Below are 144,179 nucleotides of genomic sequence, written 5' to 3'. Positions count from 1 at the left end.
ATGGTTTCCTAGGCCACAATTACCCTGATTGTCATATTCCATTTGAATCATGGGAATCATCACATTGATCATGTGCTGACTTTTGTACATAAATATGATGCTACCAGCCCACTAGAGTTGGAATTAGATAACATTTGCTGATAACTTATTACATGCCAAATAGATATTATTGTTCCCAGTTTACACATAAGAAAATTGAGACTCGTATGGGTTAAATAACTAGCTAAAATTGTACCACTAGTTAGTTGCAAACATTTCCTCTGGGCTCTATATTAGCAACCTAGTGTTTTCTTTCTCTGTGATTATTAAAATGAAACCTAGCACAGGAAAAGTCAACAGCTTGATGTTTGATAATAACTTTTTAAAATGTAGAAATGTAATAATTTCACCTCTGTGAACACAGGTCTTAATACACAGTTGACACCATATCACAATGCCACTTCTGTGGAATTACGGCCATGACTGTATCCCGAGAGAAAATATTATTCAGATTAAATAATAATCAAGATAATATACTTAATTTATTTATGTTTCCCAATTTAGATCATTCTTTTTAATTCCTAAAAATAATTTTATTTTTACTAAGAGTGGAGTTTCATGGCCATTTTGCTTAAAGTCCAGTTTAAGAGTTTGAGCCGGAAACCACTTTAATTATAGAGGTATAGAAGAGTATTACATGACCAGCCAATTCTCTAAAGAACACATTGGTACCATAAGATAGCATCTTAAAGCCAGTAGAGGCAAACAAAAATGTTTATCTAATTTGTTTGTAGCACCTGTGTAGCACACCATAATTTGACTCTAGGATATACTCAAATTTAAGATTTACTATGCCAACATTGCAGCGAGATTCCCTAGACATTTATCACAATGAGAGAAACGCCTGTAATGTCTGTGCCAGAAATTCACTCACAGAATTACAGTAACCTGCTGCTCATTAAAGGTTAAGAGGCACGTACTTGTGGAATCCAATGCCTCAGTGATAGTCAAGGCCATAATTTGATAGACATGATTGTGTTCCTTCTGGAGGCACAGGTTTCTACTTCAAAGCATGCAAAATGAGAGGGTAAAAATAAGAGAAAAGAATATTTAGAGAATAAATGAAATGAAAAATTCATTGGTAATGTTTGGCAGGTGGCAAAATCAATCACATACCTATTTTATAATTATTTCAAGTTACAATTGAGGTATTCTAATTCATATGTGGCTAATTTTACCATAATTGTCTTGTCTATATTATGTATTTTAGGTCTTAGTTACTTAAAGTCTACAATATTATTTCATCCCTATATTTTCACACAACAATTAAACAGATAACAATTAAATAAAATTCTAAATTTTAAATCTAGAATTCTCACCCCCTATTCACTTCTGAATCCACATGTATAAGCTTATTTTTTATCTAAGGAACTGAAAACTGCTGATGTCAAGGTCATCAATGTTCTTCATGTTGCCAAATCTAACTGACACCTCTCTGCACTCCTCTTAGTTGATTTATTAATAGCATTCAACACAGCTGACTATTTCCTCTTTTCTTAAGCACTTACCTTTCTTACCATCTATGAAACTACATGTTTCTGATGCTAGAAATGCTGTATAACAAGATAGTTTAGACGTTGGTGCCTTTCATAGTCTATGTGTGCTGCTATAAGAAAATACTTGAGACTGTTTAGTTTATTTTTAAAAAACAAAAATTTAATTTTCACAGTTCTGGAGGCTGAGAAGTTTGAGACTAAGACTGGCAGGTTCATTACCGAGTGAGGGTTCCCTCGAGTGAGGTTCCCTCACCTCCTACCACTGTCTATCTCTTCCTAGTTTCATCATTATTCTCTATATTCTGGCTACAGTGTCATTTTTATCCCTCAAATACACATTTTCCATTTCCATTTTAATACTTTTGTGCTTGCTAATTCCTCTTCTTGGAATTCTCTTTCCTCCATTTTTATTGGTGATACTTTCTTATCATTCAGGCCTCAGATCAAGTGTCACCTCCTCAGTGACTCCTAACCTGAATTAGCATCCTTTCTGTCTGCTTCCAAGGTGGTTCCTGAATGCAGAGTCCTCTGGAGGGGAAGAACATTATATCCTCCTATGGCAGAAGGCAAAAGGACAAGAAGGGACAAAAGCCTTCCATCAAGTCCTTTTATAAGGGTACCTAATCCCATGCACCAGGGAGGAGCACTCATAGTGTAATCACCACTTAAAGTCCCTGCCTCCTAATGCTATCGCATTGGCAACATCTGAATTTAGGAGGGGACACATTGAAGCAATAGTCCCAGACTGCCTGGATTTGAATCCCAACTTACACATTTACTAATTTTGTAACCTTGGAAAAATTGGTTTTAATTGATCTATGACTCACTTTCCTTGTATGTAAAATGGGATCATAATAGCAACCCTACCTCATAAAGTTATTATAAGGATTAAATGAGTTAATATTTACAAAGAATTTAGAAAAATGCTTGGCATGGAGTAATCACTATAAAAAGCATTAGATATTATTATTAGCTGTTCCTGACTCTTAGTCTTCTGTGCTGACTCAGCCCAGTCTACAAATGCTGGCATTACCTGATGTTGGATCTTGACCCATGCCCTCTTCCAGTCCCATGGCTTCAAGTTTCATTTATTTGTTGGTGACTCTCAAATAATATGTCATCTCTCCTGTGGACTCTAGATTCCCATATGGAACTGCTTAACTCAAAACAGTCCAAACAATAAGCATAAGTAATAGTTCATACAAGAAGAAGTTCTGATATGGTTATAAGTTGGTTTATTTAGCAGCTCAAAGACATCACATCTCTAGGGTCTTTCTATTTTTTCATGTTTTCATCTTTAGCATATCAGCTAATATTCCTGGTTGCAAGATGGCCACAACAGTTGTAGCCATCACATTTAGACCCAAGAGTGTCTAGTGTAGGCTTCCTCAACCTTAGAAATATTGATATTTGGGACTGGATAACTCCTTGCTTTGCTATGTGGGTTATCCTGTGCATTGTAAAATGGTTAGCAGTATCCCTAGCCTGTACTTAGTAGATACCAGTAACATACTCCCAGATGTGACAAACAAAAACATCTCCAAATACTGCCAAATGTCTCCTAGGGTACAAATTTGTCCCCAGTTGATAATCATTGGTTTAATGAAAGAGAAGAAGCCACCTCCTTCTGTGGGTCTCTTTTCATAAATAAGGAAATCTTTCCTTAAAAAAACAAAAAACAAAAAAAAACCACTGCTTCTCAGGTCTCATTTTCCAGGTCTCTGTCCCCTTTTTCAAAACCAGTCACTAGCCAGATACATAGGATTACCATGATTGATTTAGAGTAATTAGCATTTGTTTGGGGGTAGGATTAAATACAGAACAGAATTGGCTAGGCCTACAAGGCAGAACAGAGACCAGTATTGGTAGGAAAAAGCAGTGGCTGGTACATGTCTCACTCACATTGTCTTTGCACTGAGAATACGAGTTCACACCTTTCTCTTCTATCTTCTCCTGCTTTCACCATCATTCTCTATGTTTGGGCCACATTATTCTTTCTATCTCTCATTTTCATTTTAAGACTTTTGTGGTTGCTGTTCCTGTTCTTGGAATTCTCTTTCCCCAATTTTTTATTGGTGATACTTTCTTACATTCAGGTATCAGATCAAGTGTCACCTTCTCGGTAACTCCTAAGCTTAATTACCATCCATCCCTCTATTCACTCTTTATTACAACATCTAATTTGTTTTCTACATGGCATTTGCTGCTTTCTGATATTTGCTTGTTCATTTTGGCTGTCCCAACAAAACGTAAACTGTCAAAAGCAGAAACCTTGTCTTTCTTGTCTTTCATTGTATCCGAAGCACCTATAACAGTGCCTGGATATTATAAGCACTCGATAAATACCTATCATAAGAATAAATAAATGAATGAATAACTTGAGAAATGTGTTCTGAAGCATAGGAGAGGAATCACCTGAGAAACTCCCAGGAATAGTTGGGAGACAATTTAATGTTATAACTTCCTATACTCAGAGTGAAATAAATTTGGGAATATCAAAAATACATAACTTGATCTCCACTCTGGGTCAAGATAGAGTAACAGGGACTGGACTTAACTTCCTAACTTAAGCCACTAGAAAGCAGATAAAATACAGAAAACAATTGTTTTCAGACACTGGACAGCAGGAAGTAGAGGGCAGCAATTCTTGAGAGATGAGAAACAAACTAGATATCCTACAATAATCCAAATTAATGCCTGGAGAGTTTTCAGGTCACCTTGTGGAGGAACCCAGGCAAGTTCTGGTGGTTTTCCAGAGTTAAAAAGATAGAGCTGGGAGCTCAGGTTAGCAAGGTAGTTAGAGTTTGCAGGACAAAATACTGGAGAGGAGAGAGCTGCCCAGAGAGGGACCCTAGGAGATGAGTAGAGTGTCTTCCCTCCACACTACTGATTCCTGGGTATTGATTAGCACATACTTGAAAGGAAATTACCTGAAGCTTGGGGAGAAACAACCCCAAAGGAGCAGGCAGAACAACCCTAAGCGCTCTCACTGGGAATAGAATGTGCTACAATAGACAGAGAGCAGAAACCATGTAATGTACGTAATATTGGGTAGAGTACTCTGAAGGGCATTGTCTCAGTAATGCAGAAAAATTAGCTTGAGTCTACAGGCTGCTCTAATTCTGTTTAACAAGGCTTAAAAGCAAAGCTCGAAAAGGACAAATGGTTTCCAGGTCACCTAACTGCGTATTAGAATTGGAATGAATTATATGTGAAGGAATACAAAATATAAAAATGTCCAACATTTAACAAGATGAAATTCATATCTAGTATCCAATATAAAATACCAGCATGCAAAGAAATAGGAAATAAGACCCATAAATTAAGAAAAGCCAATCAATCAATAAATCCAGAAAGGTCACACATGGTAGAATTAGTAAATAAGGACACTAGAATGGTTAGCATTAGCATAGTTCAGATATTCTGGAAGGAAGAGGAAAGCAAGCATGAGCATGTTAAGGAGAGAAGGAAAAATTTTTTGAAGACAAATTTGAGCTTCTAAAATGGAAACTACAACAGCTGAGATGAAAAATACGCTGGATTAAATGAATAGTAGATTAGACACAGCAGAAGATTAATAAATTTAAAGATAGAAAAAAAATGAAAAAAGGGGGAAAATTTCCCTACAGCTTCAGTGAGCTTTGGGGAAAGTTCAACAGCCTCAAATACATATGTAATCAACGTGCCCAAAATGTTGGGGAGGGGCACAGAAAAAAAAAGTTGTGAGCAAATAGTACATGAAAGTTTCCAAAGTTCACAATAAAAGCAATAAACTCACAGATGCAAGAATCTCAATAAAGTGTAAGCACAAGAAACCTGAAAGAGTTAGACCAAAGTACATCACAATGAGCTTGCATAACGGCAGTGAAAAGAAGGCAATCCTAAAATCAGCCAGAGGAACACAAAGACACATTGTACTTAGAAGAACCAAAATAAGATGACAGCAGACTTCTGGTCAGAAATAATGTAAACTAGAAAACAGTCTAACAACATTTTTTAGAAAACCTTTTTAAAATTTGTGATATAATTCATATACCATAAAATTCACCTTTTAAAATTGTACAGTTCAATAATTTTTAGTATATTCACAATCTGTGCATCTATAACCACTACTTTTTTTTTTTTTTTTTTTTTTTTTTTTTTTTTTTTTTTTTTGAGACGGAGTCTCGCTCTGTCGCCCAGGCTGGAGTGCAGTGGCCAGATCTCAGCTCACTACAAGCTCCGCCTCCCGGGTTTACGCCATTCTCCTGCCTCAGCCTCCCCAGTAGCTGGGACTACAGGCGCCCGCCACCTCGCCCGGCTGGTTTTTGTACTTTTTAGTAGAGACGGGGTTTCACCGGGTTAGCCAGGATGGTCTCGATCTCCTGACCTCGTGATCCGCCCGTCTCGGCCTCCCAAAGTGCTGGGATTACAGGCTTGAGCCACCGCGCCCGGCCTATAACCACTATTTAATTCCAGAACACTTTATCCTCAAAGAAGCCCTGTTCCTACTAGCAGTCAGTCTCCATTTCCCAACTCTGGCCTTGGCAACTACTACTCTTCCTGTCTGTATGGATTCGCCTATTTTTAAAATGTCATATGAATGACATCATGCAATATGTTATCTTTTATGTCTGACTTCTTTCACTCGCCATAATGTTTCCATGGTTCATGTATTTTGTAGCCTGTATTAGTACTTTATTCCTTCTTATGGCTAAATAATATTTCGTGACATTGATATACTACATTTTGTTTATTCATTCATCAGTTGACAGACATTTGATTTGTTTCCACTTTTTGGCTTATATGAATAATTTTATCTGTGTACAACTTTTTGTGTGGTATAGTATATATTTTAACTTCTCTTGGGTAAAGAACTAAGAGTATAATTTCTTGGCCATCATAGTATCTCTGTTTAACCTTTTGAGAAATTTCCAAACTGTTTCTCACAGAAGCTACATAATTTTGCATTCCCACCAGCAAAGTATGAGGGTTCCAATTTCTCCACATCTTCACCAATATTTGTTATTGTTTGTCTTACTGATTATAGCCATCCTAATGTATATAAAACAATACTTTCTTGTGGTTTTGAGTTGCATTCCCTAACGTCAGATGATTTTCAGCATTTTTTCCTATGCATATTGGCTTCTTGTATATCTTCTTTGGAGACATGTCTATTCAAATACTTTGCACATTTTAACATTGGATTGTCTTTCTGTTGTTGAGTTTTGAAAGTTCTATGTATACTCTGGATACAAGTCCTTTCTCAGATATATTATTTGCAAACATTTTCTTCCATTTTATAGTTTGTGTATGGACTTTTAATTTTAAGTTTAATGTATGTACTTTTTCCTTTGTCACTTATGGCTTTCAGTCATTTCTATGAAAACATTGCCATATACATGATAATGGTCAATTACAACTATGTTTTCCTCTAAGACTTGTACAGCTTTAGTTATTCCATTTAAGTCTGACCCAGTTCTAAAGTAAGATTTCTAATTTTGTTTCATTGTGGTCATAGAATATACTTTGAATTATTTCTGCCCGTTTAAATTTACTGAGGCTATTTTATGGCCTAACATATGTTCTATTTTAGAGAACATTTCATATACACTTGAGAAACATAAATATTCTACTATTGTTGGGTAGAGTGTTATATAGATGTATGTTAGGTCTAGTTGGTTTACACTTGTAATCAAATATTTTAATACTTTGTTGATCTTCTGTCTAGTTGTGGTATTGATTATTGAAACTAGAGTAAGGAAGTACCTAACAATTGTTATTGAATTGTTTGTCTTTTCAATTCTGTCTGCTTTTTTGCTTCCTGTATTTCCAAGCTCTAGTGTTAGGTGCATATTTGTTAATAACTGTTATGTTTCCTTGATGAATTGACCCTTTTATCATTACAAAATGTCTTTCTTTTTCTTTAGTAACAATTCCTAAAGTCGATTTTGTCTGGTATTAGTATAGCTGCTACAGTTCTTTGGCTAAATTGTTTGCCCTATTATCACCACTTGAGATAGCCGCAATATTCAACAGTTGCTGCTACTTGCTTTTGACAAATAGCCCACGGAAAAATATGTTCACACTGAAGGATCTTAAAGTAAGATAAAATAAAAACATGTTCTGTGAGTGGAAGTATTCAGGGAACTATCAGATAATGACAATCCTGTGGCGATAGGGCAGCTTTTTGGAACTCCAAACTCATTCCATCCCCTATAGCGACTAATAAATTACTGGTTTTCATGGTTACCATGATTACATTGCTGGTGATTTTCAAGGCTTCCACAGAACTTATTAGAGGAGGATGAGGATGTGGCAAATTAAATTGCCACAAAGCTTGTGGTTTTCACAGATATTCAGTCTTATTCCTTGAATAAGCACTCATCGGATTAATGCAAGTTTTTGGTTAATTTCCAGTGTTCTGAAATTCTTATTCTGATATTTTTTATGCTAGTGATATCATTGATTTTATGAAGGAGTGGGTTTCAGGTGTCTTTACTATCCCATTCTAGAAGTACTCTTCTGGAGCAGTTTTCTACAGAATTGAAACAAAAAAACAAACAAAAAATTGTCAACCTAGCATTCCTTACCCAGTGAAAATATTTTTCAGAATTGAAAGTAAACTAAGACCATATGACCTATGTATTAGTCTGTTTTCATGCTGCTGATAAAGACATACCCAAGACTGGGCAATTTACAAAAGAAAGAGGTTTAATGGACTCACAGTTCCACATGGCTTGGGAGGCCTCATGATCATGGCAGGAGGTGAAAGGCACATCTCACATGATGGTACACAAGAGAAGAGAGTTTGTGCAGGAAATCCCTTTTCTAAAACCATCAGATCTTATAAGACTTATTCACTATCACCAGAACAGCATGGGAGAGACCTGCCCCCATGATTCAATTAAATCCCATGGGATCTCTCCCACAACATGTGGGAATTCAAGATGAGATTTGGGTGGGGACATAGCCAAACCATATCAACCTACAAAAGCTGAGACAGAAATCATCAGCAGATATGCTTTACAAAAAATATTAAAATATTTTAAGAAGAAGAAAATTCATAATAAAAGGACTCTTACATCTATGTAAATGAATGAAGAGCACAAGAAAAAGGTAACTACATGGGTAAAAATAGAGACATTTTTCTTAATTTTCTTTAAAAAGTGATGAATGTTTACAATAAAAATAAATAACTATATATGGAGTTTAGTATATACAAAGAAATAAAATGTATGACAAAAGTACCACAAAGGTTGAGTGGAAAGAAACAACAGTACACTGTTGTAAGGTTCTTATGCCATATGCGAACAGGTATAATATTGAAGAAAGACTGTGATAAGTTAAATATGTATACTATACACCCCCAAAATTACTACTAAAATAGCATAACAAAGACTCATAACTAATAATATAAAAAGGGGAGATAAAATGGAATCACAAAAATGACGAATTTATACAAAACAGGCATAAAAGGAAGGAAAAACAAAAATGGCATAAACAGAAAACAGCTAGCAAGATTGTAGAGTAAACCCTACTATAACAATAATTGCATTAAATGTAAATGATCCAAACACTCCAGTTAAATGGCAAAGATTTTTTTATGTGCTGGCAATTTTATTTATTTATTTTTCATTTTTTAGATGTGATTGTCATGTATTTTTTATAACTTTCAGTTTCAGGGGTATATGTGCAAGGTTTCTTGCATAGGTAAATTGTGTGTTGTGAGTTTTGGTGAATAAGCAAGCAGAGTATGTGAAAGGTAGTTTTTTAATCTTCCCCCTTCTCCCATTCTCCACCCTCAAATAGACCCTAGTATCTGTGGTTCTCTTCTTTGTGTCCATGTGTACAATGTTAAGCTCTCACTTATAGTGAGAACATGCAGATTTGGTTTTCTGCTCCTGTGTTAGTAAGCTTAGGATAATGGCCTCCAGTTCCATCTATGTTGTTGCAAAGAATATGGTATCATTCTTTTTTATGGCTCAATAGTATTCCATCATGAATATGTACCACATTTTCTTTATCCAGTCTACCACTGATGGGCACTTACATTGATTCTATGCTTTGCTTTTGTGAATACTGGATAAAAAAGCAATTTCAACTATATACATTTATAAGAAGTATACTTTAAAAATTAAGACACAAATATGTGAAAGTAAAAGGATGGAAGAAGATATACCATTCTAAAAAACAAACAAACAAGAAAAAATATGGGAATGGCTACATTAGTATGAAATGATGTCGATTTCTGAGCAAAAGAATGTTACCAGAGATAAGGGAAGTCATTTCACAAAGATTCAATAAGAGAACATAACAAATCTAATTGCTGACATACCTTTGAAGAGAGATTTAAAACACATGAAGCAAATACTGACATAACTGCAAGGAGAGACAGATAAACCCACAATTGTTGAAGAGTTAAGCAATTATCTCTCAATAATTAATATAATTGATATCACTGTAAAGAATATAAAACCCGGCCGGGCGCGGTGGCTCAAGCCTGTAATCCCAGCACTTTGGGAGGCCGAGACGGGCGGATCATGAGGTCAGGAGATCGAGACCATCCTGGCTAATATGGTGAAACCCCGTCTCTACTAAAAAATACAAAAAACTAGCCGGGCGAAGTGGCGGGTGCCTGTAGTCCCAGCTACTCGGGAGGCTGAGGCAGGAGAATGGCGTGAACCCAAGAGGAGGAGCTTGCAGTGAGCTGAGATCCGGCCACTGCACTCCAGCCTGGGTGACAGAGCAAGACTCCGTCTCAAAAAAAAAAAAAAAAAAAGAATATAAAACCCAGACACATGAAAAAATGCTCATCATCACTGGCCATCAGAGAAATGCAAATCAAAACCACAATGAGATACCATCTCACACCAGTTAGAATGGCGATCATTAAAAAGTCAGGAAACAACAGGTGCTGGAGAGGATGTGGAGAAATAGGAACACTTTTACACTGTTGGTGGGATTGTAAACTAGTTCAACCGTTATGGAAAACAGTATGGCGATTCCTCAAGGATCTAGAACTAGATGTACCATATGACCCAGCCATCCCATTACTGGGTATATACCCAAAGGATTATAAATCATGCTGCTATAAAGACACATGCACACATATGTTTATTGCTGCACTATTCACAATAGCAAAGACTTGGAATCAACCCAAATGTCCATCAGTGACAGATTGGATTAAGAAAATGTGGCACATATACACCATGGAATACTATGCAGCTATAAAAAAGGATGAGTTTGTGTCCTTTGTAGGGACATGGATGCAGCTGGAAACCATCATTCTTAGCAAACTATCACAAGAACAGAAAACCAAACACCGCATGTTCTCACTCATAGGTGGGAACTGAACAATGAGATCACTTGGACTCAGGAAGGGGAACATCACACACCGGGGCCTATCATGGGGAGGGGGGAGGGGGGAGGGATTGCATTGGGAGTTATACCTGATGTAAATGACGAGTTGATGGGTGCTGACGAGTTGATGGGTGCAGCACGCCAACATGGCACAAGTATACATATGTAACAAACCTGCACGTTATGCACATGTACCCTAGAACTTAAAGTATAATAATAATAAATTAATTTAAAAAAAAAAGAATATAAAACCTGTACAACACTTCCAATCTACTTGACCTAATGAACATTTATTGAATAATCCACACAAAAATAGCTGGCACACAGCTTTTAAAAATGTATACATGAAATTTATCAGGAGAGATCATATTTTATTGGGCCATAAAACTAGTCTCAATAAATTTAAAAGGAGTCAAGTCACACAAATAATGTTTCCTAATTACGGCGAAAATAAATTTTAAAAATCAACAATAGAATTATATCAATTATATCTGGAAAAATCTTCAAATATTTGGAGACTAAATAACATGCTTCTAGACACACCCAGAAGTTTTTCAAAAAAGAAACAATGAGAGAAATTAAAAAGTATTTTGAATTTAATGAAAATAAAAACACAGCACATCAAAATTTGTGGGATACATTTAAGATAGTATTTAGAAGAAATTATAAAGTACTAAAAACCTGTATTAGTAAAAAAGAAAGATCTTACATAAATGACCTCAGCTTTTATTTTAAGAAACAAGGCAAAGACGAGCAAATGAAGCCCTAAGAAAGTTATATTTCACTCCCTTTCAGTCTCATAAAATGCTTTGCTATCACATTATCATTACCAAGTTAATTTTACACAAGTTTGGAAAATTTGTCCTTTCTTTCTTTGAAAGTCCAAAACATTTTAATTTCTTTACTCAAAAACATGACACATTGTTACATTGTTTTTCTTTCTATTATTTCTGTTTCCAAAGGCTATGTTATAATTTTGTTGTATAATATTACTTGTCTCACGATTTTCAGTTACTGTTTAAAACATAAAGCATTTTAATAAGGCTTTTCAGCTCCATTTTGTAATTTAGAAATGTTATTTAGGAATGTCTCTTTCAGCCGGTAATTTTCTGGAGTGATTTTAAATAGAAAGTCTCATTCACTTCTAGTTGATATTTAATAATGAATATTTAATTTTATTTAATTATTTTAACAGCTTTGGTGAATTACAATTGACACTCAATAAGATGCATGTATTTAAAGTATACAATTTGATAGGCTTTGATATATGTATATACTCATGAAGCTACCACCAAAATCGAGATAATGAACATGTATATTGTCCCCAACATGTTCTTCACACCTTTGTAATTTCTTTCTCCTGCTCCTCCCTATCCCCTCATCCCCGTGCAACAATTGATTTGGTTTCTATTACAGTAAATTAGTCCATATTTTAAAAAATTTTATATAAAATAATTATGATAAGTATTCTTTATCATATGACTTCTTTCACTCAGTATAATTATTTCAAGATTTATTCATATTGTTGTGTGTATGAAGAGTTCACTTTTTGTTTGGTGAAGTATCCATTCACCTGTTGATAGACATTTGGGTATTTTTTTTTTGGCGGGGGGGGGAATGTTTGTTTGTTTGTTTGTTTTTGAGATGGAGTCTCACTTTGTTGCCCAGGCTGGAGTGCAGTGGTGAGATCTCGGCTCACTGCAACCTCCGCCTCCCGGGTTCAAGTGATTCTCCTGCCTCAGCCTCCTGAGTAGCTGGGACTACAGGTACCTGCCACCGCACACAGGCAGATCACGAGGTCAGGAGTTCAAGACCAGCTTGGCTAATACGGTGAAACCCTGTCTCTACTAAAAATACAAAAACATTTGGGTAGTTTCTAATGTTTGGCAAATAAATTAGCAATTTTTAACAAATAAAACTGCCATAGATATTTGTATCATACAAGCCTTTATATGGGCGTAAGTTTTCATTTCTCTTGGATGAATACTTAGAAGTGGATAGGCTGGGGCGTATAGTAGGTGATTGTTCAACTTTTTAAAAAATTTAAAATCTTTTCCAAACTGATTATATCGTTTTGTATTCCCACCAGCAATGTATGGGGTTTCCAACTGTTTCACATTCTCTCCAAGACTTCCTAGGTCATTCTTTTTAGTATTAGCCATTTTAATAGGTGTGCAGGGGCATCTCATTGTTATTTCAATTTGCATTTTCTTTAAATCTGTAGGTGTCTCTTGATGTATTGTAACTCTAAATAAAATATTATTTCAGGAGGAAATTTAAAGCTACATGATAAAACATAAATGTGGAGATTCCTTCAGTTGAATTAGGGGCTGGAAATAAAGTTTATGAGAAACAGTTATAATTAAGCCGTAAAAACTTGGTAATGCTGCCTGGTTATCTAGTTCTTAAGGTATTAGAGATTATCTTAGAGCTCTCTTACATTTCAGATTTTCTGATATGAAAAATCAGGATGAAGAAAAACTGGAAACTACCTCTCTGCAGACTCTGTTAACTACAACTTTAGCATATTGAAAAGACATATGTTGGGAAACTTTTGAAAGTTGTCTGTGTATATGAGGTTTTTCTATGGCCATTCTATAGTCTGTGTATTAAGGTTTGTCCTTGATATATTTAAGATACTGTCTAGGAGTGAAAAAGATCAGGAAGATCAGTCTAGGCTTTGTGAAATTTCCTTGAGTTTTATCATATGCCACTAAGTGGCATCTTACTAGTGGAAATAAAGCTTTACTGTTTCAAACAGGTAATACTATTAAGCCAGTTCTTTTATTAAATTTGTATTCCTTCCAGTCTCTTAAAACTTTCCTTGAGGATTAACTTTTTCATAGAGTGATAAAATATTAAATACATGTTCACATATTTACTTTGCATGGTGATTTATAACCAATGAGGTTGTAAACATCCACTAAGCCTGCTCTGTCATGAAGTTTTTTTTCTTTGTCTTGCAGACTTCAACTGGTTTCATTTTTACTTTAATAATACATAGTTCAAATGTATAATGTTTGCATTTACTCTAGGCCAGACACTTTGCTAAGCATTTTTAATGTATATCTGAGTGCTAAAAACTCCTCTGAATAGATATTATTTTTTTATTATTATATTATAGAGATTAACAGTACTGATATTAACAAATGTTAAAGAAAAAATTTCTTTCATTTTAAAGTGGCTTATCAGCAGATAATATATGCATAACTCATTTATATATTCTGTAGCTCTTTTCAGTATTATTTTTTCCTATCCGAGCTTCCAGGAATTTACTTTTACATTCTACCTTGATAATCTCACCTTTAGGATTATATCTCACTAATGTCCACTGGAAATAGAAGTCTTTCGGGTTCAGACTTGTGTCTGTATCTATCAGTATTTCTTTCTACTAATGTCACTATAATCTATTCAATTCAATTTTTTAAAATCACTCAATGTCATGGCTCCCCTGCATGCAAATGAGACACAATTTTACACGGTCTGTCTTTAATCTCTCTGCTACATTCTACTCCTAAATATGCTAATCCAATATCTTGAACCGACTATTTCTAGCCCCTCTTCATCTTTCTTTGAAACTCTCCCTGTCAGTTTCACCACCTCTGTTTTAATTAGATTTTGTGGATCCCGAAGTTTGTATAATTTAGGGAAAGGGACTCTTAAGAGAGAAAGAATGTAAAATTATGAATATAAAATTAAACAAATATTCAACATGAAAAAAGCAATTCTAACCATTATAAATTCTAAAAGCTGACAAATATCACAAATACTATAAAAGCCAAGAAAAAGAACGTATAATTTTTAGTATGTTGCCTGATATAACTCTAATATACCTTCTTTCCTACTTTTTTGTCTGCATATTTTTATCACCTAATTATATTACAGTAATTCCAAAAATATTTTATAGACAGAATAGAAAGGTAATTGATTCTCTCCTCTACCATGAATTATAGAAATCTGTTTTTTATAATCAATAGTTGGGATGCATAAAATATGTGACTTAATGCACAGTCATATTCCTATTTGTAACTTGGCAAAAGGTTATGACCTAGTGATATAAAAATTCTGATAAATTATATTTTATAAAACTTTTGTCAAAAAGGAAAAAAATATGGGTTGGCTGTGGTGGCTCATGCCTGTAATCCTGGCACTTTGGAAGGCTGAGGTAGGAGGATTGCTTGAGGTCGGGAGTTCAAGACCAGTCTAGGCAGCATAGGCTAGTCTCAAACTCCTGGTCTCTACAGAAATTTTTAAAAATTCGTTGGGCATGGTGGGACTCACTGTATTCTCAGCTATTCAGGAGGCTGAGTGAGGATAATTGCATGATTTTGGAGGCTGAGGATGGAGTGAGCCATGATCACGTCACTACACACCAGCCCAGGCAAGAAAGCAAGACCCTGTCTCTCTCTTTGTTTAGAGACAGGGTCTCCCTGTGTTACCTAGGGTGGTCTCGAGCCCCTGGCCTCAAGCGATCTTCCTGTCTCAGTCTCCCAAAGTGCTGGGATTAAGACATGGTCCACTCTGCCCAGTTCTTGTCTCTTAAAGGAAAAAAAAAAAATGTAGTCAATTGGAATTTGCAATGTTCTATACTGTATTACTGAGCACATTCTCCAGGGGAATAAATTCACTTTGATTAGGTGTTAGTGAGAAATGGAAACCAGGCTTCTAAATCTACACATGATATAAGAGGAAAAAAAAATCATGGAACTAGCTTTTAGCTCTAAACAATTCAAAACTTGTTTCACCTCTACCATACATTCTTTGGGTACTAGCACAGTAAGACACTTAACATTGTCTCTGGAAGTAGGTGGTTTTGTTTGAGAGTTCCTGTGCTCCTGGCCTTTTGTGTCACCACACTAGGTGAATTGTCACTGTGGGCATGAGTATCCCTGTAACTTAGCTACACTTTAAAAATTACTGAAAATCACTAAACCAAAACTAAATATAGCCTCAATGTAACTTCCTTATAGCCAGATTCCAAAAGGAATCTCAGCTACTTCAATACTACAACATGAAGGTAAGCATGAGCCAGACAAATTAAGAGTAGAAAAAGACAGTAGTCTTATCCATTGTTGTTAAAATGTCTTTCTTTTGTATTAATTTTACAAGAACAGAAGACACATGTGCTCATTAATAAGTCACTACCACGATCCTGAAGAGTGACTGTGCAAGTAAGGGTCCCTGAAGTTGAAGTTTTTGAAGCTGTGGCAAATTTACCTATGGTCCTAACCCAAGGATTTTGGAATAATAACTGCCATTCACACAAAAAAGCCATTCCATTGCAATTCTTAGTGTTCTTTTCTTCAGACCATCACACAAAACTTTTTTCTCTTACTCCCTCACGTGTTCAACCATATTGATGGAGCGCCTACTATATACAGTCACGAGCTGATGGGGATATGTCCTGAGAAATGCATCATTAGGCAATTTCATCATTTTGCAAGCATCATAGAATGTACTAATGCAAACCTAGATACTATAGCCTACTACACACCTGGGCTATATAGCATGCTGCTCCTAGGCTACAAATCTGTACAGCATGTTACCATACTAGATACTGTACACAATTGTAACACAGTGGGAAGTATTTGTGTACCCCAAACGTAACTAAACATAGAAAAGGTACGGTAAAATTATCGTACCTTAAAAGATAAAAAAGGAACACCTGTATAGGCCACTTACCATGAACGAAGCTTGCAGGACCGGAAGTTGTTTTGAGTGAGTCAGTGAGGGAGAGGTGAGTGAATGTGAAAGACATTATTGTACACCATTGTAGACTTCATTAACGTTGTATGCTTAGGCTACACTAGATTTAAAAAATAGTAATTAATGTACCTTAGCTTACTGTGACTTTCACTTTATAAACTTTTCAATTTACCTTTTTGACTTTTTTGTAATAACATTTAGCTTAAAACACACATTGTACAGCTGCACAAGAGATTTCCTTTCTTTATAACTTTATTCTATACGGTTTTTTTTAATTTTTAGCTTTTTAAACTTTTTTTGTTAAAACTAAGACACTTACACATACATTAGTCTAGGCCTACATGGGGTCAGGATAATCAATATCATTGTCTTCCACCTCCACATCCTGTCCCCCTGGAAGATCTTCAAGGACAATAACATGCCTAGAGCTGTCATCTCTTAAGACAACGATGCCTTCTGGAATACCTCCTGAAGGACCTACCTGAGGCTGCTTTACAATTAACTATTTTTTAATAAATAAGTGTACACTGTAAAATAGCTATTAAAAAGTCAGCACAGGAAGTTTATTTACACCAGCATCACCATAAACGTGTGAGTGATGCACTGTACTATGATATTACAACGGCTACAACATCACTAAGCGATAGCAAGTTTTCAGCATTATTATAATGTTATATGGTCCATAGTCCTTTGTTTATGTGGTCCATAGTTCACCAAAACGTCACTATGCAGTGCATGACTGTACTAGGTTCTGTGTTCAACCCTGGAAATGTAATGATGTACAAGAAAGATATGCATGGTCCTTCTCTCTCAGAGCTCACTGTCAGAGGCAGTTAACTACCCATTTGTAGGCTAGAACATCTCAGGTTTGCAATCAGCCATAAGTCTCCCTAGGCTCTGTCCCACTATGATGTTAATTTTTTAGGCTACATTCAGTGTAAGCCTTAATTTGTGTCTTAATCCATTCAAACTGCTATAACAAAATGCTGTAAACTGGGTGGCTTAGAAACAACAATCACTTACTCCTCACAGTTCTGGATACTGGTAAGTCCAAGATGAAGGCACCGGCAGATTCGGTGTCTGGTGAGGACCCATTTCCTGATTCATAAATGGCAGTCTTTTCACTGTAACTTCACATGGCAGAAGGGGCATGTGAAGTTATGGTGAAAAGTTACAGTGACCTCTCTGGGGGCTCTTTTACATGGGGATTAATTCATTCATGAGGGCTGTCTCTTTGTGACTTAATTACCTGATTAGGCCCCACTTCTTAATATCATTACATTGGGGATTGGGCTTTAACATATTAGTTCTGGGGGAACACAAACAGATCATAACAGTCTGGATTACCACACCCTAGCCCAGTACGCAGAACCAGTCATAGCTTCCTGTTGCACGGGGCTCTGAGATCAGATTCCTCATCCTCAGTTACGAGGCGCCCATTACACTCTCCTGAACTGGTCAGTGAGCTCATTTCACTGCTTGCTATCCCATTACCCTGTTCAGCTCATGAGAACTTCCCTCTGCTGTTTGCCCTTTCCACCCAATTACTCTTCTTCTAGATCTTCCCTCCCTAGCCTGGCACTCTGCATGAGGAGTGCTCTTCACACAATATGCAACCACTTCACTTACAACTACCCATCACCTGAACAAAACCCCCCTGAATGAAGTGAGCTAGTGTATCTTCATCACTTACCACATCTCTTTGTAAAAAAGAAGATAAATTCTACTTTCTATAAGATAAATAATAATCATCTAGTCCTGAGCATGAACACAATACTATAAATTTGATAATCCTTTACAAAAAATACATAGTTTTAGATTATTCTCTTAATGTGTTAGTCTCAGTTAAGAAATCATTACTTTAACTGGAATGTTGGAGGAACAAGACTTAGAAATGATAAACTTTGGTGGTAATCACACACAATAACAATTTTATTATTTGAGTCAGTGCTAGAGTTCATTCAGGTGGTATCTGGCTGGCTTTGTTAGTCTTGCTTCCCAAATTAGCTTTGCTTTCCGATCCAGATGTCGATATGTGAACTGGTCATCAGCCAAGTGCAGAAGGATACACGAGCTGGCTGCAAAACATGATGACCTATCCAGTGGAAAGATGAAACCTGACAGAGACCTGGGGACAGACAGGCTCAGACTCTGCCCGGGAATGCTTAGGAATCTGGGGAAAAGCACATCGGAAACTTGAAAAGGGAAATGGTAAACTTCAAAAATGTACAAGCTGAAAGCTACAAAAAACTCAACCCAACCGTCTTTGGAAAGGCAATCCCAGTCCTTAGGAATATCATAGAGCAACTCTATTACCACATACATGAAACCTCACTGCTAATATGGCCTTGCCAATGAAAATTTGGCTCTCAGGGACTGAACCATAATCAATTATACACAAATCAAATATTCCGAGTGTATAAACGATCTCTGTGAATTGATGAGACATGTGTAACCCTGAGGATAAGAGGATAACAGGTGTATAGTCACTATTTTCTCAGAGCTGGTCACATGAAAGGAGAAAGCAGTGATGCATGCAGCTGTATTTATATCTTGCATTCAATCATGGAAAAAGCAGCATTCAATATCATTGTCTGCCCCCACTAAAAGGAGATCCGGATAGTTCTTTTGGGAATTTCACAAGTTATCTGGACACAGAATGTAGCCCTTAGTTATTTCTCAGCTCTACAGAGTTTTAAAATGCACGTGTAGGGAAAGGGATATTTGGCATATCTGGGAACCATCCTCACAATTTACTGCAAACCTAAAACTGCTTTAAGAAATAGTCTTTAATAATGATTTTTTAAACTAATAAACATTATGCATTGCTTTTAAAATTCAATGCCAATCAGTAAATGTGCTTTGAAATTTGTGAAGCCCAGGTAGTTAAGATACATACACTTTGTGAGTCCTGTAGAAATAGTGGCACCATCCCATCGGAGCAGGCACGGTGTCTCCTTTAACAGATGGCTGGGAAAGAAGGCAGCCAAAAGACCATGTATGAACAACAAATGTGCTTCCAAGGGCGGCAGTCCAAGCAGCGAATGTTGAAATTGTTTTCCATCCTACGCTTGCAGGCCTGTGGCAAAGGGACTGGGGAATCAGTTGACTTCTGTGCGCTCAAGCAAAATGACCAAATAGCTCCCGTGACTATAGGAAAGGAGACCAGCAGATGTGGGGGCAGCAGAGTGTTCCAAGCATGGGATTAGGAATGTTCATTGTCCTTGCATTACGTGCAAGGCTCTTTGCTGTCTGTTAACACCATGTTTTATCTTGTTTTCATTCATACAAGCTGAGGAATGAGCACAACACAGGGAGGCAGTTTGGCATCTTCAGAGATGAAAAGTATTTTCGCTAGAAAGATCGGGTACACATCTGTTTTGCCTAAGAAGAGAAATATGATTCATAAGAGGGGAGGTGTCTTTGATCTTTGCTGCCTTTCTCACTGTGCTTTAAAGAAATTTCTTCTACATAAATGTGGGTATAACTAGTTTATAATCTTATATCTGTCTAGTTCAAGTCTTACAAGGATGCAGTGGAATATCTGCAATGAAGAGAAGTCTTGCCTGTGTATGTAAGGACCTCTGGAGTAAAAAGCTGCAATGTTTGTGAATTTTGAGGCTATATTGTTGAATGATGATTTTTGCATTAATGAGACTTTTTGGCATAGTGTGTGGATGGAACTTAAATTTTAATAGAAACATAATGTTATTAAAGCCCAGAGTCCGTGTGTGAGGGTATGTGTGTATGCTTAAGTGTGTGTATAAAATTGGTTTCTACATTCAAATGACTATACATATATGAATATAAAAAAGTGTTAGTATTTCTGGGTTTGCTGCATTAATTCTTTAAATAACTAGATTTATACAGTACTCAGAACAATGAGACAGATAAGTTTCATTGTAAAATGAGGCCCTTGATAAACAGACTTCTGTTGTGGGACTTTTCAGTTCTTAGACGAGATCTTACTTTTTAAACGTATGTACTGACAACAAGTGAAAGTAGAGGGAAGAAAGATCTGATCCGTATGGTGCCATAAAATCCATGTTTAAGTAAGCCTAATGCTACTTTTCGAACAGCACTCCACCAAGTTGACACCCATACTCCCTCCACCCTGAAAAGATTTAGGGAATAATCATTTTTTCAACCTAATCTTTGTTAGATCAACTACATTCTCTGCCATCTTATGATAGGACCCCACTCATATATAATGCAGACTGGAGGTAAAGCCGTTAAAAATATATAATGTCCTTTCATTATAGTTTTCAGGAAGTGAGAATGTTTGTATAAAATCAGGCTGGGTTACTGACTCAAGAATTCTCCCATCTGCCGAATCTAATCAGTACAGCAAGCATTTTCAAATTATTCGCGGACACTGACACAAGTTTATAAAATACATTTCCGTCCATTATTTCCTGATCTTGTCCAACTTTGTACACTTTGAGCTACAAGGATTGGAAATCAATCATGCTGACAACTCATGTTATTTTTTAAAAAATTAATACAATTTGCCAAATCTTGAAATATTTCTCCCAATTTTCATCAAAAATGAAATGTTATTTTTTATGGCAACTTTTTTTGAGTTGTTCATCCGTAGTTTCAAATAATGTTGGCTTAAAATAATGTAGTTAAATATTTTGTATTTCAAAATAGCTATAAGAGATGAATTCAAATATTCTAACCACACAAAAATGATAAATATATGAGTATACTGAAAATCCTGATTTGACCATTACACAATATATACATGTATCAAAACATCATACTGTGCAAAAATATGAATCAATTAAAATAAATAAATACTGAAATAAATTTTAATGTAGTTTGAAATGACCTTGATTTGTTGAAATTGCTGTTATAATCAGAATCTACTTTAAAAGTTTAAATTTTTTATTAGTTTAAAATTTATAGAATTATAAAATGCAGTTAAAGCTTAGATAATTCTGGAACCCAAGCGCAGTTTTATGAAAGTAGGATATTTAATATAAAATGCAGAAAAAAGTCTATCAAACTAGTGCAATGAGACATCGAGGACGGGTCAAATTTTTGCATTTTTGGGGCAGTGCTGCCCTCTAATGATAGTATTGAAGAACTTGCTTTTTTTTTGGTCATTACTTAGCAAAAAGTTTAACTTCACATTCTCATTCCTGGTAGCACATTAGAATCACCTGGAGACCTTTTAGAATAGTCTCCATTCTCATTCCCCAGAAATTCTGACATGTTCATCTATGTCCTGGGCATTAGTGGTTCTTATATGCTTTCTTGGAAATTCAAACATGCATCATTTTAAGAAATGCTAGTTTAGGCAGAGAAACAAAGTATTAACAATACCAAAAAAATTGTATCCCAGTCCCCAAAGTATTTAGCACACCAGTGATCACTGGTCTCTTTCTCTTCTGCAATACCATTTTCAGGGACCTGACTTCTGACCCTTAAACTCCCTGATTGGCCACTGGCCAAGTTATTACATAGGCACAACTAGATATAAACATACTGACATACAGAAACACATATACATTCACAACTGCAGGAAAAAAAAAAAAAGAAAAAACCTCTTCCTTCCAGTTCCCCTGCATCTCAACTTCTTGCCAACTTCCATACAAAAAAAAAAATAGCTTCATTCATTATTATAATTCAGAAGGCTTTAAAACTGAAGACAACACTGTTGGGAAGAAAGGGGAACAAAAACGGGAGGATGGCATTAAAAACAGGAGTAGGAGGTCTTTTTGATCTTGTGTATGTTTCCTGTCCTCCCCATTGCAATATAATTTTAAGAATAAAGGAATTTTTGTCTGTTTTAGGACAATGCCTGGCACATAGTTAGCACTCAATAGGCATTGTTTAATGGATGAACAAATAAATGAATGAATGCATGAATGAGTAGGTTTATGTTTGAGACTGGGTGACAGAGAGAGAGAAAATAGAAATAAATATTCAAGGCTTTAGGAGAAGGAACAAGTAACTTCACACGGAAGGAAAAAAGAGACCTATCTATCCAAATGAAAGGTTGAAAATACGTATCACTGTAAAAAAAGGGAAAAAATAGAAAAAGAATAATGGAAAAGCAAATTTATAATTAATCGGTAGAAACCTGTGAATTGTGTTAAAACCCAACTACTCCAAGACTGACCTTAAAGGTCATTTAAAGACACGTGATTAGAAACAAAATAAATTAGTCACTTTTGGAGGGTTTTAGGGAACAACCTCATTATTTTGATAACTAGTAAATAAAAGGTAAAAATTAGTAACTCAACCTGTCTTTCCTACACAAACTCTATCACTGGGTAACCAAATATCAGTATTTTTCTATAGAAATAGTCCAGTTATTAAGTAAACAAGAAATTATTGAATTAGAATATCATTACTGTCATTACCTTCCAAGCCACAATGAATGAATGAATTGTTTAGCATTGAGCATCAACAGCTGCTAACAGGACAGAGGAGGAATCATCAGACTCTTGATACTTCTTGGTAGACGAACACATCACTACCTATAAAGTAATTTTGCTTAAAAAACTGAACCTATCTGACAAGCCTCTAAGCTCAAATACCAATATACAGAGGACAAAAAAAAACCTCACTAAAATACACAGAGGTGCAATCAGTAAAATTCAGAAGGAAATTCTATGGGACAAACAATCTGGCTTCATCAAAAATGAATTGCAACAGAAAAGAGAGTTGGAGAAGAAATGTGTAGATTAAAATGTCTTAAAATACATATCGATGAGGCACAATTTGTGAACCTTACTTTGAAATTGATTCAAACAAATTATGAAAAGTTAATGATTTATAGGGCATTTAGAATTTGAACACTTACTGGATATTCTATATTAAGAAATGTTAATTTTAGGTACAGTAATAATATAGTTATGTTCATTCTATATAATGAATTATATATAATTTTTATATAATATACATTATATATTAATTGATATTATATATTAATATATAACAGTATATATAAATATATATTAATCTATGTATAATAATGAATAATATTCTATTATGTTTTAGAATACATACTAGAACATTTATAAATGAAATAATATGTGTGATATATACTTGAAAATAATGCTACAGGGGGAAGTTAGTCACCGAGGATTGGACTTGTGTCAATAATTGTTGAATCTGGGTGGATGAGTGTGTGGAGGGTGGTACTATCTTTTTCACTTTTGTATAGGTTTGAAATTATCCACAATAAAATTTTTTAAACGATCCCATGATAAAAGCTTCCTCAGTAAGATGGAAAGAGGAATTAAGGAAGGATGTTTATGACAAACTATTTTAGAAATAAAGAATAAGAAGAGGAAAATGCTTTTAATAGATTTTACTTGCCCATGGTGAGCTGTTCAATCATTCTTACTGTTTTTCTCTGAAAGTTTTTAAAATAATGCAATACTTGCCATTGAAGCCAGCATGCCAAAAGCATTTCCATTTACAATGAGAAAGAATGAAGCACTTACTGTCCTTGCTGTGAGATTTACAGAAAGAGATAGGAGAGGAGAAGTTGTGCAAGTCTTGATGCTGTAGTACGTGGAGAATACTTAGTCATTATTTCTAGGAATACTTACATATCAATGCTATCAAGAATGTGTCTACATCTGGGGCCTTTTGCTTTTATTTTTTTTTCTATGGAAAATAAGTTATGCTGGATTTTCCTTTTTTATGCAGCAATATAAACTGTCAGAAATATAAGAGTTGGCCTTGTTCTCCCCATTCCATCAAAATGTCATTGTGTACGTCAGTGCAAGTGCTTAATTCATAGAGAGCAGATTAAATGAATGATTTGGAGTTTATGAATCTGGGAATCTACTCTTGTAGATCCAGCAGGGGGAGTAGTGAGCGTAGATGTGGCTTCTCAAAAGAGGATGAGGCTATTTGAAGCAGATAGATTGTAGATACAATGTTCTCTTATGAACCTGTTTCTTACTTCACCTCTATTGTACAGACTCTGGCTCCTCATTGATAAGTGAGTATCCATAGCAGACCTGTTTCATTCTTACCCCACTGTAATACAAAGTTTATTCTGGTAATATGGAGCCAGGGGACATGAATCCAAGATTCTCCTTTTTGTGGTCCGAATTTCTCTTCAGAGTTAGAAAATTCCTTTTAATTTTCTCCCCTTATTCAATTATCCCATACCGTTTCCCCCTTCTCCATTTCTGTTTCCTCGAAGCCTGACCAATAGTGAAGTAGAAGCCATTCTACTTTCGATTAAGGACAGAGATTCAGACAGGAAAATAGTCTCTGCTGTTTCCAACCCGTGTCCCTTTACATGCCCCAGTGATAAATTTGGGGCCACAAATCTCTCCCAGAGAAGCCCCAGACAAGTAAACCAGTTGCACCTTATCATACATTCGGGCACCAAAGCACAAGGGATGCCTTTTGCTCAGAACTGAGGGGCAATTAGCTGCATTGGACAGGGAGAGGCACTAGGCACCTTTTCTACTTTCTGCCTTTGAAAATGAACCAAGCCACAACAAGAAAGGCTTAAATGGACCCTAGTAATAGCTGATCCATTTTGGCCTAGCTAGTAACACTCTAAGAACACAACAGCCCAGCTGTTTGCAAGTCCTCATTCTATAAAAAGCAAGGGAGTCAAGCTCCAGCTTAGCTGCCTCAGTGAGAGTGAGTGAGGGTCAGCTCCTCTGTAGCATCAGCTGCCTCCTCAACTGATCCTTCTTCCTGCAGGACACAAGGAGAAGAAAACTCAAGATGATGTACCCCCATGAACATAATTGTTATTGTTTAGCACAAAGTAAATTTGTCCTCACAGTCTCTCTTGTAGAAAGAATCCTTGCATCAGAAGATCTGTACTCTACATTAGTGCTTCTTACACTTTGGTTTACATAGAACTCACTTGGAGATCTTGTTGAACTGTGGTTATGGAGGAGGGCCAGAGATTCCAAAAGGGTTCAACCTGGCTTTTCAACGTGTGGTCCATGGATTAGCCCCATCAGCATCACCTAGGAGCTTGCTAGAAAGATCAAAGTGAAATAGTGCTACCATTTTTCCCCTTTATGTTCAAAGATCCCTGATGCTGGGGCAATTATAATCATAATCATAATAGTAAAATAATTATAAAAATAATAGTGAAATAGTAATAGTAAAATAATAATAAAAAATCTGTTGAGTGCTTATTGCATGTCAGCAACTATTTACATAATAACTCTAATGCAAATATCATAGTCCTCATTTTATGTATAAAAAAATCTAAAGCTCAAAGAAGATAAGTTATCCAAAGTCACATAGCTGGGAAGTGTTCCATCCAAATCTATTCAACTGCAAAGCCTGGACTCTCTCTTTGCCACTCCATGCTACCATACTGAGATCTTTCATCCTACCACTAACCCACCACAACATTCCCTGACTGCTTCCCCAGACTCACCCATTGTTTGCTCTTCCCACTGATTTTTTTTCATTGTCCTTCCTTAGTTTGCAACACCTGCATATGATCTTCTGCAATACAGGTGGTTAAGAGTAGTCATTCATTCTTAGGGCACTTTCTCTACCCTAAGGTCTCAGTTGGGAGAGATCATTGTACCTTTTGAGTTTACCAACTGTCCAATCTTTATTTTAGAGGAAACAGGATTTCTTTCTGTAGCGTTTTACTAAGGCATTTAATTTTATTTTATTCACGTTCTATTTCCCTGTATTTGTCCTATCCTTTATAAATGTAACTTTTAATCTTGCAATATTGGATTAAAGACCGTTTTCCTGTAATCCATTTGCTGAGGATGTGTTTGATTTTCTTGTGATTCATTTTCTAAACAAATGAATTGCTTGGCTGAAGACGTCACAGATTTGTATGAGTGGGCTGTGACACTTTTCCCTCATCTTCTCAAAACACCTGTATACACTTATCCAATAAGTATATTTTGAGCACATACTACATGCTAGGCATTGTGCTTGGCTTAAAAATATAATTTTAGTGAAATATGCATAGTCTTACCTTCATAAAGTTTTCTTCAGTTATGGTATCATAGTAAACTAGCTTCAATTCTTATGGCCCTTTTGGTGTGACAGCATTTTAATCTCAAGTGAAAATCCAGAAAAACACAGTAGATTTAAGGTTTTGCATGGAGCATGCTATAGTAGAAAGAGTAAATTGAAGGTTTAGAGACCTGACCTATCTCTCCCTTGTTTCTTCCCTTCCTTCCCTCCTTCTCTTTTGCCTCCTCCCTCCCTTCCTTCCTTCCTTGTATTCATTTCATTTCTTTGCCCTTCCCTGTACCCACTCTCTGTCTCACCAAATATGTGCTCAACACTGGGCTACATCATGAATCAGGCATAAGGGGTTCCTGTCTTGACAGAGCTCTGAATCCAGTAGGGAAAGGCAAGTACTGGTCATTTTAGTGACTCTGAGTTGATGAAGGAGACATGTAAAGTGCCGTAGGCACAGGTCATAAGCAGGCCTGTCTCAGTCTGGGTCTAACATATAGAAAAAATCAGTTCTGATTAAGCTACCAACAAGTTGTAGGACAAGCCGTTCAAGTTCTCCAGGCTTTGTTGTTGTCGTTTTAAATCCGTAAATATAGATGTATGTGTGATGGAGTTGGATTTAACAGGTTTCTTTTTTTACTCTTAAAGTTCTACTTCACACAAGAACTTCAACAGAAAATTAGGTATTGATTTTTCATTGTAAAGAAAAATTATTAGAATGCACCTTAATTTCTATATAGAATGCAATTAATGTATAATGCAATAAAAAGAAATACGCATGCTTGTAGTATAGAATTTTGCAGAATAGAGTCCCTGTGAAACAACGTAATCTCTCTTTCCTTCAAATTCGGAGATGTTTTGATACTATAGTTCTCTAAGTAACCTCACTTTTCCCCCATCTTCCCCTCAATCATATCACTGGAATATAATCACCTGTCTTGTGAAGGGTAGCAAGCAAATAATTAAAACAATAAAGTTGTGTTTCTGAAATTTAAATTAGGAATAAAAAATATTGTCAAGAACTTCCCCCCAGTATGAACTTGATCTTAAAATATGTTACTTATATACATAGGGCCACAAAACTAGTTACAAACCTTATTAAACAAAAATGAAATTTCAAATTATGTCTAAACAAAACTAAAAAACCAATACTATTCATATTAACATTTAATTTAACGTGACAGATGGTTTTGTTTTGCTAAAACCAAGTGTCTATTAGAAACATGCAGTGATGGTGACTGCTGGGGTGTGGGTTCTTGAGTGGGACATGTCCTCACACTGAATGTAATCAACATTTAAGAAAATTGAATCAGACGACCAGGTGCTGTGACTCACGCCTGTAATCCCAGCACTTTGGGAGGCCAAGGCGGGCGGATCACGAGGTCAGGAGATCAAGACCATCCTGGCTAACACGGTGAAACCCCATCTCTACTAAAAAATACAAAAAATTAGCCCTCCGTGGTGGCGGGCGCCTGTAGTCACAGCTACTCGGGAGCGTGAGGCAGGAGAATGGTGTGAACCCAGGAGGCCGAGCTTGCAGTGAACCGAGATCGCGCCACTGAACTCCAACGTGGGAGACAGAGCGAGACTCTGTCTCAAAAAAAAAAGAAAGAAGGAAAGAAAGAAAGAAAGAAAGAAAGAAAGAAAGAAAGAAAGAAAGAAAGAAAGAAAGAAAGAAAGAAAGAAAGAAAGAAAGAAAGAAAGAAAGAAAGCTGAATCAGACAATCTTGATTAGAAAGTGGACAGGTTTTAGAATAATTTTCTATTATCTTTCAAAGATATTTATAAAAAATATGTGTCATTATAGTACATACGTATATGTATACTTACATATATGTATAATTACCTATTTTTATGTATCTGCATATATAAATATTTTATGTACAAATGTATTTATAAATATATATATGAAATAAAAAACTTGCTGAAACTTGAAACCACGTCTGAAATTACAAGTTTGAAAAAACCAGCAATATAAAACACTGAAAGATATTAGTCAGTGGGTGATTTATAAAAGCCAGTCTTAAGAACAAGATCAAAACCGACAAAGCTTTATTTGTCCTTAGAGAGGGTAGAAAAATGAAGACCTTGAAGATATAAATGTGGTAATACTAATTCATATGTGTGAATGGACGCTCCAGACTACTTAAACTAGTCCTTCAATTTTTTTTTTTTTTTTTAATTTTATTTGAGATGGAGTCTCGCTCTGTCGCCCAGGCTGGAGTGCAGTGGTGCCATCTCGGCTCACTGCAAGCTCCGCCTCCCGGGCCCATGCCATTCTCCTGCCTCAGCACCCCGAGTAGCTGAGACTACAGGCGCCCACCACCACACCCGGCTAATTTTTTGTATTTTTAGTAGGGACGGGGTTTCACCGTGTTAGCCAGGATGGTCTCGATCTCCTGACCTTGTGATCCGCCCGCCTCGGCCTCTCAAAGTGCTGGGATTACAGGTGTGAGCCACCGCGCCCAGCCTTCAATGTATTTTTTGTTGAATGAATTACCAATTTAATAAGCTGAACCATGATGGGAGGGAGAGCATATTTTTTAGAAAAGAAGGATGCATTTAGTGAACACTCATCTCTATCTGGGACAATTTTGAATATTAAAACTGAATTAAGATCTTCAGACATCAGCAAGTGAGATAATTTGGGGTTGGGGATCCTTTCGTGGTCCTAGTAGGAAGTAGGAAATCATGGCACCTGAGTCTTCCCAGCCTATCTGGAGCATCTTACGCAGGTTTTTGCACAATCTGCTGCTTCGAGTTTTCACTTGTTGGATCACAGAAGTATTCCGACAGTCCTAGGTACAAGTTCCTCTGCTCTTGCAGCAAACCCTGCCCTACCTGGGTTGCTATTCTCCACAATCCTATCATGAGCTCCCAGCCTATGGGATGACTCTCAGTTGGCTTCATAATGAATTCCAAACTCCTCCCTGTGGTGCACAAGGTCCTTCAACATCTGGCTTCTGTTCATCTTATGACCCTTAGACCTGGCCCCACACCCTTTCCACATACACAGACATCCATGTGAAATGACTGGCAAGGATTTTATGATTCTCTGTTTTTTCCCATTTCCTGGAGTATTCTTTTTCACACTTCTTGCCTAGATAACTCCTAATTAATCTGAAAGACTTAGGTTAAGCATCTTTTCTATGGTAGGTAGAATAACATTCTCTCGAAATGTCCATATTCTAATCCCTGGAACCTGTGAGTATCTTATATGTTACTTGATAAAAGGGACTTTACAGATACAATTTACATTGTAGACCATACGATGGGAAAATAATCCCAGATTTTCCAGGTGGGCCCAATGTAAACTGCATGGACTCTTAAAAGCAGAGAAGTTTCTCTGACCAGAGGCAGAAGAGAGATGAGGCAGAAGAGGAAGCTGCAGAAACTTGAAGCATGAGAGAGACTTTATCCCGCATTCCTGGAAAGCTACATGGAAAGCTGGGGGGAAAAAAATGTGAGTAATCTCTAGCAATAAAGATCAGCCTCTGGATGACAGCCAGTAAGGAATGAGGACCTCAGTCCTACAACGGCAAGAAACTGAATTCCACCAACACTCTGAATGAGCTTAAATGCAATTCAAACCCAGAGCCCAGAAAGGAACACTGCTGCTGATATCTTGATTTTGACCCATGAGACTCTAAGCTGAGAATCAGCTGAGCCCGGAAAGAGTTCTGACCAGCAGACCTATGAGATAACAAATGGATGTTGTTTTAAGGTGCTTAATTTGTAGCAATTTGTTTTGGCATTAATAGACACTATCTTTCAGAAACCCTTTTCCCAAATTTCCTATAACCAACCCAGGTCTATGTTTCATGTCCCAGCTACATGCTGCCATAGCTCCTGCATGCTCCTCAACAAGGACAGCCCACTGTGTCTACTTCTGTTTATTTTGCTGTCTCCTCTACTACGTCGTGAATGCCCTGAAAGTAGAAACCATATTTTATCAGGTTATATAATAAGCACATATACAGAGCCTATATGTAAATCATTCTCAATGATTGTTAAATGAATAAAGTAGAAAATCAATTCATTCAATAGATATTTGTGAGTGCCTACTATTGTCCAGGGATTGTCCTAAATGACAGTCACAGACAATGAATGTGAAAAGTATCTGATTTAAAGAGGGGTTGGAGGAGGCAGACACTAAATGTAAAAATAAATGAATACTTTCTGATAGCTCTAATTTCAAATAATAAAATAAAATAATGGGATAGAGGGTCATAGGGTAAGAGGCAAGACTACCATAGCTGGAGCAGTAAGGGAAGGCCCTCTTGATGAGGGACATTGAGCTGAGACCTAAATGATGAGGAGGGAAGAGTATTTAGGCAGCAAAGGGAGAAGCCCTTGAGAGTGCCCTGTAGGGGTGGAATGTATGAGAAAGAATATGCAGGAGACAAACTGGGAGACTCAGGCAGAACCCAGAGCCTTGCAGGATATGGGAAGAAAATTTAGATTATATTCTAATCCAATGGGAAGCCTTTGGAAGAGTTTAATTGACATTATTGGACTTATACTCTTCAATAGTTTAGTTTGATAGCAGTGTGGAGAAAAGGCTGTGGGAGAAAGGCTGGAATCTCAAAGATTCCAGTCTAAGCCATAAGCGATGGCAGCTTTGACTAGCATTATAGTAGTGGAGATGAAGAGAAGAGGTCAGATGTGAGATGCATTTTTCAGGCAGAGTTTAGAATACAAGGGATTGGGAGAAACGGAAAATGACTTCTAGGTATTTGACTTTACCAATTTGCTGAGAAAATTGGGAGAGTATCCAGATTTGGGAAGGAATAGAAGGAAATCTAGAATTTTACATTAGACATGATAAATTCGAGATGAAAGCTGGTCACCCTGAAAGGTAAATGGAGATATTGGTGGAAATCTATAAGGCAAATGGATATATGAGCCTAGAATTCAGTGGAGCACTTTGAGCTGGAGATATAAACATGGGATTGGTGGCTTATCAGTGGTATTTAATGCCTGCAGACAAGATGATATTATTTAGGAAGAGTTAGTCGTTGGGTGTGTTAATTTATTTTGTCTTACTATAAAGGAAAACTTGAGGCTGGGGAATGAATTAAGAAGAGAGGTTTGTTTGGCTTATGGTTCTGCAGGCTGCACAAGCATGGCACCAACATCTGCTTGACTTCTTGTGAGACCTCAGGAAGGTTTTACTCGTGGAAAATGGTGAAGGGGGAGTAGGGAGTCACATGGTGAGAGAGGGAGAAAGAGAGATGCCAGCTTCTTTTAAACAACCAGCGCTCCTATGAACTAACCAAGCAAGAACCCACTCATCACAAAGGGAAGGGTACCAAGCCACTTATGAAGGATCTGCCCCCATGACCCAATCACCTCCCCACTGGGCCCCACCTTCAACATTGATATTGAAGTGTTGGATTACATTGTAACATCAGATTTGGAGGCGACAAACATCCAAACTATATCAATGGGTTGGGGGTTAAAGACAGAGGCCTGGGATATTTTAGCATTTGCAGGTAAGCAGAGGAAGTGGAGTCAGAATATAAGATTAAAGAGTAGTCAGTAAAATGGGAGGGAAAAAAGGAGAGTGTCAGGTCTCAAAAACCTACAGGAAAAGTGCTTCAAAAAGGAAAAGTGATCTGCTGTGTCAAATGCTGCAAGATGTTCTAAATATGAAGATTAAAAAAACTGGTCACTGAATTTGGCAATAGATCAATAATTTTAATTTGGTATTAATAGAAAGTTCATTGCCAGGTTTCTTCGTTAGCCTTACTCAATTTAATTCCATTCAATTCAAGAAGTCTTAAGACACTGTGCTGGGTACTTTAGGGGATGAAAATGTGACCGAACCAGGATTTCTTCCCTCAAAGAACTTACAACTTAATTGAAGAAATAGACTGAACAAAAACTAACAATGGGCCATATGCGGTGACTCACACCTGTAATCCCAGCAATTTGGGAGGCCGAGGTAAGAGGACTGCTTGAGGCTAAAAGTTCAATAACAGTCCAGGCAACATAGTGATACTCCATCTCTACCAAATGTTATTTTAAAAAATTACCCAGGCGTGGTCGTGCATCTACAGTCCCAGCTACTTGGGAGGTTGAGGTGGGAGGTTTGTGTGAGCCCAGGAATTCGAGGCCACAGTGAGCTATGATTTCCACTGCACATTCCAGCCTGGGTGACAGAGTGGACCCTGTCTCAAAAAAAACAACAACAACAACAACAACAATGTTACATAAGACATGGTAAGTAGGCAATTAATTCTGTGAGAAAAGGCCTGAGAGAACTGGAAAATCTCTAGGGAGAAAAAAGTAGGTCAGTTGAGTCTTGAGGAATCAGTAGTATTTCAGCCAGAAGAAAAAAAGTTGTTTTTTTTCCAGAATGACTACACTGAAGTAATAGGTAAGGCATACAAAGTTTCCAAACTAGAAGAGTGACACTGGGGATGGGAAGGAGGAGAAAAAGTTGGAAACAATGGTATGCTATCAATAGCTATTCTTTACATCCGTGCTTCAAAATACATGTGTGTTTTCATTTTATACCTGTAATCCATTAAATGCATAGCCCAGGAATCATTTTCATCATTTTGAAGAGAAGGAAACTAAAGCACAAGTTATTCAATACAAGTTATTCAATACAAATTGTATGGAAGTAAATACAGTAACTAGATTGAATTGTCAAAGAATACATGAAACTTAAATGTTACCAGAACTCACTCCATCAATTTGTGGTAAGAGTGGAAAACAGATGCCTTTGATATAATTATAATTGGTAACCCAGTGCAACTACATCAAACTTAGGTCCAAGATACATCTTTTTAGCCATGATATTGGTACTGATGTCCAGCCACAGAGTTCCATGACATCTAATGGATAATATAGTGTATCTACATAAAGACAGAGAGATGACATTAGTTAGAGCTAAGAACAATTTCAAGGAACACTGCAGATCTGTGGTGTGTGGAACTATGGAACCCATCCATTCATGACATTTACATTAATAGATTGAAGCCTCAAATCTCAAATGGCCAAGCTTGAAATGGGGACACTTCATAGAGGAGCTGAAAGATGAAACTCTGATTGCTTAGTTCTCTTAGAGCATCTCTGCAAAACGTGATGAATCTCTTCAGTAGGGTTGCTTTGTATGTGAAGAAAATGTTAGCATAGAAGGAGCCCATGTGCCAGCACACAGGGTAGCCTGATTTTGTGATTGAGTCAGACACAGTGCTTCTGTAGCTTGGGGACCATGTTTTATAGAAGACTATGAATGAATGGGCTATAAATCAAGAAAGTCAATCATCCTTTCAGGAGAAAGCTTAATGCCTTTACTTGAACTTTGTAAATCTGATGAAAATTCAGGACAAGCACTTATTCACATGACTTCTAAGAAAAAAAAAAAACAGTTTAGGCTTAGCATTTGGGGAATATGGAGACTTATTTTTTAAAGATCCTATTTTATTTAATGCCCTGACCATGAAAAATCTAATCTTACACTTGAAAATAACCCATAGAAATGATAGAGGAAGGAGCTGAAATTCTCTCACTGAATAACATGATTATATAAACTCTAGCTGCCTTCACCTCCATTTGCTGTTTTAAGGACTTCCTCTCATACATGCAGGAACACTACCAGCTTGAGATGCTAAGTGATGTTTTAATCCTTGCCACTTTCTCATTGGCATTTGATTTTTGCCATAAGCAGGTCTTTTTGTCTCAGTGAGAACTAATTAGTGCTTATGTTCCACTTAATGCAGTAGTAAAAGATTTAAAAGAAGTGGAACGAAATTACTACAGTATATTTTCAGGTACTAAAGTTCGAGCAAAATGGAATAAGGGCCAGGTGGCAGTATCTACAACCTGTGCTAATGGCTCCATCAACAGATGTTTAATGTACTTAGAGTTATTCTCCACATCCTACTGTTGCTAATACATTTCCTCCCATACCTCCTCTCAACACAAAAATTTTGAGAGGAAAGGAAACATTAATAACCCCAAAGTGTTTAATTTTAAAGGATATTTAAATCTTAATACTGGTCATAGGTGACCTATTTGACCACTGGATGGCTTATTGCAGGCTTCAATAATTTTGTTGCCATCATTAGTAAAAGTCGTTAACCAAGAAAAGGCTTAAAAATGTATGGATTTTCTCCTTTATTTACCCTTGGATTGCACACTGCTTTGAAATTATTTTTCCATAGAACAAGAATACAGAGATGCTATGCAGTGATGTTTTAGGCTTGGATGCAGAGGAGGCTGGCTGTGAAAAGGGTGCTGGCCTGCCAGTAAGAGATCCTGCTTTCTGTCCAGAGTTTCTAATTCTGCAGGTCAGTTCATCAAGTCAGATGACCACCTTGTAAACATCAGGCCACCAGTAAACATCAGGGCATGTTTTTCCCTATAATGGGAAAAGAAGGAAGAGGTGACTCCCACTTGGAGCAGCACGTTCTCCAGTTAACACATTGGGACATTTATTTATATGATGATCCACCCTCTGGGTTGCTACATAACAGAGAATAGGGGACTGAGGGGACAAGCTGCATGACAGAAAATGTTGTGTGAGAGAGAAGGGTAAGCGGGCAGGATAGTTTGGGAGCGTGGTGGTAGTGGTCTTCTAAGGGCTCTCTAGAACAACTCCAAGGGGATGAAACAAGGGAGGTAGTGAATAAATGTGGACCAGCCAGGAGAGGAGCTTCCTACCCAGCCAGCTACCTGACCAGATTATTCTTGTCATAGTTCTTATCACCCTCCCCATTTCATTTTCTTTATTGCTTTTCTCCACTTATTAAATTGTAAAACTTTAATATTTTTATATGGAGGAAGGAACCCATACAGAGAAAAGTGCCTGGGGCCCGTGAAAGTCATGATGCAGCCCTGCTTATGCATTCCCATTTGACAAATCTTAATCTGTTCTATGATTGAAGGTATTCTCATTGTGGGTTACATATTATAATTCGGTTAATTGAGAAATAAACATAAGAATAGCATGTGGATCTTCTATAATAACACATTTTAAGTTAGATGTCAACAACAACCGAAGAAAGAATAGTTTCATCTCTAAGGTTAGATTGAGATGGAAGAGTATATGGTGGTTGAAAAGCATTGGAAAAGAAGTCAAGCTACCACCTCCAGTTTATTTCTGATGAGGCTTTATCCAGTTATGCAAGGTTGGAAAGGTCACTCAGCCTTCATCATTAGAATGAGATGATCTCTCCTTTCTACTTTCCTTTCTAAACTAAAACATCGTGCTCTCGTTCGAAGGGTTGGGTTTGGTTCTTGCTTGAGGGAAATGCCCACTTCCGTTTCTGTTTGTAGCCAAGGACAAAGAACAGGTTAAAGTAGAAGCAAAATTGAGGAACAAACATTTTTGCCCTAACAAAGATTAAAATCGGCCGGGCGCGGTGGCTTAAGCCTGTAATCCCAGCACTTTGGGAGGCCGAGACGGGCGGATCACGAGGTCAGGAGATCGAGACCATCTTGGCTAACACGGTGAAACCCTGTCTCTACTAAAAAATACAAAAAACTAGCCGGGCGAGGTGGCGGGCGCCTGTAGTCCCAGCTACTCGGGAGGCTGAGGCAGGAGAATGGCGTAAACCCGGGAGGCGGAGCTTGCAGTGAGCTGAGATCCGGCCACTGCACTCCAGTCTGGGTGACAGAGCAAGACTCCGTCTCAAAAAAAAAAAAAAAAAAAACAAAGATTAAAATCCCTATTTAATGTGAGACCCTATTTCTATTTAGTAATGTTAACAATTACCACTTATAGTATGATCAATGTGGGTTAGATATAATAATTTAGGTAATTAAGAAATGAACTTGAGACGAGGAAAGGCATCTTAACACACGATTACAGGATGTGGGTTTTCCGTAACACTCAACAGTATGAAAAATATCAACTGTTAGCTTTGAGGGGAGAGAGCTGCTCCATTGAGAAGAGAGGGATGTGCTGACTTCTAGCAGGCCTCTCTAATGAATAAGGAGGCAGAATCGAAGAAACTAAAGTGAGAAGAAAGGTGAACACATTAAAACAAGGTTGTATTTGAGAGACAAAACTAATGACTTAACACAACGTGCAAATAATGACTATGAAAAAAGTGATGTGAAACAGTAGGAAAACACATAATAACAATATTTAAAAGAATGTTTTATAACACATATTAGCTCATGTAAAGACAGTACTCTGTTTTGTATTTCATAGGTTACATTTTTTGCTGTTGAGCTTTTCATGATCATAATATCCTTGGAAAATATCAAAAACATAAAGAAGAAAAAAGCACCACAAATTTTATACTATAATACATATTACTTATATTTGGTATATTCCCTTCCAGATATATACATTTAAAATAAAATTTAGATTATACTTTGTAAACAGTTTTATGTTCTTCTTTTTCCAAAATATTATTTTCATAAAGCCTTTTAAAACTTGTGTTAAATGGGCCTTTAGTAATTTGTTGTTGAATGAAACCATTCCTCTGTCGTTATACATTATTTTAAAAATGTCACTATTCATTATATAATGATGTGCAGTTAGAAGTCACAGACTCGATGTTCACATAGCCACACGCATGGATCTTAAATCTATAATCCAGAATGAAAAAAACATGAAAAGCAGAATGAGATGAATAACATAAAACCATTAATAAATGTAAAGTTGTGTGGATACCAAATGAGAATTCATGTTGTATAAGAACATAGAAACAAAGGGCTCAGCAAAACATTCAGTTTGTCTTCCAGTTTTGGCCGTATTAACTAAGGGTGAACATATTATATACATTATAACTTAAGTTCGCCATTCCCAGGCACACGCCTGACAGAAATATGGTCGTGTGTTTATCAAAAATAAGGGAAATAAATAGTGGTATATTCACAAAATGAGATATTATAGCAGTAAGAATGAACAATCTTCAGCTGAACACAAAAACATGGATGTATCTTAAAAAGACAATGTTGAGCTAAGGAAGTCAGACATACAAGCGTGCAAATGGTATGGTCCTGTTGATATAATGTACCAAATAAGTAAAGTCAATCTCCTCTGCCAAAAGTCAGGATAGTGGTTTCTCTGAGCTGACAGTGACTTGAAAGGGACACACAAAAAGCTTGTGGGGTGTTGGCAATGTCTGTCTCTTGATTTTGGAACTAGTTGCACAGTATGCCTACTTATCCTAGATATACACTCAGTGAATTTTCACGAATACCTACTTATCCTAGGTATATACTCAGTGAATTCTATGCCTTAATTCTAGGTGTATACCTATTTCTAATTCAGTGCAAAATTTAAAAAGCTGTACATTACATACATTAGAATGGTTGCCTATTAAGTGGGGCATGAGAGTGGGAAACGAAAGAGTGAGTAAATGAATTTCAAATGAATGGTTTTCAAGAATTTCTCACTGAGGAATTACAAAGAATTTCTTAATTCTAAGTGAGTTTTAAAAACTAGGATAGTTCATCCTTTGCTTCAGGACTTTTTAGAAAACATGTAGCAGAGGATGAAATTAGGCAAGCAGTTAGCTATGTCCTGTCACTAAGAATTTGGGCAATTAAATTTTAACACTTCTCCAAAAGAGATATTAAGGTGTGGTCATTATGATTCAGTTTACTTACTTTGTCTTAATGTAATGTTTTAAAAATTGCACTTTTAAGCCATTTTTATTTTGTTTTCAGAACATACTATTTATTTCTTTTTACTTTTCTCCACGTTTTCTCAACACCAAACTTTCCAAGTTTTGTTGAATATAATTCCATACACTTCCTGCTGGAATGAGGCATTTTTCCTTTCAGAGCAACCTAAACAGATTAGAAATTGCAAAATGTTTCTGATTTTAATTCCCTGCAGAGTTGCTAAAGAGTTGTTTTAGATTATTCTGGTGACATTTATTAAGATCAGAAGACTCAGAGATAAGACCATCAGAAATGTTTATTTTACTTAACTATTTAGTACCTCCCACATCTGCTTAGTCCAATGACCCAAACTATCTTGTAATTGCCTGTATTAAATGTTTAGTGGATGTGAGGCAAGAATATGCCACCTTAGGGAGAATGTTTGCACTTTTCTCTTACATCAGTTTTCATGAATGGTTCTCATTCTATTAAATGTATAAAATGAAAAAAAAAAATCACTAACCGGGTCATTTGATATAAAAGTATACTGCAGTTAAGCATGTAGGGAAGTTTTCAAGAGGCACTCAAAGTGATTTTTCAGTATTACAAGTTTAATATGAATTAGGGTTTAATCCTTGAATAATTTTTGTAACCACCCATCTTTCTATTTGGAGAAAGATAATTTTTTATTAAAAAAGCAAACTTAGCTTTTGTTTTCTTCTTGTGTGTTTTTAAAACATCTTTACAAACATCTAGCAATTGAATCATTTTCTACTATGTCATTAATTTTCCTTTGGGTTTTAAGCAAAAACTGACAATTTAACATTTAGAAATCAGGTTTAGTAACATATGATTTCAGAATAATGTCCTTTTTAAATGAACCGAAAATTTATCCCTGTGACAAACTCCTTTTTTGTGTATCCTTAATTTTTTCTTATCCCTCATTTTTGCTGAAATTGAACCCTATCTCATACTATTGGGGTTCAGGTTCCAGGAATAGACCCCATCAGACTTGTGTGTGTGCATGCGTATATTGCACAGTGAAATATATACACGTGTATATGATTCTTCACCTTGAGATAATTCAATGAATAGAAACCCAGAATCGTGAGTTCTGTGGTTTACTAAAGCCCCATGGAAAGCCCTACTGCAGTAGCTATGCAAAGTTCTGGTTAAACATTGTCCAAGCGTTTGCACTGCTCCGTCTGTTGTTTTTACGCTAAAGACTCAGCCCAGGTTAGAGGCAGTATTGACTTTGTAATTAAACCATTTTACCTTCAGAATTTTGTAATCACTGCATTTAAAACCATCTGTTGTAGTGAGAAGGTAAACTATTTTTCCCTTCAAAGTACAGAAAAAAAAACTACAGTGGCTTTTTTTTTCTTAAACATCAGAGTTCTGATTTTAGGGCTTTGATTTGCTTAACATATCAGTAAAAAAAAAAAAAGGAAAAAATTTATCTGAGAGATGGAAAAGGAAGACTGTCATAGAATTCAAAATAAATGGAAGTGAAAGTACCTTCTTACCTGCTGCTGTTTTTCAAAGGTGTTTTGTTTCCTCTCGTACGTGCAGAGTTATTATTAATTGATTAGAGAATGAATGTGATGTTAAAGGCAAGTTTTGGTTTTTGTGTGTGTGTTTTGGTCAAAACGGATATTTTATTGCTTAGATAACAGGAAGGTTGGAAATGTGCATCCCCAGGCTGGTTCAGAAGCTCAATGCAGCTAGATAACTGGATTGCCTTCTCTAGAATTCTCTTGGCCTCTTCTTCATGGTCCCAAAATAGCTGCAGCAGTCCCAGGTGGTGTGTCCTGACATCAAACATACCAAGCAGGAAGGAAGGGGAGGATAGGTCCTCTCTTCACCCATCTCTTTTTAAAAACAACATTATTTCCCAGACACTGCCTAGCAGAGGTCTCTTTAGTCAGCACTGGGTAAAGATGGGTTTTTACTACACAACTGAACTCATGGAGATAGAGAGTAGAAAGAGGGTCACCAGAGGCTGGAAAGGGTAGTGGGGAGGGGTGAAGGGGAGGTGGAGATGGTTAATGGGTACGAAAACAATAGTTTGAAAGAATTAATAAGACCCAGTATTTGATAGTACAACAGAGAGATTATAGTCAAGATAGTTTAACTGTACATTTTAAAATAACTAAAAGAGTATAATCAGATGGTTTATAACATGAAGGATAAATGCTTGAGGGGGTGGATACTCCATTCCATAATGTGATTATTATGCATTGCATGTCTGTATCAAAGTATCTTATGTTCTCTGCAAATATATATGCCTAGTATGTACCCACAATTTTTAGAATTTATTTTTTAAGAAGACAAGTTTTAATATGAACCAGAGTATTGGAGACTTTTCTTGCTAACTTGTCATGATACTGTCAGGAATCTAAGAGTACTATAGTGCGTATCATAGAGAGGGCTCATGGAGCACAAGTAGAATGTTTGGGGAAAGGTAAAATATTTTTAAAATAAGTGGCTTATGAAATATATTGACTTGCATTGATGTAAAGACTGTAGGCCCTGCCTTTCATCCCAGAAAGAAGAGGCAGAAGAGTGGCCAAATTTGCACCTGTTAAACCTTCTTAAAGGGCATAGAATCAGTCCCATCACCCATCCCCACGCTGTGGACATGAGAATGTCTGAACTACCATAAATTGCACCTTTTGCAATTTGGGAGATGCAGCAAAAAGAGTTCGATAATATAAACTTTGGAGTCATACCAGGGCGCAAGTCATGGCCCTGACACTTTTTAGTTCATGGACTTGGGGGAGTCACTTAATCTTCATAAGCTGAGGTCCCGTCATCTATAAGGTAGTGAAAATAAAATTACTTCCATAACAGGGTTGTGTGTGGTCTTTATGAGATAATGTATTGAAGTACCTGGTACAGTTAAGAAGTATAATAAAATTTTTACTTCTATCACAATCAGTTGCTCTATCTGAAAACAAATTCTTGAGGCATTTTACCTTTAAATCCAATATAGTTCATCAATAAAAAATAACTGAATATGTGGTTTAATAGTGGACTTAAATCAACTTCCTAGTTCTCTTTGGCTGACGTCTGTCATATTATATATTACGTCTATTCAGGGAGAGGACAAAAAACTGGGAAATAATTGCTAACTATCACAAAATTCATTATTAGTTAAGACTTTTCCTCTCTTCCTTTCTCTTTCTTTCTTTCTCTCTCTTTTCCTTCTTCCTTCTTTCCTTCCCTTTTTAAAAAATAATTTGAAGACTTTGAGCAAAAGGTGAAATTCAGAGATACATCTGAAATAGCTCATGCCAAGCCAACAATAACTGACCATAAAACTTGAATAGGGATGTGATAGGAGTGAGGAGTAGAGAGACCACAGTGTCCATCTAAGGCAGAATTGTCATAGCTCAGAATGTAACCTTTATTCAAGGTGCCTAGCTTTAACTTTTAGCTTCCACCACCTACTCGCTAGGGAGCCTGGGGAAACCTGCCTGTCTTCCATACACAATTTCATCATCTGTAAAATGGAGATAGCAATGGCACCTTACCTCATAAGGCCGATGGGAAGGTTTGCGCAAGTCATGTGTATATCACACTTAGCACAGTGCCTGGCACATAGCAGACACATGTAGATGTATTATTTATTAAAAGAGTGCTATAATTAATATGTGATGACTGCTTATTGTGTATTGGAATTCAAGAGAGGAGAGTTGCTAATTGATGCTATGAAGGTACAGAAATAGTTAACAGGGGCCAGGCGTGATGGCTCATGCCTGTAATTCCAGTACTTTGGGAGGCCAAGGTGGGCAGATCACCTGAGGTCAGGAGTTCAAGACCAGCCTGAGCAACATGGTGAAACCTCGTCCCTACTAAAAATACAAAAATTAGCCAGGCATGGTGGCATGCACTTGTAGTCCCAGCTACTAGGGAGGCTAAGGCTGGAGAATCACTTGAACCTGGGAAGCAGAGGTTGCAGTGAGCCGAAATCCTACCACAGTACTCCAGTCAGGGCGACAGAGGGAGACTCCATCTCAAAAAAAAAAAAAAAAGCACACTGCTGGGCACATACAAATTACTAAAAAAGTATGCATGCAATTGAGTTGCCTCAGTGATGTATGTTACCTTGAAACCATGGATGTGACAGAATACATATGCGGTGGTTCTGATTAAATTAATATGAAAAGACAAATAAAAACTTCATAAAATTTTGTCCTGTTTATATTTAGGAAAACTATATATATATATATATATATATATGTATAATTTTATTTTTAATACAACAAGTTTATAAGTGTTTATAAAAATTATGTTTAAAAAGCATCATATAAACTCACAGATTGGGGCAAATTAGGATATATAACTATCCTAATTGGTAGAAAATTTATAGAAAATCAATGAAAAATGTAAAATATGTAGATTTGAAAAGGAACTAAAGCTAACATGAGAAAAAGAATTCCAAAGAAGTGAAAATTATTTTGGCAATGCAGGTATTCCTATTCACTGCTTATGCATTCTACACAACAAAGAATTTTGCTGGGTGCTGTGGCTCTCACCTGTAATCCTAGCTACTGGGAAGGCTAAGGCAAGAAGGTTGTTTGAGTCCAGGAGTTCAAGACCAGCTTGAGCAATGTAGTAAGACCCCGACTCCACTAAAGTAATAATTTTAAAACTCCTACTTCACATTCCATAATCAGTGACATGGGAGGTGGAAAAGTCTTAAAATCCTTCAGGAGGAAAAACCGTGGCCAACACAATTCATAGTTAGAAGATCAACCTGATACTGCTCAGAAAGTTCTAAGTATTCTTTTAGATGTTATATGAATGCATTAATAATATTGTATTATTAACCTTTGTCCAGTTCAGATAGTTGTCTTGCTCTTATCAGCACTGATAAGATGAAGTAAATCAGATGTGAGAGAAAGCACGGGAACCCATCATCTGTGCCTCAGCCACCGATTGTTCTCCTCTGGCTGTGCTCATCTTGCCAGTCTGCCGACTCACAAAGGCCCCCGCTTTGATGTCAGTCTGACTGTTTGACAAAGCCAGTTGCAGATGCTCTTCCTGGAGACAGGAGATTACAGACAATACATGCTAAAGAAATGCTATCGTCTAGCCATGTACACACTGAAAGCTATCTCAGTGTATACATGGGATATGCTTCTTTCAGGAAGTCACAGAAATGAGGCAACTGTGGAATGAATGAATGAAAGGCATCTATTTATCCAAGTTACAAAATCTCCCTGAGAAAGACAAAATTTATTAGCAACAGCTAAGTAACAATTGTATATGATGTGAAAGTCTTATTGATTCATTTTTTAGGTGTAGCTGCAGAGACTAATGATGCATTGCAGCAGCCAAATATGCTCCACTTTGCCCCAGAACATTTTCAGCTTTTGAAGGTGAGCAGCAATAATATAATCACATTGTTAACCTTCAAGGATGCGATGCAAATCTTAAAAACACATCTTGATCTTTGTTATCCCTGTGACTTAAGAAAGAGATTCTGATTTCACTTTGGTGAATACCTATGGCCATTAAATGCCATTTTAACAAATTGAGCTTAAAGTAATCTTTACTACTAGACACATATGGTTTCAGGTTACCATAAGGTACAAAGTTCTTCTCTTTACAATTTGAAATTATACTATCAGAATTCAGCAAATGACTTTATTGATGTCAGAAGAATAGACTTTGAGTTTTATCCTCATGTTTCTGTCGGGACACTGCACACTGGTCAAGTCCTTCTGTCTCGGCAGCCCTGGAAACATCAAATAAAATGACATTGCTATCCAGTCACATTTTTTTTCAGGCTTAGACTTGAAAATCTTGGTCTTTGTCTCTTAAAGTTAATGAATAAAATGAAATCTCTTACTCAGCTTTACTTTCCTTTAAAAACTGAAAGAAGATATACTTATCTTTGAGACCCAGACAATCTCATACTCAGAGTGAAATCATTCTTGGGCTGTCTTCAGGCTTCTCATGACCTTTCATCATTCCAAACACTCTTCTTGTCATTCAGACTTGAGAGCTTCCCACATTCCAAGTTTATTTATTTACCTCCATTAGACACAGTCTCCGAAACCCTTTTCTTGTCCAAATTAAACAGCTATGGTTTTAATTCTGGTTTGGAAAAGTACGAATAGTCTGCTATATTTTGACTTTCATCTTGCTTTGGCCAATTACAACCATAACTCTTGAATTTACTGAGTGCATATCTGTCACCATTCAATATAGGCCTATCATTTCCTGCTTGATTTAAAACCAATAAATTGGGGTAATTCAAAGAAGTTCCTTAAAAACAAGGCAAGTATTCGGGTTAAATCTGTTCTCAAATGTGATTCATCAAGTTCAAATGGGCCATCAAGTTCAGTAGGTCTGCTACTGAGGGCCTACTCAGTAGCAAAATTCTCCGGAAAACGCTGATTAGCCTCTAGTCACTAGCAAATTATCCAACATTTATTAGGATAGCCACTGTTATTATGCTTTAATTACCAACTCCTAATACAACTTGTAAGACAAAATGTTTTAGATTTTTTTTCTAATTACAATGGTAGTCAACAAAATTTAATGATTACAGGAAATCATTACACAGAAAGTTCCCTGTAATTTTCCCACCCTGGAAAATCATTATCAATAGTTTGATACCAAATCACCCTCTCAACATATTCTTACTTACACTTATAACCAGAAAAAAACTACATACAGTATTTTTAAGAAAAATGTGATATGTATTCTAATTTGTTATCTGTCTCATATTCTATCACACTTAGATATCTTTCTATGTGTTTCAGAAGAGAACTAAGTTCTAAAATTCATTTTGGGAAAACAAAAAACTCATTTTTTGAATGTTTGCTTTTAGTAATATCTTGTGTGAATCCAAATATCTACCAATTGTGGTAAGCTCAAACGGAAAACAAGAAGATATTGTTGAGTATCTAATGCTCCTTAAAGCATAGCATTTTCCAAAGTCTCAAAGTACGTCAAGAAATCCACAAATTCTATCATTACTACACATGACCAGACGGCTGAGGTGGTTATATGGATCTCTGCATATCTGAATCCTCAAAGTTTCAATATGAAGTCATGAAGAATAATTGTTCTCTGGCTCTCTTTCTACATCCATTCTTTTCACCCCTCACTCTTTTCTTTCTCATGCCTATCTTTGCGTCCAAATTTTTTTTTCTATGAACATACTGCATGACATTTTTAATGTTAGAAGTTTGAATTTGTTGCAAGAGATTATCATTTACTCTACAGTAAGAGTAAACAAATTTATTGTGAGCTGTTTTCAACTCATCTAAGTGTTTCTTTAATGAAGAATGTGGACACATGAAACATGCACGCATTCAGGTGATATGCAAATTTACATAATATCTATCTTGTCTAAGTCTTCTTTCTATTTTTCTGTCTTTCTCTCCCTTCTTTCTCTCACTGCAGTAAGCAGGGCATAAGGGCATCTGGAACATGTGGTCTTTTATTTGATCAAAGGTAATGATCAACCAAGCTAGAGGAAGGTAGGTCAGCTTTCCTAGTTCACCTGCTAAATAGAATCTTTTTACATTCTCTCCAATTGTGAGTCCATCTGTGCCACCATCAAGAAAAAAAAATCTACAGAAATAAAGGGACTAGCTACAATAGGAACTGAACATTTAAAGTTGCTTTGAATATGCATGCGTAGGAACTGCCATTTCATGAATGGAAATGTGTGCTTAGCTGATTTCTTTTCATCTAAAGAGCCATAGCTTGTCTTTTTGCGGTTTGTTTTCTTTTTTTTTTTTCTTGTCCTACTACTGTATTTTTGTTGTTTTATTTCTCTTTTTTTCTTCTTTAAATTTTAAGAGAGGACACAAATCTCAATTTTATGCCAAGAAACTCCAAAACATGCATATATACTTTGCAGTAGATATATGCTAATCATAGTTTCCAGGACAAAGGTTCTTTATTTGTGAAGAAAAATGACAAGAGAGGAAATTCATTTCAGGGTTCTGTAGGTGTTTGCTCTACTACTATCTTTCTTTTTGCACTTGAAGAAAATTTTTACAGTGTCTTAGAGTCTTTATGAATCCTATTTTTCAAATACAAGTCATTCAAATGATGTTAATACATCAGATCCAAGTTTCTGATGTGAAAAACTATAAACAACAATGAACTTCCAGGTCATTTTGATGCTACAAGCACCTTTCTTGCCCACATCTCATTCTTTGCACTGTTTCTGAGGCTCAGGACTCAGATTTTAAATGTTAGTAGTGTTCTCTGTACAGAAAAGTCCCAGAAAATTAAATGAAGCAAACCTGCCAGTGACTGTTGGCTCTAGAAAATATGTTCCCACCCCTCAGAATAATGGTCCCTTGTGCTTAACAATACTTGTTGGTTGGCATTTTGATGGATCATTTCAGAAAAGGCTTCTAGAACCACTGTTGAAAGGTAGTGATAGTTGGCCATGGGGTGGGGGCAGAGGATAAAGAATTGTCATATCAGCCATAAACTTCAAGAGGGAAAGATGGGAAAAGCAAAAAAAGGAGATGGTCGTTGATAGAAAGTGTGATTATTTGAAGAATGAGGAAAAGCTAGAACAGAGTAATCTGAGGAAGTCTCGTGTCCTTCTGACAAGGCTGATTTCATGCAATTTTCACATTGTGACCATTTTAAGTTTCACGTACACTAATGAAATTAAAATAACGAAGCATTAAACTTTCAGCTTATAAAAACAATCATGTAATATCAGGACACCTTCATGCATTTCTAAATCTCACTCCATCCTCCAGGTCACTCCTGGGGGTATAGGAGTGAATCTGAGAGGTGGGCTGTGGGTTAGCAATGGAGGAAGTGTATCTACTGTACATTTCACTAGGTAATTAAAAAGTTAAAAATGTAAGATCTACTTTTAGACTAGCCTAAATGTTTATGTGCCTTATTGCTATATCAGAACTTCCTGCTTCACCAGAAGAGTAGTATATCTTTGTGTGTTCTCTGTGTATGTGTGTATAGTACAGTGGCATTAAACCTACCCTAATTCAATGCAGGCAGTCAGAAAATTTTATGAGATGTGTGCATAACTTGAATTTTGTAGAAATCCCCACCTTATAAATATTTTTTGTGATTGTGTCACCTTGATGGGGCTTGCTTTTGGACAAGGAATACTAAATCATAAGAGGGATACATAACTGTTTAGGTCATTTGATTGCTGATACAGCAATTAAGAAGCACACAACCAAATAGAGAAATACTTCTGGTGTAGATTCTGCTTTCACTCACCAATCACCAAGGCTATCCCATTTTTCTTCTTCGAGGATTTTCAGGGAGGGCTTGGAAGAATAAGGCTCATAAATGGATAAGTAATGTGGCAGATGCTGCCAAGGAATCTGATGGAATAGATGTTGAATAGCATGTGGATAGAGAGTGCCATGGGAAGGCAGTGAGAAGAAAAATATTAGCAAGTCCTGCTGATGCAACCAAGGATACTGCTTCCCGTCTGTCACTCCATCCACTACCTGTCTCTCTTATACCTTCAATGCCTTCCTCTGCCGGTTGTTTCTCTGTAGTTCATAAGCATGCTTAAATTTCTTCCAGTCAAAAAACAAAATAAAGCATTCCTCTCTTAACCCTGTAGCCCCATGTTCTCAAGTGCAAGAAGTTCAGAAAAAGTTTTTAACGAGTGTTCTATACTCATTTGTCTACCTTTTCTCACTTCCTATTTACATTTAAATTTGCATACATTTGGGTTAAGTAATCCAAACTCATACAAACTGGCTTTTGCTAAAACTGCCCTCGCAAAGCCCATCAATCACTATATTGCCAAGCCCAATAGATATTTTTCAAACCTTTAATGGAGTATCTATGCTTTGTTTACCACTATTGACCAGCACATATTTTTGAAACTCTCCACGTCCTTGACTTTAAGTTACAACTGTCCTCTTTTTCCTCTCCCAGTTCCAACCCTCAGTCTCTATAAGGATGCCTTCTCTGTTTCTCCTCTTTAAAGAGGAAAGTTTCTCAGGGATCTTCTTTTTGTTCACTGCTCTGGCCAGTCTATGTACTCTCCCTAGGCAAAGAACTTTACCCCTTATAGTTTTAACTAACACCTTATCTTAATGACCATCAAGTGCATACTTTCAACCTTTAGAGTTCCCCTGAGTTTCAGACTGGAAATAAGCCAGTCCAGGCATGACCTCAAAGAAACCACAAAACTGTGTGAAATCATTATGTCTCTTGTCACTCTTCACCAGAATGTCTCCGACATAAGGGCTACACTTCCTATACTTCTTACTCAATTATCGGCCTCACCACATACCTTTTCTCTAGATCAGTCCTTTTTGCTCCCATCTCTCTTACTACCATTTCTCTCCCCAGCATTCAATTAGTAAGTGTTTTAAACCTATCAAATTCATCACAAGAATTGAAGCCTTAACCATCTTTTACCTGCAGTATTGCAGTATCATCTTTACTGATTATAAAAATTATTATAGCCCAAGGGATTCCAGGCAATACACACAGATTTTATGTGTCACATAGGGTTTCCTCCCATGAGTTATTTGTACTTCAGCAGAAACACAAACACAAGAACCTGCCTCAGAAAAACCAGTTCAAGTAGGTTTTTCTGTAGGTTTTCTCCTTAATATAACTTTAAAAAGTATTTGCTTGTTGGAGCTTATTTACGCTGACCGTGAGCAGAAATTTGGATTTTATACCTTGGGAAGGGATGTTGAAGATGTTTCTGAACCATTCCTTTTATCTAAGGGAATGCATGATAAATCTAGCTTTGAAATCAGAAGGCAGATGAGTTGCTAGGCTATTGAGAGGTGTGTTTACATGGAGAAATAATTTCAAGGGAGGAAGCCATGTGTTTATACCTCATCAATATTAACTGAACTTGAAAGAATGAATTGTATGACATTGCCCTTGATAGTGGATCAAATCATGACCTCCTAGTGTCTGAATTTCACTAAGCATGATTGCTTAATGGTATTTCCCCTCACTTAAATTTTACTTGCTCATGTTCTCCATTGTGCATTGTGTTCATCTTCTCTTACCTAGACTGTTGCCATATTCTCATGCATCCCCCTGTCTCCAAAGATATGCCCATAGTTAATTTGAGTGCAAATGAATGTCATCTTTCAAAAGGTCTCTTTTTTTTGGAATTTAGGCCAACAAGGTTATTTTGCTATATCTACCCTAAAACTATCACAAAGCAGGTTCTCCTGACATTCATCGTGAATAGAAATATATTAATAGAGTTGTTGTGAAGACTAAAAGAATACATCCACTGATCAATATTATTATTTTGGAAAGAATTCCCATTTAAGAATATTTAAACAATTTAATCATTCCCCTAAGAATTTCACTTGGAACAGTTTTAGTGTGGCAACCCTTTTCCCTACCTCCAAAGTAGGCAGATAAAAATCACTGTGGGAATGTAGTCTTACCCTAGGGATGCCAACTTCCAGACATGCCAATAGGTGGCCGGGGTGTTATAGTGGTTTTGTCTCCTGGACATAAGACATGCTGAAAATACATGAAAAATTTAGCTCATCACCTGGATATTATGTTAAAAAAATCAATTCTGTGTATTTATATGTTGGGGCTCAATAAATAAAATGCAGGGATTGAAGGATCTTCTAGACCATATTATCTCCAATGAACCAGGAAATCACTACATTTATATATTTTTAAGTCTAGAAATCACTTAAATATCCAACAGTAGGGAATTGGTTAAGTAGGTTATAAATATCCATATTTAGAAACTCTACACAGCTACCAAAATTTTCTGTCAAAGGAAGCTAGTTAATATAGAAAAAAAGGTTCACATATAATACATAAATGTAAACCAATATGCATAGAATTATGTTGTTAAATCATATGTGCACATAAGCTTATATGTGTATGTATGTAAAATTATGTTTTATAGTCTTTACTTATGAGAGGTCAGTTTATGCATTTCTCAGCATCTTTTGCTTTTGTAATATAGTTAGAAAAAATATTTATTTTGTCAAAGGAAAAACAGTTTTCTCCATCTTCTCTAACGAAACATTTATTACTGCTTAATCAGCCTCCCTGGAGATATAAACATTTGCTAATGAGACTTAAATAACCCCTTAAGTCTCAATAGCATATATTTTACTCCACTTACTGCTGTCCTGCTCAACTAATATCAATGGGTAAATTATGTTTGAATTTTTGAAACTGAATAGGATCTCTTTTCTTACAGCTTATTTTTATTTTATCTTAATAAATAATTATGAAATATTTTGTTACCAAAAGTACACAGAAAAATATAATAGACATCGATGTATCCATCACTGTACTTGAATAAATATGTAACATTTTATTATATGTTTGTATCTTTGTATCTTTTTAAAAATGAAACCAAGTCTTTCACATACAAATCTCATCCCCCTGCCTCCTTTCCCAAAAGTAATCATATACTGACTTGGTTTCACCACATACGTATATTTATAAACAATAGTTTTATTTTATGGTTTTATTTTTAAATTTATATAAATACTGGACTTTAATCTTTTGAACTTGACTTCCACTCAACATGAACTTTTCAAAATTTATTCCTAATATGTAGAGATTTCATTAATTTTGCCTCAAGTATAGTATTCCATTGTATGAATACTTACCCATTTTGAAAATCCATCCATTGATGGTTATTTAAGATGTTCTAATTTTTTGCTATGAGAAATAATGCTACAATGACCATCCTATCATCTGTCTTCTTGAGCAAAAGTACAATCACTTATTTAGGATGTACACCTGGGTTTGGTGACTTACAAAGACATCTTCCAGACCTCCCCAATCAATCAAACAATTAGTGCATTAATCAGTATTTTCTGAGAGCCTAGTCTATGAAAATAAATAACTAGACATTAGTTCTTAGAACCCCCTTGTGTTTCAACCTTGCTCTTGATTCAAAATAAAATCAAATCTAAAGACAAAACATAGGTAAACAAAAATTTATGTGCATATATAACACAACTTTCTTCCCCAAGAAAAGTGTTAGAGTGGTAATTATGCCATGGCAAGTCCAGCCTCCGTAAGTTTCTATACTTCGCGCAATTCTGGTCCTGTTAGATGACAATGATTGTTGTCCAGATTGTCTCTGGCCTCAAGATGTTATTTGGTGCACAGCATCTTGAGTGATGAACCCAAAGGCGACTACTCTTATTCTGAGTTTAAAGGTGTTTATTTGCAATTTTAATTAATTGTGTATTTATTGTGGGATTATATCAATAAACATGAAAATTGCCTCAGCCATCCCAGAGCGTATGGTCTAGTTCAGGATACAGAAAAATATCATAAGTGCCATGTTGGGGAAGGACCTAATGGGAGCTTATGGGAGGAACACTAACCTGGACTTTAGAGTTTCAGGAGAGGCTTCTTTGAGAACAAGACACCGATACCAGAAGATTAAAAAATCAGCCAAGCACAAGAGGGGCAGAAGAGAAAGTTTATTAAATTCCTGTGTATTAATTTTCTTATCTCAGCCTTTGCCTCAATTAGATCTCAATATGCCTTTATGTCATGGGGGTCTATCAGGGTATTTCCTCAGCTTTTCAATATCACTTTGTCACACATTTAAGAGACTGAGAATTGAGCCAAAAATGCCCATTAAATAAGGTTTCTTTCAACGTTGTTCGTGTCAAATGCTAATGTCCTGAAATATTTAAAGCCATTAAAGCTATTGATTTTTATAAGCAATTTCATCTCTATTGATCCTTTATCATTATATTCCTACACTTTCCACTCTGACCACAAAACGTGAAGGAAATCCCAGTACCTACAGTGATTATTTTTGCCATCTAAAAATTCTGTAAGCCTTCCAGTTGCAGATGAAGTCCTCAAAAGCATATACATTATAATGATTAATACTAGCTCCAGGCAGGAAAAGTGAAAACCCTTAGACTCATACAGACGAGAGTGGGCCTTGTTTCGAGGTCAAAGAGGAGCAGGTGAGCAATCTTGAGCAGAGGTGTAGTTTGTATTTAAGAAAGATCTCTCCAGATATGATGGAGAAACTGATTGAATTGGGCTAATATCACAGTCCTAACAAGAAGAGTTTGCACTGGGTTGTACATGAAGATAAAGAGAGTGAGAGGGCTCAGGAAGATAATTAGAAGGAAAAGACTGACCAGAAGAAGGGGCAGTGAGGAAGCGTTTAAGATAATTTCCAGGTTTATGGCTTTTGTAGCACTTAACAAGGAGAGAAATACATGGTCAGAATGCAACAAGAATGAAGCAAATGACTCCAAGTCTGTACACACTGAGCTTCATGGGCCGGGGGGACATTTTGGGGGAGATTTTCAATTGACAGTTGGATGTACAGCTTAGTGGCTTGGGAGACTGGCCTTTTGACTAGGGTAAACATTTTCCTTATAATAATAAGGAAGAGATAAGATAGCATCTTGTCCCTAAGCAGTTATGAAGGTATTAGAAATGTCCAATTCATTAAAATTTTTTATTATAAATTTAATCACATATGCTTATAGAACTATGAATTTAAATGACTTTTAAGGAAGAAAAATTAATCCATGAAAAATATTTTTTATAATAGAAATTTTCACAGACAAATTTCATATTTTTATGACTTTATTGCAGGTCTGTGAAAACAAACACAATTAGAATGAAATAAACATTGACAATTCTCCTTCTAGAATTACTGATTAATAGAGAGAGAATTCGGATGATTGTATGAAACCAGTAAAAATATATGTATAAAAATAAATTGTTTTAAAATATTGCACGTAATCTTGTTTTCATATCTAACAATTCAGACCATATTGTTACCCCATGAGTATCACCTCTATGAAACCACATTGGAGTAGTTAATGATTTACTACATTTTGGTTTTTTCCCTTTACTTTTGCATAATGAATTCTTATTTAATTGGCACCGGCCTACGTTATCTTACTAGACAACTCTAGCAATAGAGCAGTTCATGTTACACATAAAGACATAAAAGAACAGTCCGCATTGCTTTTACCACTGCTACTGATTTCATGGGATTTGGATAGTAATGATGATAGTTAGCAACCATTGCTATTTATTGAGCCTGTACAATGTGTCAAAAACCATCACGCTATATGGCTTAATTAATTCTCACAAAAACCTTCTTTGATAAATACTATTATTAAACCCATTTTACAGATGAGAAAAATGGTTCTCTGAGAAGTTTTCTAAATGGTCCCACAAATAATGTGTCAAACAGATCCGTCTGACTCTGTGGTAAGAGTTTTAAAATGATACATATTTGGTCTCTACTTTAAAATCATATTTTAGCTAATTCTGTCTTTATATTTTAATAGAAACTTCAATATCCACTTCAAAGCTATGACACAGAGATGAGTATGGGAATTTTGGAGAGATGTCTTTCCTGGGAATGCTTGAGACTTGCCTACATCATCCTGACACATCTTAGTGCCTGCTGCACCCCCATCTGACTCTCAAATCAAGGAACCCAAGAAAAGCTATACTAGACTTTCACTAGGTCAAGCCATCTAGCACTGGAGCATGTGCCAAAGACAAGCAATTCTTTCTAGTTTCTAGGATTAATTAGTTAGTTCTTGGCCACTGTTCCCTTTTACTCCCTGGGGAACATCAGAATGTAAGAGAACCACGGATATGCTAAGGGGTTATCTTTCCTCCGAGGTTCAATGTTCCCCCGGTGGGCTTCGTTCTGCTGGCTTGATGTCCAAGTGTCTGTAATTCCCCAGCCAACTGAAAACCCCACTTCCTGTAAAAATGGTGACATCAGGTATCACTTTCAGGCACATATTCTAGGTGAATCTTCCTTTGGGGAGTAGAAAGTCAAAATGGGCACAGTACATTGTACAGGGGTCCAGACAATAAGAAACAAGTGGAAAACAGTGTGTGTGTGGCAGGGGGGGGTAACAGATAGTACAAATATATTACCCCTGAAATTCACAGGCAAGAAATGTTGCCGTTTTTAATGTAAAAATATTATAGCAAAAAACATGAAAAGTTTTATTTTTTCATAGAGGCCATGTGTGAAGCATTAATAAGCTAAAGTACACAAAGCCAAATGACAAAGCTTGATTAACAAACTGCCCACAAAGCTCATATTTGCTTCGGTGTGTTTAAAGATGCTTGCAGGCTGTAAATCTCTGACCCTCATTCTGACTATTGATTGGTAAGAACTCCACCCTTGTTTTTAACTAATAAAAACAATGGTTTCTCTTTACTTTAGAGCAGGTATCATATTGGGTAGTTAATTTTTCACTTTTGCAAATGTGTTTCTCACCCGAATCTTACTTGGAAGCTCTATGACATCTATTTTGAGACAGGAGGTCAAGTCACCACATCACACTGAAAAATCTTGGTTTTGACCTCTTCACCTTTAGTTCTCCTCAATTTTAGGGTTGAAATCAATCATGCCAGAAATACAGGAAAACACCATTTAAAAGAATTCACATGCTTTTTCCTTTTCTTGTTATCTAAGTGTGTTTTTCAAGAAAGGATGTCTGGGATTAGGTTTGTTGGGGGAAAGAATAGAAAATTCTACTAAAACTTTATATTGGCTGAAATCATTTTAAAAAGAGATCCAATTTGAAACCTCCACAAAAAAACTCATGAGATTAATTTTCTTGATTATGTGTTGTCTTTGGACACATATAAGGAACTTGCAGCCTATTAAATAATTGTTAACTGTGAAATCTAGGAGAGCAAGGCTGTTCTCATCATGAAAATGTTTCAGCATTTCAGAGTTTATAAAAATCTCAGTTAGGCATTCTTACCAGCCTCTTCTAATTCTTTATAGATCTTCACAATCACACAAGTTTCTCACATTTAACAATAAATCACTAAGATCACCGTTAAAGTTTGAAAGCCTCTGTAGTTGCTCTCCCGACTTGTTCTGGCCGCTCTTCCTAGCTCTCTGTGATCTGCCACATCTTTTCAACTTTGATGACCAGTCTTTAGTTCCTCATATGTTGGATTCTTGTCCTGAACAAGTGGTTCTGCTGCTCACCACCACTCTCTCTCCACCAAAAAGTTTCTCCCCATCACCACCCACTTCCTACTCATGCTTCAGGTCTCAGATTGGACATTGCTTCTTCCAACGAGCTTCCCTGACCAGCTATCCCCGCCCTATACCTTGCCCTGCACACACCTCCATGAGCCTAACTCTTGTTATCATTTCTCTGAGCAGCCTTCACTTTTCACACTTTCAATTAATTATTTCTTAATTGTAATCAATTGTGTAAATGTTGAGTTTATTGTCTGCCCTTCCTCATAACTATTAGCTTCATGAGGGAAGAAATCTTGTCTATTCTTGTTATCACCAGTATGAGCAGACATGTTCATTAAAATGTGGGATAAAAGAGACTATTTCTTGGAACGTTCAACACGTTAATTTCTTAACAAAACTTAACCAAGCCTGAGATCACTGCAATGTTATCTCATTACAATATTCATGCATTGCCTTTTCTAATTCTGTTATTTATTTATTATTTCTTGAGACAGCCTCACTCTGAAGCCCAGGCTGGAGTGAAGTGGCACAATCCCGGCTCACTGCAACCTCTGCCTCCTGGGCTCAAGTGATCCTCCCACCTCAGCCTCCCGAGTAGCTAGGATTACAGGTGCCACTGGGGCCGGATAATTTTTATATTTTTAGTAGGGACCATGTTTCACCATGTTTGCCAGGCTAGTCTTGAACTCCTAACCTCATGTGGTTCACCTGCTTCAGCCTCCCAAAGTGCTGGGATTACACGTGTGAACCACTGCACCTGGCTATTTATTGAATTTTGAGAAGGGGTCTTGCTGTGTCACCCAGGCTGGAGTGCAGTGGCATAATGTTGGCTCACTGCAGCCTTGACCTGGGCTCAAGTGATCATCCTGACTCATCCTCCTGAGTAGCTCAACTACAGGTATGCATATGGCTGACTTTTTTTATTTTTTTGTAGAGACAAGGTCTCACTATATTGCCCAGGCTGGTCTCAAACTCCTGGCCTCAAGCAATCCTCCTGCCTCAGCCTCACAATATGATAGGATTACAGGTGTGAGCTGCTGTGTCCAGCCTAATTCAGTTTTTTAAAAAGAAAGAAAATAATACTCAAGCAACTGATAGACTTTAAATATTGATATCAAATGAAATATATGTAAAGGTGAGATAATGTTTTTAACAGGAACAAGAATCTAGATTTATTTTACATTTATATGTCCAAAGCTTCCCATGCCATTGGATGGACAGAGAGTCTTCTACTACAACCTCATCTTATGACAAGTAAAAGGGTCAAACTAACAAGGGGTCAATTTTATCCTCATAAACTGCATATGAATATTTTTGAAAATATAGATTTTTTTAAAGATATTTGGGAAAAATCAGAGATCTCTCCAACTGGATTAGATTCTTTAAAAAACTAAATAAAAACCGATTTTGCTTGTTCTGGAAAATAAATTGTTTTTATAATAGAAAACATTTATATAATGGTATTATATATAGCCAAGATCAGTAAAAAGCAAACTCTATTTATAGGGTTTGGATATTAGAGAACTAATTAAAACCTTTTATCAGTAAGAACAGAGAGACCTTATTTTGTGATTAAATGTCTCAAAATTAGTGAATAGATCGTTCCTCAGAGTCTGCTTACAACTACCAGTCTTTTCCAGTCATTGCTAATGCCTATAATCAAGGAATAACTACAATTTATTTTCTTTTCATTTAATCAGTGTGCTTTTGGAACAGACAGGTTGTGTTCTCTGCCATTTACAAACTCAACTCAAGGATTTAATTTAAAATTCAATAATTGAATGAGATGGTATAATAACCTTTTATATAAATTCATCATTTCTTATCTTTCCCAAAGAACAAAATGTCCTGTATGCCATAATCACTACTGTTTACTTTTCTGGAAGGTTTTGTATAAATTTCTATATCTCACCCTGGATTGTAAATCCGTCCTCAAAATACAGCGTGAACAGTTTACTACTCCAGGCCTTACAAGAGCTCATAGCTGCTATTGTAACATTTCTACGGCAATTAATTCCACTCCCCGTTATAAAGAAACTGAAGTCCCTGTGATATCCCTTTCCGGAGAGTTCAGACATATCACTCTCATTTGCCTCCTGCTTTATAAAATAGTTGGAACTTTGGGTTTGGGTTTCACAAGATGTATCTCAAAGGTTTTCCTCCCCTCCGGCTTCTCTCCACTCCCCTCCTTTTCATTCCCCTCCGCTCCTTCTCTTGCCTCCTCTCTCTCTCTCTCTGTCTCTCCTCCTCCTCCTCCTCCTCCTCCTCTTGTATCCTTTTTGGAGAGGTAAGGAAGGAAAATGCATTACCTATGCTGACTTTCAAGAATTGGCAGTATTTTTGTCATATTTTAATGGACTGCATTTGTACGAGAAGAGATTTATTTGTTGAAAAATAAAATCAGTGAACCACTAATGTATTATTTATCAAGATTTTCTGCAGAAGAGGAAACATACTGTAGTATACCTAGTAGTATAGTTAAAGCAGCTGTACTTGGAGTGACTATACGAAGACCTAGTCCATTTAAGTTTCCAAGGGCAAACGCAAGTAAGTGGGCAGAAGAGAACTGGGCATTGTTTATCACTGGTCAAGATGGCATAGCTGCAGCTCTGGTTTCTACTGCAGGTCTGGGAAGCTGTCATTTCAGTGTCCCATTAGAGGCAGCCAACCATTGCTGCCCAGGGCCCTACTCACAACTCAGCTTCTCTCTCCCTCTGCTTCTCTCTGTCTCCCTCTCCCAGCCTAACTCTTCTGCCTGTTTTTTTCTCTAGACTGTGTGTGTGTGAGTTTTGCAGTCGCCGTTCCTGAGGAGATTTTTTTAATAATATTATTTTTTTAAATTCCTGGGTACATTTGCAGGACGTGCAGTTTTGTTACACAGGTAAACGTGTGCCATGGTGGTTTGCTGCACCTATCAACCCATCACCTAAGTATTAAGCCCCGTATGCATTAGCTCTTTTCCCTAATGCTCTCCCTAATGCTCCCCTCCTTGCCCCCCACCCAACAGGCCCCAGAAAGTGATGTTCCCCTCCCTATGTCCATGTGTTCTCATTGTTCAACACCCACTTATACATAATAACATGCAGTGTTTGGTTTTCTCTTCCTGCTTTAGTTTGCCAAGTATAATAGTTTCCAGGTTCATCCATGTCCCTGCAAAGGACATGATCTCATTCCTTTTTATGGCTGCATAGTATTCCATGGTGTATATGCACATTTTCTTTATCCAATCTATCACTGATGGGCATTTGGGTTGATTCCATGTCTTTGCTATTGTGAATAGTGCTGCAAGGAACATATGCATGTATCTTTATAATAAAATGATTTATATTCCTTTGGGTATATACGCAGTAAGAGGATTGCTGGGTCAAATGGTGTTTCTGGTTCTAAGTCTCTGAGGAATCACCACACTGTCTTCCACAATGGACGAACTAATTTCCCAACAGTATAAAAGTGTTGCTATTTCTCTGTAACCTCACCAGCATCTGAGATTATCTGATTGGATTAGTTAGATAATATGAAGTGTCATTATTGGGCAAAGTTTTGTGGAAACCACCTCATAGCGTACTGGTTGGCCTTCATTTCCTTATAGAAGTGTTATTGGAAGGACAATTCCTATTGTGCAAATCTGACCCACACATTGTAGGACATTGACATGGATGGTCTTGGCACTAAATGCCAGTGTGCCTTCCCTGTGTAGGTATTGTGATAATAATCCCCTCTCCATTTCCAAAATAGGCTCTGGGCATGTTAGACCTTGAGGGTCTCCTGGATTCTTCTTTGAAAGGGGAACAAAGAGAAAGGCTTTTACATCCACAACTATAACGGGAACTTAGCGTAAATTTTTGTTTAAACATTCTGACCTGAAAGCATACTTGGGAGCATATAACTGATGAGAGCTCTAATTTTTATTAGTGCAACACTACCTGCAGAGAGGAAAATAAACCAGGTCCATTGTGATATGTGATTCTATGTGAATGATATAGCTGGGTTTTAAGTTGTTGTAAAACAGATTCTTGGTCTCTAAATTCTATTAAGAATTTACTGAAGCCAGGATTGAAGTGGCTCATTCCTGTAATCCCAGAACTTCAGGAGGCTGAGGAAGGGGGGTCACTTGAGCTCAGGAGTTTTGGGAGGGTCACCCGAGCCTAGGAAGTCTAGCTTGCAGTGAGCTGTGATTGCACACTGCACTAGAGCTGGGCGACAGTGAGACCCCGTCTAAAAAAAGAAAAAAAGAAAAGAAAAATCTACTGAGTTAATTGGAGCATTCATTTGTCGTTAGGTCTTTTATCTACAGCAGCCACCACACCATAACATAAGGTTTGAAAAATACTACTCAAAGATTGAGTTAGAGGTCTGGTAAGGTGGCTTCAGCACTTTGTGAGGCGGGAGGATCACTTGAGCCCAGGAGATCAGGACCCATCTGGGTAACATAGAGAGACCCCCATCTCTACAAAAAGTTAAAAAATTGAAAAAGAAAATAAAAGAATGGGATTATAAACCAAGCATTTTTTGAATTCTGATTTCTAACCTGAATTTCACATTTCACACAAGCATTAGCAGAAACAGGCCACTTTATAATTGATACTTCACAACTTCTAAAAACTACTTGAGGAATAATATACTTACTTTTGGAAACAGAAACACTAAAATGCTAGGCAAGATCCTTTAACCTATTAAAATTAAGAAGAATGTCAGAAAAATGCCTTGAGCACCCAGGCTTAGATCCATGAAGGAAATCATTTTTAAATGATGAGTGTAACTGAAGGGCAGAGAGGTATTACGTTGTCTCATGCTCCTTCTAGGCAAAATTAAAGACGCTGTCACCTTTAATTCATGCAGAACTAGCACTGCCTCTCCAGAGGCATTTGAAAAACTGTGAGGTGTTTTTGGTTGTCACAATGACTGGGAAAGGGAGTTCTATTGAGATTTAGTGTTTGAGAGCCCGGGATATAAATCTTGTCCAATATGCAGAAGAGTGAGGTAAAAGAACTGTCCTGCCTGAAAGCCAATAGTGCCTGCACGGAGAAACACTGTTACGCATTTAACAGAGGTAAACTCAAATCCCACTGCCTGACAAAAACAGCAAGTTAGTCATCTGTCTCTTGGCGTCAAGATTGAGCACCTTGTTATCAGCCAGGTGCAAATGAAACCCAGAGATGCTGTTCACTTGTCTTGTAAGTGTCTCCCTGCTCCGGGTCATTTTCTCTCATTTACAAAGAGGGTATCAATATATGGCAAATTATTTACACTGCAATGCTTTACAAATAGGGTAGGGAAATCCTTTGCAAACAGGATTAGAGAAAATCCTTAAATACATTCTTTTGAAATGCTTCTTTCTGTCTCCCTGATCTCATTCCCTCTGCTTCCAAGTATTCTCTGTGTTTATCCACTGGACATCTAGATCAGAGAAACAACCTCCAAATAGCCCCCTTTTCAGGCTAATTTCTCCCCTATCCGATTCAGTCCCTCTCTCCAACTAGTGTTAGCTATTCCCTAAACATCACTTTCCCCACGTTGCCTTTCTACTCAAAAATCCTCTGGGAGCTTCTATTTTCTATCACATTACTCCTTCATTGTTACACAAAAATGTATAAGGTATGACAGTGTCTTTCCCATCTTTGTATCTTCCATGTTGTTATATAATGAAGTGTCTGACACATAGATGCTGAACATATATTTAATTAGTATACGTTAACATTTTGGTTAATTTTCAAGACTTATGGCCAAAAGCTTTTTAAAGCTGTTTTGTTTACTACTTAATTCCAAGTCTTTATTACTTTTCTCCTCTGTGTTTCTACAATATTTCTAGAACAAAGAATAGAACATTTAATTTGCTATTCTTCACGATTTGTTACTGTTGCAATCTTTTTCTGTTCAATTGATTAGATTATAAACTGCATACCGTTGAACATATAACTAAGTAAATGGTAGCCATACTTTGACAGGTCCACAGATAATTGTTTGTTGCTTGCTGAAAAAAATTCTACAGTTTATTTTACCAAATTCCATCATGATGTATAATGAGTATCTGGGGCTTATAGATCCTTTTATGATGTACCTGGGGTTTATAGTATAACCTAATCCTTAAAACAAATAATATGAGGCTTGTTATAAGACTATAGGAGAAGCCTGTAAAGTTAATGGAAGTCTCCTACCACATGCCATGAATGCTACAATAGACCTTTCAGTGAAGCATATGGAAAAGAAAAAGAAACAGAGCTAGAAAGATAGTGTTATCAAATTGGATTAATTTATATGTAATGATTCCTTCACTTCTGAATTAGGCTTTGCATCAAGCTAATCCCTGAACACTCATTTACTTTCAATGTATAAGAAAGTACTTGGTAAAAGACTGCTTCTAAATCTGCAAAGTTTCAAATAGTCTATAATTCACAATTTCTTTATATTTATAGGCAAGGATATGATATGCAAATGTTTTAAAATTATAGTGTTTAACCAAACAACTTTACTCCTTAATCTCATATCCAAAGGAGCTGAGATTAAAGAGTAAATCCCCAGTATTCTTCAGAAACAGTACCAGCCCCAAGAGCACCACACCTTTAAAAATATTTCCATACATTATTTCTTTTATTCCTTTTAATCTTTTTTAAATAAAGAGGGGAAAGCACTTATCATCTCCATTCAGTTACATAGAATCGGAATGCTGCTATGTGACAGAAATCATCACACTAATGCACAGGAATTGAAAGTCAAGCAACTTTGGTATTGGCTGAATTGAATTAAGTCTTGACCCTTGTAAACATTTCCATTGGAGGTAGAACATACACATTTGACTTTTTGTCAAATAAGGGATAGTAAACAATGATTCTGAGATCCCAATAAATTAAAGGTATTGTAAAGGCATTAAATATACTTTTAAAAGAAACCAAAGATAAAAGGGCACACAGATGTTTAATAAATTAGAAAGTGAAATGTAAATCTTCATAGCTGAAATGTTTGCATCTTCAAATCTTCACTGGTTTTATTTGATAATTTTTGAAACTATGATTAATAATGAGCTCACATTTTAAACTCTTAGTGTGCAGGGCAAACTCTACAAGTAACTCCATTCACTATGGAGTTGTCCATAGTACCAGTGACTTAAAAACAATGTCAGCCACTGCATATTCATTTTTCTTTACTCTTATGGAAGTCTGAGTGAATAATGATATTTGCACAGTAGAGATTGTTTTTTAAGTTTTAGCACCCCCTCCCACATTGGTGGTTTAAGTGCCTCCAGCTGCTGTTCCCATGAACACAGTGTTGATAGGTGGTAAACAGGACACCATTTCTCTACTGCTTGTTCCATGGGAGTCCAGGGTTTCTTGAGCTGGATACTGGTTGGAAGTTCCATACATACACTGGGATGAGGAAGAAGGAATTGGGGTTTGCAAACTGGAAGCTGTAAGGGAAAATATAATCAGCAATTGAAAATTGATCGACATTTTCTTTTCTCTGCAAATGCCACTCATTTTAATTCCCTGTATTTATTTTTGCACTTAGCACACATACCTATTCTAAATTTGAGTCTGTATGGTTTACCAGATCTATCATCTTTTCTTCCATTTTTTTCCCACTTGCTAGTCTCCCAGAAATTATTTCCTCTACATATTTCACAAAGAAAACTCAATTTCAACTTAAGTGCTATCACCAAACTACATCCCCCAATCTACCTTCTCTTTCCATCTGCACTTTTGTGGTTGTAGTTCAAACCACCATCTTTTCTCTCCTGTACCAACACAGCAGCCTCCTGACTGGTCCCATGATCTCCACCTTTGTCTCACCCACTCACCCTCCTGAGAGCAGCCAGAATGATATTGCTGAAGAGCAGATCAAACTTTCACTCATTTCAAATGCCACAGTGGCTTCCCATACCCATGGAACATGATCCAAGCATCTTACCCTATGTAGATGCGCCCCTGCTTTTTGTTTTATTTTGCTCTACTCTCTCCTTCATTCAACATGCTTAAGACACACTGGCCTGCTCTCTGCCCGTTGATTGTTTTCAAATTTATTGTGATTTCAGCGGTTCTGTATTCACTGCTTCTTCTGCCTGGAACTCCTCCCTCAGATCTTCACATCTTTGCCTCCTTCTCATCACTCAGCTTTCAATTCAAATGTTTCTGCCTCAGGATTCCTTTCTCAGCTGTCCTACAGAAAGCAGCTCCTCCTTTACTATCTGTCATTTTACCCTATTTAATCAAGTTCAGAGTACTTGGCATTATCTTTTTAATGCATTTGCTCATATATTTATTGCCTTACTGTCCCTCTACTATAATGTAAACTTCTTACAGGCAAGAACTATGGCCTGATCACCACCATATCCTCACATCTAGAATGGAGTCTGGCTCCTAGTAGGTTCTCAATAAAATTCACTAACTGGCTCACTAACTCTGTATTTCCCTCATATATGGTTGCTGCTTTCTTATTGCTGACATGGCATGCTCTCTGTCTAAGAACCAGGCTTTATAACTAAGAAACAGTTGAACTCAATTCTGCTTGCACTACCTATCCACTTATTCTATCCCCTCATTTTACCCTGCGTCACACTTTGCAATCTACTTGTAAGCCAGCTCTGATCAACTAAAGCTTAGACTCCACCCTACTCTTAAACCTATGTTTCGTCAAAGCTTCCACTATCTCTTCAAGTAAACAGAACTAATAGTAACAATAGCAACACAGTACATTTTAGTCTCATGGTGAGAAAACTTCCTGAAGTGGAATTTTCTGCTTCATTAGAGTAACCTAGAAGCAATGACCATTTGCAGATAGCAGGAGATGAGCTGCTAGATTCTGCTCAGGGAGCATGTGTGACAGTGACAGGAAGAGAAGGAGTACTTCCTATTGAATTATTGGAAAGGTACACTGAGTGAGGAGAGATGAAATTGATTCCATTTTCCCTTATGCTCTAGTTGTGTGTCAATGCCCTTTACTTATGCTAGTCTGAAATCAATTTCATTGGAAGATTTTAACCATCTCATATAAATATTAACACTCTGCCTTGATACTTAGTGAATATATATTTGCCCTGTGAAATCTTATTAGTAATTTTAGAAGCTAAATCTATAGTGATGAAATCTATGTTATTACTAATAACATACTAATTATACTAATTATTTATAGACTATACATATATATATATATATATATATATATAGTTTTTATTCCTTTTTTCACTCACTCACTTATTGAGTTTCTACTATGTGGCAGACATTTTGTTAGTTGCTGGTGATGCAACTAGTACCAGTTGCAGAATTTCTTCATAGACAAGGATTAAGAAAGGTAACCTGGTTGGAAGAAGATTCCAGGAGGCTTCATGGCAAGCACACTGTTTTTCTTATTTTTACTCACATGATATGTCAGAGAGCAATAAAAATAGCAACATTTTCTCGAGGTGTTGAATCACATTTTAAATAAGAATGAGAGAATGCTAGTAGCACCCATCACAGGACACCAGTTCTTTTAAATCTTGGAGTTATTTTTGGATACTTATGGAGATCATGAGACCTAAAGATACCTCTTGCCACTACAACTGGGTCCAACACTAATCAAGAGTGAGAAAAAGATATTATTACTGCCCTTTTAAAACTTACAGTTTTAGACTGCATTTGACAGGTCATATTAATTTTTTGCCTCCTTAATAGATACCAGCTATTTTTTTGTAAAACATAACAGATCTAGCAGTAGGTTGCATAATAGAGATATACACAATAAGAAATGAAAACCTGTTACTGTGTAGTCAGATACAAAAAATATAACTTTAGATCCAAAGTAATAATAATAAATCAACCGTGGGAACATGCTTGCTCAATTCACCTCAGCATATCTCCCTCAAGTAATGCTGCATACCTGAGGTCAACGACTTCTTAAAATGTTTCCAAGAACTACTAAAATAATTTACCTAGGACTGGAGTTCGACATGCAGCTGGAGATGATGTGTCTGTGTAAAACGAGCTGGTCTGTTTTCTACCACTGTCATCTAAAATGTTAAGTGGATCGTGGATGTCACTGTAGGGGGGCAGTGAGCGAACACTGCTGATGACAGAAACGTGCTGATTCACCATTGATCCGAGCCTATGAGACTCTGGGTAGTTCATGTTGCTTCCATAGTATCCTGTAACAGAAAATGTTGAGAATTTGCTGTTAACTTACTACAAAGAACTTTCAGAAAGCAAAAAAGTGACAAAGTAATTAGGTGATGTGCTAAAGATATCAAACTGCAAGTATTACATGTGTATCTATCTATATATGCTACAGAACTGGATTTGCGCTTGTATATAGATAAGGTTTACTGTGCTGTTTTTTTGTTTTTAATATGTAAGAATTGTAGCATCATACATAATTTAATATAATAATTATAGCATAATACATAATACATAATAATTGTATTAACTTTAAGACCAGATTACACCTCTGTCAGATTTCCCTTATCTAAATTAACAAGAGCTACCTACTAAGAAAGAAAAAAGCACTATCACCTGTCACAAAAATACTACTTTCATGTATAGATGCATATTTAGGGGAGACAAAGACTGGCCTACACTTAGGAGAAAGACACCAAAGATGTCTACACACAAAGCCTATTTTGGTGACTCAAGGTCACAGGTCTCTCCAGTTCCCTTAACTTCCAATTTTTATTGGCCCGTTTTGGACCCAATCTTTAAAATCTGCTTTTAGTTATCTGGAAGAAATATTATCCACTAAAAATGTTTTCAAAAGACAGAACCTTCCTCCTTGGGGCTGTTAAGGTAGATCTCAAACATATGATATTACCTATCTTTTTTTTTTCTTTTTTTTTTTGTAACATGTGTGGTATTTAGGAGGACAACTTCAGGCCAGGGGTGGTGGCTCACACCTTTGGGAGGCACCTCAGCATTTTGGGAAGCCAAGGAGAGAGGACTGCTTAAAGTTGGTAGTTTGAGATCAGCCTGGGCAAACATAGCAAGACTTCAACTTCAGAAAAAATTTAAAATTTAGACAGGGATGGTGATGCATGCCTGTAATCCCAGCTACTTGGGAAGCTGAGATAGGAGGATTGCTTGAGCTCAGGGGTTTGAGGCTGCAGTGAATCATGATCCTGCCAATGCACTCCAGCCTGGGCTACAGCGCAAGACCCTGTCTCAAAAAAAAAAAAAAAGAAGGAAGAAGGGCAACTTTAGGAAAGCCATAAAAATTAGGAAATATATGTGTATGTGACAGAAATCAGCTCCAAATGTCTAAGTTCCATGATCTTTGGAAGCCTTAAGTGAAAGGACATGCTGGTCAGCAGAGGTGGAACGCAATGTCTGATTCTGCCTCATTGCCATCTCAAAAACCAAGAAAAATTCTTTTACATATCAATACCATTTGGTGAATTAGGAGGCAGTGTTGCTCCTTGGCAGCTGGCAGCTCCTGTGTTGCTCAAGAAATTGAAGCTTCCTGTGTTTAAAAACTGCATATTGTGTGAATCCTGGGCTTGCAGGGATGGGCCATAGCTGGATGGTGGCCGGGAGTTATATGGAGACCCCGCACAGCTACCACTGAAGAAGTCTCTTGAAAGCTGCTGTTCAGTCCAAGCCATGCATCGACCATGCTCGGTGTGATGAGGATAGAGTCCTGATGTGGGGTGGGGCTGTGCCCTAAACACAGTCTGGTAGTTAGAGCTGGTGCTGTAAAAGTCATGGTTGGCTTGAGGGAGAGTAGGATAAATGGGCTCTGGGTATGTGGAGCAGTGTGATGGAGCTGACAGTATTGGGCCCACACTTGGGGGTCTCCCTGCCATTGGTCCTTGGTTAATGACACTTCCTCGGCTTGCCATGGCTGGAGAAATGGGTGGTGTCATCATATGACCAGCATTCTGTGAAAGCTCCATTTGACCTGCAAAAAATTACCAGAACATTCCTTTAGTGTCATATTAAAGTAGATGAGCTCACATCTTTAAAAAATATTCAAAAGATTTATTAATGTATTGTTTTCCAACTTGCTTCATTCCTTCCCTCCAAAAATAACTAAACTGAAAAGCACCAAAAATCCAGAATTTAAAAAATATAATCACAACACATGTATGTGTCACAACAGCGGAGACGGATTTGGTGACTATAGAGGAAAGTCTGGGATGGGCTTCGTGGTCTCTCCACAGGTAGCATGGGGAGGGCATGGGTGTCTGCTGCTCATATTTCCCCATAATTAAAAAATAAGCTGATTATTAAACTGTTTGACTTTTAGGGTAAAAAGAAAAAGTCTCTAATGTCAAAATGGCCATGGCTTCAAAGCAGTCAATTCAAAATGTCATGCAAACACTTCTGATAAGTAATGTGATTTATGAATGCGACCAACTCTCTGGGCCTCCGATGTTCCACTGGTAGAACTGGACCCCTGAATTATAAGGCTTTTCTAGGTTTAAAATTCTGTATATCAAAAGAAGTAATGTATAAAAAAGATTTCAAAAAAGACACAAGGCAATAAGCAGATTTAAAATACTGCCGAGTAGCTAGATCAAGCCACCAAATATTCATTTTGACACAAAAAGAACCTTAGATCAAAAGGGAGAATTATTGTAACAATTAACCTAAAATAGCAGAATCCAGTTTTTTTTTTCTTTGATACGGAGTTTCACTCTTGTCGCCCAGGCTGGAGTGCAGTGGCCTGATCTCAGCTCACTGCAAGCTCCTACTCCCGGGTTCAAGAGAGATTACATGCGCCTGCCACCACGCCCGGCTAATTTTTTGTATGTTTAGTAGAGATGGGGTTTCGCCATTTTGGGCAGGCTGGTCTCGAACTCCTGACCTCAGGTGATCCGTTCGCCTCGTTCTCCCAAAATGCTGGGATTACAGGCATGAGCCACTGCACCGAGGCCGAATCTACTTTTTAGGGAAGGAGAAATAAAGTCTTCTCAAAATCCAAAAATAAGCAACCCATTTTTTTATCTTCAAAGCATCTTAAGAATTTTATGTATACCTCATCTAATTATTTCTTCCACTAAATTAATTATTCATACTTCTAATATAATTTATGAAGTGTGTTAAAACATGAAACCTGTGTTAATAACAGTATTATTACCATTGCTGAAAATCACAAAAATATTATAAATCTTTATTAAAACTCAGTTAAGATCATCCTTTTTTATTGTTGGAATTCCTGGAGTAGAGGTTACGAGTTTTAAGAAAAACGAAGGAACAGGCTTCTCTGAGATGCGCTGGAACCTAAGCAGTTCTCTTTAGCGTACCTGTGAGCGGCATGTTGTCTGTATTCCCAGCAGGGAACGGGTGCAGAGCAGGGCCTAGGCCTCCAGATTGACTGGATGGCAGAGGGAGATAGGTTGTCTCCACATGGCTTTCATTCTTCACAGAGTCGCTGGAAACCATGCTCCCTTTATTACGGTTGGCCAGAAAGCATGAACTCGGAGAAGCAGTGAAAGCAGCTTTACTCGCATCTGTAAAGAGTTTTTAAAATGGGAAATTTGAGATTTTTTCTCATATTCCTAGTAGATACACCCAAGTAAAAGAAAATGAAAATGTTTCATTGTTGAATATTGAATCTGGAAACTACTAAGCAATGTTTCCCATGGGAAGTGAGGCTGGCAGACCTTTGCTCTTGGCAGTGATGCTAGGGTTTTTTTAGCTGCATATTTGTGGATGTGGATGTAGATGAGGAGCACTAAATAATCCACTTTGGAGTGAAGTCTTCAAAATGCAAGTTGCCCCATCCCAAACAGATGTGTTTCCTTCCTTCTCTAAACTCCTATAGAACCTATTTTTACACCACTTACCTATGTAGTATACCATATGTGTCTTGAATTACAGTTATTTTTTGTATTATAGTCACTTCTCCAACTTCACCTTAATTCCCAGAAATTAAGATCACCAATTTTGTATACTTCAGAGTTTCCAGTAAAGTACTTTTGACTACTGTACATATCAATGAATGAAAGAAAAATAGTGCTCCAATAGTGTGACTATATGGTGAGAATTAGTTTGGAGAAAAACTCTGAGATTATGATAAACCCACTTAATATTTGCACTTACAAATTCTTGAACTTCAGATTTAAACAAAGAAATATGCAAAACAAAACAGTTATTTTAAGTTACCTGAATTCTTCATATACTTGTCCAATAAATTCTGTAACTCCTGCTCTTTGTCATTATTAAACTGGGTCTCCATGGCCAGGAGAATGTATTCATCAAGAAGCATTCGAATCAAATGAAAAGAACCTTGTTTATGGATGGAGAATGAAGAGAGGACAGTGTGAAATGTGAAAAGGGGAGAGAAAGAGAAGGAAAGGGAAAGAGAAGTCAGTTATCTTTGTGACCATCTCGCAACACTTTACAAGGAGCAACTGAAATAAACAAATACTTGTTGGACTTTAAATGACCTGCTAAGACCAACATGCTTAACTTGGATCTCTGATCTTTCTGTGTATTGCCTGCCCTGCTCTCTGTGTGTACTGTCCTGCCAGCTCTTTGGCCACTAATTACATCAAAGGAAAATACGGATGAAAGTGAGACATGCTTTATGCTTTAAGAGGGCACACATTGGAGTGTGATAAGCTTTAACTTGGGGAGAATGACTCTACTCTGCTCTATTTCTGTTTACTTTGTACTAAATAATTAGACAATGGCGAACATGGTCTGAAAAAAGGCAAGTAAAGAGTTATCTTTCTAGCCTGAAACAAAATATTCTTAGATTTGGCAAAAACTAAAAGAGTAAATTTCAAGTGAAATATGTTCTGGAAAACTAAAACTTCTTTTAACTATTCAATAGATTTTCCAACAAAAGTATTTTTCGTAGTAAGACCAGACTTCAATGCTGTATATTTTATAAAACTTTAAATATGGGAAGTCTATTTCAAATAATAGACAATGCATTTTGTTTATTCTTCAATACAAATTCACTGATTTTATTTAATTCTACAGAACATTAAATACAAACAATTTAGTTAATTGTAACCTCTTTCATAATGTGAAGATTTCCTGAAATGCAGCTACCAAATGCAGAGTTCCTACCCATGAGTTTAACATTATAACTATAAAACAGGAGTCTCAGGAATTTTAAGGGAAAAGAAGGTATTCAATTTTATAAAAAGCTAACTTAACCCTCTGTGTCTCCCAAGTCATATAGAACAGGAAAGATGGGTCAGAGACATGAGAGTGTGTCTTCTAAGCTGTTTATTGATTCCTGGAGTGCAGCTATATGGGTGCTCAGAAAAGATGCAGAAATTTGCCATATTGCAATGAATAATAATTTTGTAAAATAATGTCTTAATTATCGTTTAACAAAGAAAATTTATCCAAGCACTGATGGAATGTAATGATAATAGCTGCTATGCATTAAGCATTTCCTGAGTGCTAGGCAATTTGTTTTTATATACATCATCTCACCAAAGTACCTACATAACCCTTTGCAGAGAATAGTCTTCCCCTTCTTCAGTGAGCAGATTGGCCCACAGCCAGAGAGGATCATTGTTAGGATTTAATCCTGCTTATGGTCTGACTCCAAAACCCAGGTTCATAACTACCATTTTCTCATAGCTCCATATTTAGATACAGTTTAAGAAGTGACAATGTAACATGTTTAAAAATTGACAGGAGATGTGACTGGGGAACAAATGATATAATTCATGTAAGAACAGTTTTATAATGCACATATGTTACCAAAACTGGATGCATTGTTCAAGGTGAGATTATGCATTACTCGAGCACCAAAAAAACTCCACTTTAACAGAAAGTCTTGAGCTCTCTTCTTTAATGACCTTCCATTTTGTTTGCTGGTCTAAAAGTAAAGGAACAAAATGAAACTATAAAATCTGTCCTCTCAGTACTACATTAATCCTATGTTAGATCAAGAGGTAAATATACTGTCTAACAAATGGACAGATGGCATGGCATTTATTTCATCAAATAAAACTATCTGTCCTGGGAATTTAATGTTAGCCTGTCTTTGCTGATGTTCTAAGGGTAATAAGTCTGTATTCAATATGGCTCTGTTTCCTAACAGAATTAGACAGCAAAATGAAATAATTTTCAAAATATTCTTATTTTTAATTTTTCTTTGACAGAGCTTTAAAAAGAACAGAAAGTGAGGTGTGAAGGAAGGGCTATATATTTTTGTGAATGATTGGCTTCTTTGGTACTGAATGGTAAGCTATTTTCCTTCCAGAAGGAAAAAAGTCTCCGAACTATAACTACTTTCCTTGATATGGAATAGCTAACACCAACTAGTGATGGATATATTTGTTCTTATTGCTTGTTTCATGATGGATGACTAGGTTAACTGAAGAAAATTAAGAAACCACAGAGAAAACACAAAATACTGAGCTTTTGGAATTCAGAAATGCAAATGCTTAGAACCATGTTTTCCATCAGCATTTATGAAATCTTGCTTTTTAGAAACGGGCCAGATCATTCCAGTTTCTAGGTTTATCTTTCTCTACTGATGTTATCAGCTGTAATGTTATTGACTGATAGGGAAGGCAGAGCATCTTGTAGTCTTTGGGCGAGAAAGGAGAGATATACTGAAATCCATGCCCAGTGCTCTCAAATCTTGACATACTCCTAATCTCAATATTTGGCCTGCCTTATTCGTAGAGCATCAAAAGCTTTTCAAAGCCTTCACACACACCGCCTTCCACCCCTCTCCCCCCAATCAAAAAATTATAGCCAGTTTAGCATTTACTCTTAACAAGAAACTTATTTTCTGAATCTGTCATTAAAAAGTACCTTAATAACTCTCTGCTCTACCACAGTATCCAACCATTCAATAAAAGCCTCCACGGTGGCATTCTTCTTAAGGAGATCCTTCAGTTCTTGGAACACAGTGATAGAGTCATCTACCCAGGAAAAAAAAAAAAAAAAAAGAAAGAAAAGAAAACAGAATATTGCACTCTACTTGGAATCCAAGAGAAAACCTAAAACTAGGAATCATCAATACTTTGATAGCATGAAAGGGAAAGACAGATAAATGGTGAAAAGAATTAATATCATATATTGAAAACAGTAACAAAAAAATCCTTAGTACTGTACTCTTCAATGGTGTGTGTGTGTGTGTGTGTGTGTGTGTGTGTGTGAGAGAGAGAGAGAGAGAGAGAGAGAGAGAGAGAGGATCTTGCTTTGTTGCCCAGGCTGGAGTGCAATGACATGATCATGGCTTACTGCAGCCTCAGACTCCTGGGCTCAAGTGATCCTCCTGCCTCAGCCTCCCAAGCAGCTTGGACTCCAAGCATGCACCAACAAGCCTGGCTAAATTAAAAAAAAAAAAAAAATGTAGAGAAAGTTCTTGCTATGTTGCCCAGGCTGGTCTTGAACTCTTGGGATCAAACAATCTTCCCACCTCAGCCTCTAGAAGTGTGCCCAAAATTTTAATAAGTGTATATATCTTGGTATATATTGAAATATAGATTTCAATATTATATATATGTGTATGCATATACTAGGGAAGATTAAGTTGGTTATGTAGTTAAATATTCATTTTGAGTCTAATGTTTTCATTAAATGGAACAGATTAGTTAAAAGCTTATGAATGAATCTAAGCTTGGTGATTTCCTGCTTTCCAAAATATCCTTTATCTTTAGTAAAAGTTCAGTTCTTCACTGCAGAACTGAGCCATTTACCCAAATAACGTTTTATCATGTAATATTTAAAAGGACAGTTTAAGACTATCCTTCTATTAAAGGGTTTAAGGTTTACTGAATCTCAAAAGGTAATACTATTTTACGTTAGGAAATAAAAATTGTAGTTGACATTGGGCCCCAGAGAGCAGTCCATAGTTTGTGCACCAGTGTATGGGAGGCTGCAGGCTTTGTCTTTTCAAAGACAGTGGGAGGAAAAAATAGTGGCTGTTATCCCTTGGAATTCAAGACTAGTTGTCTAGCCACACATATTGGCTTGGTAGTCTCTGTCAGATGGTCTAAACCTGAGTAGAGAGTCTGCTTTGAAAAGCAGTATTGTGCTGAGATACCATTTTGATATGTATCATACAACACAGGATGACAAGACTATAAAACACATGCAAATTTGTACACATGTAATGTAAAACTGAAAGAAAACTTACAAAACTCAAAACCATTTTGATTATTTTCAGATTATTTCCATTTCATTTATTTCTAGGTAATGAGACTATAGATGACTTTTATTTTCCTCAATATTTTCTGTATTTTCACAGTAATTATAACTATTTTTTATTAGAAGATAATTTTTTAAATTAAAAATATTTTTATAAACCAGGTTTTTTTTAAAAAATCAGATGTGATTTTTCAGCCCAGAACACCTTTGACGATGTGGGGAAACATGTTTGGTTGTCTCAGCTTGGGGGAGGCTGCTACTGTCATCTAATGGGTAGAGGTCAGGGATGCTGCTAAACATCCTACAACACACTGGACAGGCTCCTCCAACAGAGTTACCCAGCTCAAGATGTCAATTTCCTGAGCTTGGGAAACCTTGTTCTAAACAAAGAGAACGGACTTACGTTCAGTGTAGATACCAGATTCAGTGTCTGTGCTGCCTGAAATGGTAAGAAGGGCTTGAGAGGCAATGCTGTTCAAATCAACCCTTTCAATATCAGATACCATAGAATTAACGACATGCTGGTCAAAGAGAGCTGGTCTGGCAATCTGCATAGAGAAAGTAAAGAAGACACTACACTATTATCATTTCTAATGTATCTAGAAGAAATTTTTAGCTATCAGAAAAATAGTTCCTTGAGATAAAAGTATCATAAATAACTTTTTTCTTGTTTTAAAGATAAAAACAGCAGCTGAGACTCATGATCATCTCTGTTAAAAGTTTGAAAATTATTTTTAACTTAGAAAATATAAATGGATTTTCTTTGTCCATGATCATAAAATAAGAATTTTTAAATGTTACATTTCCTATCTGAAATTATCTCAAGCTTGTCTTTTAAAATTTAGAAGGCAAGAAATCTTCATAAAGCAAATAATCATTTTGGGGAAAGAGAAGTCAATTTTAACACTATATAATGTGTAATTCTTAATTTATGAATGAATTTTGTTCTCCCTACTTAAAAGAGCTACGATTAGTCGGCAGTTTAAAATGTGTTAAGTTTGTGGTTTCACAATATTAAGTATCACATAGGCTAATTTCTCACAACCTTGTTTGTAGCAATTAGATTCACATGGCAAATAAATGTTAAATTGCATTCAAGTTTTTTAAATTTCAAATCACAGAAAGGTTGCAAAGGTAGTGCAGAGTATTTCCATATACTCTCCATCCAGCTTCTTATCACCTTCTGTAACTATTGTATATTACCCAAATCAGGAAATTAACAATGGTACAATACTATTAACTACAGACGTAATTCAAATTTCACCAGCTTTCCCACTAATGTGCTTTTTTTATCATAGCATTCATTTTTGGGTCTCATGTTGCATTTAGTTGTTGTCTACTTAGCTCCCTTCAATCTGTGAAAGTTCCTCAATCTGTCCTTATCAGAAGATTCTTTTTTTTTTTTTTTTTTTTTTTGAGACGCAGTCTCACTCTGTCGCCCAGGCTGGAGTGCAGTGGCTGGATCTCAGCTCACTGCAAGCTCCGCCTCCCGGGTTTACGCCATTCTCCTGCCTCAGCCTCCCGAGTAGCTGGGACTACAGGCGCCCGCCACCTCGCCTGGCTAGTTTTTTCTGTGTTTTTTAGTAGAGACGGGGTTTCACCGTGTTAGCCACGATGGTCTCGATCTCCTGACCTCGTGATCCGCCCGTCTCGGCCTCCCAAAGTGCTGGGATTACAGGCTTGAGCCACCGCGCCCGGCCAGAAGATTCATTTTTTATATGGTAATTCAAATGCTCTCAGCTTAGCAATCAACATACCTGAGCAAGATGTAAGAAAGATGTTTGTCGTTTCAGAGAAGAAACAAATCTTCGCACAATAGGTATTTTCTTATCAGTTAGGGCTTCTGGCAAGTTTTCCAAGGATGAAACAACCCACTGTTCCCAATTTTTAGCAAAATTTCTTATGTCTGCTAATAAGCTACAAAGAAGGCTATGTGTTAAATGCTTCATTGTTAAAAAATGCATTAAACAGTTATATTTTAATTGAGGTATATTATTATTCTATGATTTCATGAGCAGTACTTTTGAAGTCAGACAGCCTAGGTCTGCCATTTATCATCTTTTCTATGATATATTTTTTAAATGTTTGTGGATGCATAGTAGGTGTATATATTTATGGGGTACATGAGATGTTTTGTTATCATCTTGGTCAAAACACTCAAGCTCTTCAAACTCCACTTCAAGTACCCAATTCAGAGTACAGAATAGATATTTAAAGACTACAATTGATAATTAAAAGACATTATTGGTCAGGCTAATACCAACTATCATATAGATGAAATAATCTAGAGGAAAAGGTAAATAAAAAGTAAAATTTGTTTTATCAAGCAACATCTATTTTTGGAGCACCAACTATGTCCAGTCCTATATGAATTTGTACCCCCAAAGTACTAAAATAAATTTTATCATTTCATTAGATTTTGTTTTCAGAGAAAAAGTTGGGGTTTTTTTCAGAATTCTATTGTTCTTATATTGAAAAGTTTTTTGAAAAATCTTCTGGTATTGTTTCAATAAACTATTTGAGATTTTATTCCTTTGTTAAAAGAAGGCAGTGATTTCATCATGCCACTTTCTGCTTTTGTAATTAAGACAAAAGTTAATAATAAAATATAATAATTTATCCTATAGTTTTTATTCTTGTGGTTATTTTCCATTAATTATCTTTTTTATCATACTTCAGCTAGTTTCCATTGAAAAATTTCTCGAAGGTCAACAGTGCTTAAATCTATTTTTCACTTTAGCCACTCTCAAATTAAAGGGATTGAAGGATTGTTTCACCCATTTTGTTTATTGAGGCCCAACTATAAGACACATCGCTTCCAGCAAATACAAAGGGACACAAGTAGAAAATAGTCTTCTTGATAAATGAATAAATTACTACCTAATGTTTTCTTCTAATATAATGTATAAAGTTAAATCCTATACTAGGAATGCTCATGTTTTATTAACTGAACATACCTTTCAGGCATTTCTTGCATTGTTGCAGGAATTAGTACATCTGTAAGAACCTTAATCATAGCAAAAGAGGTTAATACAAATCTTCACGTAGTATTTCTATAGAAAGACATATTATTGGCCAACTACTTTTTATTCCTAGCTTCCTAGAGAATAACATGTTAACTCCTTTCTGAAAGTTATAATTTTATCTCTAACATGAATGTATGTATGAGTTGTGTGTGAGCATGTATGACAATAAAAACAAGAGATAGCACTGTATACGTATATGCTCAGTATGTTAATTACCAATGGATTGGTCCGTGGTAATCATATACTGTTTTATGATGAAAAGCTGACCACTTTCTAGAGGTGGGAGGAAGATTTTTTAGAAACTCATCTTACATCGTTCTACTTACAGAGCTCACTGTGCCTGCCTGGGTCCATCATGAGGGGGAGAAACTGGGTTCATTTAAAGATATTTAAAGTCAGGATTTTTATACCAGACTAAAAAAATAGATCATTTAAAGGGAAAAATATGTTTTAAAAGTATTTCCTGGACAAACTGAATGACAGTCCAAAAAGCTTTGCTCTGATGGAAATGCGTGTGGACGAGCCCCAGGTCTTTTCTTACACTCACTCATGGAGCTGCCTCCTCTCTCCTTTTGGGAGCCTTTTCAAGTGTTAAGTATTACAAACAATTAATGCAAATTAAACTGTTTTTCTCTAAAGAATGGCATTCATATTCAATCCAGAAAAAAAAAAAAGACAATCTTTACTCTTCTTTGAAATTTTTTCAACTTTAACTTGAACTAAAGGCAGAAAATATATTGTACTTTATTCCTCCTTTCTCCTATGATGAGTAAGTACTGGATAGAGGACAAAAATATGAGCTGTCTTATGCAAGCTGTCTCATTAGTTCTTGGTCTGCATAGGGGCTTCTGGACTTATCTATAAATAGCTTATCTATAAATAGCTTTTGTTTTACTTTTCTGCAAAGCTGAGAATCTGATAGTGGCAACTAACTTAGAAGGATTTTATTTCCTAAACATTAACAGCGTCCAGCTTGGGTTTTCTTGCCAACTCAGATTATTTTTTAAAAGGAAAGCTTTTGTTTTTCCTTATGATAAGTTAGCAGGCAAATGTAGGCAAACTCACTTTAAAGTACCCACAATGCAATATAGTTTTCTCCGTCAGCTTAGAGCCTGTAGCCACCAGGGAAGAGACTGTCAGGAATTAGCTTCTTTCCATCTCCCATTAAATGTTTGGCTAGAAGGACAATCAGTTTGTCCTTATTTAGGATGTCTTCGAGATCCTTCTGTAGACACTTAGGAACTCTGATTTGGTTTGAGAAGAGAATTAGACATCAGTGCATTAAAGTTAGAGGTTTTTGAGATTTTCAAGTTATTAATCTCATGAGGGTGCCTAATTCTGCTTTCTGCCAAAACACTGGCATTGTGAAAAAAAATCCATTGTGTTATTTTAATCTGAAAACACCTAGAGAGTTAATAAAATTCAACTAATTTTTCACATATTAGTAAGTGTGCCACATATAGATTCATTATTAGCTGTAAAAACAAATTGAGTTTGTTTTACTTAATGTAAACTTCAATTAAAACACATACACTATTAAATGTGCACTATTAAATTGCTTGCTTTCTCATCAGAAAAAAAAATGATAGTGTATCTCCAGCCATAAATAATACATTTACTGAAAATATATTGCAAGAATTTAGATAGAATGCTATGTAAAGAAATAAATGGCTCATGTTTAAGACATATCAGAGTGCTTACCTTATAAAGAATTGAGTCACAAACACAGAAAATGTCAATGATAACAGGATTTTCAAGTAAGGGAAGAAGATGGTCAGGCATTCCTTGCCAAAAGTGTAATAAAAAATGCTGGATCTAGTTGCAGAGTAAAAAGTATGTTAAGACTTTTTTCTTTAACATGAACTCATTAAGAACAGAACATGAAAGTATATATAATAGGGTCAATAAAGCATTCTTTGTCATTCTTACCTCTTCAAAGTTTCCATTAATTGCATTGTCCAGGATACACTGGCAGTGAGTTTTGTACATCATTATGAGCGTATCAACCTATTTCAAGGAAGAAAAAGCTTAACCAAAGCATCCTTTTAACACTGCCTTTACTTGTTAATTTGTTCAACACACATTTTTTAAAAGATTCTATTATGTACCAAGCAGTATGCTCAATGTTGAGGACTCAAAAATTAAGGCAAAATTCTTATTTCAAGGATCTTAGTGCCTTGTGAAGGGAGAAAAGCAAACAAATGGACAACTACAGTATAGTATGAAAAAGGTAATTTTTCAGAGTACTATGGACCAAAGTAACATCCTAGTTTTATGCCTACTAAAATATTAAATTTTAAAATTTAATTTTTAATTTAAATTTAAATTTTTTAAAATTAATTTTTGGGTAAATAAACATAAAGTAGTAAACAAACATAAAGTAGTAAAACTAGTAACAAAGATTTGGGTAAATAAACATAAAGTAGTAAAATACATCAAATCTTCACACAGTTTTATGAAGTGGATGCTTGCAGCAGTATGGCATAACGGTTTCAAATTTTGGCTCTGGAGTCAGCTCAACTTGGGTGCCCACCTTCACTGCACTACTTACCAGGTATGACTGCAAAAGTGGTTTTGTCTCTGAGCCCCCAAGCTTTTTAAGTAGGTAATAATAACATATTACTTACATGGTATTAAGAAAATCAAATAAAATAAGATGTGATACATATGGAACAGTGCCTGGCACCCAGTAAGACCTTACTAAACATTATCTGGAATTAGTAATAATACCAAATGACGCATTTTCAAAAAAAAGTTTCAAACATTGAATGTCTATTATGAAAAGTCTCTATTTTCAAGTTACCATGGATATTTGCATGGCATCGTTTAAAAAGTTTTAAATATATTCTAAAATTTGCAATAGGCTAAAACTAGATAATATTCTGGCAACTTAATAACATTCAAACTAAAACTTTTATTTTACATGTTAGAAATTTCCCTACCTGTTGCCAGTTATGAACTCTATGTGAAAAAAAGCAATGTTTAGAGGTTGAATGTGTGAGCTTTGCCTTCAGATTACCTGGATTTCAATCTCAGCTCTAATTTGCCACTTACTAGTTATTACTAGTTACGTAACATTAGGCACACTACTTGATATTTATGTGCTTTAATTTCCTCATATCTAAAATTGACATGATAATAACCGTAGCTATAAAATAGGGTTGCTAGGAAGACTAAATGAATTAACAAATATAAAGTGTTTGGAATAATCCATAGTACATATTAAGAAACTGATGGATGTCAGCTATTTTGATTCCAATAGCATCTAGAGTAGTGGTGGTGATGGAGGTGTCCTATCCTAACCCTTTGCATTTCCCTTTATTCCCACAACCCAATACACATATCTCTGTGGTTTAGCTCAGAGCAGTATAACCATGACATGAACATTATTGATCCATTTGAAGGAGCTGTGCTGATTATAGAATACCTCTAGCAGGATATGTCACCATCAATGCAAGTGAGACTTGCTCTATATTTCAGGCAATGCTATTATATTTTCAGATTATTCCAAGTCATATGTTTAAAATGAGGATGAGTAAGACATGAAAGATGGAAGGGAAATCATAACTGTTGTCAAAAATTAACCCTTTCTGTATATATCCAAAAAAAGGAAATGAATATATCAAAGAGAGATATCCGCTCTCCCATGTTTATGGCAGCACTATTCACAATAGCCAACATATGGAATCAACCTAAGTGCTCATCAATGGATGAATGGATAAAGAAAATGTGGTATATACACAAGGGAATATAATTCATCCATAAAAAAATAAAACCCTGTCATTTGCAGCAACATGGATAGAACTGGAGGGCATTATGTTAAGTAAAATAAGCCAAGCAGAGAAAGACAAATGTCACATGCTCTCACTCATATGTGGGACCTAAACAAGTGGATCTCATGAAGGTAGAGAGTAGACTGGTGGTTACCAGAGGTCGGAAAGAGGATGGGGAGAGGAAAATAATGAGAAGTTGATTAATGGGTACAAATACACAGTTTGATAGAAGAAATAAGATCTGGTGTTTGACAGATCTGTAGGGTGATTATAGCTTATAATAATCTGTTGTATATTCAAAGTAGCTAGAAGAGAACAAATGTTTCTAGCACAAAGAGAAGATAAATATTTAAGGTGATCAATAACCCAAAGTACACTGATTTATCCATATAAATTATATGAGCATATTAAATTATCACATGTGCCCCCAAAATATGTACATCTATTCTGTATCAATAAATTCTTTTAAAATTAATCATTTGAGCCCTGAAACCTATTAAAGTACAAGTAAGCCTTTATCTTCACAAGTATTTCTATTTGTTATAAAATTTATTGCTTTATATACAAATCATCAAAATTTTTAAAACTTACTGTTAGTATAATACTTAATTTGTTTATTTAATACTTACATAGTCTTAGGGCAATAAATTTTAATTCCAGTGTACTTTGCATCCTTTGTAAACATAATCTTAGTCAATTTTCTGAGAATAGACATTGTATTAGAGTGAGCAGGAGCAGAGGCAAGGCTTAGCTCCACTAAAGACAGTGAGCACATGGTGGGGGAGACAACTGCCTCGAGAGACACTATGAGCAGCAGGCCCCCGGCTTCAGTCAGTACCCTCACTGGGGTCAGCTTTTCACTGGGCAGTCTCCATTCTTTCGGCCTTAAAGAAGCAGGTGCTGGCTTGGCGCGGTGGCTCACGCCTGTAATCTCAATACTTTGGGAGGCTGAGGCAGGTGGATTACTTGAGGTCAGGAGTTCGAGAGGAGCCTGGCCAACATAGGGAAATCCCGTCTCTACTAAAAACACAAAAGTTAGCCAGGCATGGTGGCAGGCACTTGTAATCCCACCTACAGAAGCTGGGGCAGGAGAATCCCTGAACCCGGGAAGCAAAGGTTGCCGTGAGCCGAGATCGCGCCACTGCACTCCAGCCTGGGCAACAGAGCAAGACATTGTCTCAAAAGGAAAAAGAAAAAGAAGCAGGTGCCTTAAGTGCTTGATTTTAGCCCCACCACACTTTCTAGGAACTGATAAGTTACCTGAGGAGCCTGGCTAATGGCAAAGAAGGTGACAGAGCTAAATTGTCCTCAAAAAAGAGTGTCAGTCCCTGGCTTTTATGATGGAGTCCACTGGGAATGAACGTAGAAACCAAGGGTTATAAAAGCACCTTGATACCTGAGAAATGATCTACAGACTAGTCTTTCAAATTGGCAGGTATGAACTTCCTTAGAGGCCAGCAGAGAAACATGAAATTCCCGGTAAACTATTGGAGCCTCTTTCTCACCTCTCCTTTCTTCTTTGTTGCTTGCCTTTTTGGTCCCCCTCTCTTTCTCACCAGGTATATTTACACCATAAACATCTTCACGATAAGTCTGCCTGGAAGCAATCCTCTCCACAAAAGTAACTCAATAAAACCCTCCCTCAGAAGACTGAGATCCCCCTGATTTCCACAGGAATCCTCACAAACTGCCACATGTTAACCTTCACTGGGGGATTTTCAAACATGAAGTCATCATATCACACATTACATCTATAAGGTTAAAAGTATGTGATAAACTTGAGCAATGTAATGGGAGAGAACAGTCAGAAGTGAACATAGTTTGAGAGACTTCCTTGGATTTGGCATTTGAGAATTATCTTCAATACTTTGCCTATTCTTTTTTTAAGGGTATATTTTACTTTACTTTTTTTTCCGACTTTTATTTTAGACTTACAGGGTACACACGCATGTTTGTTACATAAGTATACCAAGAGACGCTGAGGTTTGGAATACGAATGATCCAATTACCCAGATATTGAGCCTAGTATCCAACAGTTAGTTTTTCAACCCATTTCCCTCTTCCCCCTTCCCCAGCAGTAGTCCCCAGTGTCTACTGTCGCCATTTTATGACTAGGAATACCCAGTGCTTAGCTCTCACTTATAAGTGAGAACATGTAGTATTTAGTTTTCTTCTCCTGCATTAATTTGCTTATGTTAATGGCCTCCAGCTGCATCCATGTTGCTGCAAAAGACATGTTTTCATTTTTTTTAAAGAATATTTTGCCTATCCTTAACTAACAGAGTATGGCTGTGATAAAAATGAACCCTGTAAGTTACTATGCATCTCTACTTATATGCCAATAAACATGTTTTTAAATCAACGTGCTATCTTTACTTCATTTCTACAAAAAGCCCATCACTAAAGTAAAGCATCTGGACATTAATCACATTCCTCTATCTTTGTATCTCAGAAATATGAACTGACTCAATATACTATAAGAGATGTCTTCTTCAAATGCTAATGAAATGTGTACTTTGGTTGAAACAAAAATGTAGAAATAATTATGCTCTAATTTAATAATGGTCTCTGCTACTAAACAGCCAACAGATCCCTGACAAATGACTTTAGAAGTATAGAAATAGAAGATTTAGTTTACACTCTATTACATAAACATTGAAAAGTCATATTAAGAATTATTTATAAACTGAATCCCAATGAAAATGATTCTTTCTTAACTTTAAAAATAATGCAAATATAAGAGAACACACAATTTTAGAAGTAAGGAAAGTTCCTGCTCATCTAGCATAGTCCTTGCATTCATCTAGCATGTCCCTCAGTGCTAGGGACAGATTCTGTCCTAGAGAAATGCTTGATTACCATTTACTGAAATAAAATGGAGATAATTGAAAACATAAAACTTTTAATTGAAGAAAGTGTATGTGACAGACACATTCTAGTATTTTCTTCCTCAATAGAGCTTTAAATAAAAAATAATGTTTAGTTTTTAAGGTTTATTTTACCACCTTCTGATTACACACTATCATGGAGATGGTAAATAATTAATTGGAAGTGTTAATCAATGTTAACAAAAGTTTGCCTCTCCTATAAATCAGTCAATTATGTTTGATTATGAAGATTTCTGATTGCTTCCTGCAGTGCCATGAAATTCCCAGCAAATTGACATATGGAGCCAACATATCAGGAAATCAATAGAGAAGTATCTGTAATTGATACCTTGTCCTTAGAAATGCATCCTTGGTATACAAGGTGTTGAGCGCTGGGGAATTCTGGAAGAAGTGTTCCAGTTTTTGAGCTAAGCGAATATTTACGAGTGAAGCCACCCTATAATTTAGAAAAATGAAAACAAATACATCATTATCAACTATATGCTTCCAAAGTACTATTCTAGTAAAATACAAATCCATAAAATTAAATTCTTCTTTATCTTGCAAACCATGAGAACTTATGAGATTTGAGTAAACTGTTTCGATTGTGTAACTGAATAAATGAGACATGTCAGCCAAATGGTTTTCAAACCTTCAATAAATAGTTTCATAGTTAGAATATTTTTCCTATCACTTCAAATTTTAGCTTTGAATATTTGTCAGTTTTCACAACTTTTAGAAATTTAAGTACACATTTGCTAATGGCATAAGTTTAGGAAGATCTGCCTTTGGAACTATTGAAATTATTTTAACTATAAGAGGATCAGGAATTGTCAAATCCAACCTCCCTTTTTACAAATTAAGTAAATGAGATAATTGAGCATAAATTAATTTATTCAGTCTCAGAGGTAAGTACTACTAAAATTTTTATTGGAGTCTAACTTTCGATTCTCAAGCTAGTGCACTGGACTGTCCCACAAAAAGTTTCTTCTACCCTAAATTCAGGCATGTATTGTTCTTTCACATCTCTTGGGGAAAGCATACTCAAGCCATTTTCAGAAAATTAGAAAAGTGACAAATAACTTACAATGCTACTGTGCTGGTATACTTACAAGAAATCCAGACAGAAAGAACAAATGTATATTCATGACAGAACCGGAGCCTCAGCAAATCAGTCTCCCAGGCCATAACTGATTGTTCCTCCTCCCCAAACAAAATTTTAACAAATCAGATTGTAATCAAAAGTTTGGGGAAATAATGAAATTATGAATATAATAAAGGACATAAAGTGTCCCTGGCAAGGACAAAATTTGGTTCTTTCTCATAATTTTCTCACATTTATTTCTAGACTGTATGCCTTTATCTCTGTCATATTGAGGATGTTTAGTAGACAAAAACTTAATTACTGTCATAGACAGATTGGGTTCCCATCCTGTCTTTCTAGAACTTATATTGGTAGAGTCAAAGGAACTGGGAACATTTTTGAGTCCTTTAACCCCAGATATTTTAGAAGCCCTGATTTCTTGCTGACTTATTTGATATAAGATTTAAATAAGCTTTATATTGAAAATAAAGTAGAAATTCATTTTTAAAAATGAGGTTTAAATTTTTAGCTTTATTTATCTCTTTTCAAGTATAGTTATTAATTTTTTAATTAATAACTTATTTAATAATTATCATAAACTGATATAATAGCACAGTTAATCCCAATCCACTCTATTTACTAATCTATCTTAATTTAAGAAATGCTTCAAAAACTTTCAATGCTTTGGTTTTCCAGTTATGAGCACCAATTATCATTGCACTGTCAAGGAATGTTACTGTCAATAAAAATAGGAAAAATAATATAGAAAACAAGAAAATAAATAATTTAATCCTTAAAGGAAGGAAGTTATATGACAAAATAGAAAACTAACATTTGTTGGATAAGCATAACAAAAATTTACCTAAATCTTAATTTTAGAAAAGTTTGCACTTTTCATATATTTTTTCTCTTGTGTGGAAAGTCGAGTTTTTTCATCTCAATATGTGATTTTGTGATATAGGAAAAGAGAAACAGAGAAATATAAACCCCAAAAATGACAATACACAGTATGATACTAAATTAAAGTAGGAATAAAAGAATACTCTTATTTCCATTAAAGAAATATAATTAGTAATCAAAAATATTTTTACAAAGAAAAAAATAGACTCAAAAGATTTTAACAGGTGACCTTTTATCAAGCATTCAGGAAACAGACAATTTCAAGCTTAACAGATTTTTTTCTGACAACAGAAAAAAAGGATAACTTCCCAATTCACTTGAAAACATATATGTCAAAACTAGACAAGAACAGAAAAAGAAAAATCATATTTCAATCTCACTTATTACTACACTTAAGACAATATTAAACAAAATATTAACAAACAAAATTAAGTAGTGTATAAGTACGATCATACTCAAGTTAGGTTTAAATTCATCATATTAACAACAAACAGGAGAATGCTGTATATTATACAATCATCTCAACTGATGCAGGAAAAAGAGTTTGTTTAAAATCCACTACCATTCATTAACCTCTCTCTCTCTTTCTCTTTCTTTCTTTCTCTCTCCCCACCGCCCCCCCCCCCGTGTGTGTGTGTGTGCTAGAAACAGAGGAAAACTTAATTATTATACAAAGACTATCTATCAGAAGCCCACAGCAAATGTCTTACTTAGTGGCAAAATACTATAAAAATTCTCTGGAAAATCACAAACAAGATAAAGTTGCCTGCTCTCACCTTTTTTACTCAACACTATACCAGAGTTTATAGCTAGAATAATAATGAACTCAAAAAAGTAATGACAGATTAAGTACCAAAAAGGAAGAGACAATATTAGCATTATTTGCTGCTGATGTAACTGATTTCACTGAAAAACTAAAACAAATTACACAAAAATTATGGTTAACAATAAAAATTTTTTTAGCAAAGTTGCTGAATCCAAGATCAATTTAAAAGTCAATTGCAACAACATGGATGAAACTAGAAAATACTGTGGCAAGTGAAATAAGCCAGGCACAGAAAGACAAATATCACATGTTCTCACTCATATATGGGAGATAAAAAATTTGATCACATGAAGTTAGAAAATAGAATAGTGGTTACAAGATGCTAGGAAGTGTAGTGGGTAATGGAGGATAATGAGGAGTTGATTAATGGTAATTACTTTAAATCTAAATGAATCAATCTCTCCAATTAGAGGACAGATATTGGCAGAATGGAGTTAGACAAAATAGACTCTAAATTTTAAAAGGTGTGCAAGAGACAAGGATATTATATATTAACAAAATTTTGACAAAGCAAAAAAGGTCTAACAATCATAACCCTTTATGTACCTAATAATAGGTATGTACAGATAACAGACAATAACAGATAATCAAAATATATGAATAAAAATTGACAAAATTAAAGGGAGAAATGAACTGTTTTACAATAATAGTTGGAGACTTTAACACCTCATTCTCAATAATGGACAGAACAACCAGACAGAAGTTAAGTAAGAATATAGAGGATGTGGCGGCACAATAAACCAACTAGATTGAACAAACGTATACAGAATAATCTACCCAACAACAACAGAATACACATTCTTTTCAAGGACACATGGACATCTTCCAGGATACACCATATGTTAGGCCACAAACTAAGTCTCAGTGAATTTGAAAAGATAGATGTCATACAATGTATCTTCTTCAATCAACATGGGATGAACTTGGAAATAAATAATAGCAAAAAAACTGGAAATTTTACAAATTTGTGGTAATTAACTAACATACTCAAAGAAAAGCTCCAGAGTTGCCTTCAGCAGTGAATTGCACCAAACATTTAAAGAGGAACTAATACCAATACATCTCAAAGTTTTCCCAGGAATTGAAGAGGAAGGAGTACTTTGTAACTTACTCTGTGAGGCCAATATTGCCCTGATACCAAAGTCTGACAAAGATATTGCAAGGCAAGAAAACTGCAGACCAATATCCCTTATGAACTTTGATGCAAAAACTCTCCACAAAATATTAGTAATCCAAATTCCACAGCATATTAATAGGATTATACACCATAAATAAGTGAGATTTATTTCTGGAATGCAAGGATGGTTCAATATATAAAAATCAATAAATGTATTACATCACATTAATGGAATAAAAAAATGATAATCTCATTAGGTACAGAAAAAGTATTTGAAAAAATTCCATATCCTTTCATGATAATAATACTCAACAAACCAGCCATATAGAAAAACCACCTCAATATAATAAAAGTTATTTATGAAAAGTCTATAGAAAACATCATACTTAATGGTGAAAAACCAAAAGCTTTTCCTCTAAGATCAGGAACAAAGCAAGTCTGCTTTCATCACTTCTACTCAACATGGTACTAGAAGTCTTAGCTAGAGTAGCTAGGCAAACAGAAAATTAAAATTAAAAAAACAAGGCATCCAAATTGAAAAGGAAGAAGTAAAAAATCTCTATTCACAGATGATATAATTTTATATGTAGAAAACCCTAAAAATGACACACACACACACACACACACAACTAATAAATGGATTCAACAAAGTAGCAGGATTCAAAGTCAGCATGCAAAAACTAGTTGCATTTCTATTCACTAATAGTGAACAGCCTGAAAATAAAATTAAGAAAACAATTTCATCTACAATAGCATCATAAAGAATAAAATACTTTAAAACTAATTTGACCAAGGAAGTGAAAGACTTGTACAATAAAAACTACATAAAAGAGCTGAAAGAAATTAAAGAAGACATAAATAAATAAACAAACATTCTATTCTCATGGATTAGAAGAATTAATATTTAAGATAGCAATACTAGGCCGGGTGCGGTGGCTCAAGCCTGTAATCCCAGCACTTTGGGAGGCCAAGACAGGTGGATCACGAGGTCAGGAGATCGAGACCATCCTGGCCAACATGGTGAAACCCCGTCTCTACTGAAAAAAATACAAAAAACTAGCCGGGCGAGGTGGCGGGCGCCTGTAGTCCCAGCTACTCGGGAGGCTGAGGCAGGAGAATGGTGTAAACCTGGGAAGCGGAGCTTGCAGTGAGCTGAGATCTGGCCACTGCACTCCAGCCTGGGCGACAGAGCGAGACTCCGTCTCAAAAAAAAAAAAAAAAAAGATAGCAATACTGCCTAGAGTGAGATATAGATTCAATGCAATTCTAGTGACAGTTTTTTCAGAAAAAGAAAAATCCATCCTAAAAATATCTGTGGAATCTCAAGGGACCCTGGGTAGCCAAACAATCTTGAAAATGAAGAGCAAAGTCAGAGAAGACTTCCTGATTTCAAAACGTACTATAAAGTTACAGTAATCAAAACAATATGGTACTGTCATGAAGACAGACACAGAGACCAATGGAATAGAATAGAGAGGCCAGTAACAAACTCTCATAGATATGGTAAAATAATTTTTGATAGGGGTGCCAAACCATTCAATAGGGAAAGAACAGTCCTATTAACACAGGGTGCTGGGAAAACTGGATGTCCACATTCAAAGGAATAAAGTCAGACCTTTACCTAACACCATATACAAAAATTAACCAAAAATGAATCAAATATCTAAATGTAGGAGCTAAAACTATAAAAATTTTAGAAGGAAACATAGAGTAAAAGATTCATGACATGTGATTTGGAAAAAAAATTTTGTATATGACACTAAAACACAGGCAACAACAAAAAATAGACAAATTGTACTTCATAAAAAAGGCTCGTGCCTATAATGCCAGCACTTTGGGAGGCTGAGGTGGACAGATCATGAGGTCAAGAGATCGAGACCATCCTGGCCAACATGATGAAACCCCATCTCTACTAAAAATACAAAAATTAGCTGGGCATGGTGGCACGCACCTGTAGTCCCAGCTACTTGAGAGGCTGAGGCAGGAGAATCGCTTGAACCTGGGAGGCAGAGGTTGTAGTGAGCCGAGACTATACCACTGCACTCCAGCCTGGTGACAGAGTAAGACTCTGCCCCCCCCCAAAAAAAGAAACACTTTTGTTCATAAAAGTTATGCATGTAACTGTACATGACACTATGATCAGAATAGAAAGGCAATGTATGGAATGAGAGAAAATATTTGCAAATCATGTTTCATAAGGGATTAATATACAGAATATATTGAGAACTCCTAAAACTTAACAACATAAAAGTAAACAAAAGGATTCATACTGGGCAAAGGACTTGATATACACTTCTCCAGAGAAGATATATGAATGACTAGCAAATGCATTAAAATATGCTCAATGTTACCATTATTAGGGAAATGCAGATCAAACCCTAAATGAGATACCACATCACACCCACTGGGATGGCTACTATAAACACAAAAACACACATAAATACACACAGCAAAAATAACAAATGTTGTCAAGGATGTGAAAAAATTGGAATCCTTGTGCATTGTTGGTGAGAATGTAACCTAGTACAGCTGCTATGTAAAACAGTTTGGTTTTACATAGCAAAATTAAATTAAAAATTTTAATTAAATTACATTTTAATTTTAATAATTAAATTTAATCAAAAAATTTAATCAAAATTAAAAATAGAATTACTATATGACCCAGTAATTCTACTTCTGGGTATATAGCCAAAAAAATTATAGCAGGATCTCAAAGAGATATTTGTACAACCACATTCATAGCAGCATTAGTCAGTATAGCTTAAACGTGGAAGCAAGCCACATGTCCATCGACAGATGAATGGATTAGCAAAATGTGGTACTGTATATACATACAATGGAATATCATTCAGCCTTAAAAGGGAATGATGTTCTGACATATGCTACAACATGGATGAACCTTGAGTACATTATGGTAAGTGAAATAAGTCAGTCACCAGAAGACAAATACTGTATGATTCTACTTAAAGAGGATTCTAGAGTAGTAGAAATCATAGAGACAGAAAGTAGAATGGTAGTGGCCAGGCACATGGTAGAGGGAAGATGGGAGTTTTGTTCAATGAGTAGAGAGTTTCAGTCTTGCAAGATGAAAGAGTTCTGAAGGTGGTTGGTGGTGATGGTTACACAATGATACCAATGTACTTAATACCACAAAACTGTAAACTCAAAAATGGCTGAGATAGTATATTTTACATGTAGTTTACCACAATAAAAAATATGAACAAAAACCAACTACAAATGAAATAACTTAAATGTTCAGAGCAACTTTATGCTTTCAAGTTTATAGAGAATATTATTATAATCTTGGAATACACATAACTTTTTAAAAAACAAGATATAAAAAGCACTAACCATAAAATTAAAAAAATCTTCATCAAAAGATACAATAGAGTATTGAGTCATGTCACTAACAGGAAGAAGTTATTTACAACACATAACTTACAGGATATTAGTATCCAGAACATATAAAAAACTTTTAAGGATTAAAAATTGAAAATAAAAAATGATATGATTTGAGCAAACATTTCACAGAAGAGAATTGGCCAATAAAAATCCAAAAATACATTCTAGCTCATCAGTTGTTAAAAACAATTTCCAAATAAAAAACACAGACACGATTTTACACCTACAAGACTGGCAAAAACTAAAATGTCATTTAATACTAAGCGTAAGAATAGGTACAAAAGTAATGATCACACACAGCTGGAGAGACAGGAGTTGATACAACCACTCTGGAAAATAATTTCAGCTTTACTAGTAAAGTTAAAGATGAGTATATCTTAGGACCTGGAATTCCACTCCTATAGATGTGTACCTGGAGAACTGCTTGTGTCACCATTGTTTTTCAGGCAAAAAAAAAAAAAAAAAAAAAAAAAAAAAAAAAAAAAAAAAAGCCCCATCCACAATGGAATGAATAAATGCATTGGGATAGTTTCCTACAATGGAATATTATACAGGAGTACAAATAAATTAGAACTTCATATACTGGCATTAAAGAATCACAAAACCTAGCATTGAATGAAAGCAGAGAGTCACAGGGAAAACAAGGAACCTCTTTTTATGTAGGATATAACTGGGCAAATAATAAACAATATGTTGTTGAGAGATCTATCTGTAAGTGGCAAACTTTATAGAAAAACAAACAGTAACACCGTATTCTGGAGAGTGGTAACTTCTGATAAGTAGGAATGAAAAAGTGATTGAAGTGGGTGCACAGAGGACTTCTCTCTTTTCAGTTATGAGAAAGGGCTTGAGTTTTCAAATTATGATTATTTTTAAAATTCTATGCATGTGTTTGTGTATTTGGGTGAGTATGGGTGTTGTGAATAATACATTTCCCAATAAAAAATGTTAGCATGCTAAAGAAACACATATTAAGAAATAAAGTATGTAACTTTAATTCTAATACTTTTAAAAACTCTCATATTGGTAAATAATAGTTTTGTGTAATCAAAGCTAGCAATATGTGCAACATCAACAAGGGGCAAAAGGGCCCCAAAAAACCTTAAAATTAATTTTGTTTTGGATATGTTAACAACTGGATACAAAGATGATGTAAATTGCATAAATCAAATAATATCCAGTAAGTGTAACACAAAAAGAAAGGGAGGAGTGATTATCTTTAAAATAGTAAAATACGCTCATTTTAATTTCACTAATATGCTTGCTATTACAATCGTACTAAAAGAGGTGCCAGATCATAGGCCAGCTACAGAGGTCTGGGTTGTTTTTTTTTTTTTTTTTTTTTCTCAACTGATAATTTTGGTACTCTTGGGTGAACTATTAAGAATTGTATTTCTAAAAGAAAACAAGAAGGACCCTACAGAAAAGAAACAAATATGACTAGAATGCAAGAGGGTCTGATTTATGAGGAAAGATTAAAGGACTTAAGCTGCACAGCTTGGCTAAGTGATGACAAAGGAGAGTATGATAACAGTCTACAAATATTTGAAAAGCATATACCAAGGAGAGAGGATTTGATATTTATCTTGGTACAAGGTTGTTCAACTGGCTGTGAATGGTTGATGTTAAAGAGAAGAAAACTCAGGCTATCAAGGAAACTTCCTGGTAGAAGTGTATGAAATCAATGGACCCATTCCCTAAGAAATAATGTCAACTTCAGTAGCTGCTTGAAGCAAAAATTTGGCCCACACTAGAAGACTCACAGGAAAAGAAAAGCTTTCTTTGATGGGAAGAAAATATTATAATTAAGTTTTGTTCATTTGTTTCATTCCTGTGAATTAACAGATTCTGAGACAACCTCTAAGACATTTCTGAAATTTAAACCACTCCATTTATGAATAAAAAATTTAAAACAATAACAATTATTAATACTGAGTAGTAACTGCTCTTAACATCTTTTTCCTGTTTTTTATTTTGTTTTTGTTGTTTTTTGCTGTTGTTGTTTTTGTTTGCTTTTATATTTTGAACTATTTAAAACTTTTTAAAAGATACAGAGAAAAAAATAATAAATACCCACTTACCATCCTGATTAAGACATGAGACATTTCCAATACTAAAGCAGCTTTGCCTAATCTCATTCCTTTCTTCCCCCACAAGAAATAATGTTCTGGGCTTGGTTTAGATCATTTCTACTCAAACATTAAAAAATTTACCTAGTATGTAAATGTTCTTAATATTATCTTGTTCTTTAAAATTGGTACCATACTGTATGTATCCTTGCACTTTCAATATGTTTTTTTCACTCAACTTTAGGTTTTTGAGACGACCCTAATTTGATTATTATAACCATCATTCATTCGCTCATACCCAAAGCAGTATAGCACTCCATTGTATAAATGTATAAAAACTTATTTCCCATTATATCATAATGAACATTTAGATTATTTTCGAGTATTCTGCAATTATAAACCATGTCGCAGTGAACATCCTCATACACACCTCCTTGTGCACAATGTGAACGTTTCTTTAGGAATGCAGTCATAAAGTGTGTAAATCTTCAACTTCACTAGGTATTGTCCCTTCCACTCTATATGAGAGTTCCTTTGGTCCATATTCCTGTCAACAGTGTGTCTTTAGACATTTTAATTGTTGTTAATGTAGTATTTGTGAGACAATCACACATTAGGGTTTTAATTTTCATTTCCCTAATTAATATTTAGATTGAGCATTTTTTTATTGGCAAGGGGTGGTATTCAACATATGTTATGGACACTAGTCAACCAGAATGCCAACTAGCACTGTTAGTCATTCTTTGTTTACCCTGAATTAATTGCTTCTTCATATACTTTGCTATATTTCTGTTGGGTTGTCTTTTCATATTGACTTGAATTCTATACATATTCTAGAACCGTGCTGTCCAGTACAGCTTTCTGTTATGATGGAAATGTTCTGTATCTTTCCTGTCCAATACACTAACCACTAGCCACATATAACTCTTAGGCACTTGAAATGTAGCTAATGTGACTGATAAACTAAATTTTTTACTTTACTTAATTAATAGTCACATGTGGCTAGCAGCTACCATATTTTACAACATAGTAATAGATATTAATTATCTGTCATTCAGTGCTTCTCAATTTACAATGGGGTTACATCCCAATAAAACCATTACAATTGGAAAATATTGTAAGTCAAAAATGCATTTAATATACCCAACTTACTGAACATTATAACTTAGCCTAGCCTACCTTAAATGTGCTTGGAACATTTACATTAGGTTACAGTAGGGCAAAATCATCTAACACAAAGCTTATTTTACAATGAAGTGTTAAATAACTCATGTAATTTATTAAATACTATATTGAAAGTGAGAAGCAGAATGGTTGTATGGGTACTTGAAGTACATTTTCTACTGAATGCATACCCCTTTCACACCATCACAAAGTCAAAAAATTGTAAGTCAAACCATTTTAAGCCAAGGACCAACTGTATATAATTTATAAATATCCAGTTATGTTTTATATATTTTACATATATTTGCTTTTGTGTCCGTTTTTCATAATTAACATTTCTCTATATCATTAAAAGAGGCTTTTAATAAATAATATTTAGCCACACAAAAGTACAATAAATTATGTAACCATTTCTTTGATATTAGTCATTTAGGTTACATATGGTTTTTCACTGTAATCAATAAAAATTTTGTGCATAATTTTCTGTCTTCATTTCCTATTTTTGGGAGGCGTGGTGGCTCACGCCTGTAATCCCAACACTTTGGAAGGCCAAGATGGGCAGATCACCTGAGGTCAGGAGTTCGAGTCCAACCTGGCCAACATGGCAAAACCCCGTCTCTACTAAAAATACAAAAATTAGCCAGGCGTGGCAGCACACGCCTGTAATCCCAGCTACTCGGGAAGCTGAGGTAGGAGAATCACTTGAACACTGGAAACAAAGGTTGTAATGAGCCGAGATCATGCCACTGTACTCCAACCTGGGTGACAGAGCGAGACTCCATCTCAAAAAAAAAAAAAAAAAAATTGATACAAAATCCACACAAAAGTAGAATTAGTAGGAAAAGGATATAAATACTTTAAAGACTCTTGGTGAAGATCTTCCAAACATTTTCCAAAAATTCATTCTGCCTTCAGCAAGATATGAAAGAGTTACCTCATTCTGCCTTCGCCAACTTCACAATAATTTTTAAATATTTGATAGTTTCATATTGTAAAATGTTATCTTAATTTTTGTTTATTTGGTAATCCTTTCTTCATGCATTTATCAGCTTTTTCTTTCTCCTGTGAATCATCTATTCACATCTTCTACTACTTATTGTGCTCTTCATATTTTTATAGGATTTTTATGTACTACAGATATAATTTTATTGTCGTATTTGTTGAAGGTATTTCCCCCAGTTTTTCCTTTGACTTCAAATTTTGTATATGATGCTTTTGATATGAAGAAGTTTCCAACTCTATGTTTTTCTTTTTCCTATGAAATTTCTTAAACTTCTTTTATACTTAGAAAGTGAATAACTCCTTCCAGACGTGGGTAGATATATATATTTCCTCGTAAGTATTATTTTTATATTTAATTGTTTATATGAAATTCACATAAGTTGTTAAGTTGTGAGGTATAGAAATTTTTTTGCAAAATAGTCAATTTTTCTAACATTATCCCCTGAATAATTTTATTTATATAGTACTCCACCTTTCTCCAAAAAGGACACAGAGAAATATTTTCTTTCTTCATTTGTTGTAATTTCTCCTTGGTCATATGCTAAAACCTTATAAATACTAGGGTCTTTTGTCAGGTACCCTATCTCTGCTGCAGATTTGTTCCATCTACAGTTGACTCAGTCTCATAATGTCATAATATTTTGATATGTGGCAGACAAATTCCCTTTTCACTCTTCTTGTTTACATTTCTCTTAACTATTACTTCCTGTATATTCTTCTAGATTAAGCTCGTAACCATATTCATCTCCAAAAATTAATCACCCACTCAAATTTTCATTAGAATATAAAATGTCTAAATTAATTTAGGAAGAATTGGAGTATTTATAATCTAGCATTCCTATCCAGGCACATGGTATGTCATTTCATTTGTAGTTTTCTTTTACACCTGTACTTTTTTTTCCAAAAAGGCGGTGTGCTTCTCTTATTATAACTGCTCCTGAATATTTTGCATTTCTTCTGGCTCATACCAGAATTTTACAATCTTCTACCTTTCTTGTCTTCCACAAAGACTGTTGCTACCTATCTCAATAAATCTGTGAGAAAATTAAGTCCTACAGAAAATGATTTGAACAACCATTTTGTCAATTCTCTCAAGGATGGTGCTTAATCAATACCATTCTAAACACTCATGCATAAAAGAGTTTATTCCTTATATTCAGTGGGTGTCTTAGGGCATTAGGGCTACATTCTCTCTAGGAAACCTGCTTAAGAATAGCTAGGACTTTCTTTTAAGTTCCTCAAACTCCTACTTTCTTTCCCTGACTTTTGCCACAGCACATGACCTACACTACCATTCCTGAGAGAAATGCAAAACTACCAAACAGAAGCTACCACAACTTTCTGCCAAAAAAATCTACAAATCTGCTTGCATCCGAACTTCCCCTTTCTCTTTCTAGTTTTCATGGAAGCACTGCTCCTCCTCTCTAGTGCCAATTCCTCTAATCTGACCTCCTCAGTGACCTTGTGCTCTCAACTTTCCTTTCTTTAATATTTTCAGTCTTCACTCTTTACTGTATCTGTTTTATTAGCATTAGACATTAGTCTAATCATCTTTCAAAACTAAATTCCAAAAAATTAGCTGGGTGTGGTGGTGTGTGCCTGTAGTCCCAGCTACTTGGGAAGCTGAGGTGGGAGGATCACTTGAGCCCAGAAGGTTAAGGCTGCGGTGAGTCAAGATTGTGCCACTGCACACCATCCTGGGTGACAGAGTGAGAGACTCTGTCTCAAAAACAAAACCAGAAAAATCCCAAATCCCAAGTCCTTTTCCAGTTATCACCCTGAACTTGACTAAATGTTCTACATTCAATGCTACTTCCCACTCATTTCACAAACCAAACCCCAGCTCACCACTGAAAAGGCTCTCCCTGAAATCATTAGTTATCTCCACTTAACTAATTCCATGGATCCTTTCCACTCCTTATCTTGATGACTTTTCAGCACCATCTGAGCATTCCTTTCCGTAGGGAGCATTTTTTTCTCCTGACTCCTGCGACACTGTATTCTCCTCCTTCTTTTCTTACCACTCTAGACTCTCCTCTATTATCTCACTGACGCTCTTCCTCTCATTTTTCACAACTGTTTTTTGGTAACCTCTTGTCTTCTCATTCATTTTTTTCCCTAAGTGTTTTTATCCATTACCATGGCTTCAATCACCATCAAACTAAATCTCGAAGTCCTCTTTTCCAATCACATGTATCCAACTGCCCACTTAAAATTTGTGTTAAATGTTTCACAAACACATCAAATATGACAAGTCCCAAATTAAACCCATTATCTTTTTACTCTTTCTACCTGCTTCTCCTTCAATATTTCCCAACTAAAATCTGTTACTTCTCTCCATCCCTAGGGTTACTATTCTAGTCCCTATCTTCTCTTACACAGACTATCCAGATAGCCTCCAATGGATCTACTGGATTCCTGCCTTACACTCTTCTAATGTATTCTCCATGTCATGGTCAGAATGAGTTTTGTAAAACACAAGTCTGATGGCGTAACTCTCCTTTAGTGGCTTCCCATTACAGAATTCTTAACCTAATGAGACTACACACAATCCAGCCTCTACCTATTATTTTACTCTCTACCTCATTCTATACTATGGTATGCATAATTTTTTTTTATTTTTTCTACAATGTGATGCACCTCTGCTTGCCTTCACATATGCCAGTGTTGACATTTGGCAATGTCAGAGACATTTTGGTTGTCACGACAAGGGGGTGGGGGCCTGCTACTGGAATGTAATGGGTAGAGGCCAGAGATGCTGTGATACTACTAAGCATTCTACAATATACTTGATATATTCCATAAACATTATTGTGTGAACCACAATTTCCATAGTATGGAGGCTGAGAAACCCTGGACTATGCTATTCCATCTGTCTTAACCACTCTTCTTCCCTCTTCCCCTACTCCACTCCTCCTCCAAACTACCACTATATTCTCAGTTATTTCCTTAATATCACTTCCTGTGAAGAATGTCCTTAACTCCCTAAACCTAGTTACTCCCATGACACCCTTTAGAATTTCTTATAATTACTTGTTCAAGATATACTTTCCTGCTATACTGTAAAGCTCTGGAAGGGCAGGACCAAATCTCTTCATTCACCATTTTGTCCCCTAGTACCTGTAATATCATATATCTGTTAATTAATATCTTCACCATGGGTTTAAAAAAAATAGGATCTTTTTCTGACCTCTTAGAAAAGCAAATACATCTCTCAGCCTCATTTTTCTTAGCTGTAAATATGCTGACACCATACCTCACAGTTATGAATGTTCAAATGAACTGATGTATATGAAGATTTGCACTGAAAATCTTGTGTCTGAGCACACCAATGATGGTTGGTCACCCTAAATACAATTTTTTTTTTGAGACAGGGTCTCACACTGTTGCCTAGGCTAGAGTACAGTGGCACAATCATGGCTCACTGCAACCTCCCCACCTCTTGGGCTCAAGCGATTCTGCTGCCTCAGTCTCCTGAGTAGCTGGGATTACAGGCGTGTACCACCATGCCCAACTAATTTTTTGTATTTTTAGTAGAGACAGCATTTTACTATGTTGGCCCGGCTGGTCTTGAACTCCTGGGCTCAAGTGATCCACCCACCTTGGCCTCCCAAAGAAAATAATTTTTAAAAAATTTCAATTGCGTTATGAAAATATTTTATTATCATTTTAAACATATTTAGAGTAGTTCTGAGCCTTTAGAAAGCTCTTAGTTGTGTTAATTTCTATAATCATCAAAGTAATGGTACACTATTATTGCCTTCAGGTATCCACAGAAAATGGTTAGGCTATAGAGTTTAATCAGAATATTTTATTTTAATTTTAGTAATAAAATCTACAACAGCATTTGTAGCATCCTCTTCTAAGAAGGAAAAAGTAGACCTGAGAAATATTTTTCTTTTGTTCCATGAAACAAGGCTTGCCATTTATCAGATGAGGGCTTGCTAATAACACCAACCTCATCAAACTAGTAGAAAGAACACCTGAGAGAAATTATTTAAATTCCCTATTGACATAAACTTTACTCAACCAAAGTGTATCTCTAAGTCAATATTTTTGCAGTTTCACAATTGTTTATCTAATAAAGAGCTATTATTTCATTGATAAAAAGAGCAATCTGGAGGATTTTTATTATGTAATTAGCCATTAACTGTATTAAAAGCACTGGTGGAAAGAAATTGGCCATTTAGTGGGTTGGGGGCCTCATATTATTTCTTAAAATATGCTTGCATCATTTCACCAAACTAATGGAGTTACACTTTACCTCAGGTCCAGATTTACTACACAACACATGGTCATGTGCCCTTAGCTTGGCAGCATCTCTTCTTAATGATTAGTTAACTTGAGGATAATGAAGGCCTTATCATGTGTCTAATTAGCCATGCAGTCCCTGATGGTAGTCTAACTCATTTAGATAAAGTCTGTTCTTGAAGGAGGGGGTGGAGAGGAAGCCTAGGGAGAAAGATTGTATACACGTGTGTACGTGTGTGTGCGTGTGTGTGTATGTGTGTGTACACAAGGTAGTAAAACAAACCATAGTGTAGCATAGCATTTCGGCTCCTTGATAACTAATAAATGTTTTGTCTAAATGGGTAGAGTCCAAAGACCAATTCTTTCCATATCCTCAGCTTAAGCTTTTTGTTTATATTTAAGTGAAAACTTTCTGGATAAATGATAGTCTTTTTTTTTTTTTACAGTCTTGTAAGTATCTGATATTAGGTAAAGATAATTAAAAATGTATCTCTTCTAGGTTAACTGAAAGTTGTTTGGTAGATCCAGGCAAAGATTCATTTGTTGTCACAAATCTAACTGAGCTGTATCTGAAGTCCTTTGTCAAGGGATTCCTAATCAATAACATTTATTTCTACATTTGCCAAAGAGAATAATTAACATGTATTGCTCAGCTTGTGAGACATATTATAGCAGATGTAAAATCGAGATGAAAAGAATTCTTACCTCATTCTTTAGCTTGCTTCCAGAAAACCTTAAATAATTAGAACATTTTCCATTAGTTCAGTTCAAACAAAATTACAGCTATAGCATTCAGTGATATGTAGACAACCTAAAGAAGCAGTAATTTCATACCATGATTAGGGAAATAAGCTGGAGAAATTTGATTTTTTAAAAGAACTCAAGCAGCTTTCTCAACTTACTAAAACAAAATAAGTTCTTTAGAAAAAAAGTAAAATGAATAATATTTTTAAAAGTCAGGTGAGATTTGAGACAAGTAAAGGACACTCGCTATTAAACATGTGTGTGTGTTCCAGACTATATTTACATTTTATAGTGGGGTGGTGGCTAGTAAGCAGCCTTATGTTCCTTGTAATATCTAAATTTATCTTAGTATGACTCAGTGACTAAACATTTTTTTTCCACAAGATACTTTACTTTTAAAAATAATTTCTTCTTTTAAGAGCTAAGAGCAGTTACTGGTAAATTATACCACAAGGCAATCTCGGATACAGATCTAGTTATTCTGAGTTTCAGTTTAAAAAACGAATGATGTGTTATCATTGGCTTCATTAGATGTAACCTCACTTACTAATATCCCCATGATAGTTAACAGTGGCTTAGAGCAATGTGCTGCTTATTTTCATTCATGTTTTACCTTTCATAGAAACCCAAACAGGTCAGTAGTTTCACCTTCGTAAGGTAAGATCATGGTCAAAGTATATGTGATTAGAGATTCTTACAATAAACTTTCTATCTTGGTAAGGTGCTAGTGAAGCCCATAGATCTTTAAAACAGGTTGTCTCAGAAAAAAAATTATATTTACATTTACTGCCTTTATTTTATTGAATCCAACCTGAAAATAGACTTTGCTTTATTAGTAAATACTAATTTAAAAACAGTTCTGCTTGCTTGATTTCTCCTCTTCATCTCTCTGGAACACCTAGTACACAATTAATTTCTCACTAATTATGACAAGTTATATAATTTGCCCAGGAATCTAGATTATATAATCATCCTTACAAAGTGGACATTAAGGTCCGATGCTTAAATGGAAACATTTTGATAAGGAAAATTAAGAAGTCATTTTATTCAATAGGTATCATGCATATTTAAAGAAACACAGAGAATTTGTCTTGAAGATGGTGTAACTCTACCTTGTCAAGCCTTTTCCAGAATAAACGGAGTGGTAATATGCACTGCTCTCTTTGATGCCAATCCCATAGTAATGATACCTAGAGCAAAGACAGGACCCAGCTCTGTGTTAATGAAGGAGATTTTTGAAGAGGAAAAAGAGACTAAGGTGTAACTGAAGTAACCATGAATAAGAACTGCAAACCCTGATGACCTTTCTTTTCTGACATTTTTCAGGTAGGTAGCATCTTAATGTGCTATATCCCTCTTTGATAGCCACTACTCCTACTTATTGTTGTTATTTCTGACTCTAGGTTTGAAAAGGATAGGAGAATTACCTACTGACAATCCTTTTACGTCCCCCAAAACATTAGGTTTCAAATCCCAAGAATGTATAAATGTAGGCATTGGCTCTAAGTATATGTACTGTATGTATTTACAAATTGAGTGATTCAGCATGAATTTAGTCAACTGGACAAGAAAATGCTATGGTTCTCTTTACCATATCTATTGAATGGAAAAAAGAGTATGACATTATGTGTGGGGAAGACCAATCTTATGCATGGGAATATGTATGAAGCATGTGACCCTTTACCCATTATTTTCCTCATGAGGACTCAAAAGTCCAATTCACTATTTTCACTTCAAACTTTCGTGCAACAATGGGGAGAAGGCTATGTTGTAAATCAATGAAAATGACATGTGGAAAGTAACAGTACCATAGATAATTTGTTATAAGTATGCCAATGGATCATGAGTCACAATACAAGTATAGCAGCTCACTGATTCTCAAATTATAGCTCATTCTCCTAAGCCACAAACTCTTGACATATTACGCATTCATATATAAACACTACAAATATTATACACATGCTAGTGGAATAGTGGACATTTAGTGAGGATAGCCAGAATCCTGTAGCATCTGCTTTCTGTGGTCAGTCCCCACTCTCTGCCATCCGTCCCCCATAACTACCTACTGTTTACCAACTCCTTCAATTTGCATTCATCTAAGATCAGGAAAGGAATGAAAAAAAGAGAATGAGGGGCTTTCCAGTGGACTTCAGCCTAATTATATTTTAAAACATTGTTTCTGAGCATCACCATCTGAGTTTAAAGTGGATCCTTTAAACTGAGGATCCACCATCTGAATCCACAGTTCATCCATCTGGTTGAATGGATGAATCCTCAGTTCATCCATCAAGGTCCCCATCTCTGGCCTCAGCAGTAAAGAACTACTGGCCAAGAAGTTCCACTCCTAAACATTTTCAGGATCCAGGACAGGAGTACAAATGGAAGCCTACATACCATATGAATAGCTATTTGAAAACTATAAATCCAGCTAATGAACTCCTAACAAAAATATTCCTGTCCTCTTACATTGACAATTTACCTCCATAATGATCTGGTAGGTAAATATGAATTTAGCATTCTTAGACTCCTGGAGTTCCATATGGGAACATGGTTGGGGGGGAAGACCCACACCTTCACCCCATTTTTCAGCTCTGGCTCCTTTGTTCACTGTGAGGGAACTGGACTGCACATCCAAGATACAGCTGCATCTGCATCACCCACTCACAGCTAACCTTTGGCCACACCTCAGTCTAGGGTTATGAACACTAGTGGAGCAGTGTGGCCTTCTGAGGATGGACTTGGGACATGCCCAATACAGGCCCAAGAAGTGGGCCTGGGGCAGTTTGGACAGGGAATTCCAGGGCCCCAGGGACCCAAAAGTGGGATGTGGTTTTTGGATGGACACATTCCCTCGGGCTTTGGACTCCTGCTTCATGTGAGGACAGCAGCTGGAGGACAGCCAGAATGAGCCCTCCAAAGTAGGAAGCCCAGAGATGGCTTCTCTCTTCTCAGGTTCTAAGGGCAGGACTGCGGCAGCAAACTTGCCTCTATTGATTCAAGGTCATTGGAGATGAAGGAAAAAGGATTTTTAAACATCAAAACAACAACAGCAGCAACAAATATTATAACAAATGTTTTCAGAAAGAGTTGTTATATTTGGGAAATAATAATATATGGTGGTCAAGGCAAATGAGGATATTTTATGATTCTGGAAGACTGGGAAGATGTTTTCAAGTCCTCAATTTTGGTAGACGTATAATTATAGTCTGCTAACCTGAAAAAAGGAGCCTCGTAACTGCTCGTTTTTACGGTACAGAAAAAGAAATCCTATGGTAGATGGAAAAAAAGAACCTCTAAGGTATAATGGAACAAAGGGAGAAATGAAGGAAATAGAAAACTTAATAGAAACTTCAAAATATTGAACTGAGTATGTCTCTAATTAAAAATGAAAAGAAAGAAGCTTACTTAAGTCATAAAGACTTTACCGAAGGAGCCATATTAATAGACATTGATAAGGGAAATATTTAAAACTGTGAAAAAAAAAACAGCAGATTTAGATGACAGTCACATATATTAGTAGAATTAGTTAGAATTAGTTAATAAGCCAGAATCTGAAATAATTACTAATATGGTAAAATGATTTGCCATGCAGATTGAGAACAAACTACACTGTCTTCACAGGTGGTATACAAAAATCGCAAGACAAGTCAAAGGGATGACCATGAGTTCAATAAATATCAGAGTAGATACTGTGCCCTGACCACTGTGCTAGTTGTTAGGACAATGATGAACAAAACAGACATTGAAAATCTGATCAGGAATATTCATGTTTCCAAATTCTTCCCAAGTCTATGGCCTCCTGATGCCTGCTGTCATGGAAAAGTGACTACACTGACCAGCACTGAGGCACATTTTACTTGCAGTTTTTAAAACCACCTGATATTCACATTTTTTAAAAATTGCTACATTTTAAGACCAAATAAATTCTAACTAATACAGATGTGTAATTTTTTTCTTACGACTTTTTAGAATGTTTTATTATGCAACTTGTTTCTTATTGTTATAAATGACTATATGATTTGGCCCCCTTATTTCTGTCCCCAGTCATTAGGACAGAATATCTTTACAAATAGAAATATTTACTTCCTCTACCTATATCCAAAATATTTATATTCCAAAAGTAACTATTTTATATATACATTAAAAAGGTGCTTTTTAATTAATATATGTATTTTATGTATAAGTCAAATGTAAATAACACCATAAACCCACACACAAACTGACACCTGAAGAAAATGACTTGGTCAGCTACATTCGGCTCTACAAGAGAGAAATGGCATGTCCTTTTCCTATTAGCAATACCCTAGATTTTAGATATGTTGATGTAGCTGAGCATATTCTATCAATACAATCTTATATACATGACAGGAGATAGAGAACCAGTGAAAGAGTACACTCTTTTTTTTCCTACATGTATTCAGTGCTTACTGTGTGCTATGTGCTGAGGATTCAAAGAGAGGTGGAGGAGAGTCTCTGGAGGAGTTGACAGTCTTGTGAGGGAACAAATAATGCAAAGAGAGAATTGTAATACCAAATTAATATTTGCTACCATTGAAGCAGGTGATAATGAGTCATGATAGAAATAGTTACCATTTTTGAACATCTATTACATGCAAAGAATTGTATGTATACATGATCTCAAATTTTCACAGCAGCCTGCAAGTAGAGCAATATCCCCAATCCAAAACAGATGTTCAAAAATTATGTGATTTGTTTAAAAATGTTACAGGTTTGAAGGCAAAATTTAAACCCATGATTCCACAAACCATATTGCCTCCACACTCAAGATGCAAAAGATATCTCTCTTTTGTATTGCAATTTTATTTACAGTTAGAAAGTTCTAGTGAAATGTAGTTCAAATATGTCTGCCTTCACACACACACACTCTTTATTCTTGTTTGGCAGGAGTAATGTAAGCATAGATAACTAACATGAATTATTAAGACCCACACCACTGATCTGGATGTTTCATATTTGACATTCCATATGTAAACTCCCAGAATGTAAGCTCCCTGTAATAGGAAATTAATAAACATTTGTTAGATAAATGAATGAATAACTTGAAAAATTAAAAATAACAATGTGTCACAAAATCCTAAAATTTTGCCCATTAAGAGAATTCATATAATATCGTATACTTAAACATATCACCACAATTTAAAATTTGGTAGAAATTAAAGAATCTCTTATCTAACATGATGTAAGGAAGTCTACTAACTCCTTTAACCCTATCACAAGTACTATTATAAACTTGACCATTACTATCAGGATGACTGGCTTTTCATAAATAGCTTGCCATAGCCATGGTGTTGCCTTTGGTTTTTTTAACTCTCTGTTGGGACAGCCCTTCTTCCATCAGGTCCTTGTTTCTTAATCATACTTTAAGGCATATTTATAACACATGAAGCTTTGCTTGATATCTCAGGGGAAACTCCTGAACTCCCTGAACTCCTCTCTTGGTCATTTACCCTATACAACTTTGTCCTTGTATCATTGGCATATCTCTAATGATACATGGCTTACCTCCCATACTAAACTCTAAGATTTAGAGGATGAGAATTTTATCTTTCCCTTCACTGTATTCTTCATTAAAAATTACTATGAAGAAAAATCCTCACACATTTACTGGTTAAATCAATCTGTTCCTCTAGGAATTTAGAAACCAATAAAACAAATTTTCTTAAAGTTGAGTGTTTTCAATAACCACCTTCTGACACTGCATTTCCAGGTCATCAGTAAAACACTGAGATTGAACAAAAGTTGCATACCTAAACAATATATATAAAGGGCATGAAATTGGTGTACTTTGGTGGAAAGACTGTTGCTAGCAATACAAACCTCAGTATTTTGCAATGACCACTGTAATGCTTTAGCGCATTTCATACCCTGTTTCTTCTGGAGCCAACAAAATAACCTTTTCCCTTTAATCTTCCTTTTAGTCTAACTAGGAACATGTTGTCATCCGAGTGATTTAGTGTCTCTGAGAACAGAGAAGAGATAATAAATGAGCAGCTTTCTGTCTTCCTAGTCACTAAAGATAAACCTCATAAAACTGGGGTGAGACAGTTCATGCAAAGTGTACATAAATTTTTCATCTCACTTGCAATATTTTATAGCATTATTTTGTGGTTAATAGACGACCCTAAAATAAATCTTGCTAGGGAGTATTTACCATGCATACTGTAATATAACAAGAAGATATGCTGGTGTATGTTAAACAAAAAGTGAGGTTTGTCTCACTGTGGAAGAAATAGTTGTTTAAATTTATGTAACACTACCTAATGCTTATCCTGTAGGTTACTCTGAATAAAGATTCCCAAACATTTCACAGTTCCTTCTCCCTATATGATTATTATCCATTTCTATTAAAGAAAATATATGATAAATGCTCAAAAAATCCTGGAGATGATTAGCTAATTTTTCCAAGAAAATATGTCACAAAAGCAGCTTCTATGATTATCTAAGAAAAGTGTGTTCATTTATTAGCAACTTTCCTCAATCTTATGTCAAATGACAGATCTGATTTAAAATTTATGAATAAAGAAGAATAATTAATCCTTGTAGCCACATTTTAATATGAACATGTTATTAAAATATAACAGACTTTTAATATGACAAATGAAATTATTGCTGTTCTTTTTTACTACTAAAATATTTACCTCGTGCCTAATACTTTTCTTCATTTGCTGAGCAATTTGTACCTGCATCTATATTTCTTCTTTTCCATTTCAGTCTTTATATAGAATTCCTGAAACATATGTTCCCACTGAGCTAGTAGCCCTGATGTTAGTTTACACTACACAAATGATAACTGATAAGGAAATGATGGGATTAAGCTGTTCAGGGACTTGCAATAACTTGCTACGATAAGAGCAGCTGCCATATCAGTTTTATTAACCCACTAAATCACTACTAATAAATAAGATAATAGCTTTTGTCTATCATGTCTGAAAACCAAGATTTGGCTGATCAAAGTCTACAAAAAATTAAAATGTAACTTAAAATCAAACAGTCTACCATGTGCGTAAAATCTATTTGTGGGCTCCATTATGTTGTCCCTTACTTAGCCAAGCCATTCTGAGCAAGGGTAGGATACAAGGTTTTTCCTTATCATTGTATCCGAGGGCCTAGTTAGTAACGGGACCCTCAGTAAAATGCTTATTAAACAATTAAGATGAATAGTGAAAGTTCTTTGCCAGCAGGCACCCTATTTTACAATTCTTTGCATCTCAAAAACTCTTTAGTATCACACTTTGTACATTAATGTCAGTAGGAATAGACTGATTATTCTCAATGCATTCATAACCATAAAAGATGCATGAATTATTCTTCCTTATTATACTTACAGAACTTTGTTTCATTTTTATTTATTTAAAACCTGAATTTTAAAATATTACAGATAATAAAACCAGGTATGTATTTTTGGGATTGGTAGCAAAATTAAAAGGAAGAAAAGAAGAAACATGAAAGTAAAGTCAGTTTTTAACTTGGTATTGGGAATGTAGAGTGTCCACTGTTGGGGTTGCTGGTTTTCTTGGCTGGCAGGGGATGGTAAGTGTGAAGGAACTGGATAGAGAGCTGAGCTGCTAATCTGCCTGCAAATTGACTGGCTTTGTCCTTAAAGCACTCTTGTTAGGTGCCCTAGAGTGAGGCTTCCTGAGCCCTCATGTTCATCTTCAGAGATTTTTTTTCCATAACCATCAGAGCAGCGGCCTCCCATGTGGAACATTGAACTTGCCACTGAAAACAAATTCTTCCATTTTTAATTGTTCCTAATTTTGACAGTGGATGAAATCTGGGCCTACATAGTGATCCTGTGTGTTTAGATTTTTTTGTTTTATTATTTTTTTATTTTTGTTTTGTTTTGTTTTGACATGGAGTCTTTCTCTGTCTCCAGGCTGGAGTGCAGTGGTGTGACCTCAGCTCACTGCAACCTCCGCCTCTCAGGTTCAAGCGATTCTCCTGCCTCAGCTTCCTGAGTAGCTGGGACTACAGGTGCGCACCACCACACTCAGCTAATTTTTATATTTTTAGTAGAGACAGGGTTTCACCATGTTGGCCAGGCTGGTATCAATCTCTTGACTTCATGATCCTCCTGCCTCGGCTCCCAAAGTGCTGAGATTACGGGAGTGAGCCACCACATCTGGCCTATTTTTTTGTTTTAGTATACCTGTTTTAAATATTTTATCTCTTCCATTCAATTGAATAAATTTTGGGCTCATTTTATACAGTCAAACTTTTTCATCTTTCATTTTTAGTGAGGGAAAGAAGTAGCACATGCACAAATGTGAGAGTTGTGAAGACATTACTGTAATTAATAGCCAGTTATTTCAAAACTTAGGAAAATAGAACTTGAAAATAGACACCACCTTCATTCATGATTTTTGGCCCTACTAATCGTCTCTTTGTCACATAGATTAGTGTTTTCCAAACTTTGGGTTTTACATAGGGACCAGTAAAATTTGGAGAGTGACATTGCTTCATGAACCTCAAAGACATCTAAGAACAATTTTTGAAAAGGAGGTGCTATCTCATGCCCAGAGTACAGGAGAACCTTTTGAGTCAATCATAATCTAAAATAAATTCTGTCTGATAGTCCCCAGTGAGATGACTGGACATACTCTAGCTATCCTATAATAATTTGGCACAAATTGAAAACTCATTTTTTAAGTAATCATCATCAGAACAGTTTCACAATGTTTGTATATGTTAGTATGCAATCCAAGGAAGTTAAAATAAATATCACATTTATTTATATTTTTTAAATAATTCAATAAATGTTTAGTAATACTATGCTAAAAGTACTGTATTAAACACTACAATAACAATAAAATACATTTTGCAAAATTACTAGTAAAATTTGGAGAAATTATGATTCCCTGATTCTCTAAGGTATACTTACTTTATATTTCTGTCTTTCATTCAATTGTTTGTATTTCCATAGACATAAAAATATTTTTTATAAAATGTAAGTTTATGAAATAATAAACAGCCATTAGAAATGTTTCCAAAGATAATATGTAACAGAGAAATGTTTAGAACTAACATTAAAAGGCAGAAAATAAAATTGTGTTTGTGCTACAAATTTGCTGTTAGATAAAACACAAACACCTCTAAATTAAATGCCTTACGATTGTGGCGTGGTTAAGTGTTTGTTCTCTGAAGAAGAATCTAATGTATTAATAAAGTTTAAGAACTGTTAGATCTGTTAAAAAAAAACTTAATAAAACTTATATGTCAGAAATCAAACATTCAATTAAACAATTATTTGTTGATACGATTGATATTGGAAAAAAAGTAGTAGGTTTCCCAACTTTTACTGGTAGATAAAACATAAACTTTAGAATCAGGTAAACTTTGATTCAAATGCCAACACTGTTATTGTGTATTATCTGTGTGGCCTTGGGCAAGCCAGTAACTTTTGAAATGCAATTTCCTTATTTGTAATACAGGAATTCCTACCTTCTATCATTATTGCAAGGATTAGAGATGAGTGCATGTATCTGTGTGTGTGTGTAGTACTCAATAAATAATAACTTTTAATTGTATTGCAGATTGTTTTATATTGAGTCATTAATTTTTTTTTTATTAAGGATAGTGGGGTTCAAAGTATATTCACTCCTATGTTCATTCCTATACTTTATCTCATTTAACTCTCACAACAATCCTATAAGATATTGCATATCCACTTTACTGGTGAAAAGCTGAATAATCCTACAATAAATCACCAGCTGGAAAGCTGGTTTCACACAGCTATACATGGAAGCATCAGCTTCATGTTTAAAGTTGTTCAACTTTAAAGCCTATGTCCCTAACCATTAGGCTATACTGCCTTTTGATATTCTATCTTCCAAGATAAAAGCTCAGCATATTTCTTGGAAATAAAGGCAGAAACATACCTAGCTAAGAATAATTATATCAAAAAAATTACTATTTACAAGATACACAAACTACATTTTGCTATATTTTTTACCATATGTAGTTTAAATATGGAAAATTAATTTTTCTCTATGATATAAAGATATCAAAAAAGTCATGTCACAAAAATCAAATGGCATATCAGCCCAGCAGAAAAAAAATTCAAATTGTTAATGCCTTGCTGTTGGGCACACCTATGGCTTTTGGATTCGAATAAATTGCCCAAAGTCACCCCATGTTGTTACATCAACCTAAGTACTAGAGCCCCACTGTAACACAAAGGACAGGGTTAATGATTCATCCCTAATCCTAAAGGCTCCTTCTAGGATTAATTGACTTTCCCTGCAGCCTGCCAGCCCACCCTCTTGTAGATCCTGTCAAGAGGGTTTCTCTTCATTGCTTTGCCTCTTTCCCCCTATCTATTTACTTTAAACACTATCTGATCTTTCCCCAACCTACACAATTCAGTAGGAATCAAATTCAGTAGACACCAGTCAGTTAAACTGATCAAACTTTGAAATAAAGTTGACTTGGTTAGAAGGAAGGGACTCAATTTTGCCTTTTTGAATCTGGCATTTTATTTCCTCTTTCCAGGCCACAATAATGTTAACATTAATTGCAATCAGTTAAATAAGTGTTAATTGGTAATCTGTCATGTATTGGCCAACAGAAAGAATATAAAAGTGAATGAAACAAAGTTCCTGTCCTCAAAATATGTATTATCTGTTTAGAGGAGGAGATAAGTTAATTTCACATTAAGATAGGTACCAACAAACTGCCATAGGGTGCAGAGAAGGAGCCTACAATAAATCAATGGACTAAGAAAAGATCTAAAGGAAGAAGTTCAAGAGACATTCTTTCAAATGGGTAAAATTTCAACACACATATAGGGGAAAAGACATTCTCCAGGGGAAGACAGCATAAACTTAAACAAAAGACTGACAGCTGGAGTGAATCAAAGGTTACTGGGATGATTGTTTGGTGAGTACATAGGCTACATGCTAGAAAGTGAGAAATAGGTGACATAGTAAAATGAACTTGGACTAGATCCTGATGGACCTTGAATGTCAAGTTGAGGAAAGTTTGTCATGAACAATACAAATTATGAGCCAGCAGAGGTTTTGAACATAGAAGAGATATGATTGAATCTAAACTTTAAAAGGTCAGTTTGGAAAAATTGCATGAATGGACAAGAAAGACAGAGCCAAGGCCAGGCTATGAAAGTAGCAATGAGGAGAGGCATATTCAAAAGAATTCAAAAAGTAGGACCTATTTTTTGGCAAGTGTCTAAAGCTGAGCTATCCAATAAAGCAATAAAGCCACTGGCCATATGTGGGTGTAAGCACAGGAAATGTGGCTAGTCTAAAGTGAGATGTGATGTAAGTGTAAAATATACACTAGATTTCAAAAACGTAGTACGGAAGGAAGAATGTAAAATATCCGATTAATGATTTTTATATTGATTCCATAGTGAGATAATAATGTTTTGAATAAATTGGATTACATAAAACATTAAAATTAACTTTGCTTTTTCCTTTTTACTTTTTAAATGTGGCTTCCAGAATTTTTTGAATTGAATATGTGGCCACATTATACTTTCATTTGTCAGTGTTGGATGTGATGTCAGGGCAGAAGGAGGCAGTGGACAAGCTAGAAAAAGAGCAGTAGAAGACAGAAGAGGGCCTGGATAATATTATGACAGAGAAGCTATAGAAGTAGTTTTCTGTATTTATTTATTTTAAGAGGGCATTATCAGTTGGTTCAAATGCTAGGCAGGAGCCAAGGAAGATGGGTAACAGTAAAAACCAGCCATTGGATTTTTGCCCAGGTAGAGAAAAGGACTAGGTCAGAGGGATGTGATCAGTGGTAAGGGAAGCAACAATTCAAAGGGGGAAATACTAGAGCAATCATGAAGGTTGGAACTTTTTTCTTTCTCAGCATAAAGGAGATCTGGACATGCTTATAGGCAGAAGGAAAGGAGAAACTGAAAACACAGCACACAGAGAAAATAGCTGTTGAATAAGAAACTGTACCTGGGGGTTCTCCAGAGACTGCCACAACACAGAGGAAAATTTAAAGATCATGTGTGACAGCTTATTTTATGTTTATATTTACATTAAGAGATGACCAAACAGGTCATTTGTGCATGTCATTTGTCTTGAAGAGAAAAGAAGGAGATATCAAGAAATTATTTTCTGGGAAAGAAAACTAGAGGAAGAACCTAAAGCATGCTAAGGCACTTCCTTCCTACTCGAAGCTCTTTAACCCCTGGTTTGGGCCTTGCTGTTTGGGAGCCTTGTGGAATCTGCTTGGTTCACTATAGTTAGTCTCATACATTCCTCCTTCGTGACACTGGTGCCTTCAGTAATGACTTCAAGATTATGAAAATGTGTCTTTATAGCAGCATGATTTATAATCCTTTGGGTATATACCCAGTAATGGGATGGCTGGGTCATATGGTACTTCTCCTTTGTAGGGACATGGATGCAGCTGGAAACCATCATTCTCAGCAAACTATCGCAAGAACAAAAAAACAAACACCGCATGTTCTCACTCATAGGTGGGAACTGAACAACGAGATCACTTGGACTCGGGAAGGGGAACATCACACACCAGGGCCTATCATGGCGGGGGGAGGGGGGAGGGATTGCATTGGAAGTTATACCTGATGTAAATGACGAGTTGATGGGTGCTGACGAGTTGATGGGTGCAGCACACCAACATGGCACAAGTATACATATGTAACAAACCTGCACGTTATGCACATGTACCCTAGAACTTAAAGTATAATAATAATAACAAATAAATACATAAATAAAAATAAAATTTTATTTCATATTTGGAAAAAAATAAAATAAAATAAAATTAGAAATGAAATTTAAAAAATTATGAAAATGACTCATTTAAATTATTTCAGCCGAAATAATAATATATTATGATTTTCATATGTAAAATTTGCCTTTTAAACATTATTCTAAAATCTACTTTTTTTTTTTTTAGTTCTCACAGTTGATAAAAGTCTGTTTCATCAGGAGAATACCTGGTTCTCTTTGTACTGACAAAGACAATACTTATTTTACATTTATGTCAATCTTCATGCACAAGAGCCGAATCTGACATATGTTCATTAGTATCTTACTTTGAATGGCCTCTTGTTCCAAGCCGCCTTGTTGTTAGGAGGGGAAACTTCTGGCGAATTGTCTAAAAAGAAAAACGATTACTTTAGGTTTTAGAAAGTATACGGTTCTAATGCAAGCCACTCATAGCCAATTAGTTGGGGAAAGTAAATGTTGACCTCTGAATGAACTGTGAGTGAATACTTAGTCTGGAAAAAGTAATAACTTACACACATTGATAAGCAATAGATCAGCAGAGGCAGGGAGGTACTTTTTTTATTGAAGTGCTCTACTGACCTTGTCTCGATTTCCAAGGCAGATGATACTAATATCTGCTTTTGCTTGATGGTACTACCAAAGCAATTATTACTTTATTTATGTATGGAGTGAGAAGATTTGGGTCTCTTCATATAATTCCATACAGAGATGTACCCAGAATTTAAAATCTATCCCCAACCCAAAAGGATATATAAAACTTTCTCTGCCTTACTGTATCTCCCTTGTAATGTTATAAAATTTTTGTTTTGTATGCTCCTTTCTCTAAATTTGCTAAAATTAGGATCTGATTAAAAATTGTTTAAAAGTCTTCTACAGAAAACCATTTTGACCTCAATATTTGAAGATCCATACATGAACTTTAGAGAGCTCCATGGCAAACTATGTATGTGTTAATTTATTGGAGTCTGGGTCTATAGTTTTACCAGGTTTTCAAGGTGCTTCATGACTGCCAAACAGTTACGAATTATTCCCATAAGGTGGACTCACAAAATGGTAATGTTAATACAGATATTAGAAGTTGTCTTATCCAAACTCCTCGTTTAATAGAATGAGTAAGCAGAATTTTAAAGAGATTAAGCGCTTTTCAGAAGGTCTCACAATAAATTAGTCCAGTCTAGGCTAGAACCTAGATTACCTCATTACAATGTATAATATCACACTCGCTCTGTAATAGATAGGTTAAAATAAACTATTATTTTTTTAAATGAGAAGCTGAACCATAGTATTCATTATTTTCTGGACAATGAGTCCCTCTACAGGTTAGAATCTGGATTTCAATTTGTAAAAGACAATATTTGAGACCCAAGCTTCCTAAAGTTTTTCTGGGATATCCTAGGTTCTCAAACACAGTATGACACGAATCTTAAAGAACAAGGCTTTCTTAAGAGATTGATATTAATTCTCAAAATGATCTCTCTCTCTCTCTCTCTCTCTCTCTCTCCCCCCCCATATATATATATATATAAGCATAGTAATGTCAGTTATACAGATTCCCATCCTAACCATACTGGTTGGGTAGAAAGAAATATTTTTAAATGAGAGAATTCTAACCCATCCCATCATAAAATCTTGGGGCTCGGGATGTAAATATAGAAATGGAGAATTAGGAGAACTTTTAATACATTTTAAACCCTATTTAAAAACTCATATATTTGGACTAGCTAAATAAGGATAACCACTAACCACTAATTGCATTAGCAAGAGACTTGTCACTTCCATTTAATTTTGCTTCTTAACACAGGCCACTATACACTTTAATGCATCCCTCTTTGAAGGGAAATGCTACTGCTTAAACGAAGCTTGACTTAAATTCACATTAGATCTTCTAATAGTTAGGGTTCTAATATTCAAAATCAAGTTATAAACATATAGCAATCCCAAACAGAGTCCTTAAGACAGTTTCTGCCTGCAAAACAAATGTCTCAATGTTCTCTAAGAGAACTTGCACAGATGAATTTGTTTTCATGCTATCTGCCTGACATGACTTTAGTTGTAAGTCACTATAGCCAATATGTGTCGTTTACCTTTCCAAAGGTGGCCGCACAGGCTGGCTCTAATTTCTCTTTCCTACAGAAATCTAAGTAGTGTGCATAAAGAATGCACCGTGGTAAGCAAACTCCTTCACATACAATGTAATTCTCTTCAAGCCTAAGAAAAAGGAACAAAAATTAGGTCAAATATTTTATTTCTTTTTCCTTCAAATTTCTCATTGACTTATTACCCATTCTGAATATGGACTCTATACAAATGAGGTAATGAGTAGACATAAGTAGACTTCCTTTTATTCTGGATTTTTTTTAAATCAAATTATAAGGATTAATGTTAGAAGTACAAAAACCCCAGTGAAAAATCTGCTAGTACAGTTAAAATATCATGGCCAACATAAAACCATGCCTGGTCCACATCACAAATATTAGGTCTTCTATATAACCTCATGGTTCATCATATTTGCTCTGTGACATATAAATATGAATGATGAAATTGAAGATGATGGGTATTTTTAAAAACATTCTTAGTACTAAAGGGCTGCCAAGCTTCAGGCTGGCAAATGCTTACATTCTCTCACTTTCATTCAAAACCTAGTTCTGAGCCCTGAATAATTAGGGAAGGACAATGATGCATTTACTTGCAAAACACAGGAGAATCAACCATTTCACTTAAGTCTCAAATGACATTGATATATTTCTATTCCTATACTTTTTACTACTGTGATCAGTACTATAATTATCTAAAACATCTTATACACTTAAAAGATAATGTAATTCTCTATGGATATCTCCAAACATAATATATACACCTTCAACTTTATATTATAAAAATAACTATATAACCTTTGAAAATTTGGAGTAATTCCATTTAATTTGCAACTAAGCATAACTTATATAAATGTAATAAATACATATTTGTGTTACAACTTTCTAAACAGCAATGTACAAATTAAACTTTTAGATTCCATTCCCAGTTTTCCTAACAGTTCAGTAGGTGATTTTGACTAAAATTTACTTATACCAATTTTATGTATAGTAAGATAATATTTATTATAATGCAGAAATGATGCAATATAGAGTCTGCAGATTAAAATTGGATGAACCCCTTCAAAGACTTGATTTAAAATATCCTAATGTATACAAGATAAAGGCTAAAGAAAGGATTCCCTGAACAGGTAAAATATCAGTCACCCATTTTTTTTAATGAAGAACAACAAAAAAAAAAAAAAAAAAAAAAACTAAGATCTAGTGTTTCAAAATATGAAATCAATATATGTACATAAAATCAGATGACATACTAGTTGATAGAGAAAACTGGAATTAATCAGCCAGCTTTTTCACTTTGATTTTCAGTTCTAGTTTTTAACAGCCCTGAAATAATCTATAACCTTAAAAAAATTCTCAAAATATGAGTAACTCACTTTTTAAAAATGTATAATATTCATTTTTAGAACAGAATGTGAAAAATTCAAACAAAAATGATGTGTGATAATTTCAAAACTTTGAAAACTTTTATGAGAAATGTTTACCTATTTAAAAATTATATTTTAATTACATGTACACAATGTTCACATTTCATCTTGCTATTTTGAGATTGTTGTAGTAGGCATTGTCCTTGTCTTCAAAATATTGAATCGTCCTAGACATAAGTATGTTGTTCATCTGGGGTACAACTTTTTCTTTGATCTTAACTTATACATATTTATGTATACATCTATTCATAAAAGAAACATGTATATTTCCACACACTCAATTTAAATGGAAAAAATGAGAGTTATCATTCAAAACAGCTCAATAATATATCTGAAACCAAAATATTTTTGCCCCAGTTATCCTGCTGCAAATAGTTGTATCCTAAATATCCCTGATATTTAACTCAATTACTTAACTGCTCTAGTATATTCATAACTAGTAAACACGACATCAACTTCAATAGTTAAACTCCAACTTTAGATGAATACTTGGCTTATATTTCAAATATTTGAAAGGGTTCAAGCATATAATCACAAAAAAACTACTATATGTAAATTGTAATTTAATCTTTAAATAATAAAAATAAAATTTACTAGTTCTTTATATTGTATTTTTCTAAGGCTCCTTAGGTCATACTCCATATAAAATTAGGTTATGTAACTAATCAGTAAATATGTAATCCTTTTTATTAGTTTGTTTTTTACATGGAATTTGTGAGGAAATGTATGCTCCTATTTCTTCCTACTATGTAGGGAAGTTTAATATAATGTTTTTACTTTTAGATAGATATTACAAAATGTTCACTCTATGTGGAAATCCTACTGATAAATTCTTGGTTTTAAAATATTTTCCACAAAACCAATTTGTAATATTTTATTATTATAAATCATATATGACAGATGCTATAAAAATAGTTGAACATCTATTTAAATTAGTAGTGATATCTTAAGCGATTTTTCTATGTCTTCTACTTCAAACACATTTCATCTTATAGAGTATACACTATTTTTAATTTGTCCTCTTATGAATAAAGGCAGTGTCAAGATCCTTCCTCGTTTTAAGTTGTTTTTAAGAATCATATTTTATAAACTCAAAAACTGTCAAATAACAAACGTGTAAGGACTGAACTGATTGCATTTAAGCCAATAAATCATAAAAAACGTTCATTAATGCTTACATTTGAAGAAAATATGGTTTTAGTCAATAAGGAACAACGTAATGTGGTTTTTATTTGTAGTACAAATCCTTCATCAGTACTCGTATAAGTCTCTATACTAAAAATTCAGTGAAAAAAAAAATCTGGGTTAAATTCTAATTGGTTTTTTAAACTTTCCCAAAAAGTTTGAGGAAGAAGTAAATTGTGAAAAACAAAGATCCTGAAGACGCTAGCTGTTCAAACGTCAACAGGTGCTTCAGTGTACCCTGCGGGCGAGTCTCACCACTGCAGCGTGAGCTGTGTCTGCTTCTTTTTATCCTTCACAATCTGCGTGATGGTTTTCTTCTGAGACAGGTATTGATGCGCTGCTTTGGTTTTGCTGTCGTGGTTGTCGGCATCCTCTTCTTCAGAGGAAAAGTTACCATTGTTTAAGTGCATTTCTGATTGCCAGTTCAAGGGATGATAAAGAAAAACAGAATATAAAATCAACTAAGTAGCCTCTAAGTGTACCTTAACTTCAAAGCAGTAGCCTACTGGGGTGGTGGCGGAGGGGAGGAAAGGGGAGTTATGCAAAATCTCTTAGAGTTGACAGTCTCTACTTGACATTTTACTGAGGAAATACAAAGATTTGGACAGAACATTCTACCTCTGCCTTATGTTTGGGATGCGTTATTATTATTGGGTGCCCTTCTTAGAATACGTTCTCGTCCCCTTCCCAGCTCCGGATGCGGCAGAGCACTCACCTGATTTCACTGCCCCCGGCAGCTCCGGGTCTTCGCCTTTCTCCCCGCCGCCCTGCTCGCCCCCGGGTTGCGCTTCGACTGCCAGGTACACTCTTTCTTCCGGATAGACTAGCAAGCCCTTGCCCAGGAGCTGCACACAGCAGTCTTCCTGGATCCCCGGGGACAGTTGGGGTGCAGGCTGCGCCTGCAGGAAGGTGTCTTCCAGGTCCGGGACCTTGGCCATCCTCCTGGCCGTCCGACACCTCCGCGCGCGCCGCTCGGCGGGTTCCACAGCGGTGCCCCAGCCCGGGGCGGGGCGGGGCGGGGCTGGGACCGAGGGCCTCAGGGGCGGGGAAGGAGGCCGCAAGCTCAGTAGTGCCCTGGCTCAGCGGAGAGGGGACGCCGCGCACAGGTACAGCCTACACCGCTCTGGGGCCGCGGTGGGCCGCGGTGGGACTGCGTTTCTCCACCTGTCTGCGGTCCGGGCAGATGCTCCCTCCGAACTCACTTTTTCACCTGCGCCGGTCACGCCCTGGACGCCCACAGCTTCCCCCTCCCTCCCGTTCTCTCAACCTGGGCTGGTCGGAGGACCGTTTTCACACTCAGAGCTCGCAGAAAGATCCTGGGAAGGCTCACTCTCTTCTGCAGGGAAAGTCCAGCAGTAACTGGGCCCATCCCTACTTTCAAGGTACACTATTGGGGCACCCGGCCGCGCGGCCTGGACTCTGCACCCCCGAAACAGGGAAAAAGTATTCCGGAGTACCGCTCAGTCTTTGCACAGCAGGAGCCGGGCTTTTTATTCCGGAAACCTTCCGAGGGATTGGTGAGGGCTCTTCTCAGCATTTGAGGACAGATCCCATCTCATCACGCACCCTCTGCTTGAGGACGCACAGTGGCCCGCACTCCTGGGTCTCCCAGCCCTGGAGGATCTGGCCTCAACCCCGAGGAAAGATTCTTTCTCTCCCGTTTACCTTTATTTTGTAATTTAAACGCGTCCCTGACGATTACTCATCTCATATCTAGCAGTAGGGCAACAGAAGTTTGTTTAAGTGAAAAATGAAATTGCGACAATCTTCCAACCCAAAATGGCAATCTCATGGGGGCAAATTATAATCTGTGCTCTCTTTAGGTGGGAGCGGTCAGTGCAGACTTGGGGTTGGTGTTACCTGACTGCCAGATCATCTTCCTTTCCTTCCACCCTCTGTTCTTTTGACAAATACGCCCGGAGTCTTTATATGCCCAGTGCTCTCCGAGAAAAGCAAGGATTCTGCTTTGACTCACATTGCTTCATCACAACCTACAGCCTGTCGTCCTCTCTTGCAGCACTAGAGACAGAAATCGACCTTCGACTTTGACAATATTAAACTACATTACATTGAAATTTAACAGAGAACAAACAAAATGGGATCCAAGGTGGTGGGTGACTGAAGGGTGAGTTATAGGAAGGAGCGATGCAGTCTAAGTAATACAGCAAAAGCAGCTAAGCTTATGAGTGGATTTGAATCTCCCCCATTTTTAGTACCACTTGTTGGGAAAGGCAGCAACTCTTTGTCAAAGGTTTTCACCTTACCTGGTACCTCCAGCAGCTAGATCCAGGATGGGGCTACTCAACCCTCCACCCTCCTAAAACTCCTAAAGAGGATATACCCCTCCACTGCCTCAGGACAACTTTGCCAGTTTTCTCTACCCAGTCCTCTGAAAGCCTCAGAGCCTGCTCAGGCCAGAGGGCTTAACTGTACAGTACTAAAGTTTAGAATATTGCCTCTTTACAGAGATACCCTCAGATTCATTCTGTAAAGGGAGTTCTAGTGATTAACTGTGTCTACTTATATGAAATGATAAGAAGAAAAATGTTCAGGAAAATTACTGGAATTTTTTTTAAAATACTGACCACATGATAACGTGTTTGTGTGTGTGTGTGTGTGTGCAAGTCACACAGACACTACGTGAAAATCTGGCAATTATCCAATTGAACAGATCAATGGAAACAAAAACCACGATCACTTAAGGCCGTAAGTAAACTTTTTGCCTTAATTTTAAGTAAATCTGTTTGCCTAACAAAATGATGTGAAAGTTATTTGTGCTTCTATTCAAAAATAGGAAGTCTAAATAGGCCTATAGCGAGTAAATAAATTTAATCAGTAATCAAAAAACTTCCAACATAAAAAAAGCCCAAGATGACATAGCTTCATGAGTGATTTATACCAAATGATTTGTTTTGTTTTTGTTTTTTTTGTTTTTTGTTTTTTGTTTTTTTTTTAGATGGAGTCTCGCTCTGTCGCCCAGGCTGGAGTGCAGTGACCGGATTTCAGCTCACTGCAAGCTCCGCCTCACTGCAAGCTCCGCCTCCGGGGTTTACGCCATTCTCCTGCCTCAGCCTCCCGAGTAGCTGGGACTACTAGAGACGGGATTTCACCGTGTTAGCCAGGATGGTCTTGATCTCCTGACCTCGTGATCCGCCCGTCTCGGCCTCCCAAAGTGCTGGGATTACAGGCTTGAGCCACCGCGCCCGGCTATACCAAATGTTTAAAGAAGAATCAATGCCATCCTTCTCAAATGTATGGTATGTAGTGAAAGCAGAGGATGGGGAAAAGCTGTCAATATCCTAATATGCTGTTTGTAATTATTATAACAAATCTGAGCTCATGAGACTACTGTTTTAGAAAAGCATTAGTGGTAAACACCTCATAAAGTCCTAGGCAAGAAAATAGATAAAAATGGAGAATGATCTTTTAAAATAGTGATTTGTAAGATTTTTATGTTTTATATACTCTTTAAAAAATTTTTGTAAGCTATCAACTGTCTCCCAGGGGAAAAACTGCAAGTGAATACAATAATGAACAAAATTCTGCTTACAGTTTGACAGAATGTAAGTAAAAAATACCTGAAAAAGTTTATTCTGTTTTAAGGGGAAAAAACACACATGATGTCTGAAAGAGAAGATTCTTTGAAGTTCTCAAATTACAGTGTCTTCATGACTGGAGGCACAAGAGTAAAGGGGAAAGGAAAAGGAATTTGGAGGCAGGTACATTTGCACTCATTCTCTTTGTGCTTCTGGACATTTGACCTTTCTGTGCCTATTTCCTTCTCTCAAAATTGGAAAAAATAGTACATATCTATAGTAGATTTTGTGGGTGTTCTGCTTAGATCCCCTTGGATTTCTTCCACATTTTCTGGGCACTCCTCACCCCGTTTTTGCCTCCTTTGGTTTCCAATACCAGCACCAAGACCAACACCTGAGAGCTCCTGGGACTTTTCTTTGGAGGGACTGCCCTTAGCTACCAGACCACCATTGCCCATAGGCAGAGACAGCCTAGGTGCCCCTGGGGAGCACTTAGCCAATGACTGATGGTTAGGAACCTTGACCTCATGTTGGATAAATCTGAGGTGCAACTTACAACCCAGAGCTCCTCTATGGGATTGGGCTGAAACCATCTCCCACTAGACCATTCCTAAAATCCCATCCATGTTTGGCTTCTTCCCTTCCTCTGTCCTGCTACCCCTACTCCCTTTCCTGTTTCTCCTGGCAACACTTTCTTTAAATTGCTTTTGTAGAAAAATGCTTGACTCAGGTCCTGCTGACATAAGACATCACATTATAGAGTTGATATAAGCGTCAAATGAAACATTATAAATAAGAACCTAGTACAATGCCTGAAACAGAGTAAGCCTTCAATAAAATATATCTAATCTTTTTATTCTGAAACTTTAGATCTTTTTTAGCTCACATAAGCAATGAAAAAAATTTTTGGTCTTTCATTGCAGAAGAATTTTGAGGAACATCCTTCTCCTTGCCTAGGTTATTTCTGGGCATAGTATTATCTGGAGTAATCATATACTATGAAATTTTCTTCTGTGAAAGTTCATGTCTCTCCTAATTTGTTTTTCTGTTCACCAAAATTATTTTATAAATACAGCAAGTACTTTGCTTTCTGTTAATGACTTTCATTTTGTTTCTTTCAAATAAAAGTAAAATGAGGTTATGAACCTAACAACAGAGCCCCAAAATACATGAAGCAACAAATACTGTTTTTTGGCAGAAGTACTAACACCATTCAATGGAAAAGGATATATAGCCTTTTCAGTTAGATAACCACATCTAAAATAATAAGTTTGGAACCCTACTTCACACTATATGCAAAAATAAAAATGGTTCAAAGACCTAAGTACAAGAGCTAAAACTGTACAACTCTTGGAATAAAACCTTGGTGTAAGTCTTCCTCACCTGGGATAAGGCAGAGGCTTATTGAATGTGGTACAAAAAGTATAAGCAATAAAAAACATAGATAAACTGAACTCCACCAAAATGCGAACATCAAAAACACTATCAAGAAAATGAAAAGACAACACACAGTGGAAAAATATTTGAAAATCGTCTATCAGAATATATGAATAACTCTTACAACTCAACAATCAAAAGACAATAGCCCAATTTAAAGACATGTAAAAGATTTAAATAGACATTTCTCCAGATAAGATATATAAATGGCTAATAAGCACACAAAATGCTCAATATCATTTTCATTAGGAAAATGCAAATCAGAACCACAATAAGATATCACTTCACACCCACTATAATTTTTTAAAATGATAGTGAGGTTGTGGAGAAATTGGGACCTTCATACATTACTGGTAGGAATGTAAAAAGATACCACCACTGTGGAAAATAGTTTCAGAGTTCCTCAAAAAGTTAAACATGTGATCCAGTAACTCTGTTCCTAGGTAGATACTCAAGAGAATTGAAACATAAGCTCACACACAAAGCTTGTGTAAAACTGTTTATAGCAACATTATGCATAAAAGTTAAAAAGTTAACACAACCCAAATGTTCATCACCTGTTATATACATAAACACAATGTGGTATATCCATATAAGGGAATATTATGCAGTCATTAAAAAACAGTGAATCAGAGGCTGGTGGATTGCTTGAGCTCAGGAGTTTGAGACCAGCCTGGGCAACATGTCAAAACCCCATCTCTACTGAAACATACAAAAATTAGCCGGGCATGGTGGTGCATGCCTGTAATCCCAGCTACTCAGGTGGCTGAGCTGAGATCGCAGCCATTGCACTCTAGCCTGGGCAACAGAGCAAGACCTTGTCTCAAAAAAAATAAAACGAAACAAAACAGTGAAGCAATGATACATGCTTCAATATGTATGAACCTTAAAAACATCATGTCAAGTGAAATAAGCCAGATATAAAAGGCTACATACTGTATGATCCATTTACATGTAATGTCCAGAATAAGCAAATCCATAGAGACAGAATAGATTAATGGGTTTGCCAGGGGTTAGAAGTAGTGGAAATGAGGTGTGACTCCCTAATGTGTATAAGGTTTCTTTTTTGGATGACAAAAATGTTCTGAATAGTGATGATGATTGAACAATATTATGACTATACTAAAAGCCACTGAATTGTACTCTTCAAGATGGTTATAATGATGACTTCTGTGTGAATTTTGTTTCAATAAAGTAATTTTTTTAAAATAAGAAAGGTCAGACTTTTTTTTTGCAACAGAGTCTTGCTCTGCTGCCCAAGCTGGAGTGTAGTGGTGACATCTCGGCTCACTGAAACCTCTGCTTCCTGGGTTCAAGCGATTCTCCTGCTTCAGCCTCCCAAGTAGCTGGGACTACAGGCACACACCACTGCACCCAGCTAATTTAGTATTTTTAGTAGAGACGGGGTTTCATCCTTTTGGCCAGGCTGGTTTTGACCTCCCGACCTCAAGTGATCCACCCCCCTCGGCCTCCCAAAGTACTAGCATTACAGTCATGAATCACTGCACCCAGCCAGATTATTTTTAAAAATTAAGAATCTGCTATGTTCTTACCAGGTAAGAATTACTACTTAGTCCAAGACTTTGCTGTGGAAGAAATTTATAAAATTTGGACAAATTTCCCTGGCTTGTTCTTAAAATATGAACTATCAGTTTTGCTGTTATCCTATAAACATCAACAGATTAGGTCTACATTCCTTCCTCAAGTCTAATTTCTTCCTCCTGCAATCTTGGTTGTGCGATATGTTTTTCCTTATTGCATGTAGAATAATAGAGAAGTAATGGGGGAAATGGAAAATGAAAAAGAGAGGTGAAGAAAAGGAAGGATCAATAAAAGGCTGAGCGGATTGAGGGAGTCAATTTAAAAAGAGAGAAAGATAAATAAAATATGTTCAGTTGGTTATGATTCAGGAGACCAAGTTGATGGGTCGAGTTTCTGTGTTGGCAGAACCATTCATTTTTCCATAACTGCATACCAATGTAAAAAATAAATTAATTTGGGGGAAATCCAGGAAATGAATTCCTGTTGGTCAGGGATCAGGGTCAGGAAGGTAGCATGTAGTTGGAAATGGGAAGAGTGACAGAAACGAAGAATCAGTATTTCGTGGTGACAAATGGGAAGGTCTTTCATGGAAAGAAAAAGTTATTCTAATCATAAAATATGTTAAAGCTTGGAAAATATATGTTTATTATAATGTTACTGTTAAAATGTAGAGAAAATACATCTAAACTATTTCAATATTCACTCCTTTAAATGAATGTAAAATTACTATTTTTTTATTGAAAGTTATTTTGTTAAGCCTTAAATTCCAGTGTCTTCAATAACCTTTGTTATTATATAACTTTCATTTCTTTCCATTTCCAATAAAAGATAGTCTAATGCTCTTTTTTAGATTAATGTAAGACTACTTGTTTGTTTGCAATAGTGAAGAAAGAAAATAGATTATATTAGTCAGTGTACAAAAGTAAATAATTTATTGCTGTATGTGTATTCAAGAACTGCTCCTTACATACTGTTGTGATAAGCACACATAGTAAATGGCAAAAATATAAGTTGCAAGTCAAATTTAATATTAAATGTATGTGTTAAATAGCAGCTGGCACATAGTGGATACCTATTAAATATTTGTTACAAAAGTGAATGGAAACTGGTGGCACCCTTCATCCTTACATTCATCAACCAAAAATAATATATCATGACCTAGTGATTCAAATATAAATAAGACATTTTATTTCATTTTCAATGCTCAGTCTAATGGAGGAGGTTGATATTTTAGAATACAACATGTTAAGTACAACATGATGGTGTGTACAAAGTCCTCTAGGAACACAGAAACAAGAGTACATGAAGGGCAGGCAGAAGACTTCACAGAAAATGTCACATTTAATCAGCCTTGAAGGATTTGTTTGCATTCACAGGTGGAACTGTGGGGAAAATACATTCTGCACAAAGGGAATAGAATGTACAGAGGCACAGTGGCAAGAAAAAGTACAGCTGGTTGGAGGAGTTAGTATTTGGGTCCAGTTGGAGAAGAGGATCATCATGAGACATGAAAGACCATGAGTTAAGGTCAGATCTTGAGAGGGCTTGATCAAGCTAAGAAATGTGTACAACTTTATCATAACTGACAATAACAAATCATTGAGTTTAGGAAGAAAAATATCATAAAAAGTAAGTGGATTGTGGGGGAGGAAAGTTAGGAAGACCAAATGATAGAATGAAGACTTGGATTAGGCTATGACAGTGAAGATAGAAAAGAAAGGAGTGATTCAAGAACATTTTGAGGATATACACAGGGTGATTGTGGTAGATTGTTATAATATTGGCCCCTAATGATTCATGCATCTTCTATCCATGCTTTTGGGTAATACGCTCCTATCTTGCCTCTGAACTTAGCTATTAGCAACCATACAAGCAGAGGCTTGGAAAGAACTCATGCATTGAGGTTTCACCTCTGTTGCTGATTCTGGATACTCTGAGACCATTACCAGGAGGCTAAGACCAGGCTAGCTTGCTGTAGACATGTTAAGCCCATTACTTCAGCTGATATCCAGTTGGTCTGGCTAGCTATTAAATACTGCTAGCCAGAAAGACCCCACTGCCAGACATGTACGTGATGTAAACAAAGCCATTTTAAATAACCAATTTCTAACTGACCTGCCAGTTGACTACAGCCTCAGGAGTGAACCTTGGTGAAGCTCAGCTTGGCCAAACCTGGCGTAAATTGGTGACCCATAGAATAGTGTCCTAATAAATATTGTTTAAAGCCACTAAAATTTGAAGCAAAAACTAACTGATACAGTAACAGATTGGCTTTTGCTTCGCATGTCGCAAAAAGTTAATTGAACTTTAGAGATGATGAAGTAGCAGCTAGTAGAGAAGCTGTTTGAAGAGTAAGTGTGAAGCGATTTTTCATCTTTTGCTTTTGAGGGCGTTTTGTGTGCTTTTTATTTTTTTAAAGGGGAACAGAGGAACTCAAAGGTGAGAGAGATTTTGAATAATAAAACTTACTTCAAAGGATCATATAAAGATCAAATGCGCTAATACACACAAATATACCAAATGAAAAATAATTTTTACTTTGTAAGTCTGTGTATATGTAAATTATATGTACTTTATTTTCAAGTTTACTTTTTACAGAACTCACACAAGTGGATGCATGCATACAGACATATACACATGTCCTATTTTGGGGAGAAATAACTTGGGTGCCATATTATACTCTAAAACAGCTTCCTAAAGTTTCTGGTCATAGGTAGAATGTAATTTTGCAAGCAGATCTCTCCTTCTACCCCAAAATCCAGAGAATTATGCAGCTGCTTCTTTGAAATGAAGTGTCTACAAAAAGACACACTCTACATATGTAAACAGAATAAGATATTCCAAGTGTGAACCCTAAACCCTTTTAATAAATTAAGCGTGTTTGAGGGCTAAGCAAACTCTACTTTTAAATTTCAGTTAATATATTCTATTTGCCACACATTTTCCTAGTAGTTTTGGGGCTGAAGTATCTATTACTTCAGAAAATAAATTATGTGACAAGGTATGACATTTTATCAAGCATTTAATTTCAAAACGTAATGTGTAGCCTATAAGATGAAGGAAATTAACTGCTCATTGTCTTATCAGTGCTCATTTGAGATGAATGGGCCAAATCAGACTGCTTTTCAGTCCTAATATTCCTATAACAGGGCAAATAATTAAAATTAAATGTCTTATAGAGTGAATTTTTAGGCATGTTTTATCTACTGTCGTGAACAACACAAAAGCAATTAAATTATCTAAAATTTAGGGCAGCACACATGATTTTTCACAAATTTGCCCTGAATTTTTTGTAATCAATAGCTGACTTCAAACCTGTTTTTCTTCTCAATGTACTTCTCCATCATTGCTCAGTTGTGAAATACACTCTAAATGGCTCCTTTACTTAGAATCTCTCCTCCATTAATATTTAGGATTATAGCTTTTATTTTTTCTTAGCCTTCCAATTTTTTTGCATGTTATAAAATTAGATGTTCATGTGCTGATTTTAATCACTTTCCTGGTATACCACAATAGTATCTACTAATCATTAGCAATTTTAATGAAATACACTGCTTTAAAAATACAATATAGAAATCAATAACTCTTTTCAGAACTCATGTAATTTCCTCAAGCTAAACAAATTAGTTTTGTTTAAATTACTAGTTTTGTACTGTGTCACTGAGTGGAATGGATAACTATGTCTATTAACTCAAGGCTGTGGTTCTAAGACAGTGTGTACAATGCATTTATTTCTCATTCCTCACTCTGTTTGAAAGCTTTTGAGCCCAATATATCATCTTTGCTGGACTATTTATCAAATGGAAGAACTGAGTAAATGCTGTTCTTTCCATAACATTACTTTTGGGTGCCTGCAGAGGATAAATAACAATAGAATAACACAATAAGTAAGTAAACATTAGGTCAAGAGAAGAGATGATTGGCTATACCCAACCCAAAGATTAGAGCAGTGCTTTTTGAAGCTGAGCCACTTGCATCAGAATTACCTGAAATCATTGTGAAATATGCATGTTCCCACCTCAGAAGCAGTTCATCAAATATGTGAAATGAATATTAGCAATAGAGTATCATATTTTATAAATTTCTCACATTTGTACAAGGAAAATTGTCCTTTAGAATATGTGAGGAAAGAGAATGTATCCCAGCCTAAGCCATGGTCTAAAATCTTAAGAGGCATGATAAAGTTGGACTTCAGCAAGATTATAATTTAGCATTGGTTCCTTCAGAAGGGCAGTGTAAAGAAGAGAGTTGGAGGGTTGGCTAAGGAGGAGCAGGTTGAAGAAGGAGACCGTAATCACAATCCCTCTGTTGTCTCAGCAGTACTTCCCTGGTGTTTCAGATCACAACATGTAGAAAACGACAATGTTATATCCAGCACACTGGGACAAGCAGATGTCTGTTCACAAATACAAGTAAGTACACCAGATACTTTCTATGCCAGAAAGAGACTAAGGGGATCAATGCCATCCCCTTGGGGACACCTGTTGGGAAATTACACCAGGCAACATCCATCACTCTGTGAATGTGTTTATCACTAAATGCTTTCAGAATTGCCTGGGTTTTACTTTCTCTACTTTGTAGAGTGGAGGGGCTAGTACCAGGAAATTGCTGAGTCATTCTCCAGATTCTTTTAAAGAACAGGAGATAGTTTCTTTTCATTTTCACAGACAAATAGTGAGCACGATTTAATTAATATGATATTGCATGTAGAATTTTTTCTTGATTCTTGTATCAGAAAGCACATGCAATTCACCTGTATTGTCTTTTCAGTTAACAATCTACGATGTTGTGAAGTGAAATTTCAATTTTGATGACTCCACATAAAATAAGAAAAAATGTAAGTGCAAAATAAATAGAACAGTGATAGATAGAATCCACTTTTACTTATCCTTAGATGACAATTGTTTGCTAATCGTGTTTACATTTTTTAAAAAAATAAGCAGGCTGGGTGAGGTGGCTCACACCTGTAATCCCAGCATTTTCGGAGGCCTAGGCAGGCAGATCACTTGAGCTCAGGAGTGCAAGACCAGTCTGGGCAACATGGTGAAAACCTATCTCTATTAAAAATACAAAAATTAGCCAGGTGTTGTGGTGGGCGTCTGTAATCTCAGCTACTCGGAGACTGAGGCAGGAGAATTGCTTGAGCCCCGGAGGCGGAGGTTGCAGCAGTGAGCTGAGGTCATGCCACTGCACCCCAGCCTGGGTGACAGAGCAAGACTCTGACAAAGAAAGAAAGGAAGAGAGAGAGAGAGAAAGGGAAAGGAAAGAAAGAAAGAGAAAGAAACAAAAACAAGCAAACAGGCATTCCAGGTAAAAATAAAATAAAATAAAGATGATGGCAATTAGAGAAGTCAAAAGATGGCTTTGACACTAAATTTTACAAAATCAAAACCACTAAAAATACCAAGTGTAGTAGTCCGTTTTCACGCTGCTAATAAAGACATACCCAAAACTGGATAATCTATAAAGAAAAGAGGTTTAATTGATTCACAGTTCAGCATAGCTGGAGAAGCCTCAGGAAACTTACAATCATGCTGGAAGGCGAAACAAACACATCTTTCTTCACATGGCAGCAGGAAGGAGAAGTGTAAAGCAAAGGGGGAAAAGCCCCTTATAAAGCCATAAGATCTCATGAGAACTCACTATCATGAGAACATCATGGGGGTAACTGCCCATGATTCAATTATCTCCCACTGTTCTCTCCCATGACATGTGGGGATTAAGGAAACTACAATTCCAGATGAGATTTGGGTAAGGACACAGCCAAACCATATCACCAGGTAGTTAATATTTCAAATAAAAAGGCTTCTTGATTATTTTCCCAAATTCTGAAGAACTAAAAATGTGGGTTTCCATATATAACTCAAAGTATGATTATTTTAGCAATATATCTTTCAGTATTAATTGGGTGCATCAAAATATTATAAAACACATCAGAAAATATATAACTTTGAAAACCGTATGTCAACTTTAAAAAAATTAAATGGCACGCAGAGCTAAAAGTAAACTGTAATAACATTTACACTAACATGGGAAGCAAATAATTACATTTGATTACACATTTTGGGTTGATCTATTTGTAATTTCTATTTACTCACATTTCCAGAAACTTCAGTCACTGATAAATAGGAAACCATAAAATCAGATGTAAAACCAAAGTACATATAAGTCTATTCACAAACTTGCAGTAAATGAAAACTAAGCTTCAATTTTATGAGGTGAAACACTTCATCCTTAAAGCTTATCTATTATCACTACTGATTTATTACTTAAATCACATAAAATATGTGGCTGATTATTTGTTTATAACCATGAGTTAATTTTGAAGGAACACATGAGAGAGATATATGTCAATTGGTCCCTCTAGAAATAATACGTAAATTATCAAGGTTATATAACTTACTGGTTGATCACATAGGGAAAATTAAACTAATTGAAAATTCTCCTATGAGGAGTTTCCATTAAATACTCTATGGATTGCCAGCTGCCTTCAACATTCACTTACTAGTAGATATAAAAGGACTCAGGAAAATCATAACAAAATAAGGAAATTGTAATGGTTGATGCAGAAAGTGATTAAGGTAAAAATGAGGATTTTAGTAGGGTCATGATCATGGTAAGGATAATTTCTGTTTTGACCCTGTTCCAGTGTAATGATAATTACAAGCCTATGAAGATAAAAAGTAAGTCAGTACTGCAACAAAAGGCTTATGTTAGAATTCCAATAATTTCCTCATCCACCTTGATGTGAATGAATCCAAATGGTTTAAGCTAGAGTAATTACTGATCATGAAAGCTTGTGGAAATATGAATCCATGTCATATATAATAAAATTCTGAGTTTTAGAGTTATGATTGTAAAATATCCTTTTCAAACTCATGACCTTCCCATATTTTATCAAGATTACTCCATCAGGGAATGGAAGGATATGATATCTCCATTGCTTCATTCAGTAAGCAGCAGGCATGACATACTCCCTGGGTGGGTAGCTTTGTAGAAAACCCCAGAAGAAGTAAAACTCTCTCTCCCTGTCAGGGATACACTTTAACATTTGCAGTGAAAGGACACATGCAGACTTGCTGAGGAAGCAGGCTGCCTCGTCTCACCCAAACAAGCAATCTCTTCTGTACAGTGGCTTCATGATATCCAGAGAGACCTGGAAACTCATATTTACCTGTGTGTAGTCCTGTGTTCCAGCAGGAAAACAAGAAATGCTGAAGAGAATATGGAGAATGAGAGAGAAGCAAATAGAATAAACAAAAACTAAGCATCTGATATATTTGAACGCAAACTCAAGACCCAGAGGATATAACCAAGACAAACTGAAAAAAAGTCTAATTTAGCATAATTGGAAAAAACACATGGTGGAATAAAAGCACATTGAATCTTATGACAGCTAGAATGGAGGTATAAGTTCTTCAGAAATGAAAGGATAAATGCTTTGCATTTATCAATCTCTATGTCATTAATAGTATGTAACACTTTGCTCATAACTGGTGCTCAATATTCAATATAGGAATTAATGACTCTATTAGGTTTTAATAATATATAGGAAACATTTATTATGTGCTAGATAGTATGTTAAGTATTTTATATGTTACAGTATTTTTTTCTCACTGATTCTATGAGGTAGATGTGGATATGACCTTTTTACTGATGAAGAAACTGATGCTCCAAAAATTTAAGTAACTTGCCCAGTTTTCCATGGTTACGAAATAAAGAGCCAAAACCAAACCCAACCTTGCTTGATTTAAAGTTTCCTGTCCTTATCCAGTATAATGCCAACCTTGTTAGACTTCCCACCCAATATAAGGGCCAAGTCTCTGTCTTCTATTTGCTTGGACCAGTGGTTCTCATCCCTATCAACTCATATCCACACACCCCTTTTTATAATAAATTTCATATACTCTCTTTACTACACCAAAATGAAATGTATAGATGACATACGTATGTTTTTAAGCAATGTGATGTACTAACTGTAATAAGCAACAAAATTAATAATAAATAACATGTATTTCAATGGATACATGCTTAGGCATGTATACATTATACAAGCATATTGATATTGGTGAAGTTTTTTTGGGGTTTTTTGAGACTTGCCATTGGTAATACAATTTTCTGAGATGGTAAACAAATCTTGGTAAAGTTACATTCAAAATAAAATATAATCTTTCCTAATTTAAATAGTGGTTGCATTCTGTATTAATCTGTTATTGCACTGCTATGAAGAAATACCTAAGACTGAATGATTCATAAGAAAATAGATTTAATTGACTCATGGTTCTGCAGGTTGTATAGGAAGCATGGCAGCATCTGCTTCTGGGGAGGTCTCAGAAAGCTTCCAATTATGGTGGAAGGCAAAGGGGGAGCAGGCTCATCACATGGCGAGAACAGGAGGAAGAGAGAGTAGGGAGTGAATGGCCACACACTTTTAAACAGCCAGATCTCATGAGAACTCACTTACTATCACAAAAACAGCACCAAGCTATGAGAGAGCCACCCTCATGACCCAAACATCTCCCATCAGGCCCCCGCCTCCAGCACTGGGAATTACAATTCCACATGAGGTTTGGGCGGGGACAAATATCCAAACTGTATCACATTCCTAAAAAGGTTATTATATATTATAACCATACCAAAAATGTCTTTGTGTTTGTATGTAAAATAGTTTCTAGGCTTAAAGAATTATACACAGCTGTTTCACTTACCTGATGTGTAGTGGGGTATTTAAAAGTCATGCAAAATACATTTGTGGAATATCTTTATAGGATGTTAAGCATCTTGGTCCCACCCACTAAATACTGATAGCATCTCTCTCTCCTCCCAATCATAATGAAAACCAAAAATATCACTGATAGTGGTACAAATTGCTCCCAATGAAAACCATTCATTCAAACCTTTGAACAAGATTCACTAATATAAGCAAAAATAACATATTAATTCAACTACACACATTAAATGCATGTAAAATTTAAACATTTAAACTAGGCTCTGTGGCAATTTCAGGAACTGGAGATATTTGGATTAAGATAATGAAACTAGCCAGGAGTAAAATACTCATATAGAAAATGTAAAAACCAACAGGAAAAAGGGCATGTAAATACAGGATAAACCTTGTCTAGAATTAACCAAGGGGAAACTAACACAAGCGGGGAAAAGAGAAGCCAGAGTATACACCCTTTCTTCCTCAGGGAGTGTGTCTGCCATTTCTACATTTTCTGCCAGGATTCAGCTCCTGGCAGGCAGCCCTCTCTTCATGGGCCCAGTTTCCACTGAATGGCATGGCTCTAGGCTCTGTAACATTATCTCCCCCCTTGGTTCTTCCACCCCTGGAGACAATAGCAGCTTCCTGCTGTTGCTGATCTCTAAGTTAATTTACCATTCTATTTGGCTTTTTAACTTTTCCAGTATCTTTATAATTCATTCCCTATATTAAATTTCCTCTTTGAACCTACCTATCATTGGTTCATTTTTCTGACTAGTCTCTGATAGACAGGTTCTTGATAGCAAGAAAATTAGTCCAGTGTCTTAATAAAAATCATAAAATAAATGATATTAGTCAGTAAAGCTATCAGTAAGTATGTTTTTACCAAATGCTATGTACCTACTAAGGTGTATTTGCTATTATTACAACAGAATTAATTTACTTAGCCCTGCTCAAATGAAGTATACACTCCTCTAAGCCATGAAGTGAAAGCAATATGGTATAAAAGTTAAGGGTAAGGTTTTTGTTTTCAGGTAGACCTGGATGATAATCCACAATCTACCACTGAGTACGCATGTGACTTTGTTCACATGTTTGAACCTCTCGAAGCCTCATTTTTCTCTTCTACAAAATGGGGATCATGAAAATAATATCTAATTTGAATAATAAATTACAGAAAATATGTGTAGCATCCCCCATAGTGCTTGGCTATAAGGTCTCATGGAAAAAAAAAATCAGTAAAGTAAGGAAATTTAATTTTAGAAAAGTAGTCTTTAAGAAAAGGTGCTGCTAAGCCCTTAATGAGATAATTAATAGAGGTTTAATTTTACAAACTGTTGCATATTCTCCTTATTTAGAAAGGGCAAGAAAAATAAATCTGGCCTACAGGATATCAGGCTTTTAGATTGAAAGACTTTCAGAAGAATAACCCATCAACTATATTAAGGTTCTGATAACACTTTTGCATATCCTTATGGTTAAACTAATTTATGACTACAGTTTAGGTATTTTGTTAATACTTTACTAGGTAAATCAGCTGTTTATCTTACTTGGGATTAATTATTCAGTTTACTATGTATTGTCAAGGAAGAAAGGAACATAAGAAAAATGGGGAAGGAAAATCAAAGAACAGCCACAGTTCTCTTTCTTCTTTTTTTTGCATAAGAATGTACATACCAAGAAAATGTCTTAATTCAGGGAGTAAGGCAATGGGAGGGAGGGTCCTATAATTCTTCCTTTAGTATCAAATTTTCCAACTATTTTCTTCATGAAAGGAATAACAACAGACTAAAGTGAGGAAATACAGAATTACACCAAAAACTAAAAAATCAAATAGGAAGAACTTATTCCAGGGATGATGAATTAGGTAATTCAAATAAACCTTTCAACTGAGAACAAGTAGAAAAGCTAAAACAAGACAAAACAAAATTTTTAAAGCTTTAGAAAAATCTCTTTAAATACATTGGAGACCTTACAATATAGTGAAGATAATTTGAATAAGATTCAAGGGAAGAAGCAACCCAGAGAAGAAAGCTCAACTTTTAGAGCTGCTTCTTCCCCAGGAATGTCTAATGGTTGAAGAAGAGATGCCTAACAGTCTAAGAAGCTGGATAATGTACTGACAGTATCACAAAACTCAGTGAACAAAAACTAAAGTTCAGATCCTACTGAAGAAAGAAGTTCCTGACCAAGAGGCTTGTTGTGGTACAGTAGAACCACAACATTTCTTTAGTTTACCCTAAAGAAATGGTAAACTGAAAATCGACTGGCCCCAGAAGAAACTGAAGGGCAATTTCAGATATTCTCAGGCCATAAATTTGAATTATTTGAATTGCTGCTATTTATTCCTATCCAACTACCAAAGACAAAGTTAAATCCCTTCTGGGGGAAGAAAACATTACCCTCAGCCTCAATTATTTCTAAAATAAAATTTTCTTATACAATAACTGGCATTCCACCAAAATAAATCTGGATACCACAGGAAATAAGAAAGTATAATTTTAAAAACCACAAGAACAAAGGCAACTGAAACAAATTCACAGAATATGCAGGAAGAGGCTTATCAGACACTTAAAATTACCATGTTTAATATACTTAATAAGTAAACTACAAGATTGGTAACTTTTATTCTATAAAAAAGAAATAAGTAAAAATTCTAGAAACAACTAATGCAATCAGTGAAATTAAGAATTTAATACAGCTGAAGATAGAATTAGTGAACTAGAAGGTAAACCACAAGAGACACAGCTGAAGATAGAATTAGTAAACTGGAAGGTAAATCAGAAAAATATCCACTCTGAATCAGTGAGAGACCAAAAAAAAAGGCAAAAACACAAGAATTAAGCTGAGATTGATTTAGTGTTCTCCAGAGAGATAGTACAAATGAGATATATAAAAATATAGAAAGAAATGGACTGGGCCCACACAATTATGGAGGCTGACAAGTCTCACACAATTGTGGAGGCTGACAAGTCTCAAGATCTGCAGTCAGCAAGCTGGTAAACCAGGAAAGATTATATTGTAATTCCAGTCCAAGACCAAAGGCCTGAGAACCAGAAAAGCCAAGGGTATAGTTACGGACCAAATGCTAGCATTCTTGAGACTCAGAAAGAGCCCCTGTTTCAGTTTGAATCTGAAATAGGAAAAAAAAAATGTTCCAGCTCAAGGAAGTCGAACAGGAAGAGTTCCCTCTTATTCTCAAAAGCTAAGCCTCTTTGTTTTACTCAAGTCCTCAACTAAATAGATTAAGGGTACTCACATTAGGGAGGGCAATCTACTTTACTCTGTCTACCAATTCAAATGTTAGTCTCATCTATAAACATCCTCTCATACACACCCAAAATAATGTTTGACCAAATATCTAAGGACCTATCTCCCAGTGAAGTTGACATATAAAATTGACCATCACAGAGATCTAGGGAACATAGTTAGAAATATTATTGTCCAAGAGAAAGAAAGAGAAAAAATAAATCAAAAGTAATACTTAAAAAGTTTGAGTACTTTCTAACAGTGATAAAAGATATAAAACCACAAATTCAAGAAGTGCTATAAAACTCAGGATAAATAAGAAAACTAAAACATTTATCATGTAAACACAAATCATAAGGCGGTGAAGACCTTTAGATTAAAACAGAGGCGACTTTAGGATGCAATATTATGAGAGATAAAGATAGACATTTCATATTGATAACAAGGTCAATTATTTAAGATTTAATATGTATGCATCTAATAGAAAACTTTAAAATTTATGAAGCAAAAACTTTGAAAATTAAAGGAAAAAGCAGAAAATCAATCATCAAAGTTAGAGATTTTGACATTCATGTCTTTATGGTTGGAAGAATAAGTAGACAAAAAGTTATTACAGATATAGGTGGTCTGAACAAAACTATTAGGCAACTTGACCTAATTGATATTTACAAACACTACACCCAACAACTACAAACACACTCCTTTCAAGTGCATATGTAACATTTATCAAATATGCTGAGTTATTAAGAAACAAATCTCAGTATATTTTAAAAGACTGAAATCCTACAGATTATGTTCTCTCAATGAAATTAAATTTAAATTTGAAAACAGCAAGTTATCATGAAAATTATCACGTATTTGATAATTAAACAATATACTTCTAATGTGGGTCAAAGGAAAATAATTGCTAGAAAAAATATTTTGAACTGAATGATGATAAAAACATATGCTATTAAAATTTGATTTGGATCCAAATTTGAGGTATTCAGTTAAAGCAGTACTTGAAAGCAGATTTGTAGCTTTCAGTAATTAAACTAGTTAAGAAAAAAAAATGCTTAAAATCAGTGATCTAAGTTACCATCTTAAGAAGTTAGCAAAAATTAACTCAAGATGCATTAAAGACTTAAATGTAAGACCTAAAACCATAAAAACCCTAGAAGAAAACCTAGGCAATACCATTCAGGACATAGGCATGGGCAAAGACTTCATGACTAAAACACCAAAAGCAATGGCAACAAAAGCCAAAATTGACAAGTGGAATTTAATTAAAGTAAAGAGCTTCTGCATAGCAAAAGAAACTATCATCAGAGTGAACAGGCAACCTATAGAAAGGGAGGAAATTTTTGCAATCTATCTGTCTGACAAAGGGCCAATATCCAGAATCTACAAAGAATTTAAACTAATTTATAAGAAAAAACAAACAATCCCATCAAAAAGTGGGTGATGGATGTGAACAGACACTTCTCAAAAGAAGACATTTACACAGCCAGCAAACATATGAAAAAAAGTTCAGCATCACTGATCATTAAGAAATGCAAGTCAAAATCACAATGAGATACCATCTCACACCAATTAGAATGGCAATCATTAAAAAGTCAGGAAACAACAGATGCTGGGGAGGATGTGGAGAAATAGGAACGCTTTTACACTGTTGGTGGGAGGGTAAATTAGTTCAACCATTGTGGAAGACAGTGTGGCGATTCCTCAAGGATCTAGAACTAGAAATACCATTTGACCCAACAATAACATTACTGGATATACACCCGAAGGATTATAAATTATTCTACTATAAAGACACATGTACACATGTGGCTTATTGCAGCACTGGTCATAATAGCAAAGACTTGGAACCAATCAAAATGCCCATCAATGATAGACTGGATAAAGAAAATGTGACACATATAAACCAGGAATACTATGCAGTCATAGAAAAGGATGTGCTCATGTCCTTTGCAGGGACATGGATGGAGCTGGAAACCATCATTCTCACAAACACTAGAACAGAAAACCATCACATGTTCTCACTCATAAATGGGAATTGAACAATGTGAACACATGGACACAGGAAGGTGAACATTACACACCAGGGCCTGTCAGTGGATTGGGGGCTAAGGGAGGGATAGAATTAGGAGAAATACCTAATGTAGATGACAGGTTGTTGGGTGCAGCAAATCACCATGGGACGTGTATACCTATGTAACAAACCTGCACGTTCTGCACTTGTACCCCAAAACTTAAAGTATAACAATAATAAAAAAAAAAGAAGTTAGCAAAAGAATAGCAGATTAAAGCCAAGCAAGTGAAAGGAAAAACAGAATAAAGAGAAGAGAAAAAATCATTTCAATAAAAAATTAAAGAATAGTCAAAATGTTGGTTCTTTGAAAAGAGTAAAATTTATAAGCTTCTAGCAAGGCAAGAATTATTTTAATGAGTAAGCTAAAACATAAATTATTAGTATCAATTATAAAGGGAGGATGTCATTATAGATTCTAGATATAAGAAAGGGTGAATAAGGACAATTTAGAACAACTTTTGGCCAATAAATTTAAAAACCTGGATGAAATGAATAATTTCATCAAAACATAACTTATTAACACTGATTTGATAAAAAAGCAAAAATAAAAATAGAATTATTTTATTTTTAAAAATTAAAATCACAATCAAAACTTTTCTACGAAGAAAACATCAGGTCTGAATGGTTTCATTAGTGACTTCTATTAAATATTTCAGAAATAAATAATACCATTCTTACACAAATTTTCAGAAAAAGAACATGGGAATATGTTTTATATTAGTCTGTTCTCATACTGATATAAAGAACTACCTGAGACTGGGTAATTTATGAAAAGGCTTAACTGACTCACAGTTCTACAGGCTTAGCAGGAAACATGACTGGGAGACCTCAGGAAACTTACAATCATGGCAGAAAGTAAAGGGGAAGCAAGTACGTCTTTTTTTTTTTTTTTTCCCAACATTTTTGGTAAGTTCAGGGGTACATGTGTATAATGCGCAGGTTTGTTACATAGGTAAACATGAGCCATGGCTGTTTGCTGCATAGATCATCCCATCACCTATGGATTAAGCCCAGCATCCATTAGTTGTTCTTCCTGGTACTCTCCTCCTTCCCCACACCCTCTGACAGGCCCTAGTGTGTTGTTTCCTGCCATGTGTCCATGCGTTCTAATCATTCAGCTCCCACTTATAAGTGAGAGCATGTGGTATAATGACTTCCAGCTCCATCTGCATCCCTGCAAAGAACATGATCTCATTTCCTTTTTATGTCTGCATAGTATTCCATGGTATATATGTACTACATTTCCTTTATCCAGTCTATCATTGATGGGCATTTAGGTTGATTCCGTGTCTTTCCTATTGTGAATAGTGCTGCAATATACATACATATGCATGTGTCTTTTTGTTAGAATAATTTCTATTCCTTTGGGGATATACCCAGTAATGGGATTGCTGGGTCAAATGGTATTTCTACCTCTAGGTCTTTGAGGAATCACCACACTCTCTTCCACAATAGGTGAACTAATTTACATTCTCACCAATGGTGCAAAAGTATTCCTTTTTCTCCACAACCTCACTAGCATCTGTTGTTTTTTTGACTTTTTAATAACAGCCATTCAGCTGGTGTGGGATGATATCTTATTATAATTTTGATTTGCATTTCTCTAATGAGCAGTGTTGAGCTTTTTTTCATATGTTCAATGGCCACATATGTCCTCTTTTGAGAAGTGTCTGTTCATGTCCTTTGTCCACTTTTTAATGTGGTTGTTTGTGTTTTTCTTGTAAATTTGTTTAAGTACCTGTGGATGCTAGATGTTAGACATTTGTCAGATGGATAGATTGTAAAAACTTTCTCCCATTCTGTAGGTTGTCTGTTCACTCTGATTGTAGTTTCTTTTGCTGTGCAGAAGCTGTTTAGTTTAATTAGGTCCTATTTGTCAATTTTGGCTTTTGTTGCAACTGCTTTTGATGTTTTCATCATGAAATCTTTGCCCATGACTGTGTCCTGAATAGTATTACCTAGATTTTCCTCTAGAGTTTTTATAGTTTAGGGATTTACATTTAAGTCTTTAATCCATCTCGAGTTAATTTTTGCATAGTGTGTAAGGAAAGGGTCCAGTTTCAATTTTCTGTATGTGGCTAGCCAGTTCTCCCAGCACCATTTATTAAATAAGGAGTCCTTTCCTCATTGTTTGTTTTTGTCAGGTATTGAAAATAAGATGGTTGTAGGTGTGCAGTCTTTCTTCCAAGTTCTCTATTCTGTTCTATTGGTCTATGTGTCTGTTTTTGTACCAGTACCATGCTGTTTTAATTGCTGTAGCCTAGTAGTATAGTTTGAAGTTGGGTAGTGTGATGCCTCCAGTTTTTTGTTTTTTTTGTTTTTGTTTTTATTTTTGGCTTAGGTTTATCTTGGTTATTCAGGCTCTTTTTTGGTTCCATATGAAATTCAAAATAGTTTCTTCTAATCCTGTGAAGAATGTCAATGGTAGTTTAATGGGAATAGCATTGACTCTACAAATTACTTTGGGCAGCATGGTGATTTTCACAATATTGATTCTTTCGATCCATGAGCATGGAATGTTTTTCCATTTGTTTGTGTCCACTCTGATTTCCTTGATTAGTGGTTTGTAGTTTTCCTTGAAGAGGTCCTTCACTTCTCTTGTTAGCTGTATTCCTAGGTATTTTATTCTTTTTCTAGCAATTGTGAATGGGAGTTCATTTATAATTTGGCTCTTGGCTCGCCTGTTGTTTGTATATAGGAATGCTAGTGATTTTTGCACATTGATTTTGTATCCTGAGACTTTGCTGAAGTGTTTATCGGCTTTAGAGGCCTTTGGGCTAAGACAATGGGGTTTTCTAGATATAAGATCATGTCATCTGCAAACAACATAGTTTGACTTCCTCTCTTCCTATCTGAATACCCTTTATTTTGTTCTCTTGCCTGATTGCCCTGGCCAGAACTTCCAAAACTATGTTGAATAGGAGTGGTGAGAGAGGGAATCCTTGTCTTGTGCCTGTATTCAAGGGGAAAGTTTTCAGCTTTTATTGGCTGTGGGTTTGTCATATATGGTTCTTATTATTTTGAGGTATGTTCCTTCAACACCTAGCTTACTGAGAGTTTTTAACATAAGGGATGTTGATTTTTATTGAAGAACTTTTCTGCATCTATTGAAATAATCATGCGGTTTTGTCTTTAGTTCTGTTTATGGGATGAATCACATTTATTGATTTTGATATGTTGAACCAACCTTGCATCCTAAGGGGATAAAGCTTACTTGATCATGGTGGATAAGATTTTTGATGTGCTGCTGGATTTGGTTTGCTAGTATTTTATTGAGGATTTTTTTTGACATGGAGTCTCACTCTGTCACCCAGGCTGGAGTGCAGTGGCATGATCTCAGCTCACTGCAACCTCTGCCTCCCAGGTTCAAGTGATTCTTCTGCCTCGGCCTCCTGAGTAGCTGGGATAATAGGTACTCCCCACCATGCCTGGCTAATTATTTTTGTATTTTTAGTAGAAATGGGGTTTCACTATGTTGGCCAAGCTGGTCTCGAACTCCTGACCTCAAGAAATCCACATGCTTTGGTCTCCGAAAGTGCTGGGATTACAGATGTGAGCCACTACACCCATCCTTTATTGAGGATTTTTGCATCAATGTCCATCAGCAATACTGGCCCAAAGTTTTATTTTACTGTTTTATCTCTGCTAGGTTTTGGTATCAGGATGATGCTGGCCTCAGAATGAGTTAGGAAGAAATTCCTCCTCGTCGGTTTTTTATAATTGTTTCAGTAGAAATTATACCAGCTTTTCTTTGTACCTCTGGTAGAATTCAACTATGAATCCATTTGGTCCTATGCATTTTTTTCTTAATAGGCTATTTATTACTGCCTCAATTTCAGAACTCATTATTCATCTATTCAGGGATTCAATTTCTTCCTGGTTCAGTCTTGGGAGGGTGTGTGTGTCTAGGAATTTAGCCTTTTTTTTCTAGATTTTTTTTAGTTCATGTGCATCCCAGAGATTCTGGTATGTTGTATCTTTGTTCTCATTAGTTTCAAATAATTTCTTGATTTCTGCCTTAATTTTATTATTTACCCAAGTCATTCAGGAGCAGGTTGTTCAATTTTCATGTAGTTGTGTGGTTTTTAGTAACCTTCTTAATCTTGAGTTCTAATTTGATTGCACTGTTGTCTGAGAGACTGTTATGATTTCAGTTCTTTCACATTTGCTGAGGAGTGTTGCACTTGTGATTATGTGGTCAGTTTTAGAGTAAATGCCATATGGCAATGAGAAGAATCTATGTTTTGTTGTTTTGAGATGGAGAATTCTGTAGATATCTATCAGGTCCACTTGATCCAGGGCTGAATTCAGGTCCTGAATATCTTTGTTAGTTTTCTGTCTTGATGATCTGTCTAATATTATCAATGGGGTGTTAAAGTCTCCCGCTATTCTTGCATGTGAGTCTAAGTCTTTTTAAAGGTCTCTGCAAACTTGCTTTATGAATCTGGGTGCTCCAGTACTGGGTGCATATATATTTAGGATAGTTAGCTCTTCTTGTTGAATTGTACCCTTTGTCATTATGTAATGCCCTTCTTTGTCTTTTTTGATATTTGTTTATTTAAAGTCTGTTTTGTCAGCAACTAGGCTTGAAACCCCTGTTTTTTGCTGTTTTCCATTTGCTTGGTAAGTTTTCTTCCATCCATTTATTTCGACCCTATGTGTGTCTTTGCATATGAGATGGATCTCTTGAAGACAACATACTAGTGAGTCTTGGTTCTTTATCCAGTTTGCCATTCTGTGCCTTTTAACTGGGGCATTTTGCCCATTTACATTTAAGGTTAGTATTGTTATGTGTGGAATTTTTCCTGTCATAATGATGCTAACTTTTTATTTCAGCAATCATGTCTTACCACAATGGAGCAGGAAAGAGAGAGCAAGGGGGGAGCTGCCACAAACTTTTAAACCATCATATCTCATGAGATCTCACCCACTATCACAAAAACAGCATAGAAGAAACTGCCCCATGATCCAATCACTTCCCACTAAGTCCCTCTCCTAATACATGGGGATTACAATTTGACATGAGAATGGGGTTGGGACACAGAGCTGAATGAACCATATCATTCAGCCCCTGGCCCCTTTCAAATCTCATGTCCTTCTCACGTTCCAAAGTAAATTATGCCTTTGCAACAATCTCCCAAAGTCTTAACTCATTCCAGCATTAACTTAAAAGTCCAAGTCCAAAGTCTCATATGAGACAAGGGAAGTCCCTTCTACCTATGAGCCTGTAAAATCAAAAACAAGTTAGTTACTTCCAAGATACAATGAGGGTACAGGCATTGGATAAATTCTCTAAATGTTCCTGTTCCTGTTCCAAATGGGAGAAATTGGCCAAAACAAAGGGGCTACAGGCTCCATGCAAGTCCAAAATCCAGCAGGGCAATCATTAAGTCTCAAAGCTCTGAAATAATATGCTTTGACAGCATGTCTCACATCCTGGGCATGTTGATGCAAGGGTTGGGCTTCCAATGCCTTGGGCAGCTCCACCCCTGTAGCTCTGCAGGGTACAGCCCTCATAGCTGCTTTCATGGGCTGGCATTGAGTGCCTGCAGCTTTTCTAGGCACATGGTGCAAGCTGTTGGTGGATCTACCATTCTGGGATCTGGAAGATGGTGGCCCTTTTCTCACAGGTACAGGAGGCAGTGTCCCATTGGGGACTCTGTGTGGGGGCTCCAACCCCACATTTCTTCTCCTCATTGCCTTAGTAAAGGTTCTCCATAAGGGCTCTGCCTCTGTAGCAGACTTCTTCCTGGACATCCAGGCATTTCCATACATCTTCTAAAATCTAGGTAGAGGCTCCCAAACTCTTGCTTTTTCTGCACTTGCAGGCCCAACACCATATGAAAGTCACCAAGGCTTGGAGATTGCACTTTCTGAAGCAACAGCCTGAGCTGTTCCTTGGCCCCTCATAGCCACAGCTGGAGCTGGAGCAGCTAGGAACGGTGCTCTGTGTCCCAAGGCTGCACAGAACAGTAGGGTCATGGACTTGGCCCACAAAACCAGTTTTTCCTCCTAAGGCCTCCAGGTCTGTGAGGGGAGGAGGTGCCATGAAGATCTCTGAAGTGTCCTGAAGACATATTCCCCACTGTCCTGGTGATTAAGTTTTGGCTCTTCTTTACTTATGCAAATTTCTGCAGCCAGCTGCTTTAATTTATTTCCAGAAAATGAGTTTTTCTATTCTACTACATGGTCAGGCTGCAAATTTTCCAGACTTTTATGCTTCCCTTTAAAACATAAGTTCCAATTTCAGGCCATCATTTTGTAAACCCATATTACCGTATGCTGTTGCAAACAGCCAGGTCACCCTTGAATGCTTTGCCGTTTATAGCATTTTCTTCCACCAGTATATTAGTCAGGGTTCTCCAGAGGGAGAGAATGAATAGGATGTATGTATATATGAACTAGAGTTTATTAAGGAGAATTGACACATATGATCACATAGTGAAGTCCCACAATAGGCCGTCTGCAAGGTGAGGAGCAAGGAAGCCAGTAGTGGCTCAGTCTGACTCCCAAAGCCTCAAAAGTAGGGAAGCCAACAGTGCAGCCTTCAGCCACAGACTGAGAGCCCCTGGCAAACCACTGGTGTCAGCCCAAGACTCCAAAGGCCAAAGAACCTGGAATCTGATGTTCAAAGGCAGGAGACATCCAGCACAAGAGAAAGATGAAAACTGGAAGACTCAATAAGCCAGCTTATTCCACCTTCTTCCACCTGCTTTTTCTAGCCAAGCTGGCAGCCAATTGGATAGTGCCCACCCACACTGAGAGTGAGTCTTCCTCTCCCAGTCCACTAACCCAAATGTTAATCTCCTCTGACAACACCCTCACAGACACATTCAGAAATAA

General features: G+C 36.0%; 1 protein-coding gene across 1 annotated transcript; it reads right to left on the bottom strand.

Annotated features, from left to right (window-relative positions):
- Nucleotides 1–61,654: 61,654 nt before the first annotated feature.
- LOC105465482 (regulatory factor X6) lies at nt 61,655–117,732 on the bottom strand. The gene is made up of 19 exons (XM_011713930.2): nt 117,510–117,732; nt 117,050–117,206; nt 114,174–114,297; nt 112,395–112,456; nt 100,450–100,527; nt 99,299–99,326; nt 83,128–83,235; nt 78,068–78,145; nt 77,840–77,953; nt 76,070–76,119; nt 74,870–75,029; nt 73,516–73,660; nt 71,772–71,881; nt 70,707–70,824; nt 69,144–69,266; nt 68,282–68,488; nt 66,421–66,933; nt 64,979–65,191; nt 61,655–62,479 (listed from the first exon to the last, which is right to left on the bottom strand). The coding sequence occupies exons 1-19, from the start codon at nt 117,730–117,732 to the stop codon at nt 62,304–62,306; spliced, it is 2,787 nt and encodes a 928-aa protein (XP_011712232.2). The 3' UTR covers nt 61,655–62,303.
- Between the last annotated feature and the right edge of the window lie 26,447 nt (nt 117,733–144,179).

Source organism: Macaca nemestrina, chromosome 5, assembly GCF_043159975.1.
Source record: "Macaca nemestrina isolate mMacNem1 chromosome 5, mMacNem.hap1, whole genome shotgun sequence".
Taxonomy (NCBI): Eukaryota; Metazoa; Chordata; class Mammalia; order Primates; family Cercopithecidae; genus Macaca; species Macaca nemestrina.
The sequence above is the reverse complement of the archived record's forward strand: the minus strand, read 5'-3'. Positions and strand labels throughout refer to the sequence as shown.

Excerpts from the sequence above, each read along its gene's own strand:
- LOC105465482 (XM_011713930.2), bottom strand. The coding sequence starts at position 117,732 with ATGGCCAAGGTCCCGGACCTGGAAGACACCTTCCTGCAGGCGCAGCCT. Across the intron at positions 77,954-78,067 it reads TTAATGGAAACTTTGAAGAG|ATCCAGCATTTTTTATTACA; the intron begins GTAAGAATGACA and ends CTCTGCAACTAG. Across the intron at positions 66,934-68,281 it reads AGACAACATGCCGCTCACAG|GTCAAATGGAGCTTTCACAG; the intron begins GTACGCTAAAGA and ends AATTTTTTGCAG.